This window comes from Hyperolius riggenbachi, chromosome 8, assembly GCF_040937935.1.
Source record: "Hyperolius riggenbachi isolate aHypRig1 chromosome 8, aHypRig1.pri, whole genome shotgun sequence".
Taxonomy (NCBI): domain Eukaryota; kingdom Metazoa; phylum Chordata; class Amphibia; order Anura; family Hyperoliidae; genus Hyperolius; species Hyperolius riggenbachi.
This window is the reverse complement of record NC_090653.1, coordinates 45,139,623-45,283,801: the sequence shown is the minus strand read 5'-3', so window position 1 is coordinate 45,283,801 and position 144,179 is coordinate 45,139,623. Positions and strand designations below refer to the sequence as shown.

The 144,179-nt window shown below is 45.5% G+C and overlaps 1 protein-coding gene across 2 annotated transcripts; it reads right to left on the bottom strand.

Annotated features, from left to right (window-relative positions):
* Positions 1–46,726: 46,726 nt before the first annotated feature.
* On the bottom strand, positions 46,727–143,912 carry LOC137528783 (uncharacterized). 2 transcript variants are annotated; one of them, XM_068250358.1, is made up of 21 exons: positions 143,738–143,912; positions 133,596–133,729; positions 120,622–120,710; positions 118,433–118,528; positions 116,728–116,832; positions 114,362–114,417; positions 109,335–109,468; positions 106,937–106,989; positions 105,597–105,686; positions 103,838–103,951; positions 96,030–96,085; positions 93,288–93,424; positions 90,367–90,440; positions 89,236–89,331; positions 89,011–89,109; positions 74,397–74,449; positions 72,152–72,273; positions 67,582–67,631; positions 67,394–67,498; positions 55,168–55,261; positions 46,727–47,081 (listed from the first exon to the last, which is right to left on the bottom strand). In XM_068250358.1, the coding sequence occupies exons 1-20, from the start codon at positions 143,846–143,848 to the stop codon at positions 55,170–55,172; spliced, it is 1,866 nt and encodes a 621-aa protein (XP_068106459.1). In that variant the 5' UTR covers positions 143,849–143,912; the 3' UTR covers positions 46,727–47,081; positions 55,168–55,169. The 2 variants fall into 2 exon arrangements, with proteins under 2 accessions (XP_068106459.1, XP_068106458.1); XM_068250357.1 differs by having other exon boundaries at positions 46,727–47,074; positions 143,738–143,910.
* Between the last annotated feature and the right edge of the window lie 267 nt (positions 143,913–144,179).

Sequence of the window (144,179 nt, the reverse complement as noted above, 5' to 3'; positions counted from 1 at the left end):
CCAGCGTGAGAGGAAATGCTAGTCCCAGCATGCTCTGCTGCCTTTGTCTGTACACCTCAAGCACTGCTGCACACATCGCGGCATCCTCGCCTTCCACCTAAAGCTTGCCCTTGTTTCAGAGCCACAGGAAGCCGTGCAACAGATATTAATCTCTCTCATGTGCTTACCATGCATAAAGCTCTTCATTATCTGCCAATTCATCAGCAAAAGAACCTTTTATAAAAAAAATTACTGTGAATAGGGGAAAGTCCCGCTAGTCAAACAATCTTCATATTTGAGGCTGTGGGGTGGAGACTCTCCATTAAAACAAACTTACCAAGAAAAATTATAAGGTGTAAGTAGGTAATGAAGATATTTATTCACGAGATGTGGGCAATGCGTTTCACGGGTACTCACCTGCCTCCTCATATCAATTCAAAATTGACCTAAGGAATGAGGCGCTCACAACTTTCTTGGCCACAGGGTCAATTTGGAATTGACCTGAGGAAGCGGCCGAGTACCCGTAAAACGCATTGTCCATATCTTGTGTTTTTGAATAAATATCTAAACTAACATCTTGGGCTTGATTTACAAAGCGGTGCTAACCCAGTTAGAGACTTTAGGCGTGATAACCATTGCACCATGCTGGTGAAAAGCCAGTTTAGGCGTGATAAGTTTAGGTGTGATAAGATTAGGCGTGATAAGTTTAGATAAGTTTAAATCGCGCGCAAAGTCCCGCATGCAAAGCAGCACCATTAAACTCTATGCAAAGTGCACCAGACTTTGCTAGCGCAAAACTTTTGATCAGCTGTGCACTGCGGTGCTAACCCAGTTGGTGCTATAGTTATCATGCCTAAACTCATCACACCTAAACTTATCACACCTAAACTTATCACGCCTAAACTTATCACACCTAAACTTATCACGCCTAAACTGAGTTTAGGCGTGATGAAGGGCTTTTCACCAGCGTGCTAACTGTTAGCACCGCTTTGTGAATCAAGCCCCTTGTCTTCTAGAGAGGTAAGTCATTACCTCCTTATACTTTAAATTTTTCTTGATAAGTTTGTTTTAATCAGACGCCTCCACCCCAGTGTGTTAGCCCTATTCTAGCGTTGTAGTTTTCGAACTGCAAAGATTCTAAGGTGAGCATCCAACCAGTATCCAGTTTAGTCTGGAAACCTGACCAAGAATGGTTACTTTTCTGCAGGCTATTTAGCTGTTTGCAGGGATCTGCAACCCACCTTTGTGAGTATTATTCAAAATTACTATACACGCCACATCTTACTCACAATACTACACCACTGGGCTCCTGGTCTCTTTCTTTACCATAGGTGACCTGGAGTGCCTACACCTTATTCTTTATATCTGGTGCAGACATTCCAGAGAGATATAAGTCACGTGAGTGACGTGACCCAGTGAGAAGTATAATTAATAAGTTCTGCTAGGGGCTTTAGATGATTACGGGCACAGGGAAGAAGCTGTGCTCTGCCATACTTCAGATTAGCGGCTGCATCAGGGTGGGTTTGCAGGAGGAAGCAGAGCTATTACTGGCTGTAGTGGAGTGATGCCACTTATGTGTCCGCCAGTCTTCAGCCCCGTTCATCTCCATCGCTCAGCTTACCTTCCAAAAACCCCACATTGCACATTCACTGAGGACATAAAGGGGGTGTGGGGGATTCGAGGGGGGGGGGGGGGGGATGCATTGGTGATTTGAAAGCAGCCTGGGATTAATCACTGGCACCAGAGCTGGGTAGGTAGGTAGCCTTCCTTCCCAGTATAGATAGTTAGATGCGCCTCCAGTATTAGGTAGGTTCCATCCCCAAGTTAGACAGCCATATATACCTCCACTAACAGGTAGCCGCCTTCCCCAATATACATAGGCTGATGTGCCCCATAGATTTAGGTAGACCCCTATCCAGTATTGATAGTCAGATGTGCCCCCAGTATTAGGTAGCCCCCCTCCCCAGTATAGATAACCAGTTGTGCACCCAGTATTAGGTAACCCTCCCCCCCCCCCCCGTATAGATAGCCTGATGTGCCCCCAGTATTAGGTAGCTCCCTCCCTAGTATAATAGCCAGCCTGATGTACCCCCAGTATTGATGTACCCCCAGTATTAGGCAGCCGTCCCTCTCAAGTAAAGATAGCCAGATGTGCCCCCAGCTGTTTTTTTGGGGGGCGGCACTAGACACAACTAATTCCCCACCTTACATTGCCCCAAGCCACCCCCCCCCCCCAAGATGAGAGGAGCAGGTGGCAAATGGCAGCGTATGTGGCCAGAGTGCTCAGTTGGTCTGCACTGCAGGGACAGAGGGAGGAGGATGCAATGCCCACACCGCCCACCGTGCTACTCTCACAGGAGGCACTGATTAAGCCTTAGATCTAAGTACGATTCTGCGGCTGCCAGACTGGAGCTGGGTGGTGAGTGGCATCGTCCTCCGGCTCTGTAGAGAGAGGGGACATTTGGGAAGGGAGGGGAGCCACCTGTGCCACATAAGGCGCCTGTAGGCATGCACCTACAGTGCCTTATAGTAAATCCAGCCCTGAGTTCGGTACCATGGGGTGCTGTATGTTGCAGAGAGTCTGTAAAGACAGGGCCTGCCTGTTATGGGCAGAGCTGGATCATCCACGAGGCAACGCTTGGTGCCAGGTGCCTGCCTACAACCTGAAGAGAGATTAGGGGCCTGGTTGACAGTAGTTCCCACCAAATCTTACAAAAAAAAGTCAGGTGACCATCAAGGGTGGGCCCAAAGTTGGTACTTGCCAACTTTCACCATGATCCTTTTCTGGTAATGGGGTGCTGTTACTGGGGTTCTGTGTGTTGCAGAGGGTCTGTCATAACAGGGGCTATCTGTTACAGGAGGGTGGTCCTATTGTTATTTGGAAGAAATGTGTGCCTAATTTCGTATAAATTAATTTAGTAAAAAAAAAATGAATACCAGCAGGTTGAACAGAGCACCACAATTACATTGCTAACCAAGAAGTAACCTGTGATCCGAGAAGCACTAGAAAATCACGTCTGATCTGATTGGAGGATCAAAATGTGGTAATTAGAAAAGGACTCATAGTCGTCTTACATTTCATGTCTTTTATTTCATCTCATAAAAAGTCAGCTCCTTTTATGCCCAGGCTAATGCGTCACTTTCACCAGCTGAACAGAGTGGCAACGCAGGGGCAAGATTATCCACCAGGCAACCTAAGCAAGTGCCTGGGGCACCAATAGGTGCCAGGGGGCCCAACTCCACTTCTTCTGACCCTTCTCCCATCTCAGATTACCAAAAGGATCATAAACAGGAGCCAATTCTACTACCGGCCCCATTTCATCTTAAAGAGAAACTGTAATCAAGAATTGAACTTCATCACAGTCAGTAGCTGATACCCCCTTTCCCATGAGAAATCTTTTCCTTTTCTCAAACTGATCATCAGGGGACGCTGTATGGCTGATATCGTGGTGGAACCCCTCCCACAGTGTTATGTCAGGACCATGGTTCTGACATCACACTGTGGGAGCCTTGTTGCATTGGGGGAGATAACAGCTGTTTACAGCTGTTTCCAACTGCCAAAAAAGCAAGCCGTATCTCCTTCCAGTGACATCACCTTCCAGCAGTAAAAATGTCACCATGTGATAAATGTCAGATTGTAAATCAGGGAGAGGAAATATTTTACAATGGGCAAACACTGACTAAATCCTGTATACATAATTATTGTAAAAATGAAGCACTTTTTTATTACATTATTATTTTTACTTTAATCCATCTCTGGGCAGCACACCAGTCATTAGTCAGTTGAGATTGGTGGGTGTTGGACATGTGTCATGTGACACGCATGGCCCTCCACCTCTATACATAGGTGACACTAAGCGGTCTGCAGTGCGCCGCGCTCTGATACTCTGATGCATGTTATTACGAGGCTACAGAAGGGGAAAATACAGATTTTAATCTCTTCCTTTGCAATATAACCACTTCCTGCCGCCCTTCTCTCGCTGCTGCATACAGTATAATAAAGTCATAATTCACAGAAAGGAAAGTGACAGGACGGAACTATTCAGCTCTCCCAGCAACTGAAAAAGGGAAAGAACTTCAACCACGCAAAATATATCAATTAAAAGTCATTTGTCTGGATGGAAGACTTGTTTTTCCACCTGGTTTGGGGAAAAGGCTGTGAGAGGTAACGAAAGCCACTGTGATAAGCCAATAAGGAACAGATCACACAACGAGATATTTCTGAACAGGCGAGGAGGTGTGCTCTGCTGTTGTCACAGAGATGATCCAAAAACGCATCCATGTAATTAAGGCACAACTCTGCTTCCGCAAAAGTCCTGGCGACGTTAATTGCTATTCCCCCTCCAGGTCACTATGGATACTGGGTGGTAAGGTGCAATTCAGCTGCCAGCTATTGCTGGCCGCCAAATTAAGCTGTTTTTATAGTAATTTAGTCTCTGTCTTTTGACGGTGCCCAAATTACTGTCTGAGTGCCGCTATAGCTGTAACTAATATTGTGACCTACGGGGGCACATGGTGCACCCATATTTCCCTGTGCCATTTTGCGGTGTCTCGCCGAAAACACACACACACAAAAATAACAAAAGCTGCATTAGGCATATCTGCCTGGTGCTAGTGATTTCCCTGGCGATATTCATGGCGCCCATCCTGTGCCCCGTCCTGTGCTCACCCAGCAGACATTATGCAGATTGTGCGCAAGCAGAAGCCGTGCTTATCTCACCTGCTCTGCTGAAGTGCGTCGATGTGTATTTTCCTGTCACCGCTCAGCTATCCCTCTAGTGCCCGGCATCTCTTCCTGCACTCATGTTATCTTGCGATGCAGAAAGAGATGCCAAGCACTAGAGGGAGTGCTGAGCAATGACAGGAGGTAACACATTGCAGGTGAGTTAAGAGCAGGACTTCCACACGTGCATACTCTGCATCGTATATGCTAAGGGAACACAGGATGGGGCTCAGAACAGGGACCACCAGGGAAACCACTAGCACCAGGCAGATATGCCTAATGCAGCTTTTGTTATTTTGGCAAAAAGTGTGTTTTTAGATCTTTTCTATGACAACAGCGGAGAACACTTCTCTTATTTCAAATACTGTATATACTTGCGTATAAGCCTAATTTTTCAGCATAAAAATGTGCTGAAAAGTTACCCCCTCGGCTTATATGCAAGTCAGTGGAGCAAAACAGGTGGTAGAGCAGGTTTTGTTAATGGCAGAGGAGCGTAAGGATTGTGCAATAGTGATCCTGCTCTTACCAGCTTGCGCCCTGCGTAGTCCATGCCCTCCATCCCCTGCAACATGGTGTGCAGAGTGCTGCTCAAGACTACCTGTGTCCCCTGGCTTGTGGAGCGCAACGTGGAAGCAACGTGTCAGTGGTGCAATTGCTGTGCCTCCTATCTATGATGCCATCTAGTGGCTTCTTTGAGACACAGCAGTATGATCCTGGGGCACATCTGGCTAAGGGGAGGGGGCTGATTTGTAGTAGGGGAACATCTGGCTACTGTGGAGGGGATTATATTGTGGAGGGGGCTTATACGTGAGTCAATCACTTTTTCCTGGTTTCTGAGGGAAAAGTGGGCACCTCTGCTTTTTCACGGGTCGGCTTATATGCGAGTATATATGGTATATAATTTTTCCCGATTGGGTTGTGCACTGGGGAGAAAGTGATTTCTTCATCGGGGAGCTTTATTGGGGAAGGTGCGTGCAAACCACTAGACACCAGGGAAACTGTATTGGAGAAAGGAAAACCACTAGGCACCTAGGAAGCTCTATTGGGGAGGGAGGGAAGGGATAAACCTCTGGCACCAGGGAAACCTTATTGGGAAGAGAAGAAACCACTAGCAACAGCTCCTTGGACGTGCTCACACCCGTTCACCTCAGCCACTTGGCACATTTTTTGTCATTGACCTGAAGAAGTGGAGGCCACCCACGAAACATGTTGTCCTGTATCTGTTTTGTGCAATAAACTTATTATTATTCACTAACCAATAGGAGAGGTAAGCCTTCCGTTGCCTCTCCTTTTTAACAATTCTAAAGTGTTTTAATTTTCCCCTGGGCCCCTCCTACCTCCCTTATGTTATAACCCCAAAAAGTTACTTAACAACGCTTAAAACAAATAAAAGTACAACTCAGATTTTAAATTTAGTTTTTTATCCTGGACACAAACTGAAGCCAGCAACGCCTAAACTCAACATCTCAGTTTTGAGTAGGCACCAGCAGTTTAAATTGCACACGGATTCTTAGAATTCGCAGACACGTCATGGGTGATAGCAACTTCTGAACTTATCACCTCCTACGAGGTTATACTGAAGATGTCTCTTTCTACCACCCGTGTGTCCAAAGGAATTAGTTATTTCTGCAATGAACAAACCGCAGATGAGATATGTTCGAAGCCAAAAGACAAACAACATAGCCAGGTTTGATCTTAACATACATGGACCAATCATCGACCTATAGAATAAAAAACTGACTTTATGAGCATAATATTTTACAGGAGAAGCCCGACAAAAGTCACCTCCTTACATTTCCTCACTAATCTCCAGTTACCATCCCACCTGAAAACTTTGCTCCTCCCAGGAGACCCTTTTGTCCTCTAGCTTGGTCACCTCTTCTCATTTCTGCATCCAGGACTTCTCACAAGCACCACCTCTCCTTTGGAACTCTCTCCCACAGCCTGTCCAAGCCTGGAAACCTTCAAATGTTCTCCAAATACACACCTGTTCAGGCAAGCTACAGGTAGCTTTGGAGGTTTACTGCCTCACAAGGGCATTGCTAACCCCAAAGATCAGTGGCACGTGCCATGGATCTCTTCTGGGGTTCCCTGGATATCCCCTAGGCAGAGTCAGAGCTGTGGAGCCTCTATGGGGGTATGCTGGGAGCTGTGGTGCCTCAATTGTGTCCATGCTGGGATCTGTGATACATGAATGGGGGGAATGCTGGGTGCTATGGTGCCTCTATGGGGGCATGTTGGGTGCTATGGTGCTATGCTGGGTGCTGTGATGCCTTTATGGTGGCATGCAGGGAGCTGAGCTGTGGTTATTCTATGAAGGCATGCTGGGAGTTGTGGCAGTGCTGGTCGTAATGGAAAAATCTACGCTTACGGATCATTCCGCGTAATTTTACGCTATTACGCATTACGCAATTACGGTTACGGCGCAGGAAATTATCTACGGTACATCACTGTAATTACGTGTAAACTTACGAAGTTACGCGTAAGGATACCGTAAGCCTACTCTTTGAACTTCGCATCTCCGCGTAGCTATCGTAACCGTATGCGTAACATTATGCTCGCATGCGGATTTTCTTTACGCGTTAGCCGTGAGTGTACCGCGCATGTGCGCACCGGATTGCCCACGATGCGTATGTTGTAGTCGGCAAGCGTACTACCTTCCGTATCAGCTCTGCAACCACTGCGCGCGCGCGCATGCGTACTTTGCCTCCGTACGCGTACGTACACGCGTACGTCACAAGCGGAAGTTTTGATTGGCTGATGCGTAGAGACAGGAAGTTGGCCAGAGCAGGCACCGGCAAACGCGTGGAGAGGACGCATCACACGCATCACACACACAGCACTGCCAGTCTGCCATCAAGATGCCTCCCAAAATCCCCCTCAGGATGAAAGTCATGGTAATTGAGGTAAGCAATCTATTAACAGAATGTATAGTTTTTGGCTACTGTTTCTGACTGCATTTCTCTAATCTTTATATGTCCCATCATGTAAAAGGATATCATAGGTGTTGTAGTAGAGAATTGTTTTTAGTTTATCTCTGTAACTTTGCATTTGTAGCAGTACTGTTAATAGTAGAGTGAGACATATTCACTACAGTGACCTGTTTTTTCTGGTTCCAACCTGGGACAAGTGAAGGTGGGGGGTGGGCTGTGGACGGCTGGGGAGGGGGTCGCAGCGCGCCGGAAAACGGGCCTGGGGGGCGTGTGCGGCGCGCATAGTGCGGGGCGAACTATGCGCGCCGCACACGCCCCCCAGGCCCGTTTGTTTTCTGCTAAAATGTGGCCTAAATTGCGTTTGTTTTCTGCTAAAATTTGGCCTAAATTGCGTTTGTTTTCTGCTAAAATGTCTATATTTGCTGCTTTGGGGTTACGGTTACGCTCCGCCCATACAATGTCATGACCACGCCCATTTTTTGGCGGGGCGCCAAAAAATGGGCGTGGTCATGACATTGTATGGGCGGAGCGTAACCGTAACCCCAAAGCAGCAAATATAGACATTTTAGCAGAAAACAAACGCAATTTAGGCCAAATTTTAGCAGAAAACAAACGCAATTTAGGCCACATTTTAGCAGAAAACAAACGCACTTTGGGCCACATTTCAGCAGAAAATGAACGCACTTTGGGCTGCATTTCAGCAGAAAATAAACGCAATTTGGGCCACATTTCAGCAGAAAGTAAACGCAATTTGGGCCATATTTTAGCAGAAAACAAACTCAATTTGGGCCACATTTTAGCAGGGAAAAACATCGCAATTTGGGCCACATTTCAGGCAAGCATCACGCAAGGCCTTTCAGCCCGCACGTCATCCCCAATCCAACCAAAAACAGTATTGCCAGGCACAACAGCCAGTAGAGGAGAATTGAGAATCCAGGTGAGAGGTGTCTACCATATTAAGGGGGCATTCTGCCTATTTATGTGAAATCCTGTCTATTTATGTGCCTCATGACTGCTGAATTTGTCTTGTTGGGGGCCTCATGATTGCTGAATTCATCTTGTTGAAGGCCTCACGATTTTTTGGGGGCCTCAAGATTGCTGAATGTCTTGTTGGGGGCCTCATGATTTGTTGGGGGCCTCATGATTGCTGAATTTGTCTTGTTGGGGGCATCATGATTGCTGAATTTGTCTTGTTGGGGATCTCAAGATTGCTGAATGTGTCTTGTTGGGAGCCTGATGATTTCTTGGGGGCCTCATGATTGCTACATTTGTCTTGTTGGGGGCCTCTGGGAAAAGCTGAATCATTATCCTATGAGACAATAGCATTAAACCTACATTTTTGCTTTTTAAAACGGAAAATAAAACTGTGAGGTTCTAAAAAACGAATACATTTTTCAGGAGTAGGATGAAAGAAATTGTTTATCTTCACAGTTTATTTGCAACTTGGATTTTCAATAATGTTCATGTATGAGTTAAAACGTTTGTATGAAGTTTTAAATTGCTGTTGCCACTTTGCGATAGATAAATTGACTTTTGGGTTGCAGTTTGGGCACTCGGCCTCCAAAAGTTTCGCCACCACTGTCCTAATCTAATGTCCCACATTGCTAAGTAAACGAAAATTTGTCGCCACCCATGGCCACACCCACATTCTGGTCCATGGCCGCACCCATTTTTGGGGGCGGCGCGTACGTGCGCCGCACAACATAACCCTCAGGTTTTTCGGCGCACACATCTTCTCTAAAATTTGCGGCGCACCACTTCTTCCCTGCCTTTTTGCACCCCCCCCCTGGAAAATTTTGTGCGGACGCCCATGGCTATGAACTGGCACAAAGTCTATAGACGCCGCGGCCAGTTCATGGAATCCATTCATTTATATATTTGATGCTTGCTGTCACAGGATCTTTTCTGTCAGTCCAATCACACATGAAATGAAATGATGTAGTTATTATGGTTAGCAATGTCAGCAGTTATAGGTGGCACTAGTCATCGTTGATCCCTAGTATCTGCCCGAAGTCATAGTTGGTTGCTTCCCACAATTTTTGAAAACTGTCATTATGAATAATATTATAATCTTTTACATTATGCTGTAAGTAAGAAGATTCTTAATTAATTAAGGTATAATACAGTGGTCATTAATACTGTAATATTTCTTTTCCAGGAATTTACAAGAGGCCGTTACGACCTCACCACCGCTAGGGAGAAACGGGACGTGGTGAGAAGGGTGCAGGGGATCCTGAGGTCCGAGTACCGGCGGGACCTCACCACCAAGCAGGTCCAAATGCTTTGGAGTGACCTTAAGAGGAGGGACCAGGACCTGCTCAGGCGGGTGGTTGCCCAAATAGGATGTAAGTCAGCAAACTATTAGTTTATGTATGTCTATTTTGGGTTTTATATGCTGTATGTATTTATCCTAAAAAATAATTCCATGGGCTGAATACTATAGAGTTGTGCAGTATGTACAGTTAAAGTATATATCCGTAAGGTATTCACAGTGCAGCACTTTTCCCACATTTTGTTTTGTTAGGGGCTTATTCCAAAATGGGTTAAAACATATTATTTTGTGCTCCTGTGTGGGCATAGTGATGATATTTGTGCAATATGTACTGATTATACTGCATTCATGCAAATAAAGTTATTAAAAAAAATGGGCCCCTAGGCTTAACATTGGTTTTTGATAACCACTGATGATCAATTAACTTTTTTTTTTTTTTAGAAAAATTTGATAGGTGCTGTCGTCCATCTGGACCCTATATCCTCTCCAGGCCCTAGGCAAGTGGCTAGGTTTGCCTTGTGGATGGTCCGGCTTTGTTGCACAGCAATTTTTTTTAAAGATCTCTCCAGAGCTATTCAATCGTATTGAAGCCTAAGCTCTTGCTGGGCCACTCAAGGACATACACAGAGTTGTCTCGGAGCCACACCATTGATATCTTGACTGTGTGCCCAGGGTCATATTCCTACTACAAGATGAACCATTGCCCCAGTCTGCGTTCCAAGTGCTCTCTTTAAAGTGATCCTTAAGCCTGTAAAAAAAAAAAAGATTTTGACTCAACTGTGGCTTCCCTGAGCCCCCTGCAGTCGATCGGTGCCCTCGCCGCCTCGCTCAGATCCTCCTGGACCCCACGGCGACCACTTCCGGTTTCGCTGTCAGGAACCGACAGGCATTGGGAACGCGAGTGATTCTTCGTGTTCCCAGCAAAAATATCGCCCCCTATGCTACTATTACGTCCCGGAGGCCGCAATAGCCGCAAAGGATCACTTTAAAGCCTATCCTAGTTTTATTTTACTGTATTGAAGAGTCATATTCTTTCATGTATAATAAATACATTAAAGGAATAAGAAAATGATTTTTTGTTCTGTGTTTAGAGTAAGGTCCTTATCAAAGTTCACTTGAAAATAGAAATAAAAGTAATTGTAGTTCAAACAATAAAGTTATTACTTTGTATCCATTTTATCATATATTTTGATTAAATTGTATTATTCATTACTCCTTACTACAGCTGCAAGTGGTACCCGCACTGCCCGGCCCCGGGGATCCTCTGCACCCAGGCCTCCTTCTTCGTCAAGGGCCTCCTCACCTGGCCCCAGCCATCATAGCCAGAGGGCTTATCTTAGTCGAGCCAGGACACCGCTTTATGGTAAAATTCTCTTACTGTATGATTAACATTGCATACTATGGAAAAGCAAGTAAATGCTATGTTATATGTATTACATTACAGGTTCTTAATTTTAGGGATGATCAATGAGATTGAAATATGTACAAGTTGATGGATTGCTGGGTTTACCTATTTTGCACATTTTTTTCTACAGTTCCTCTATCAACATATACGAGGCTGAGGGGCCAGGTGAGGAGGCTGACGAAGACCAAGAGGAGGCATGAGCGGGAAATCCGCATACTAAAGCAGCAGATGCTGGAGATGCGCCAGCATATGGCGAATATGGAGGAGGAGGTCCGCAAATTGAAGGGGACAGGGGGTAGGGTGGACTGAGGGGTTTTTTTTGTTGTTTTTTTTGTTTATTTTTGTTGAACATTTTTACTGCTGGCAGGTGATGTAGCTGCTGCATGGTTTTTTGGCAGTTGGAAACAGCTGTAAACAGCTATTTTCCACAATGCAGCAAGGTTCACAGACAGGAAAAAAAATCGACTCAGCAGCACTTAAAAGGCCTGGTGTTTCTTTAACAGTTTCACAGCATCAGAACTTTGTTTCTCTTATACAAGCCTCATTTTTAGCTGTACAGAAGAAAACTGCCCGGGCATTTTTCCCCTGAATCCGGGCAAAGCATGATGGGATTTCTGATGTTGTTGTTCTCGTTCTGCTGTTTTGGTGCAATTCTTTTTTTTTTTAACATTTTGAATTTGACATTTGAAGCCTAGGGTGTGCAGCTGGGAGGGGTGATCAGGACACAGGACAGTTGGAACTGTGTCTCCTGCTCCCTGTCACCTCCTTTCAACCAAAAAGATGGCTGCCCCCATGACAAAGATGGCTGTCCCCATGAATCACAAACATTTGACTGTTCTTTTAAAACAGGGTGGGTAAGAGATTATATTACCTATCTATTCTAATTAACATAACTAATGTAACTTAATGACAGTATATTTGTTTAGGCTGAAGTTCCCCTTTAAGAAAAAAAAAAAAGAAAAGAAAAACTTTTCACAAAAAAATAAATTTTTTTCTTAAAAAAGGATAAGTTTCTTCTCTTTTGTTGTACGATCTCTGACACTGACACATTGTGTTGGACTAAATAATCGCAAAAGAAATGCAATGACATTGTTAATACAATGCATTTCAAAAACATATATTTATGCAGAATACTTAGTTGTATGTGTCACATTGCTTGTGTGATGCAATCCCTTAATTTTGTAGATCTTCTTCTGTGTCCAATACAAAGCACCAGTGTGCAAAATAGACATTTAAAGTGTAAAGAGTATATGTAGCAATTATTCATTGCTTTTTAGTTCTCTTTTACAGCGCATGCAGGTTCAGGCTACTCTACTTTCTTCCTCCCCTCCTCTCTGTGGCACGCGTCATAGTGCACGGAACTATGATGCGATGCAGAGAGTTGGAAAATAATTTGAGGAGACAGAGACTGCGCATGCGCTGTAAGGACCCACAGACATCATTTTTCATGTTTCAGCTCTACTTTCTGTAGGAGCCATGTTTTCAATAGCATTGAGAGTGGGCATACCGGGATGGAGAGGGATTAAGAGAGGAAGTGTATACACTTCATATACACTTGGGTATACTTAAAGGGACTCCAAGATCAAATTAAACGCAAAATGTGAACTTACCCGGGCTTTGCTGTAGCCCAGTGCTGGTCTGTAGTTCCCACGACGTACCTCCGGGTCTTCTCCCAATGCCTCTTCAGAAATGGTTGGCCGGCGGATCCTGGCGACACTCGGGCCGATTGTCGGGCTCCTTCTTCCGCATACATCACGCGTAACGTCATTACGGCGTCCGGCGTCACAGTACGGCGCATGCGTGGTTTAATCGCGCATGCGCCGTACTGTCACGCCGGCCACCGTGATGACGCGAGGCGGCCGGCGTAATGACGTTACGCGTGATGTATGCGGAAGAAGAAGCCCGACACTCGGCCCGAGTGTCGCCAGGATCCGCCGGCCAACTACAGACCAACACTGGGCTACAGCAAAGCCCGGGTAAGTTCACATTTTGCGTTTAATTTGATCTTGGAGTCCCTTTAAAAACATACCCTGTGCCCCTGCTCAGTGTCCCTTTCAGGGGTTCTTTCTTTAGGGTGGGGGAGAAGAATTTGGGCCTGGTTTGCAGGCATTACAAAATACTTACCGAGCCTCCAGCGGCGTTTTGTAGCCTTCCTGAAGCTCCTAGCATGCTCCTATTGGCTTTCCGACGTACTCTGTTCACGGCAGCAGGCGTATCACTCGACTCTAGGCAGGTCAGGTAACACGCCGGCTTCCATGCAAGGAGGATGGCAGAAAGCCGCTAGGAGTTTCAGGAGGGCTGAAAGATGTTGCTGGAGGTTTCAGTGAATATTTTGGAGCAGGTTTGCATTTTTTTCTGCTGGTGGTTCAAGTAAGCAACCGACAAGCACATGAATATGGCTTCAAGTGATCACAGCTGGTGGATATTGGGGACATATGTATATACAGTATATGTATAAATAAAATATATATATATATATATATATATATATATATATATATATATATATATATATATATATATATATATATAGATAGATATATATATAGATATATATATATATATGCATCTGATAATAAATCTCCATGCATGTATATCTGATACACATATAAATAGAGGTAGCCAGACCTCTCCATCCAGTTAAATATAGGTAGCCAGACCTAATCCCCCACCCTCCCAAGTAATTCATAGGTACCCAGACCTCTCCCATCTCCCCCCAGTAATTCATAGGTAGCCAGACCTCTCCCCTTTCCCCCCAGTAATTCATAGGTAGCCAGACCTCCCCCCCCCCCCCCCCCAGTGATTCATAGGTAGCCAGACCTCTACCCTCTCCCCCCAGTAATTCATAGGTACCCAGACCTCTCCCCTCTCCCCCCAGTAATTCATAGGTACCCAGACCTCTCCCCTCTCCCCCCAGTAATTCATAGGTAGCCAGACCTCTCCCCTTTCCCCCCAGTAATTCATAGGTAGCCAGACCTCTCCCCTTTCCCCCCAGTAATTCATAGGTAGCCAGACCTCTCCCCTCTCCCCCCCCCCCCCAGTGATTCATAGGTAGCCAGACCTCTACCCTCTCCCCCCAGTAATTCATAGGTACCCAGACCTCTCCCCTCTCCCCCCAGTAATTCATAGGTAGCCAGACCTCTCCCCTTTCCCCCCAGTAATTCATAGGTAGCCAGACCTCTACCCTCTCCCCCAAGTAATTCATAGGTACTCAGACCTCTCCCATCTCCCCCCAGTAATTCATAGGTAGCCAGACCTCTCCCCTTTCCCCCCAGTAATTCATAGGTAGCCAGACCTCTCCCCTCTCCCCCCCCCCCCCAGTGATTCATAGGTAGCCAGACCTCTACCCTCTCCCCCCAGTAATTCATAGGTACCCAGACCTCTCCCCTCTCCCCCCAGTAATTCATAGGTACCCAGACCTCTCCCCTCTCCCCCCAGTAATTCATAGGTAGCCAGACCTCTCCCCTTTCCCCCCAGTAATTCATAGGTAGCCAGACCTCTCCCCTTTCCCCCCAGTAATTCATAGGTAGCCAGACCTCTCCCCTCTCCCCCCAGTAATTCATAGGTACCCAGACCTCTTCCCTCTCCCCCCAGTAATTCATAGGTACCCAGACCTCTCCCCTCTCCCCCCAGTAATTCATAGGTAGCCAGACCTCTCCCCTCTCCCCCCAGTAATTCATAGGTAGCCAGACCTCTCCCCTTTCCCCCCAGTAATTCATAGGTAGCCAGACCTCTCCCCTTTCCCCCCAGTAATTCATAGGTAGCCAGACCTCTCCCCTTTCCCCCCAGTAATTCATAGGTAGCCAGACCTCTCCCCTCTCCCCCCCCCCAGTGATTCATAGGTAGCCAGACCTCTACCCTCTCCCCCCAGTAATTCATAGGTACCCAGACCTCTCCCCTCTCCCCCCAGTAATTCATAGGTAGCCAGACCTCTCCCCTTTCCCCCCAGTAATTCATAGGTAGCCAGACCTCTACCCTCTCCCCCCAGTAATTCATAGGTACCCAGACCTCTCCCCTCTCCCCCCAGTAATTCATAGGTACCCAGACCTCTCCCCTCTCCCCCCAGTAATTCATAGGTAGCCAGACCTCTCCCCTTTCCCCCCAGTAATTCATAGGTAGCCAGACCTCTCCCCTTTCCCCCCAGTAATTCATAGGTAGCCAGACCTCTCCCCTCTCCCCCCAGTAATTCATAGGTACCCAGACCTCTCCCCTCTACCCCCAGTAATTCATAGGTAGCCAGACCTCTCCCCTTCCCCCCAGTAATCCATAGGTAACCAGACCTGAACCCCTTCCACCCTCCCCCCAGTAAATCATAGGTAACCAGACCTGAACCCCTTCCACCCTCCCCCCAGAAATCCATAGGTAACCAGACCTGAACCCCTTCCACCCCCCCCCCCACTAATCCATAGGTAACCAGACCTGAACCCCTTTCCACCCTCCCCCCAGTAAATCATAGGTAACCAGACCTGAACCCCTTCCACGCTCCCCCCAGTAGTTCATAGTTAGCCAGACCTCTCCCCTTCCCCCCAGTAATCCATAGGTAACCAGACCTGAACCCCTTCCACCCTCCCCCCAGAAAATCATAGGTAACCAGACCTGAACCCCTTCCACCCTCCCCCCAGAAATTCATAGGTAACCAAACCTGAACCCCTTCCACCCTCCCCCCAGTAAATCATAGGTAACCAGACCTGAACCCCTTCCACCCTCCCCCCAGAAATTCATAGGTAACCAGACCTGAACCCCTTCCACCCTCCCCCCAGTAAGTCATAGGTAACCAGACCTGAACCCCTTCCACGCTCCCCCCAGTAGTTCATAGGTAGCCAGACCTCTCCCCTTCCCCCCAGTAATTCATAGGTAACCAGACCTGAACCCCTTCCACCCTCCCCCCAGAAATTCATAGGTAACCAGACCTGAACCCCTTGCACCCTCCCCCCAGAAATTCATAGGTAACCAGACCTGAACCCCTTCCACCCTCCCCCCAGTAAATCATAGGTAACCAGACCTGAACCCCTTCCACCCTCCCCCCAGAAATTCATAGGTAACCAGACCTGAACCCCTTCCACCCTCCCCCCAGTAAATCATAGGTAACCAGACCTGAACCCCTTCCACCCTCCCCGCAGAAATTCAGTTTCAGTATATTTTATTTTTTTTGGGAGTGCTCCATGACAGTGGGAACACTACTATCTATAATCAAAAGAAGGTGGTACATTATAATAAAAAGTGTGGAGTACCCTAACGGTGGGGACACCCAAGAAATTGAACTGGAACAGGAGAGTATTTTTTTTTTTTTTTTGTGTGGAGTGCTCCCTGACAGTGGGAACACTGCTATCTATAATCAAAAGAAGGTGGTACATTATAATAAAAAGTGTGGAGTACCCTAACGGTGGGGACACCCAAGAAATTGAACAGGAAGAGGTGATTTTTTTTTTTTTTTTTTTTTTTTGTGGAGTGCTCCCTGACAGTGGGAACACTGCTATCTATAATCAAAAGAAGGTGGTACATTATAATAAAAAGTGTGGAGTACCCTAACGGTGGGGACACCCAAGAAATTGAACAGGAACAGGTGATTTTTTTTTTTTTTTTTTTTTTTTTTTTGTGGAGTGCTCCCTGACAGTGGGAACACAGCTATCTATAATCAAAAGAAGGTGGTACATTATAATAAAAAGTGTGGAGTACCCTAACGGTGGGGACACCCAAGACATTTGAACAGGAACAGGTGAGTTTTTTTTTTTTTTTTTGTGGAGTGCTCCCTGACAGTGGGAACACAGCTATCTATAATCAAAAGAAGGTGGTACATTATAATAAAAAGTGTGGAGTACCCTAACGGTGGGGACACCCAAGGAATTGAACAGGAACAGGTGATTTTTTTTTTTTTTTTTTTTTTTTTTGTGGAGTGCTCCCTGACAGTGGGAACACAGCTATCTATAATCAAAAGAAGGTGGTACATTATAATAAAAAGTGTGGAGTACCCTAACGGTGGGGACACCCAAGAAATTGAACAGGAACAGGTGAGTTTATTTATTTATTTTTTTTTTTTGTGGAGTGCTCCCTGACAGTGGGAACACAGCTATCTATAATCAAAAGAAGGTGGTACATTATAATAAAAAGTGTGGAGTACCCTAACGGTGGGGACATCCAAGAAATTGAACAGGAACAGGTGATTTTTTTTTTTATTTTTTTTTATTTTTTTTTTTGTGGAGTGCTCCCTGACAGTGGGAACACAGCTATCTATAATCAAGAGAAGGTGGTAAATTATTTAAAAAAGTGCGGTGCACCCTAACGGTGGGGACACCAAGAAACTGAACAAGAAAAAGGTGAGGTTTTTTTTTTAAGTCAGCAGAAGCCTTTTTGGTGGCAGGTAGTAGGCAAAGTCCTAGCTTGTGGCCCTGAGAGGAGCAGCGGCTCAGTCATATAGTAAGTTGACCATCACCCTCAGTAAGCCCAAGCCATTTTGGTGGCAGGTAGTAGGCAAAGTCCTAGCTTGTGGCCCTGAGAGGAGCAGCGGCTCAGTCATATAGTAAGTTGACCATCACCCTCAGTAAGCCCAAGCCATTTTGGTGGCAGGTAGTAGGCAAAGTCCTAGCTTGTGGCCCTGAGAGGAGCAGTGGCTCAGTCACACAGAAAGTTGACCATCACCCTCAGTCAGCCCAAGACATTTTGGTGGCAGGTAGTAGGCAAAGTCCTAGCTTGTGGCCCTGAGAGGAGCAGCGGCTCAGTCATATAGTAAGTTGACCATCACCCTCAGTAAGCCCAAGCCATTTTGGTGGCAGGTAGTAGGCAAAGTCCTAGCTTGTGGCCCTGAGAGGAGCAGCGGCTCAGTCATATAGTAAGTTGACCATCACCCTCAGTAAGCCCAAGCCATTTTGGTGGCAGGTAGTAGGCAAAGTCCTAGCTTGTGGCCCTGAGAGGAGCAGCGGCTCAGTCATATAGTAAGTTGACCATCACCCTCAGTAAGCCCAAGCCATTTTGGTGGCAGGTAGTAGGCAAAGTCCTAGCTTGTGGCCCTGAGAGGAGCAGCGGCTCAGTCATATAGTAAGTTGACCATCACCCTCAGTAAGCCCAAGCCATTTTGGTGGCAGGTAGTAGGCAAAGTCCTAGCTTGTGGCCCTGAGAGGAGCAGTGGCTCAGTCACACAGAAAGTTGACCATCACCCTCAGTCAGCCCAAGACATTTTGGTGGCAGGTAGTAGGCAAAGTCCTAGCTTGTGGCCCTGAGAGGAGCAGCGGCTCAGTCATATAGTAAGTTGACCATCACCCTCAGTAAGCCCAAGCCATTTTGGTGGCAGGTAGTAGGCAAAGTCCTAGCTTGTGGCCCTGAGAGGAGCAGCGGCTCAGTCATATAGTAAGTTGACCATCACCCTCAGTAAGCCCAAGCCATTTTGGTGGCAGTTAGTAGGCAAAGTCCTAGCTTGTGGCCCTGAGAGGAGCAGCGGCTCAGTCATATAGTAAGTTGACCATCACCCTCAGTAAGCCCAAGCCATTTTGGTGGCAGGTAGTAGGCAAAGTCCTAGCTTGTGGCCCTGAGAGGAGCAGCGGCTCAGTCATATAGTAAGTTGACCATCACCCTCAGTAAGCCCAAGCCATTTTGGTGGCAGGTAGTAGGCAAAGTCCTAGCTTGTGGCCCTGAGAGGAGCAGCGGCTCAGTCATATAGTAAGTTGACCATCACCCTCAGTAAGCCCAAGCCATTTTGGTGGCAGGTAGTAGGCAAAGTCCTAGCTTGTGGCCCTGAGAGGAGCAGTGGCTCAGTCACACAGAAAGTTGACCATCACCCTCAGTCAGCCCAAGACATTTTGGTGGCAGGTAGTAGGCAAAGTCCTAGCTTGTGGCCCTGAGAGGAGCAGCGGCTCAGTCATATAGTAAGTTGACCATCACCCTCAGTAAGCCCAAGCCATTTTGGTGGCAGGTAGTAGGCAAAGTCCTAGCTTGTGGCCCTGAGAGGAGCAGCGGCTCAGTCATATAGTAAGTTGACCATCACCCTCAGTAAGCCCAAGCCATTTTGGTGGCAGTTAGTAGGCAAAGTCCTAGCTTGTGGCCCTGAGAGGAGCAGCGGCTCAGTCATATAGTAAGTTGACCATCACCCTCAGTAAGCCCAAGCCATTTTGGTGGCAGGTAGTAGGCAAAGTCCTAGCTTGTGGCCCTGAGAGGAGCAGCGGCTCAGTCATATAGTAAGTTGACCATCACCCTCAGTAAGCCAAAGCCATTTTGGTGGCAGGTAGTAGGCAAAGTCCTAGCTTGTGGCCCTGAGAGGAGCAGCGGCTCAGTCATATAGTAAGTTGACCATCACCCTCAGTAAGCCCAAGGCATTTTGGTGGCAGGTAGTAGGCAAAGTCCTAGCTTGTGGCCCTGAGAGGAGCAGCGGCTCAGTCATATAGTAAGTTGACCATCACCCTCAGTCAGCCCAAGACATTTTGGTGGCAGGTAGTAGGCAAAGTCACCGGAAAGGTGGAAGACCAATAAACAAAACAGCAGCAACATCAGGGACAACAGTAAACATAGCAGGACATAGCAGTGCTCCATGAGGGTAGGAACACTGAAATACTTTTGCAGCAGGAGCAGAAAAAAATGAAATTGTGCAGTGCACTGTAACGGTGTGAGCAACGATATCAATAAAAGGTTTTTTTTTTGGGGGGGGGGGGGTTTAACCATAGAGCTCCATAAAAGTGGGAAGACTGCTGTACCTTTGAATCAAATTGTGCAGTGCACAATAATGTTGGGAACACAACTGAACATTAAATATTTAATGTTATCTTATAGACACATAGGTATATCAGAGGGAGTTGAAAGCGATCTCATTCAGTTTCTGTCTCTGAGGGCAGGGGCTGAGTATTCACCATCAATCCAGGACTGATTCATTTCTAAGAAGGTCAGTCTGTTCACTGAATCTGTAGACAAACAGGATCGCTTTTCAGTAACCACCCCACCTGCCGCACTGAATGCACGCTCAGAAATGACGCTGGAAGCCGGGCATGACAGAAGTTGAAGCGCATACTGCGCCAGCTCGGGACAGGTTTCCAGTCTGGCCGACCAAAATTCCATAGGGTCCTCTGTGCGCATACTGTCAGATGCACCAAGTGACCCCATGTAATCACTGACCATGCGGCTCACCCGCTGGTGAAAACTTCCTTCTACTGTTCTTGTTGTTATTGTTGGACGCTCAGAGAAGTAAAAGTTTCTCATTGCTCCAAAAAGGTCTCCAGGAAGAATGGGTCTGCTAGGCTCAGCTACTTGCTGGGTGCGATGAGTGGGGATAGCTGTGATCTCAGACTGTGGAAAGGCCTCCTGCACATGACGTATTAGGGCCTGCTGCAGCTCCCGCATCCTCTCCTCCTGCCGGCTTGCTGGAATGAACTGACCCAGTTTCCCCTTGCATCGAGGGTCTAAAAGGGCGGCCAACCAGTAGTCATCCCTCTCCTTAATGTTTTGGATCCGGGGATCTCTGCGTAAGCATTTCAACATATGAACAGCCAAGGGGAAGAGATGAGCCTGCGCCTCCAAATCATCCAGTCTGCTCAACACATCAAAATCCTCTGACTGCTGCTGCTGCTCGTCCTGCCTTCCAATGTCTACCCACCCATGAACCACAGATGCCGCACTGGCCTGCTCTCCCTCCTCACAATGGTCAGGCACCTCAAGTAAGTCCCGCGTGAAAGTAAGCTCCTCCTCCTCCTCCTCATGTGCCTGAGTTTGGGTGGCTTGGAGCAAGCTTTGTTGTTCAAGCTCATCAAGCGCATCCTCCCCAACTGCCATCAGGCTACTCAGACTCTCGTCCAGCATGTACACGAGAGGGATCACTTCGCTGATACAGACTTGTGCCCCACTTACGAATGTTGTAGCCTGATCGAATGGGGACAAGACACGGCAGACTTGATACATCAGCCGCCACTCTTCCTGGGTGAATCGGGCAGGTGCGCCCTGGGTGCCATGTCCTCCTCGGAGGTACTCTGCAACCGCCTTTTTCTGCTCGCACAACCTATTCAGCATGCGAAGTGTGGAGTTCCACCGTGTTGCACTGTCTGCAATGAGCCTATGGGGGGGCAGGCCATGTTTCTCCTGCAATTTTGACAGCGAATCTTTGGCATTTGAAGAATAACGTAACTTCGATACAACTCTTCTTGCATGCTGCACCACATCACTCAAACCTGGGTAGGTGCGTATAAAGCGCTGCACCACCAGGTTGAGTATGTGGGCAAAACATGGCACATGGGGGATGTTGCCCTGATTCAGGGCGGCAATCAGATTTGCTGCGTTGTCACATACAACATGACCAGCCTGGAGTCTTCTTGGGGTCAGCCACTTCTGCACCTGTCCATTGATAATGGCCAGGACATTTGGTGCAGTAAGTCTCTGCTGCTCAACGCTGACTAAGCCCAGAACCGAGTGACAGCGTCGATGTACCACTCTGCTGTGGCCAGTCCCACGGGCACGCTTACTGGGGGCCTCAGCTGTAGCGGTTGCGACATGACTAGAGGCAAGTGTGGAACTGTTCCCCTTGACACCACGGGGCGGCGCAACCAGCTCATTGGCCGCCCCAGGACTGGAACCCTCCTGTTGACATTGGAGGGTGACCCAATGTGCCGTAAAGGACATATAACGTCCCTGGCCATGACTGCTGGTCCAGCAATCCGTCGTGAGATGTACCCTGTTGCCTACAGAATAGTCAAGGGACAGGGTCACATTATCCACAGTGTGGCGATACAGGTCAGGTATTGCTGTCCTAGCAAAAAAATGGCGGCTGGGGATCCGCCATTCTGGTATGCCAAACCTCAGCAGCTCGCGAATGGCTGTACCCTCCTCTACAAGACTGTAGGGCAATAACTGCTGGACCATAGCCTGTGACAGCAGCCCATTCAGCCTCCGGATCCTGCTGTGATGGGAAGGCAGTGGCTTTGTCGACCTTATCAAATCAGTAATTAAGGGCTGGGTGCTGTGAGCCACTGACGAGAAACGTGCAATTGAGGTAGCTGACATGTGGCCTCTACTGCCAGACTGTGTTGCGGAGTGAAGGCAGGGGGAAGGGGTGCCGATGTCAGAACCTGAATGGGAAGAAGGATGGGGCATTGTGCGGGGTCTTTTACCCATTGCTTCCTGAACAAGCTGATTTTCTCTCTTATGCTTTTTTATGTGGGAGAGTGGTCCACCTGTGCCCGCTCTTGACAAGTCCTTCCCTAAACGCACCTTATGACCACAAATGTTGCATATGGCAATGTGGGGATCAGATTCATCAACGGTAAAGTACTTCCAAACTGGGGCTTTCTTAGATGATTTTTTAACTGTTTTTTCAGTCTCAGGCACAACAATTTGGGAGAGGGTGCTTTCAGATGCAGGCTCAGGCTGTGGCTGCTGCCTCGTTTGAAAAAGCCTACCAGAGGAGCCACTGCTTCCACTAGGTCTCACGGTATGCTGATGCAGCCTCTGCGGCTCTGAATCATCTGAGCTGGCATCATCGTGATGTTCAGGCGGGGCATAGTCCCTATCCAGATCATCGTCACTACATCCCTTATAAGAACCCAGCTCATCATCATCAGGATAATTGGGAGAAAGAAGGTTGGGAGAGGCCTCATCCTGGATGTTATGTTCTCCCATTGAGGACTGAGACTGACCGCGGGCATGGTACAAGTTGTCATCATGATCATAACCCGCCAATCCCTCATCGATAACATTCTGAGGTTCATTAAAAAAATTCTGGGCATCAGACTCTAGGTTTATGTCGGACTGCGAAAGAGCTTTGTCCACAAGGTCTGCAATATGCATAGTATATGGAAGTGAAGGCTCATTTTGGATGTTGGTGGCAGATCTTTGAGCAGGCATGGGTGTGCTGCTGGTACTGCTGCTACTCTCCAGGGCCTGAAGATTGGGGGACTGAGAACCGCTATCTCTCGTCACAAACTCCACAATATCATCAGCCTGGCTCTCCCTAATGGGGCGTCGTGTGCCCTTCATCATCATAGAATCGCGCGTAAGGTTGTAGACTTTTTTTGGAGTTACATCTTCACTCCTCACTGTGCCTGTTGAGGATTGGCCACTACCTCGCACTGATTGTCCACTACCAACTGACTGTCCCCTGCCAGTTTTGGACTGACCCCTGCCGGGTACAGTGCATCCCCTGCTTGGTGCAGAGCGTCCCCTTCCTGCTGTGAAATAGGGATGTACTTTTTGGGCTGCTGGTTCTTGATCACTGCCTGTCAAGGTGTCAAACAAACATCTTTTTGCAGTGCTTTCAATTCCTCGGCCACGGGCACGGCCTGCTCCACCTCTGCCAGACATTGTAGGGAATATGTTCAGCAAGTGCCAAACGTTAGTGTTTTATTGAAATGTAGGGGAAAGTGACAAATGATAAACGTATAAAATAAAATAAAAATAAATCAAATTAAAATTTCAATGTAATGAGGGAGGAGAGGACTGGAGAGCTAGTCCAAATTATATATCAATTGCTTTTGGACAACGCACTTGAAATAAATCCCCCCACAAAAAAAATGAAAATAAAATTCAATCAAATCAAATAATTAAAATGATTAAAAAAAAAAAACACACAAATACAATTCACTCTCAGCACACGATCCCTGAATCTAACTGATTTCACTCTATTACATATCACAGGCCCTCTCTTGTCTCTACAATCTACACGCTTTCACTGTAAAATCACAAGCCCTATAATCAGTTTTCCCTGCCTCACTAAACAACAGAATTCTAACCCTAAACAAAGCCCTAACTACAATAATCAACTTGCTAACACAGGCTTACAATCACACAGATCAAAGATGTAAGAAAATGCAATAGAATTGCAATTAATATGGATGTGTAACTGTATCACTCTCTGTCTCACTCCTTCTCCTCAGAAAGTGAAAGCAACCCACAAAGAACACAGATCATGGCTGACAGCTTATATACTGAAGGGCGGGAGAAGATACTATTGGTTGCTTAGGATGTAGCTCCCAAACAAACTTGATAACTGATTGGCTACTCCTAGAAAAGGGGAGTTGTGCCTACGAAATTACGCGTAAAATTACGCGTAATTTGCTGTAAAATTACGCATGCCTACGCTATTACGGTAGCCGGCGTAATTACAATACCGCTTTACGACTTACGCGTACATACTTACGCGTAAGACCGTAAATTACACGTAAAATAGCGGTAAATTACGGTGCGTAATTACGCGCATGCGTAATTTCGGCCCAGCACTGAGTTGTGGTGCCTGAATGGGAGGCGCGTGGGAGCATGGGAAGGGGGTCCACTAGAAGGTCAGGGAATGCTATGGGGAAACTGCCAGATAACCTGGCGGCAGGCCAGCCCTCCTAGCAGAAAGCCAGACCAGCCAGCACAGAAGCCAAGTAACTCTGCCTAGTTATGTTTAAGTGACACTGCCTATTTATGTGATATGCTGCATTTATTTATTGTATTATTTAGAGAGGGGGCTTCACCCAACATTTTGCTGGGCAGGCCTACTTAGACTGCGGTTTAATTTCATGTAAATTAGGCTCCACCCATGACCACACCTGTCACAGAAGACCCGTGAAAAAGCGCAATTGGAATCGTTTTTTGCACCGATTTAGTTTGTTGTCGTTAACGGGACAATCCAAATTGTATGTGTAGGTCCTAGCAGACTGCAGAGCCTTGGGGTCTCCCTTTTTTGTAGCTGATAGAGCTCTTTTCATGAAAAATACGTTTGTTCTCAGACCAGACCAACCAGGCCAGTGTGTGTTTTAATTAGCTGGTTCAAATGACACCGAGGTGTGATGACACCGAGGTGTGATTCAGTATAATGTGGCCTAAACTACTTTAGAAGTCAGAAAACTCACAGCAGGGGGGCCTATTCAGGAACTAGACCCTCCCAGACTGTGTGGCACCAGCACCGCAGGACTTCCTAGTGTGGGCAGCACATGGTGGAATATACCCAGTCATTCTTTGGTAAGATTATAGCAGAATACCACTGACTATCTTTACGATAATAACTCTTTTAAGCACAGATGAAATTGCGCACGTTTTGAGATGTCATGGAAGTTCCTAGATCTTTCCCAAGCTGAGATATTCATTTTGGTGCAACTAATTGGGAGATTCTTGATCTCTGCATGATCCCCGGATCCACCGTGTATTAATCTGTTATCAGCGCAAATATGGCATTTATTGTTTTTGAATTACAGGGTTCTACAAGTATAATCCTAAAATCTCCCTCCAAGGAGATGGACTGTGATTGGCTGGTAAACCAGAGGGGCAGGCTTTGTCCCACCCCAAAACTAGCTTCAATACAGGATGCATACAGGGAGGAGCAGTTCTCCCATTTTCCACCTGACCAGAACCAGTCGAAGGACCATGGCGCTGGTTCTCTGTTTTTTTCAATCTGGAACAAAGAACTTTAACTTGCTTCCCAAAGGGACATATTTTATTGGAACCTAAATATTCGTTTATTTATTTTCTTTTTATTTTTACACTGGGTTACTGTTCTCTTTCATTGCTACTTTTAATGATTTTGAGGCACTGATCACCTCTATATGTGCTTTGATTAGTTGTACCATTATTAGACTGTTCTCCTCCCCAGTTTACACCTCTCTAGCACTGCAGCGGTCCCCTACCCTGCTTACACCTCTCTGACACTGCAGCTGTCCCCTCCCCTGCTTACACCTCTCTGACCCTGCAGCTGTCCCCTCCCCTGTTTACACCTCTCTGACACTGCAGCTGTCCCCTCCCCTGCTTACACCTCTCTGACACTGCATCTGTCCCCTCCCCTGCTTACACCTCTATGACACTGCAGCTGTCCCCTCCCCTGCTTACATCTCTCTGACACTGCAGCTGCCCCCTCCCCTGCTTACACCTCTCTGACACTGCAGCTGCCCCCTCCCCTGCATACACCTCTCTGACACTGCAGCTGTCCTCTCCCCTGCTTACACCTCTCTGACACTGCATCTGTCCCCTCCCCTGCTTACACCTCTCTGACACTGCAGCAGTCCCCTCCCCTGCTTACACCTCTATGACACTGCAGCTGTCCCCTCCCCTGCTTACATCTCTCTGACACTGCAGCTGTCCCCTCCCCTGCTTACACCTCTCTGACACTGCAGCTGCCCCCTCCCCTGCATACACCTCTCTGACACTGCAGCTGTCCCCTCCCCTGCTTACACCTCTCTGACACTGCATCTGTCCCCTCCCCTGCTTACACCTCTATGACACTGCAGCTGTCCCCTCCCCTGCTTACATCTCTCTGACACTGCAGCTGTCCCCTCCCCTGCTTACACCTCTCTGACACTGCAGCTGTCCTTGGTAGGTTTTGGTTCTCCATATCAATTGTTATGTATAGGGCACTTGAGGGGACCCAGTGTAAAACCTACACTGGGACCCAGAGCTCCTTAGCTATGCTACTGTTGGGGGGTCACTGACTTTCCTGGAGGGGGGATAGGTGGCCCCCAACTTAAGTTTGCCCCAGGGCCCCTTAAACTGACCCTGATTGCTTACCCACACCGGGGCTGCGGCAAGGGACATATCGGCTTCCAGGGGCTGGAGGAAGCCCCGGGTATGTAGAGCTCATTTTTTTGCCAGCTTGGATGTATCCTTTAATCATCTTTATGTAGGTGTCTTAAAAATACCCACCTTCAGTCAGAAAACTTAATTAACATGCATATATGGGCTGGTACCCACCTGAGTGTTTTTTAAAACACTTACAGGTGGAAAACTGCTTTGCCGCTTGCCTGCTTGATTGTCAATGGGATGGTGCACTGATACCTGTATCTGTTTATGCATGTTTTTGTATTTATGTACTGACTGATTAGCAAAACAGGCAGATTCTCATTTTCCAGCCAGCAAAATCCAAGCCACCCTCCTTAGGGCTAGTGCACACCAAAAACCGCTAGTGGATCCGCAAACGCCAGCGGTTTTTGAAGCTGTTTTTCAGAGCGATTCTAGACAGATTTAAGCCAGAAACCCAGTAGGAGTGATTTTCTGAGCGCTTTGTGATGTGAAAATTCTTGCTAATGTAATGCTATGGGTGTGATCCCACTTGAGCGATGTGATTTTATAAAAATCCCCCATAGCACTGCATTAGCAAGAGCTTTTTCAAATCACTAGTGCTTAGAAATCGCTCCTAATGGGTTTCTGGCCTCAGATTTGTTGTCTTCTCTGAATGTGTCTCTATGGGGACATCTAGTGGTCTTATATTAACCCAACAGTATTAGATATTAAAACATGTCTAATTTTACACTTTGCATAATAATTATCATGGTTGAGTCTAATAAGTTGAGTCTAATATATAAAAACTACTAGCTGATTGCCCGGCGTTGCCCGGGTATGTATTTGGCTGGTGTTGGCTCCGCCTTCTTTTTCTAACCCTAACACACAATTACTCACTGACCAAGTTTGTGAGCTTTGCGGTCTTTGGTATCAATAATCTGCTTTGAAATGAAACAAATCTGATTGGCTGTATGTGGCTCCACCCCTCTTCTGAATTTGAACCCCAGTCACACAATAACCAACTGTACCAGGTTTGAGGCGTGTGCCATTAACAGTTCAAGAATGGTAGCAATTAAATATTCCCCTTGAAAAGCAACAGGTGAAGTTTGATTCACTTTTGTAGGCTCCACCCACTTTTCTGAATATTAATCCCAGTAACCAACTGTGCAAAGTTTAAAAACCCTGCCATTAACAGTGTAAGGTGGCTGCAGTTTACATTTTCCCAGTGAAATGTGTATTTGTCTCCACCCACTGATGACCCGGTGTTGCCCGGGTATGTATTTGACTGGTGTTGGCTCCGGCCACTTTCTAACCCTAACGCACAAACACTCAATGACCAAGTTTGTGAGCTTTGGGGTCCTTGTCATCAATAATTTGCATATTCCCATAGAAATGAAACAAATCAGATAGGCTGTTTGTGGCTCTGCCCCTCTCCAGCATTCAAACCCCAGTCACCCAATGACCAACTGTAGCAGGTTTGAGGCATCTGCTATTAACAGTGTAAAAATGGCAGCAATTTAAATATTCCACTTGAAAATCAACAGGTGAATTTTGATTGGCTATTATAGGCTCCACCCACTTCCCTGAATATTAATCTCAGTCACCCAGTGACCATCTGGGCAAAGTTTGAGAACCCTGCCATTAACAGTGTAAAAATGGCTGCAGTTTATATTTTCCCAGTGAAATTTGATTTTGGTTCCGCCCACTATTTGTAACCTAGACACACAGTCACTCAATGACCAATTTTGTGAGCTTTGGGGTCCTTGGCATCGATAATTTGTACTTTCCCATGAAATGAAACAAATCTGATTCACTGTTTGTGGCTCTGTCCCCTTTTCTGAATTTGAACCTCAGTGACCCAATGACCAACTGTACCAGGTTTTAGGCTTGTGCCATTAACAGTGCAAGAATTGCAGCAATTTTAATATTCTCCTTGAAAAGTGACATGTGATTTTTGATTGGCATTTTTAGGCTCCACCCACTTTTCTGAATATTAATCCCAGTCACCCAGTAACCAGCTATGCTAAGTTTGAGAACCCTGCCATTAACAGTGAAGAAGGGCTGCAGTTTACAATTTCCCAGAAAAATCTGTTTTTAACTCCACCCACTTTTTATAACCTTGACACAGTCACTACTCAATGACCAAGTTTGTGAGCTTTTGGGTTCCTGGCATCAAAATTGCGCTAATGGAAGCAGTTTATCCAGCAAAGAAATCTGGTTCTTTTTGGCTCCGCCCCTTTACTGAATTTGAACCCCAAACACTTAACAACCGACTGTAGCAGGTTTGAGGCCTCTGCTATTAACAGTGTGAGAATGGCTGCAGTTTCAATTTTCCCCTTGAAAATCAATAGGTGAATTTTGATTGGCTCTTGTAGGCTCCACCTACTTTTCCGAATATTAATCCTAGTCACCCAGTGACCAACTATGTGAAGTTTGAGGACCCGGCCATTAACAGTGTAAGAAAAGCTGAAGTTTACATTTCCCCATGTAAAAAGTTAGTTGTTTTTGGCTCCGCCCACTATTTGTAATCTTGACATACAGTCACCTAGTGACCAAGTTTATGAGCTTTGGGGTCTTAGGCATCAATAAGTTGCATTTTACCTTTGAAATTAAACAAATCTGATTGGCTGTTTTTGGCCCGCTCCCTTCAGAATTTAAATCCCAGTCTCCCAGTGACTGACTGTAGCAAATGTTAGGCCTCTGCTATTAAGAGTGTATGAATGGCAGCAATGTAAATATTCCCCTTGAAAATCAAAAGGTGAATTTTGATTGGCTGCTGTAGGCTCCATCCACTTTTCTGAACATTAGTCCCAGCCACCCAGTGGCCAACTGTGTCACGTTTGAGAACCCTGCCAATAACAGAATGGCTGAAATCAATCTAACAAATCTGATTGGCTGTTTGTGGCTCCACCCCTTTAGTGCATTTGGACCCCAGTCACCCAATGACTGACTGTATCAGGTTTGAGGCCTCTGCCACTAACAGTGTAAGAATGGTAGCAATGTGAATATTCCCCTTGAAAATCAATAGGTACATTTTGATTGGCTGTTGTAGGCTCCACCCACATTTCTGAATGTTCATCCCAGTCACCCAGTGGCCAATTGTGTAAAGTATGAGAACCCTGCAATGTAAAAAATGAAGTTGTTGGCACCGCCCACTTTTTCTAACCTTGACATACAGTCACTCAATTATCAAGTTTATCAGCTTTGGGTTCCTTGGTATCAATACTTTGTATATTCCCATTGAAAAATAAACAAATCTGGCTGTTTGTGGCTCTGCCCCCTTCCTGAATTTGGGCCCCAGTCACCCAGTGACCAACTGTACCAGGTTTGAGGCATCTGCTTTTACCAGTATAAGAGAATGGTAGCAGATGAAATATTCCCTTTGAAAATCAAATGGGGAATTTTTATTGGCTGTTGTAGGCTCCACCCACCTTCCAAAATCTTAATCTGTCACCCAATGACCAACTGTGCAAAGTTTGAGAACCCTGCCATTAACGGTGTAAGAATGGCTGCAGTTTATATTTTCCCAGTAAAAGATGTTTTGGCTCCGCCCACTTTTTGTAACCTCAACACACAGTCACTCAATGACCAAGTTTGTGAGCTGTCAGGTTCCTGGCATCAAAAATGTGTGAATGGAAGCAGTTTATCCACCAAGGAAATCTGATTGGCTGTATGTGGCCCCGCCCCTTTAGTGAATTTGGACCCCAGTCACCCAATGACCGGCTGTAGCAAGTTTGAAGCCTCTGCAATTAAAAGTGTAAGAATAGCAGCAGTTTAAATATTCCCCTTGAAAATCAATAGGTGAATTTTGATTGGCTGTTGTAGGCTCCACCCATTTTCTTGAATCTTAATCGCAATAACCCAGTGACCAAGTGTGGCAAGTTTGAGAACTCTGTGATTAACAGTGTAAGAATGGCTGCAGTTTACATTTTCCCATTTAAAATGAACGGCTGAAATTTGATTGGCTGTTTTATGATCCACCCACTTTTCCTGGATTTGTAACCTCGGTCACCAAGTGACCAACTGTGCCATGTGTGGGGACTCTGGCTTGATTACTGTGAGAATGGCAGCCTTTTACATTTTTTCCATTGACTTGAATGGGTGGAATCTGATTTGCTGTTTGTAGCTCCGCCCAGGTGTGCAGGGGGGCCGCGAGACCCCCAGAACATATCATCCCAGGTAGTAAGGGATCTGTGTACCAAGTTTCGTTCAAATCGGTCAAGCCGTTTTCGCGTGATCGCGGCACATACACACACACACACACACATACACACACACACACATACATACATACATCCGATTTTATATATATAGATTAACATCATGTGTTAAAATTCCAGTAATACTACTCGATAAATTAGAATATGGTGCAAAAGTCCATTTATTTCAGTAATTCAACTTAAAGAGTAACTTTCAGGCTGCAAAAGCTAATTAAAACCTCTATTCTCCTGTGTTAAACAGTTTAGAAGGAAGCCAAAAAGGCAATACTGAAGTTAAAAATCTCTCTTACTTTGATGTTTGCTGAATAGCAATCCTCTTTCTTCCCAAGCTCCTAAGGAGGTCGGCAGGCCGCATAACAGATACTGCAGAGCATGTTGGGGCTGCTTCTTCTCCCTACTGCACTCCCTTGGTCCTCCCCTTCATTTCCATATCCCGCCCTAAAGGCTGCTTTCACAGTGGGAAGTTACAGGCTCATGTTACAGCAGATTGTAACTTGCAGCCCAACTCACAGCACTGAAAAATCATTGTGCTGTTCACAGTGCACATGTTCCGTTAGAGTATGAACAGTCCGCTAGTGTTCCTAGCCACATGGCTAATTAATATTCACTGCTCAGTAGTGTTGTCTGGATCATGAACGATTAGGATCTTTGATCTGGATCTTTTTTGTGAGTCGAATCATCCGAGATTCGGTTCAGAGTGGATGTCTGGAAGAAACATGAACTGCAGCTTCTCTCACTTTGCTGAAAATGATTCAAAGATTCGGTTCAAAGATCCGGATCTTTTCAATGATCCGATTCGAATCAGAGTGACAGACAATATTCCCGTTAGACCAGAGACTGGTGGGAGTGTCTGAGGGCTGGAACTTGGGAGGGCTAAAGAATCATCAATCAGAAAGCAAGGTAAGGGAGGATATTACATCACAATTGGCTTCATACAAGACAGTCAAAACAGTCAAACATGGAACCTGCCATGAGCTGTCGGGAGCAAAAATCTCTGCAAATACTATATAAAAATTCTGTGAAATCCAAACGGGACAGTGAAATGCATATGTAATGTAAGTACAGCCAATATTTAGCTACTGATATATGTGTTTTTTTTCTCTGAGACCCTATACCTAACAGCTCCTCTTTAAAAGGTGAAACTGATGTATGAAATAGGAACCCTTTGCAGGTGTTTTGGATGAATTAGCTGAACAGAGTCTGACACTTTAAACCTAGAATATTGAACCTTTTTACAATATTCTAATGGTCTGAGGTGCGGATTTTGGGGTTCTCATTAGATGTAAGCCATAACCATCAGCAGTATAACAAATAAAGGCTTGAAATGTCTCGCTTTGCATGTAAAATGTCTAATTCATATATTAGTTTCACCTTTTAAGTTGAATTTCTGAAATAAATGGACTTTTGCACCATATTCTAATTTTTCGAGTTTCACCTGTATTGGGGTTTTAGGGGGACACAAAATCGGCCTAATACTGCTATAAAAGAAAGGGGGGAGACTGCCTAATACTGCTTTCGGGGGGCATAGATTTACATACGTAATTCTTCAGAATTGATTGGTGCCCCTTTTTAAAATGTTAGCACCCCTCCCCCCCCTTGAGGATTCTCTGCATAACCAGGAAGGGTGCATTTTCAGCAGACGTTTTACAGATATATCTTAAAGGAGATGGATATGGAGGCTTGCATGTTTATTTCCTTTTAACCAGTTTGGCCTATCTGGACGAGTTTCCTCGTCCAGATAGGCACTGCTGTTTTCCCTGCGTGGTGCGCGCGATCGGGAGGGTGCCCGCGCGCGCACCCGCCGCCCGCCGCTAGCCCCCCGATCAGTGAATGGGAATATAATTCCCATTCACCGATCTACCTTCCCCGCAGAAATACCGACGCTTTCTCTCTAGAGAGCGCGGTATTTCTGCCCCCAGGAAACTTTTCCCCAGCATTTTAGTTCCTGGATGCGAGATCGTTCGCATCCAGGACTTTTTTCACTGTGGCCATCTTGTGGCCAAATGGTAAACTGCACCCACATACATTTTTGATTAAAAAAAAATATAATTTTACATTTAAAATTAGCAGTTTCCCTCCCACACCAAAAATTACCCACATACACTTTTTTTATTAAAAAAAAAAAATACAATTAAAAAAAACAGAAACAACATAAATAGTTACCCAAGGGTTTGAACTTTTTAATTATGCATGTCAAGAGAATATGTTATTATATTATTTAAAATTATAAGCTTATACATAGTGATGGATGCAAATTGCAAAAATGCACCTTTATTTCTAAATGAAATATCGGCACCATAAATTGTGATAGGGACATCATTTAAACGGTGTAATAATCGGGACAGATGGGCAAATAAAATACATGCGTTTTAATTATGGCAGCGTATATTAATTTCAAACTATAATGGCCAAAAACTGAGAAATAATGCATTTTTTCCGTTTTTTTCTTATTCTTCCTGTTAAAATGCATTTACAGTAAAGTGGCTCTTAGCAAAATGTACCCCCCAAAGAAAGCCTAATTGGTGGCGGAAAAAACAAGATATAGATCAATTCATTGTGATAAGTAGCAATAAAGTTATAGGCGAATTAATGGGAGGTGAACATTGCTCGGATGCATGAGATTTTCGGCACTGCGGCGCTGAACCGGTTAAAGGGGACCAAAAAGCAAAGTAAAAAAAAACTTCTACTAGCCCCTGCAGCTATGATAGGGCTTGATATATCTCTCTTTGCATGTAATGAGTCTATTTTGTATATTAGTTTCACCTTTTAGGTTGTATTACTGAAATCAGGGCGGGGCCGAGGCAGAGGCGAGAGAGGCTACAGCCTCAGGACGCAGGGTAGGAGGGGGCGCACAACTCACTCAGCTATCATTCCCCTATTGTGTTTGAAGCAGAGAGAAATAAGAAAAAGGGAATGCATGGCAGTGACTGCAATCCAGATAACTAGAGATTAAGGTGTTGGAGGTGGGTTGGGGGCCCTGGGGTGCCGCTTAGTCTAATAGCAATCAGTGTGTGACGGCTGGGGGTGGGAGGGATGGAGGTGGCGCACTTTGGTGTCCCAGCCTTGAGTGCTGGAGGACCTTGTCCCAGCTCTGACTGAAATAAATGGACTTTTGCGCGATATTCTATTTTTTTTTGAGTTTCCCCTGTATTTATCCATTAGGAGTAATGTGTACCTTACTGCTGGCCCAAATAAAGACAAACACTTATATTGCGCTTTTCTCTTGGCAGACTCAAAGCGCCAGAGCTGCAGCCACTAGGACATGCTCTATAGGCAGTAGCAGTGTTAGGGAGACTCGCCTAAGGCAGGGCCGGATTTCTGGAAAGGCCAGAAAGGCCACGGCCTAGGGCGATAAAGTTAGATAAGATAAGAAGGGCAGCATGACTTGGAGAGAGAAGAGGTCATATGTCAAAGTAAATCATCTCTTCTGGTCCCGCAGCGCAGCCATCCAGCGCCCTGCACTGCACTAATAGCTGAATTCCAGAGTTCCCCAATCCCTGCTTCTCTCTCTCTCACTTTTTGATGTGTTATAACAATCATTCTTCTGATGATGGACATACAAGTGGATGTGAGAAATAAAAGGGATTTACATTACAAAGCAGATAGAACTAAGTTCCGCTGAGTTTTAATGCAGGCATTCACAAACATCACTGAGCTCTGCTAGTTTCTTTTACAACTTTGACACTGACCCCAGGCTCCAGCAGTTGTTAATTAATGTATCAAATCTAATTTATGACTGTTTTTCTTAGCTAGCAATGGTCTCTTCTTCCTTAGTTAACTCTTTCCTGACCCATTTTCTGTCCTCCAGCTCCTACCATCTATGACAGTGGTAGGGAACCTTGGCTCTCCAGCTGTGATAAAACTACAAATCCCACAATGCATTTGCCTTTGTTAATCATGACTGTGGCTGTCAGACTCCTGCAATGCATTGCGGGAATTGTAGTTCGGTAACAGCTGGAGAGCCAAGGTTCCCTACCCCTGAAGAGAACTGCAATAATAAAAATGCTGTTTTCTTCCCTTTCATTGCTAAACTGTCATTTTAAAGGACACCTGAGCAGTGGTGCTCATCCAATATTCGGGTATCCGAACTACCCAGATAATCCAAACTTTTTCCACTATCCGAACTTTGAATAGCAATTCGGATATTTTTTAAAATCCGAATAGCACTATCCGAGCAAACTCAGATTTCCCATCTGAGAGAGAGAGAGAGATATTTTTTTTAAGGGGGAATTTTAAGTCCCCACATCATTAAAAAAACATGATGTTACATGCCTTATTTACCCTAAAAACGTTTTAAAGGCAATTTAAAACCCACTTTCTACCCGGATATCCGAATCTGGGCGGAAATCTGGGATACTGGGTTCGGATATCCGATTCGGGTTCCAAAATTTCAAACTCGGATATCCGATTCGGATCGGATATCTGGGTATCTGGATCCAAATTCAATCTGGATTTTGAGAAGGGGTATCCAAGCAGCACTGCACCTGAACTGTTAGTACCTCTATGCTAGTGTGTATGGTTTGGTATTCTTCTACTTTCCTGTAGCAGTACAGCATTGTACTCTCTTTTGCCATCAGCAAAAGCAGAGAGTTTTGAATCAGGATGATACCATTTATTGGCTTAAAAGAAAAAGAGTAAGCTTTCAGCTAATAAACCCTCTTCAGACTTTGTTCCCGTATACTGTCAATATGTTAGAGCACACCACCATATGTACATTCAGCATTCAAAAGAGATACATAGATTTTTCAGCAAATATAGATAAATGTCATCCAGATGCTTTAAAGTGGAGCTGAACTCATGCACAGGACAGAAGGAAAACAGAGAAATGTACCATATATGTATTTCGAGAGCCTGTCTAATTCCCCCTCCTCTGTGTCACAAGTTGTAATTTGATCTCTACACTGTGTCACCTGACTGCCACAACATCTAAGCTCATTTGAAAGCGCAGGATGTTAAAAATATGTCTGCTTCCATAAAAGCAGGAAGTAGGCACACTGCAGATTTATTGCAGGATTTGTATCAGCTGTAACAAAGAAATTTTTTTATTGAAAGGTTATGTTATTGTGTATCTTTTAGAGCAGAGAGGAAGTTCTGAGTTCAGATCCACTATAATTACAACAGAACATCCAAAGTGGGTCCTGACAGGATGTTTGCTACTTACCTGTTCTCTGTTTTGGATGGGCTTCTCTCCATTGCACTGCCCTGCCACCTGTTTGTGGCTCCGACTGCAGCCAGTCGCACAGAGGACAAAGAAGCAGCGCATGCTCTGGCCACTCGCGCTCCCTGTAATTTCTCGCTCCTGCCCATGGCCGGTACAGTGTTATGCATTCTTGACAGGTACCGGTCATACATCAGCGTCATTTCTCAGGTATGCATGCCCAGAACACTATCGCCCGCTGTGCACATTCGAGCAGGAGCGCAAATTACAGGAATTATTTGTTGAATGGGGGGCAGAGCAGCACAACTGAAATGAGCCCATTCAAACCAGTGATCGCTAGTCAGAGTGTTGGACAAAATATTTTTTTTGGGGGGGGGGGGGGGGGGGGGTTTGCTTGGAGACAGCAGGCCTGGGGAATTGGAAAGTAAAAAACCGGCCCTGGCCTAAGGTCTCCTACTGCATAGGTGCTGGCTTACTGAACAGGCAGAGCCAAGATTCAAACCCTGGTCTCCTGTGTTAGAAGCAGAGCCCTTAACCATTACACTATCAAGACACCACACCACACCACAATGAACCCAAAACTTTGAAAATGATGCCATTATGTGATAAGTGGAATTCTAACTTAAAGTGAAACTACAGTCAAAGTTTCCAATCTGCTTCCATAGAATTAGTCACATTGGTATAAGTTCTAAGAATAAAGTTTTTTTTTCAGTTTGTTTGTTTGGGGATTTTTTTTATGAAAAAGTGCCTTAATAGATTGCTTTACATTTGTCCTGAGTCATTGAGCAGCACAGAGCCCCGGTGAGATCTCCATATTGCCCAGAGGTTATTATTTTATCTCTGAGTAGTGTGAGATAAAAGACTCATTTACAGCAGGGAGCTTCTGTGTGCAAGTAACAGTGATTGTAAGTAGGACTGACAAAAAGGCCCCTGGTTAAAATCAATCAGGGAGATATTTGAAAGAATACCCCCCCCCCCTCCTGGTTGCATTATGCCAAATGCTCCTCCCTAGTGTTGGGCGAACAGTGTTCGCCACTGTTCGGGTTCTGCAGAACATCACCCTGTTCGGGTGATGTTCGAGTTTGACCGAACACCTGATGGTGTTCGGCCAAACCGTTCGGCTATATGGCCGAACTAAGAGCGCATGGCCGAACGTTCGGCTAGCGCTGTGATTGGCCGAACGGGTCACGTGGTTGGGACCCGAATGCGCTCTGATTGGCCGAACGGTCACGTGGTTCGGGTAAATAAATACCCGATCCACGTCATTTCTCCGCCATTTGTCTGTGGGTTTAGCTTTGGGTAGGCAGTCAGGGTAGTTCTCTCTCCAGCCAGGCTAGCCAGGGTCCCCCCAGTCATTGTGTCGCTGCTGGGAACAGTAGTACACTGCTCACCCACACTATATAGCATTGTGTTTACTGCCACTCTGTGTACACCGCTCACCCACCACTGTATAGCATTGTGTTTACTGCCACTCTGTGTCTCTGCTGGGAACAGTAGTACACCGCTCACCCGCTACTGTATAGCATTGTGCTCTGTGTCGCTGCTGGGAATAGTAGTACACCGCTCACCCACCACTGTATAGTATTGTGCTCTGTGTCGCTGCTGGGAATAGTAGTACACCGCTCACCCACCACTGTATAGCATTGTGCTCTGTGTCGCTGCTGGGAATAGTAGTACACCGCTCACCCACCACTGTATAGCATTGTGCTCTGTGTCGCTGCTGGGAACAGTAGTACACCGCTCACCCACCACTGTATAGCATTGTGCTCTGTGTCGCTGCTGGGAACAGTAGTACACCGCTCACCCACCACTGTATAGCATTGTGCTCTGTGTCGCTGCTGGGAATAGTAGTACACCGCTCACCCACCACTGTATAGCATTGTGCTCTGTGTCGCTGCTGGGAACAGTAGTACACCGCTCACCCACCACTGTATAGCATTGTGCTCTGTGTCGCTGCTGGGAACAGTAGTACACCGCTCACCCACCACTGTATAGCATTGTGCTCTGTGTCGCTGCTGGGAATAGTAGTACACCGCTCACCCACCACTGTATAGCATTGTGCTCTGTGTCGCTGCTGGGAATAGTAGTACACCGCTCACCCACCACTGTATAGCATTGTGCTCTGTGTCGCTGCTGGGAACAGTAGTACACCGCTCACCCACCACTGTATAGCATTGTGCTCTGTGTCGCTGCTGGGAATAGTAGTACACCGCTCACCCACCACTGTATAGCATTGTGCTCTGTGTCGCTGCTGGGAATAGTAGTACACCGCTCACCCACCACTGTATAGCATTGTGCTCTGTGTCGCTGCTGGGAATAGTAGTACACCGCTCACCCACCACTGTATAGCATTGTGCTCTGTGTCGCTGCTGGGAATAGTAGTACACCACTCAGCCACCACTGTATAGCATTGTGTTTACTGCCACTCTGTGTCGCTGCTGGGAACAATAGTACACCGCTCACCCACCACTGTATAGCATTGTGTTCTGTGTCGCTGCTGGGAATAGTGGTACACCGCTCACCCACCACTGTATAGCATTGTGCTCTGTGTCGCTGCTGGGAATAGTAGTACACCGCTCACCCACCACTGTATAGCATTGTGCTCTGTGTCGCTGCTGGGAACAGTAGTACACTGCTCACCCACCACTGTATAGCATTGTGCTCTGTGTCGCTGCTGGGAATAGTAGTACACCACTCAGCCACCACTGTATAGCATTGTGCTCTGTGTCGCTGCTGGGAATAGTAGTACACCGCTCACCCACCACTGTACAATCAATTTTCTCAAAAACTATAAGCTCTTTTTTAAATATTTTTTTTCCTCTTGTACCCACTCCCAAGGTGCACATACCCTGCAAATTTGGGGTATGTAGCATGTAAGGAAGCTTTACAAAGCACGAAAGTTCGGGTCCCCATTGACGTCCATTATGTTCGGAGTTCGGCGCGAACACCCGAACATCGCGGCCATGTTCGGCGAACGTTCGCGAACCCGAACATCCAGGTGTTCGCCCAACACTACTCCTCCCACAGGGCTCCGAACTGGCTGCTGGGTCCTCCCAGGTCCCCCCACACACACACACACCTAACTATGGTCCACAGTGCCCCCTTCTGCAAAGTAGAATCTTACCAGTCCTGGCAGGCACACACATCTGACTCCATGCTTTCCCAGTTTCGCCCTCGCAGGGGTGTCTGTCCTTCCTGACCCCTGGCATAATATAAAGTAATAGAATGCGCCGAGTCAGGGAGGAGAAGACTAAAGCCTTTACAATATGACCAGGGACAGGAGATGAGGCAAAAACCTCACAATGGGGACAAAGACAGCAATAATGTCCACCTTTCCACACTATATGAAACACATTATTATTATTTTTTAAATCACAGAGTAAGACTTTAAAGAGCAACTGTAGTTAAAAAATAATATGAAAATAACATGAATAAAATTGAGTATTTTTTTTTTTACAATATTCATTTATAGATTATATATTCAGCAGTGATGCTCTGGGAGACATCTCAAGCTCACTCCAACCTGAATTATCGCAAATTCTTTCTGTTTTAGGAAAGCAAACTTTTGTTTTTCAATTATAGATTATTTAGTCAGTTTTTGCTCATTGTAAAATCTTTCCTCTCCATGATTTACATTCTAAAATGTATCACTGGTGGTGACCTCTTTAGTTTTGCCAGGTGATCTGTACAGAATGTTCGTTACTGAGAGTTCTATGCACGGAGAGAGATATGGCTTGCTTGGCAGTTGGGGAAAGCCGTGATTTCCCACAATGCAATGAGGTTCACTGTAAACAGCAAACTGTCAAGACCATGGTCATGACTAGGGATGGCATTGCTTAGGAGAACTCTTGGAGAAGCACGTGATCAGTTTGATCAGCTGATGGATTTGTAAGGTTCTGATAGGTTCTGGATACCCGAAGTGGATACCCGAAGTGACATTTGGCATGATGAGATAGACATGGGTATGTAACGTGCCTAGCACACAAATAACTGTGCTGTGTTCCTTTTTTTCTTTCTCTGTCTGAAAGAGTTAAAGGGACTCCGAGCAGTGCAGAAACTATGGAAAGATGCATATCATTTTAAAGCTCTCTTTCTCCTCTTTCCAATGATAGGTAAACCGCCACCCTACGCCTTTTAGTTTTCGCTATTTTCGCGATTGAAATTGCCGCGGCCGCAATTTCAATTGCGAAAATAAAGAAAACTAAAAGGCGTAGGGCAACGATTTAGGTGTCGCCAGAAAGAGGAGAAATAGAGCTTTAAAATGATATCCATCTTTCCATAGTTACATTGTATTACACAGGCCGACTTTTTCTGCTGAATGGAGCTGCTGACACTGGGGAAAGTGTCGTCCTGTGTAATACAAGTAACTATAGAAAGATGGATATCATTTTAAAGCTCTCTTTCTCCTCTTTCTGGCGACACCCGAATCGTCGCTCTACGCCTTTTAGTTTTCTTTATTTTTGCGATTAAAATCGCGGCCGCGGCAATTTCAATCGCGAAAATAGCGAAAACTAAAAGGCGTATGGCGGCGGTTTATATATCATTGGAAAGAGGAGAGAGAGAGCTTTAAAATGATATGCATCTTTCCATAGTTTCTGCACTGCTCGGAGTCCCTTTAAATATCAGGTATGTAAGTGGCTGACTCAGTCCTGACTTAGACAGGAAGTGACTACAGTGTGACTCTCACTGATAAGAAATGCCAACTATAAAACACTTCTTTCCTAGCAGAAAATGGCTTCTGAGAGCAAGAAAGAGAAAAAAAGGGGAATTTCTTACCAGTGGTGGTCACACTGTAGTCACTTCCTGTCTGAGTTAGGACTGAGTCAGACACTTACATACCTGATCTTTAACTCTTTCAGGCAGAGAAAGAAAAAAAGGAACACAGCATAGTTATTTTGGTGCTAGGCACTGTACATACACATGTCTATCTCATCCTGTCACATGTCACTTTGGGTATCCTTTAAACTGATCACATGCTTCTTAATGAGTTCTCCTAAGCAGGCCATCCCTAGTCCTGAAATCACACCGTGGAAGGGGTTTCAACACTATATCATCCATACAGAGCCCCTGATGATCCGTTTGAGAAAAGGTAAAGATTTTTCAAGGGAAATGGGGTTTCAGCTACTGATTGGGATGACGTTCAATCCTGGGTCACAGTTCCTCTTTAAAGGATACCCAAAGTGACATGTGACATGATGAGATAGACATGTGTATTTATAGTGCCTAGCACCAAAATAACTATGCTGTGTTCCTTTTTTTCTTTCTCTGTCTGAAAGAGTTAAATATCAGGTATGTAAGTGGCTGACTCAGTCCTGACTCAAACAGGAAGTGACTACAGTGTGACCCTAACTGATAAGGAAATTCCCCTTTTTATCTCTTTCTTGCTCTCAGAAGCCATTTTCTGCTTGGAAAGTGTTTTATAGTTGGAATTTCTTATCAGTGAGGGTCACACTGTAGTCACTCAGGACTGAGTCAGCCACTTACATACCTGATATTTAACTCTTTCAGACAGAGAAAGAAAAAAAGGAACACAGCCTAGTTATTTGTCTGCTAGGCACTGTACATACACATGTCTATCTCATCATGTCACATGTCAGTTCGGGTACCCCTTAAACTGGAGTTTATGTATATAGCATCTCTTGTAACCTGTGATGTTTGAGTTCTGCTTTAGGAAAGCAATGCTGTTTCACAGAGAAAAGATGGATGGAAAGTGATATTTTCAGCATGCATAGCAATGTTCTCAGGCTGTATTAATGAAACATATGGCTAATGGCGTCTCCAGCAGAGAAGCAACTCATTAGTATGGGAATAGAAGCAAATATTAAAGCGTGAGACCTATAATAAGCCTACCCCTGACAAGCGCTATAAAACACCTGCAATAAAACTGCTGCTTTTGTACTTTCTATATTTACTGGCTACTTATCTGTGTCCAAATCTGCGTCCCACTTACGCTTCCGACTACCGTTGTTCTCTTCGGCTCTTGCAGCGTTATTGCGTTTCATAATAAAATGAAATTTTAAACGGTCCCCAGGTTCTCATGACGCTCAGTCAGCGGTATATTGAAAAAGGGAATTTGTGCCTACAAAGTGCACCAATGTCAGCTTCCCAAGGTCTTTTATTGTCAGTCTATGGAATAGACATGAATGCACCAGGGCAGCTGGTACCAGTGTGTGTCCACTTTGGGAATCTATGGACCACGTCATAAAGGGCAACATTTACAAAGATCCCCTGTGACATTGCCAGCTCATGACAATCTGTTGACGTGGGCAGGGGTGCATCTGGGTAATATAGCGCCTATGGCAAACACTGAAATTGTGCCCTCGCCCCAATCAGAGCCCCCCCTCTCCTCTAAAAATAGCATCCTTTCTTGCGTACATTTGTTATGGCTGCCTGCAGAGTCTGAATGGGAGGTGAGAAAACTGAGGAAATCCACGTGCTGGTCAAGCTTCAGACACCCTGTGTTTTCTCTCTCAATAGAAACTTATAGCAAGTATTTACTGTGAGCAGCAATACACGATTACTGCTGCTTGTCCAACTAGTGGATTTCCTCAGCTTTTCCAGCTCCCAATCCAACACTGGTTGCCTGTGTTTTTTGACTCGGGATATTGTCAGTTACTTTTTGATAAGATCTCTTCTTATTCCCTCTCTGTACTCTATTATATTTCTAATACTAACATTCCCTCTTTTAACACCGAACACACCTCCCACTCCGGTCCTAACCTTACCCTCTTGACTCCTAACACTAACCTCCTTCCACTCCTAACACTAACCTCCCCCTCTCTACTCCTAACACTAACCTCCCTCCCCTCCACTCCAAACACTAAATTCTCCCCTCTCTACAGCTAACACTAACCTCCCTCCCCTCCACTCCTAACACTAACTTCTCCCCTCTCTACTCCTAACACTAACCTCCCTCCCCTCCACTCCTAACACTAACTTCTCCCCTCTCTACTCCTAACACTAACCTCCCTCCCCTCCACTCCAAACACTAAATTCTCCCCTCTCTACTCCTAACACTAACCTCCTTCCACTCCTAACACTAACCTCCCCCTCTCTACTCCTAACACTAACCTCCATCCCCTCCACTCCAAACACTAAATTCTCCCCTCTCTACTCCTAACACTAACCTCCCCCTCTCCACTCCTAACACTAACCTCCCCCCTGCTCTGCCTAAAACTAAAATCCCCCTCTCCTCTACTAACACTAAACTCCCCCCTCTCCTCTACTAACACTAACCTCCCCCTCTCCACTCCTAATACTAGGGAAATTTCGCATTACTATAATTACGCATGCGAAATTTGCTATTACGATGCGAAATTATGGTAGTGTAATTGCCATTAAAATCGTAATTGAAAATACCGTAAGCGTAATTTTCAACGCGTAATTTTGCGTTTCGTTCATAACGTAATTTCGCGTTAAACCATAACGTAATTTTGCGTTAAACCATCCCGTAATTTCGCATTTCTTCGTAATTTCGCGAATTTCGTAATTACTTGTTAGCTATAAAAAATTACTTGTTCGCATTAGCCAATCAGAAGCGAATCAGCGGTAGTCAGACGAACGCTAACAAATTTTCGCATATAAACGCTTTTTCGCGTTAAATAATGTAAAAACTAAGCATGCGCAGTTCAAGGGTGTAAACTACGCTTATAAACGTTTGCATGCAAGGCAAACGTAATTTCGCGATACCCACGTAACGCGAAAACGACGCGAAAATTAACGCTTACAGTAATATGAACTATCGCGAAATTAGGTTATGTAACTACGCTTACAAACGGTTGCATGCAAGGCAAACGTAATTTCGCGATACCCACTGTAATGCGAAAATTATGCGAAAATTACGCTTACGCGGAATTTCGTGAAATCCTTCTTCATTACGATTATGTACTTACGGCCATAATCGTAATTACACTAATTACGCGAAATTTCGCGAAATCGTAATTAAGTCATTACGCTCATCTCTACCTAATACTAACCTCCCCTCTCTTCACTGCTAATATTAACCTCCCCCCTCTCCACTTCTAACACTAACCCCCCCCCCTCCACTCCTAACACTAACCTAACCTCCCCCTCTATACTCCTAACACTAACCTCCCCCCTCTCCAAACACTAACCTCCCCCCTCTCCACACAAACCTTTCCCCTCACCATTACAGCTAATTAGTTTGAGCATTGGATACAGATAAAGACCATGCAGGGCCCCAGGAAGACCAGATAATCTCTGCACCCTTCTTTTCCCCTATTCTCCCAAATAATGGGAGATCACCATTTAATATTACTGAAGAGGTAGTTTAACTTTTATCTGCAGGCCACACTACTGTTGTAAGACAATTGTGTTGTCCCTAGATACCAGAATTTAACAGCTGAATTACTTAAATAGCAGAGTTTAATATGCCCCTGGACACATAAATTAAGGAGCCGTGGTCCCCTAGATATTAGAATTAAGTAGCCATGTGCCTCACAATTAAATAAATAGTCACATGATTCCAGATACAAGAATCAAGTAGTCATGTGCCTCCAGATAATTAATCTGATCTGAGGTCCGAGTCACGGGGAGGCACAGAAGAAGGCTTGGTGGTGCAGTACATGGGAAGGCGTGGCACCCATGACAAGAGCCATGCCTGTACCCCTCTAGATACGCTACTAGGCAAAGGCTCTGTTTGTTTCCTGTCTGACAAATTTTTTTTAAGTTTCAAATAATTATACCGGATTTCTCACATTCACCAGGTCTGACTTCTAGAGTTCCCAGTTCAACACAAGGAGAACTATCGTGAAAATTACATACATATAACATGTGCTTTTTTCCCCCAGAGTAAAATGCACCATAAATTGTTTTTTTTTTCCCTATGTCGCTGTCACACTTGCAGTAGGATCTGAAAATCTGATGGGTTTTGGACTAGTCTATCTTATCATGGGGGATTCTTAGGGTTTTATTTATTTAAAAACTCACTTTCTGAATGGCAGTTGCTCTGTTCAGCTGCAAAAGTGCAAACAGGTTGGGAGGCCAGACGGCATCTTTATATAGATCCTTTTCAGGGGGAGCTTTTGTAAAGATTAAAGGAAATGCTTAGAATCCCCCTATGAGGCGATTCCAAAATCAGTCTGAACTGTCAGCTTTTTACTGCCAACTGTAAGCGACAGCAACATAGGAAACAAATGTATATAATGGCAAAGGTGGCATGGATATTGGTGGGTTTGTGGCGCAGGGGCAGGGGGTGGGCGGTTGGGGTTAGGCTTTGGTTGTGGGGGGAGTCAGTTAGGGATTGTGGTGGGTCGGTTAGAGTTAGGCTTAAAGGGAACATAAACTGAGAGGGATATGGAAGTTTCCTTTTAAACAATACCTGTTGCCTGGCATCCTGCTGATCTCTTTGGCTGCATTAGTGGCTGAACCACACACCTGAAACAAGTATGCAGTAATCCAGTCTGACTTCAGTCAGAGCACTTGATCTGCATGCTTGTTGAGGGAATGAGGGGCTGTGGCAAAAAATATTAGAGACACAGGATCAGCAGGAGAGTCAGGCAACTGGTATTATTTTAAAAGGAAAAATCCATATCCTTCTCAGTTTAGGTTCACTTTAAGTGGTGTGGTTGGGGGGAGGGGGTCAGTAAGGGTTAAACATTGGTGCTGGATAAGTTGGGGTCAGACATGGGTGGGGGGTTGGTTAGGGTTAGGCTTCAGTGGGGGGCATCGGTTAGTGTTAGGCATTGGTGGGGGGTGGTTAGGTTTAGGCTTCAGTTGTGGAGGGAGTCGGTTAGGGTTATGCATCGGTGGGGTGTCGGTTAGGCTTCAGTGGGAGGCATCGGTTAGTGTTAGGCATTGGTGGGGGGTGGTTAGGATTAGGCTTCGGTTGTGGAGGGAGTCAGTTATGGTTATGCATTGGTGGGGGTCAGTTAGGGTTATGCTTCAGTGGGGGGGCATCGGTTAGTGTTAGGCATTGGTGGGGGGTGGTTAGGATTAGGCTTCGGTTGTGGAGGGAGTCGGTTAGGGTAATGCATCGTGGGGTGTTGGTTAGAGTTATCTTCGGTGGTGGTGGTGGTGCCTTTAGAGTTAGGCATTGGTGGGGGGGTCAGTAAAGGGAGGGCTTGTGTGAGAACAAGTTAGTATAATATCGAAATTACCACTGCCCAATAGTAGAATGTCAGTAGTCATACCAATATTCTTCTGGCAGCTATTTCCAGCTCCCAAGTTACTCCAGCACCCTTTTTACATGCATGGGGGGAGGAGCTGAGGGGGGCGAGGGATCCAACTTAACACTATCTCGGGGAGGAGGAACAAAGGGGGCCCCCAATGCTGCACCTAATGCTACATAAAATTTGGGGGTGGGTGTACAGGTCGGTGCGGCCCCATAAAATTATGTAACTTTTTCCAAGGGCCCCAATTTCGCTAGAACTGGTCCTGGCTTGATCACAAAACCTGAAGCCACTGAGTTAAAACAGTCGCTAGAGAGCTGTGTGGGAGGAGCTGGTGATGTTTCTTCCTTAGCGTGATATTACTGTTCTAATGCAAGGGGGCGGGGCACAGACACACTCTCTGAGAAGATTGCTGCCGGCACCTCTGGTAGTCTACGCTGTGGGAAGAGGTTAGTGAATCCATTCTTTACCAGGTACATTTAAAGTGATTTATTTGACATCAGCTAAACAAGGAGCTTCTAAGCAGAAATAAAAACAAACTCTGCAACACAGGGCAAGAAAGCATCTTGTGCTTGGAGGAGAGTTTTAGTATCTGCATATAGAGGCTCACACACATCATGACATCATTTCATTTGTGGTCAATTTTGTGCTCCTAATAACAATTGCGTTCTCGTTGTCTTGGATGTCATTATTGGGCAGACATGGAGGCTCCGCATTGAGTGTATGAAGTGTATCCTTTATTGCAGCAAGGTCACCGACTCCGGGAGAAAACAAGGCTGGCAGGTTCAGATAAGTCTTTTCTGATTGAAGAAATTGCTCCATCTACAATCTCAGGAGAAAATCATACACAAGAAATTATCTTCTTACAGGAATTCTCTTTATAATAATTATAAGAGCTCAATGACAGCAGATGGATAGACTTTCTACATAACAATCTTTTCAGGGTCACCTTTCCCAAACCCCAAACACTCACATGATCTGGCTCTGTGCTTAAAGAGAGTCTAAAGCAGGGGTCTCAAACTCGCGGCCTGCGGGCCATTTGCGGCCCTCGATACAATATTTTGTGGCCCTCGCCGGCAAAAGCTTCCTTATAGTTCGCTTCAGTGCTCCCAAGTAATCTGCTGCATCCCCGCCGCTAAACGAGGGCTGCAGTGCCCCCAAATCACCCAGGGGGCAATCCGCCCGCATTTCCTGGAAGGGGCAGAGCTTTCAGCTTCAGCTCTGCCCCTCCTGACGTCAATCGCCGCACGGATCGCCGCCTCTCCCCGCCCCTCTCTGAAGGAAGAGTGAGAGGGGCGGGCAGAGGTGGCGATGCGCCGTGATTGTGAAATTCCTTATGCGGCCCAGCCTCATCCTGACTTTGCCTCCTGCGGCCCCCCAGGTAAATTGAGTTTGAGAGACTCTAAAGCCAATTTAAAAACTTGTTATTTAGGTTAAGGAATATGGCCAGTGCTAAAATGTGGCATTCCCACAGCAGAACAAGGGTTTTATACCCCCCAAATCCCTGGGGAAAAAAACGGGGAGCGCCTCCTGGTAGAGGCAGAGCTGTTTTCTGTAGCCCTGCCTCTACTCACGTCAATCCTCGCTGATCGGCGCCTCTCCCCGCCCCTCTAAGTCTTTTTTCACTGAGAGGGGCGGGGAGAGGCGCCAATCAGCAGAGCATTGACGCTAATGGAGGCAGAGCTACAGCGCTAAGCTCTGCCTCCTTTGAAAGTTGTGAATTTTTGCCCCAGGATTTGGGGGTATAAAACCCTTGTTCTGCCGTGAGAATGCCGCATTTTAGCACTGGCCATATTACTTAACCTAAATAACAAATAAAATATGTTTTTAAATTGGCTTCAGACTCTCTTTAAAGGGAACCTAAATCGGCATAAAAAAATGAGTTTGAAGAGAACCCAAGGCAGATATTTTGAATCTTAAAGAGACTCTGAAGCGAGAATAAAACGCGCTTCAGAGCTTATATTCAGCAGGGGCATGTGTGCCCCTGCTAAAACGCCGCTATCCCGCGGCTGAACGGGGGTCCCTTACCCCCCAAATCCCCCTTGCAAAATCTACGACCAACTTGGTTGTAGATTTTGCTGCTGCTGGAGGCAGGGCTAACGGCTGAAACCCTGCCTCTCAGCGAGTCTATCAGCGGCAGATCTCTGCCTCTCCCCCGCCCCTCTCAGTGAAGGAAGACTGAGAGGGGCCGGCGAGAGGCGGAGATACGCGCTGATAGACGCGCTAAGAGTCAGGGCTGTGGCCATTAGCCCTGCCTCACCAGGAAGAGATCCCTGCAAAGAACAGAGGGGATTTGGGAGGTAAGGGACCCCCGTTCAGCCGCGGGATAGCGGCGTTTTAGCAGGGGCACACATGCCCCTGCTGAATATAAGAGCTGAAGCGAGTTTTATTCTCGCTTCAGACTCTCTTTAAGAGAACACAGAGGCATGTCCTGTGCATAACTACATGCCTCTGTGTCTCGCTATTGCCGCCTCTAGTCCCCCCGGGGTCTGCTGTGCCCCCTTGTAAAAAGCGCCAGGCTAGCAACAGTCTCCTTGTCACTAGCCTTGTATTTACCTGCAGCCTGTCAATTAGTCAGCGCTCCCCCGCCTCTGTCCCCGCTGCTCCCTGCCTCTGTGAGCTTCCTACCATCGGAAGCTAAACCGTGACCTGGGAGGTACTGAAAGAGCTCCAGTCAATGGGAGCATTCTGCGCATGTGCAGTCGAGATTTACTCGTACTCAGGAGGCGCACGGACCGAGACCTGGCATCCAAAAGAAAGTAGGGCGCTGCAGCGACAGCATGGGCATAGGGTTTTTTTGTTTTGTTTTTTTGTTTTTTTTGTTTTTACTGAAGCGAAAAAAAATTATGATGTAATGATTTGTATGTGTTGTACAGCTAAGAAATAAAACTTTAGGAGCAGAGACATGAGTCTAATATGGTTTCCAGTACAGGAAGAGTTAAGAAACTCCAGTTGTTATCTATGCAAAAGAGCCATTGAGCTCCACGACTTTCAAAGTCGCAGAGAGCTCTGTCTTCTGCAGCTTGTTATCTCAACTGTCAATCACTGTATTTTCTTTTTCTCTGCAGAGGACAGTTCAAAAGTTCACAAGACTGCTCTGTAAAATCATTTAGAATGCTGAGCAGTGTGTAAACTGCAAGTATTAGAGAATGATGCAATGTTATAAACTAACTGAAATTAAAAATATGAGAATATTTTCTTTGCTACTAATGTTCTAGTAATTATCCATGCTACACAACCAATTCATTATATCATGAGGTTTTTTTTTTCCAGTGTCTCTTTAACCACTTCACCCCAAAGCAGTTTTTACCTTAAAGGACAAAAGTGATTTTCACCTTTCAGTGCTCATCTCTTTAATTTGCCAATAGCTTTATCACTACTAATCACAATGAAATGATCTATATCTTGTTTTTTTCACCACCAATTAGGCTTTTTGGGGTTGATATTTGTTTTCAGTAATTACTTTATTTTCTATGCATTTTAAAGGGAAAAACAAGGAAAAAATAAAAAAATACACTATTTCTCCTATTTCATCCCCTATACAGTTTTAATATAAACACTGTTACTTATATAAAACCCACACATTTTATCTGCCTAGTTGTCCTGGTTATCACAAGATTTTAATTATGTTCATAGTACAAAGTATGGTGACAATATATTATTTGGAAATAAAGGTGTATTTTTTTCTATTTTTCTTTCCTCACTAATCTCACGTGCACGCACACAGCGGCAGCACTGTTTGACTTATAAAAACGTCCTGGAGCCATTAAGAGGCTCTAGCAGGACGTTTTTATAAGTCTGGTTGTCATTAATTAGTTAAAGTCGGACTTTACTCCTAAAACGAAAAATTCAGTAACTATTGATCCAGAGTAAAGGTAACCTGGGACCCTTCCCCCCGGAAATTCAGCCCCCAGGGCTCCTGAGTCGGCTGCAACCTGCTGATCTCACCCTCAACTGTGCTCCCCAGGGCCTCTGCACAATAGCACAATAGCTTCTTACCTTTATTCTAATCCAAACATTTGTATAGTGCTTTTCTCCTGTCCATCTCAAAGCGCTCAAGAGCTGCAGCCACTGAGACGTGCTCAACAGGCCACCCTGCAGTGGTAGGGAGTCTTTCCTAAGGACTCCTCACTGAATAGGCTCTAATCCTAGCCAGGATTCAAACTCTGGTCTCCCATGTCAAAGGCAGAGCTCTTAATCAGTACACTAAGTAACCAGCCACTTCCAGCCTTCTCCCCATCTTCTTCCTGCTGCCTGTCTCATGCTCCGGGTCACAAGAGGGCAGGCAGCAGGATGAAGACAGGAAGCATGACAGAGTAGCCGGGCAGGTGAGGTACAATGCTGCTATCTTGCAGGGAGCACAGAGGCGTTAAGGGGAAGGTCGAGGTTGTGGAAGTGCGGGGAGGTGGGGGGGGGGGGGGGGGGGTCTGGATGCATGCACCAGGGAGCACAGGAGAGTTAAGGGGGAGGTCAAGCGTCTGATTGTGGGGGGGGGGGGGGGGGGGCGGCTGCATGCCCCAGGAAGCACAGGAGTGTTAAGGGGAGGTTGAGGGCCTGGCAGAACACGGGGCCTTGGGGCAATTGCCCCCCCCCCCCCCCCCCTTGCCTTAATGGAAGCATCAGGCCTAAAGGAAAGCAACGATAAAGTTGACCTAGAGGCAGAAACAGTAGAAATCCTTGATAGTTATCCCTAATTTCCTTTCCCCTGGTCTAAAGGTGGCCATTAATGATAAAATATGCGGTCATTCAATAAGATTTTTACATACAAATTGTACAGAAATCCCGGCGGTATGTAGATAAAATTGACAAGAAGCGATTCTACGGTCATCGATGGATTTTATGATCGTATATGAAGAGAGGAAGTGCCCTAATTAATCGACTCCTTAAAGGGAACAATTGATAATGACCTGATTACATACAAATCTGATCAAATGATTGAATGTGAAAAAAAAAATTGTACCATTAATGGGCACCTTAATACATTTATTGAAAAAAAAAAAGCCTGGTAGGGCTTTAAAGTGAATGGGAACCCATACTGTAATAACAAAGTCAGATACTCACCTAAGGAGAGGGAGGCCAGTGGCGTAGGGACCGGGGTCGCAACGGTCGCCATGGCGACCGGGCCCGGCTCCTAAAGAGGCGGGGGAGGGGCCCGGGGGGCCCATGTTCGTGAGGAGGGCCGTGCGGCCCGTGCGCGCTATTGTGAGAGGGGAGCCGCAGCCGCGGGGAGGGCAGCCCGACCTCTCCCTCCCTTCCTCTCCCCGGGCCCCCCCCCCTCAGATGCAGAGTGAGCGGCGCACGGAAGCGCTGTAGGCAGAACTCACCTCCGTCCCTGGTTCCACTTGCCGCTGATCTCCTCCCGCTCTGCATAGATGCTGTTACACACGCTGCTTCCAGCTAAACAGGAAGCAGCGTGTGTAACAGCATCTATGCAGAGCGGGAGGAGATCAGCGGCGAGTAGAACCAGGGACGGAGGTGAGTTCTGCCTACAGCGCTTCCGTGCGCCGCTCACTCTGCATCTGAGGGGGGGGGGCCCGGGGAGAGGAAGGGAGGGAGAGGTCGGGCTGCCCTCCCCGCGGCTGCGGCTCCCCTCTCCATTATGTGGGGGCAAAGCGGGGGCAGCTACCTAATCTATCCTGGGGGGGGGGGGGCAGCTACCTAATCTATCCTGGGGGGCAGCTACCTAATCTATCCTGGGGGGCAGCTACCTACCTACCTCATCTATCCTGGGGGGGCAGCTACCTAATTTATCCTGGGGGGCAGCTACCTACCTACCTCATCTATCCTGGGGGGGCAGCTACCTAATCTATCCTGGGGGGCAGCTACCTACCTAATCTATCCTGGGGGGCAGCTACCTAATCTATCCTGGGGGGCAGCTACCTACCTAATCTATCCTGGGGGGCAGCTACCTAATCTATCCTGGGGGGCAGCTACCTAATCTATCCTGGGGGGCAGCTACCTACCTAATCTATCCTGGGGGGGGCAGCTACCTACCTAATCTTTCCTGGGGGGGGGCAGCTACCAACCTAATCTATCCTGGGGGTCAGCTACCTACCCTATCCTGGGGAGCAGCTACCTACCTAATCTATCCTGGGGGGGGGGGCAGCTACCTACCTAATCTATCCTGGGGGGGCAGCTACCTACCTAATCTTTCCTGGGGGGGCAGCTACCTACCTAATCTATCCTGGGGGGGCAGCTACCTACTCTACCCTATCCTGGGGGGCAGCTACCTACCTAATCTATCCTGCGGGGGGCAGCTACCTAATCTATCCTGGGGGGCAGCTACCTAATCTAACCTATACTGGGGGCAGCTACCTAATCTAACCTATACTGGGGGGCACCTACCTAATCTAACCTTATACTGGGGGGCACCTACCTAATCTAACCTATACTGGGGGGCACCTACCTATCTAACCTATACTGGGGGGCACCTACCTCATCTAACCTTTACTGGGGGGCAGCTACCTAATCTAACCTATACTGGGGGGCACCTACCTATCTAACCTATACTGGGGGCACTTACTTATCTAACCTGTATTGGGGGCACCTAGCTAGCCTATACAGGTGGCAACTATACTGGCTACCTATATTGGAGGCACCTACCTAACTAACCTATACTGGGGGCACCTACCTATCTAACCTATGCTGGGGGCAACTATTCTGGCTACCTATATTAGAGGCACCCACCTAGTTAACCTGTACTGGGGGCACCTGTCTAACTTATCTAACTTATACCGGCGGCGCCTGCCTATCTAACCTATACTGGGGGCAACTATACTGGCTACCTATGCTGGAGGCACCTACCTGGCTAACCTATACCGGGGGCAACTACTACTAATACTGGCTTACCTATGCCTGGCTACCTATACTAGGGGGACCTATAGCTGGCTATAGGGATTTGGATATGTGTGTGCGTCGGGTGTTGCCGGGGGAGGGGGGGCTGTTGTTGCCGGGGGGGGGGCTGTTGTTGCCGGGGGGGGGGGGCTATTGTTGCCGGGGGGGCACATCCAGATTCCGCATCGGGGCCCAGAGGTTTGTAGCTACGCCACTGAGGGAGGCGCTGGGTCCCATAGAGCATTCCCTCTCCTTTCCCAGTGCCCGCTGCTGTCCTGGCTCCCCCGTAGCGGTATTCGACCGTTTCGGTCAAATACCGCTGTCTCCCGCCGAAGGGAGGCTTCGGAAATGCTTCGGGAGCCGAGTACTCCCGAAGACTGGCCACTCTACACTGCGCACGCGCGAGCGCCCTCTATGACGCACTCAAGCATGCACAGTATGGAGCCGCCTGTCTTTAGGAGGACTCGGCTCCCGAAGATTTCTGAAGTCTCCGTGGTGGGGGATTGGAACGGAGGAGCCAGCGCAGCACCAAAGGCACCAGGAGAGGAGAGGGAAGGCTCATTAGGACCCGAGCCTTACCTCTCCTTAGGTGAGTATCTGACTTTTTTTTACTGAAGCATGGATTCCCATTAGCTTTAAAGTGCACCCAAAGTGAAAGATGACATGATGAGATAGACATGTGTATGTACAGTGCCAAACATACAAATAACTAGGCTGTGTTCCTTTTTTTCTTTTTTCTGTCTGAAATAGTTAACATTCAGGTATGCAAGTGACAGTTTCCCTCAAGTTGGATCCCAGTCGGACTATAGCAATCATCACCGACAAGGAATTACAGCCATAAAACTCTTTCCTGGAAGAGAACTGCATCTAAATGCAAAGGCTAGATCAAAATGGTCAATAGTTCATATATTTTAGCTCTGGCACACTTGAAAGACTGTGTCTTTGAGTAGAGACAGTAAAACATTAAATATACATTTTAAGTTTTTAAACATAGAATAAAAATATGGGATACCTAAAATAAAGTTATTTTTAGGAGGAGGATAATTATGATTGTCTATCTCATTGGTTTATTTTCACTTTGGCTTTATTTTAATTTCTTTTTATATTTTTCTTAAAGCTAATGGGAACCGGTTTAAAAAAAAAAAAAGCCAGATTTTCACCTAAGGAGAGGGAGGCTCTGGGTCCCATATAGAGCATTCCCTCTCCTCTCCCGGTCCCCGCTGTTGTCCTGGCTCCCCCGTAGCGGTATTCAACCGTTTCGGTCAAATACCGCTGACTCCCGGCCGAAGGGAATCTTCGGAAATGCTTCAGGAGCCCGAGTGCTCCTGAAGATGGGCCGCTCTACACTGCGCACGCGCATGCGCCCACTTTGATGCACTCGCGTGTGTGCACTCCCGAAGACTTCCGACGTCCCCTCGACGTGGGATGAGAACGGAGGAGCCAGCGCAGCACCGGGGGCACCGGGAGAGGAGAGGGATGGCTCATTAGGACTGAGCCTTCCCTCTCCTTAGGTGAGTATCTGCCTTTTTTTTTTTTAAACCGTGGTTACATTAGCTTTAAAGAGACACTGAAGCGAAAAAAAAACTATGATATTATGATTTGTATGTGTAGTACAGCTAAGAAATAAAACATTAAGATCAGATACATCAGTCTAATTGTTTCCAGTACAGGAAGAGTTAAGAAACTCCACTTGTTATCTCTATACAAAAAAGCCATTATCTCTACGACTTTCAAAGTCGTAGAGAGGGCTGTTTTCTGACTTTTATTATCTCAACTGTTAGTTAACTATTTACTTTTCCTCTGGCAGAGGAGAGGTCATTAGTTCACAGACTGCTCTGAAAGAATCATTTTGAATGCTGAGTGTTGTGTAATTTGCACATATTAGAGAATGATGCAATGTTAGAAAAAACACTATATACCTGAAAATAAAAATATGAGAATATTTTCTTTGCTGCTAATCTTCTAGTAATTATTCATAGTACACAACCAATTCATTATATCATATATTTTTTTTCGCTTCAGTGTCTCTTTAAATCTCTTTTTCAGATGAAAGCCTTGAGCTGTGTAACTGCATCTCTTACCGTTATTCTTTCATAAACGTCACCGGGATGGACAGACATGCTGCAAAGTGTTTGAACTTTGTAACCTCGCCGGGTTCCACGTTGCCGGATTTCGCTGTGACAGAGATGTGAGCGATCAGAGGAGGCATAAGAACAGCAAACTTAACAAAATCAATTGCAATGATTGCTCAACAATGTAGACATACAGTATGTAAATAGTGAGATGAAGGGAGGATGCTCAGTGTTTGGGGCTAGATTCATATCACATAGGTAATCAGATCATCCACCATACAACACGAGGTCAGTGAGGGTTAAGGGTCCCATACACTCAGGGGCGTAACTAGGCCCCACCGGGCCACCCTGCAGAATTTTAGAGCGCCCCCCCCCGGGGCCCACTTGGGGCCATTTTGTGGGGGCTGGAGGGGTGGCAGCATGAGGGGAAAGCCTTGGCCACAGTCGGCCACAGACGTGACGGAAGTGACGTCAGCCGCTAGAGCGAGGAGTCTGCGGTGGATCGCACGGAAGGTATGTATCTGCCCGCCGCTGCCCGCTGCCCACATTATATCTAGCTGGGGGGGAGCACAGAGGGGAGAGCCCTGAGGTGAGGGAGAGGGGGGGAACTTCCCCTCTCCCCGCCAACTGTGGCCAAGGCTTTCCCCTCATGCTGCCACCCCTCCAGCTCCCACAAAACAGCCCCGAGCGGGCCCCAGGGGTAGCATGGGCTGCAGGGCCTATTGTTACGCCACTGCATACACTGGTCAATTTCAACCATTCATTGGTCGATTCTATGGAATCGATCGATCAGAAATCAATTCTAGCAAATCCATCGATCGATTTCGAACTATTTCGATCGTTTTGATCTATCTGACAGGATGGAAAATCTAGGTCGATCTGCTGCTGGCAGCAGAATGATGGCCCATACAGTTGCAATGGATCTAATGGTCCAATAATGCTTTTAGATCGATTTTCAATAGATTTCCAATAGATTTAATTCTGAAATCTATTAGAAATCTGTTCCTAGTGTGTGGCACACATCAGATAGATTCCGACTTGACAGGCATCTGACAGAAATCTATCTGATGGTCGAATCTGCTGCAAATTTATAAGTGTATGGCCACCTTTAGGCTAGTTTTCCACTCCAAAATTTGCATTAGTTCAGCAATAAATAGTAATGAATGGGGGCCCTCTCCATCCAATGCCAATTTTCATGGGTGTTTGTCCTCCGAAAAAAAATCTGAAGTCCTGCTTCATTTTTTGGGGATATTTTACGCGTAACGGCCACAATTCGCATATAATGCATCACATAGCAATGTAAATGTTTGCGTTACTTGAGCAAAAATGTGCATTAAATGCATGGTTACTAGAAGTTGTCGGCACTCATGACTAAGCTGGTACCAGTCAGATTATGTTAAATGTGATTAATGCAAATTTTTGCGTATGAAAATTTGCATAAAAACGTGTACAAATTTATATGCGAATTTGCACCAATCAGAAATATCTTGTTTTTTTGGACGTGAAAATTTCACACTACAGTGGAAACGTAGCCTTACAGAGGGCTGCTGTGATCATATTAAAAGAAATACAGGAGTCGTTTTTTAGGGAGTTACAGATTGCCCAGCAAGCTCATGGTGAACCAGAACTACTAGGAGTGAGTAAGGGGGCTGAAATACTGCAGATCGAAAAGCCTCCTTGCTGGGTAATCTGTAACTCTGGGTGTTTCAAGTCCTAATCCACGGAGCCACATTAATCCATGCCTTGCACTGATGAGGATGAACTAATCCGAAACAGTCTGTATGCATGTTGGATTATTGTGTCAGCTTGTTAATTGTACAGAGCCACATTACAGTTCAGCGGTTCTGGAGGTGTGGTTAGCTATCAGGGACAACAAAGAGATAATTTGCATATTCAGCAGTGATGCATTGTGGGAGACATCATATGCTCACTCCAGCCTGAATAATTGCAAATACCTTCTGCTTTTTAGGAAATTTCACTTTTGTTGATAAAAATGCAATTTATGCAAAGTTTATTTTAGCTTGCTTGTGTTGGAACAAAGTCATACACAAATAATATATGCATACAGCGTGTCAACACAGCGATATTAAATCTAGTTCACCACTGGGGGGGGTGGTTTCCCCTTATGGACCAGAGCAATTTTTACCTTACAGCGCTCCTCCCATTCATTCACCAATAATTATATCACTACTTATCACACCTAAATGGTCTATACATATTTATTTTATTTATTTTTCACCACAAATTGGGCTTTCTTCGGTTGGTACTTTTTGCTAAGGATTATTTTATTTTATATGCATTTTAAAGGGAATAAGAAAAAATTAGGGAAAAAAATCATAATTTCTCAATTTTCAGTCATATAGTTTTAAAATAAAATGTTTTACTGTAAATAAACCCCCCACATTTTATTTGCCCATGTGTCCTAGTTATTACGATGTATGGTGACAATATTTTATTTGGAAATAAAGCTGTATTTTTTTTCATTTTGTGCTTTTAGTTTTCTCATTGTACTCTATAAATAAGTATACGCCCTAATTTGCAAAAAGGACAATAATATACCCTCGTAGCAATACATATACTGTATATAATAAGCTCAGTCCCTAATGTAATAATTTATGTATTTTCTTTAAAATGCTGTCACTTTGCACTTTGGCTCTTTTTATTTTAGTTTTTTGAGTTTGGTAGCTGTGGGTTTAATGGGATTGAGAAAGGGGGTAATGGGAATTTTATTAATGTGTAACTTTTTTTTTTATTTTAGTGCACAATTAAATCCTGGCCACTAGATGGTGTATTCCTGCAAAGAAAGCTGAATCACAGCTTTAGATAGAAAGTGAAAGTGACTTTTCTTCTTTTTTTGTGGATGTCAAAGAATAATCTCTGCTGTTTGTTACAGCATAATTATAATGCATGAGCGGCTCCGGCTTACAGTGTAGACGCAACCGTACGTGTACAAGTGCCATACAGCCATACTTGGGGATCACCTCCCTGATCAGATTTCCGACAAGCCCTTGTTGGAAATTTTTGGGGGGTCCACGACTGGCAACGGGGGGTGGGATGGGGCAGGAAGACAACATGGGAAGCCTCTACAGGATCTCAGGGCTTCCCTCTGCTTAGGTAAATATTTCCCTTTTAAACCAAGATTTGGTTCATGTTCACTTTAACCTTTTGGGGACCGCCACTATGACATCCTATGCCGCACTTGTGGCTGTTCTAGCTTGATTGCTTCTGATCACGTGATCACTATGATCGCTGGCGGATCGTAGTAATCACTGTGACAGCTGTGGAGGTGGGGGGGGGGGAAGAAGAGGATCCACTCACCTCCCTGACGTCCCATGACGATCGGCGCTCCCCACCACTGGCCGGCTTCCCCGTTCGCTCTGACGTCAGTGCCGGCTCCCAGCTTGATGACGTCATCGAGCCGCGACCCGGAACTGAGAGTCAGTACGAGCAGGGAAGCTGGCCAGAGCGGATGGATCTACTGTGGCTCATTGCTGGAGCCTGGGAGGTGAATAAAGGCAGCCAGCTACAGGGGGGACACCTGGCCACACGGGGGGACACAGCCCAGCAAGGCCTAAGAGTGATCCGGCTGCCTGACACCACCCCCAACGCGTGCCTCCCCCCCCATGCAAAAACACCTGGTCCTTAATGGGGGTTAGGCGGCCGGTCTCTGAAGGGTTATGCAGGGGCGGTTCTAGGCTCGTGGTGGACCTGGACAGAAAAATGCTAATGTCAATTGTCAATATGGTATCTTATGCATGGTAAATGGCCACATCAGTTGTGGACACTGCATAGCCGCCTTGTGTTCATGACACAACATTTGACGCAGTGTTTTGCTCCACCCCCACTGATTCAGCATATGGCGTCCTTTCTCCACACTGCCAGAAGCGGCGCCGACAGGGAGAACCTCCCAGTGACTAGTGCAATTACTAGTGACACACGCAGGTGCTGGCACAGCAGACGGATGGTGTATCCCTGTGACCTGCTGCGCTGCAGTGACGTGAGGCACTGTCAGTGACATATGCAGCCACAGAGACCAGGCCGTGGTCCTGGGAATGGTGGCCCTGTGCACCTGCACAGTTGGCACATGCCTATTGCCTACGGCCGCCCCTGCTTTAAGTTACCACAGATAATCAAAAGAATCTTCACTGATCCAGGGAGGAAATTAAACTGAGCTAATCAAATCATCTGTCTGATGTATTGAGCCCTGCAGACTTCATTCTCATTGTGTTAAGAATTATTCTTGGAGAATTATTTTATTTGCACAATAACTATACAACAACATTTGGTCATATAAAGGTATTACAAATGGTTCCTTGTCATTTTTAAAAATTATATAAACTGTTGTTTATATATGACTGCAATTAGTTATTCATTGCCCAAACTCAACAAATCTCCCAAAATCATAAATACCAGGGATTCCCGTGGCTGCTTCACCTGATATGACTTAGGTGAGGGTTACCAATGTTCAGTGCCCCATAACAGACACTACAACCAGGGCCGGGCCAAGGCATAGGCTGGAGAGGCTCCAGCTTCAGGGTGCAGTGCAGGAAGGGGCGCATAATTCATTCAGCTGTCATTCCTAATTGTGTTTGAAGCAGAAAGAAATAAGAAAAGGGGATACATGGCAGTGACTGCAAGCCAGATAATTAGATATTAAGGTGTTGGGGAGGTTGTGGGCCCTGTGGCGCCTCTTAGTCTAATAGCAATCAGTGTGTGATGCCTGGGGTGGCAGGGATGGAGGGGCGCACTTTGGTGTCTCAGCCTTGGGTGCTGGAGGACCTTGTCCCGGCCCTGACTACAACAGTCTAGATACTGGATTGCTTATGCTGCACTGTGTTCTTCAGATTATCTAATCACACATACTACTCTGTTTCATCTCTGAGCAAAGCTGTTTGGCCGGGGTGCTGCTTTAATCATATCACACTGCTTTGAAAACATTCTCTTCCCTTCGGTGTGCACTCTCAGTGACTGCAGTAATGCCTGATAACAGATCTCATTATTCACAAATAAATGGCCTCTCAAAGATTGTGCTGACATTAGCTGCAGCCTGTTCAGTATCCAGCACAGCACAGAGGAGGATGGGAGGTCTGCAGGTCGGAAATACTGGCGAGAATCTGCACTGCTCATCATATAAATAACTATAGCTCAGCGACCTGCTCTGTCATGCCTGAAACAGGACAACTTGCACACCACATTCCACAGACCCTGCTCCTTGTATCCAACCTGCACACCGCATTCCATAGGCCCCGCTCCTTGAGGGCTTGTTTCCACTGTTGCGACGCGATTTCGCCGGCATTCCGACGCTTGTAAAAACGCATGTGGATGCGTTTCCGCATGCGTTTTTACCCGCGATTTCGCGTGCGATTTCGCATGGCAGGGTGCCATGCGAAATTAACCATGACACTGCCAGGGCAAAATAAAATTGAAAAAGGTGCGAAATCGCGGGTAAAAACGCATGTAACGAGCGCATGCGTTTTTACTATTAAATACATTAGCGGCGATTCGCATGCATTCCACTCGCAGGCGAATTCGTTGGCTCTTTTGTGCGTTTTTTTACCGCTGAAAAAAACGCACCTCAACAACGCTACAGTGGAAACGGGCCCATCCACTTGCATTACATGTGCGAATCCGCATGCGTTGGACGCATGCAGATTCGCGATAGTGGAAATGAGCCCTGAATCCAACCTGCACACCACATTCCACAGGCCCTGCTCCTTGTATCCAACCTGCACACCACATTCCACAGGCCCTGCTCCTTGTATCCAACCTGCACACCGCATTCCACAGGCCCTGCTCCTTGTATCCAACCTACACACCGCATTCCACAGGCCCTGCTCCTTGTAACCAACCTACACACCGCATTCCACAGGCCCTGCTCCTTGTATCCAACCTGCACACAACATTCCACAGGCCCTGCTCCTTGTATCCAACCTGCACACCGCATTCCACAGGCCCTGCTCCTTGTATCCAACCTACACACCGCATTCCATAGGCCCTGCTCCTTGTATCCAACCTGCACACCACATTCCACAGGCCCTGCTCCTTGTATCCAACCTGCACACCACATTCCGCAGGCCCTGCTCCTTGTATTCAACCTACACACCACATTCCACAGGCCCTGCTCCTTGTATCCAACCTGCACACCACATTCCACAGGCCCTGCTCCTTGTATCCAACCTGCACACCGCATTCCACAGGCCCTGCTCCTTGTATCCAACCTACACACCGCATTCCATAGGCCCTGCTCCTTGAATCCAACCTGCACACCACATTCCACAGGCCCTGCTCCTTGTATCCAACCTGCACACCACATTCCACAGGCTCTGCTCATTGTATTCAACCTACACACCACATTCCACAGGCCCTGCTCCTTGTATCCAACCTGCACACCACATTCCACAGGCCCTGCTCCTTGTATCCAACCTGCACACCACATTCCACAGGCCCTGCTCCTTGTATTCAACCTGCACACCGCATTCCACAGGCCCTGCTCCTTGTATCCAACCTGCACACCACATTCCACAGGCCCTGCTCCTTGTATTCAACCTACACACCACATTCCATAGGCCCTGCTCCTTGTATCCAACCTGCACACCACATTCCACAGGCCCTGCTCCTTGTATCCAACCTGCACACCGCATTCCACAGGCCCTGCTCCTTGTATCCAACCTACACACCGCATTCCATAGGCCCTGCTCCTTGAATCCAACCTGCACACCACATTCCACAGGCCCTGCTCCTTGTATCCAACCTGCACACCACATTCCACAGGCTCTGCTCATTGTATTCAACCTACACACCACATTCCACAGGCCCTGCTCCTTGTATCCAACCTGCACACCACATTCCACAGGCCCTGCTCCTTGTATCCAACCTGCACACCACATTCCACAGGTTCTTGGTTGGTTCTTCGGCTTCCCTCTTCCTGCCCTCCTCCTCCTCAGGTACTTTTGGGCACTTAAATTTAATTATAGGGTACCGGCAGAAGGGAGAGCTTAGCGGGGAGGGGTGGGGGCATTTCCGACCCCCCCCCGCGCGCGCGCTCGGGGCATGCTCTCCTTTAATGCTGGGACCCTATAGGCGCCCCAAAGGGACATGTTCGGGTTGGGTTCGGGGTTCGGCTCGAACATGCCGAACATCAGGGGCATGTTCGGCCGAACCACCCCGAACATCCAGATGTTCGCCCAACACTACACACCACATTCCACAGGCCCTGCTATTTGTATCCAACCTGCACACCACATTCCACAGGCCCTGCTCCTTGTATCCAACCTGCACACAACATTCCACAGGCTCTGCTCCTTGTATCCAACCTGCACACAACATTCCACAGGCTCTGCTCCTTGTATCCAACCTGCACACAACATTCCACAGGCTCTGCTCCTTGTATCCAACCTGCACACATTAATTCCACAGGCCCTGCTCTTTGTATCCAACCTGCACACTGTATTCCACAGGCCCTGCTCCTTGTATCCAACCTGCACACAACATTCCACAGGCCCTGCTCCTTGTATCCAACCTGCACACAACATTCCACAGGCTCTGCCTCTTGTATCCAACCTGCACACCATATTCCACAGGCCCTGCTCCTTGTATTCAACCTGCACACCGCATTCCACAGGCCCTGCTCCTTGTATCCAACCTGCACACCGCATTCCACAGGCCCTGCTCCTTGTATCCAACCTGCACACCACATTCCACAGGCCCTGCTCCTTGTCTCCAAATTGCACACCGCATTCCACAGGCCCTGCTCCTTGTATCCAACCTGCACACAACATTCCACAGGCCCTGCTCCTTGTATCCAACCTGCACACAACATTCCACAGGCTCTGCTCCTTGTATCCAACCTGCACACCGCATTCCACAGGCCCTGCTCCTTGTATCCAACCTGCACACCGCATTCCACAGGCCCTGCTCCTTGTATTCAACCTGCACACCGCATTTCACAGGCCCTGCTCCTTGTATCCCACCTGCACACTGTATTCCACAGGCCCTGCTCCTTGTATCCAACCTGCACACCATATTCCACAGGCCCTGCTCCTTGTATTCAACCTGCACACCGCATTCCACAGGCCCTCCTCCTCCTCAGGTACTTTTGGACACTTAAATTTAATTATAGGGTACCGGCAGAAGGGAGAGCTTAGCGGGGAGGGGTGGGGGCATTTCCGACCCCCCCCCCCCCCCCCGCGCGCGCGCTCGGGGCATGCTCTCCTTTAATGCTGGGACCCTATAGGCGCCCCAAAGGGACATGTTCGGGTTGGGTTCGGGGTTCGGCTCAAACATGCCGAACATCAGGGGCATGTTCGGCCGAACCACCCCGAACCCGAACATCCAGATGTTCGCCCAACACTACACACCACATTCCACAGGCCCTGCTCTTTGTATCCAACCTGCACACCACATTCCACAGGCCCTGCTCCTTGTATCCAACCTGCACACAACATTCCACAGGCTCTGCTCCTTGTATCCAACCTGCACACAACATTCCACAGGCTCTGCTCCTTGTATCCAACCTGCACACAACATTCCACAGGCTCTGCTCCTTGTATCCAACCTGCACACCACATTCCACAGGCCCTGCTCTTTGTATCCAACCTGCACACCGCTTTCCAAAGCCCTGCTCCTTGTATTCAACCTGCACACCACATTCCACAGGCCCTGCTCCTTGTATCCAACCTGCACACAACATTCCACATTCCCTGCTCCTTGTATCCATCCTGCACACCACATTCCACAGGCCCTGCTCCTTGTATTCAACCTGCACACCACATTCCAAAGGCCCTGCTCCTTGTATCCAACCTGCACACCACATTCCACAGGCCCTGCTCCTTGTATCCACCCTGCACACCACATTCCACAGGCCCTGCTCCTTGTATTCAACCTGCACACTGTATTCCACAGGCCCTGCTCCTTGTATCCAACCTGCACACCACATTCCACAGGCCCTGCTCCTTGTATCCAACATGCACACCACATTCCATAGCCCCTGCTCCTTGTATCCAACCTGCACACCACATTCCGCAGGCCCTGCTCCTTGTATCCAACATGCACACCACATTCCACAGGCCCTGCTCCTTGTATCCAACCTGCACACAACATTCCACAAGCCCTGCTCCTTGTATCCAACCTGCACACAACATTCCACCGGCCCTGCTCCTTGTATCCAACCTGCACACAACATTCCACAGGCCCTGCTCCTTGTATCCAACCTGCACACCACATTCCACAGGCCCTGCTCCTTGTATCCAACCTGCACACAACATTCCACAGGCCCTGCTCCTTGTATCCAACCTGCACACCGCATTCCACATTCCCTGCTCCTTGTATCCAACCTGCACACTGTAATGCACAGGCCCTGCTCTTTGTATTCAACCTGAACACCGCATTCCACAGGCCCTGCTCCTTGTATCCAACCTACACACCACATTCCACAGGCCCTGCTCCTTGTATCCAACCTACACACCACATTCCACAGGCCCTGCTCCTTGTATCCAACCTACACACCACATTCCACAGGCCCTGCTCCTTGTATCCAACCTGCACACCACATTCCACAGGCCCTGCTCTTTGTATCCAACCTGCACACCACATTCCACAGGCCCTGCTCTTTGTATCCAACCTGCACACCGCATTCCACATTCCCTGCTCCTTGTATCCAACCTGCACACTGTATTGCACAGGCCCTGCTCTTTGTATTCAACCTGAACACCGCAGTCCACAGGCCCTGCTCCTTGTATCCAACCTACACACCACATTCCACAGGCCCTGCTCCTTGTATCCAACCTGCACACCACATTCCACAGGCCCTGCTCCTTGTATCCAACCTGCACACCACATTCCACAGGCCCTGCTCTTTGTATACTGTTTTTTTTTCTACCTACTAAAATAAAATGTATCTTAAAAGAATGAACAGCAATTATATTTTAATTTTTAGAGTATATTTTTAGAAGAATATAAAATATCACAACTGGAAATCTGATACTTCTTTGAGGTCAGAGCTCCACCTGCTGGTTTAAATTGGTAGCTAAAGCACATGAAATAAAAGGCAGGAAAAAACCCTACAGTTTAATAGAAAATCCTGAACACTTAGGGCTGGTTTTATACCTGTTTTTTTTACTTTGCAGTGGGGTGCAATGCTCCTGCCACATCCCTCAGCAACGCAAAAGACGAAAATCATTTGACCCTGTGGCAGAGTTTCGCCAACCGGGTTATATGCATAGAGCCGCCCACAATTCCCATTCAATAACAAACTTCCTACTGGGCAGGAAGTACATCACTGGGATTCCTGTCGGTCTGTGCATGTGTGTTGTAGATCATCCATAGATTTCCATTACCCCAAGCCCCATGATAACTATAACTGAATTGGATGAAAATCGTTGCCACCCAATGCATGCCTAATCGATACGAACACATCAATCAAATATGCTGTAAGATCTCAGGCTGACATGCTTGATTGGGTGTGTGGTGGTTTCGGTGTGGGATAATTGTGAACAACGAACACGACAGAAACCCCTGCCCATTATACCCCCAGTGTAAATGTAACACGCCCCCTCCCCTGGTGCCCCTGCATTAATACTTTACCCCTCCACCGCCTACAGGGCTCCTCTTCTGGGTTCTTGGCCAACATGGTTTTCGGCGCAACCACGTGGTTGCTTCGGCAACCATGTGGGACGTATACCCAGAAGAGGAGTCCGGCGGCCAGCGGAGAGGTAATGTAGTAATGGTGGGGCACAGAAGTACAATTACACAAGGGGGGAATGGCAGAGAGGCAGCTTCACAAGGCCGATTTAATGCTAAAATCGGTCAGGAATTGGCCTGCAGTTTAGAGCTGCCAACAGATCTCTCTCCGATCAGATTCGATCAGAGAGAGATCTCTGTCTATTGGTCAATCAGTCAACAAAATCGCTAGAGGTATGGCCACCTTTATAGTATTTCATGTACATTTTTTACTGCGTTTTTTGTGGTATCCCACTATAAAGTGAACATAAAGCGAGGAGACATGCTTCGGGTTAGAGAGGTCCTTTATCTGTCCCCTCGTTCCACCACTGGTCTCCCTTTGAACTTATGTGCCCTGCTGTTGTGTTTACAATACTTTACATTTTGACCTGGCTGGCATGGTAGCAAAACCATAGCTTCCAACTTTTCCTCTTTTGGAGGGACAGTCCCTCTTAGGGAACGCTATCCCTCTGTCCTTCTTTCCCTTCTTTCTTCCTAATTTATCCCTCTTTCAGGACTGATATACAAATCTGTGTACATATATGTATATATCTACTGAAAAATGTGTTTAAATGACTCTAAAAACTTTATTCTCAATACCTAAAATTGATACATTTCATATTTTCAAATATTAATATGAATTAAAATGATCCAGGACAGAAAGGACCAGTGTGGTTTGAATTATAAAACATATTTTTCTTATGAAACCTTTATGGTATGCGTGACTAGGGGGTGTGACGGGGATATGGTTAGGGGTGTGGCTTAAGTGTCCCTCTTTCTTATCTCTAAAAGTTGGGAGGTATGGTAAAACACTCATTTGATCGATTTTATCCCCTCTTCCATCTATGTAATTACCAGTTTATGCTGCTGGGTAGGACAGATGAGCGAGAGATAGCAAGAGATTGCTCACCGGCCTATTGCTCACCTGCCACCGGCTTTCTCTCTGTTCTATAAATAAAAATATTGTATACAGTGCTGCTCGGATACCACTTTTCACTATGTGGATCTAATTCGGATCCGGATAGCCAGATATCCGATCCGGGTCGGATATCCGAGTTTAAAATTTTCCAATCCGGATCCGAATCGGATGTCCTACCTCACTATCCGGCCGGATTCGGATATCCGGATAGAAAACCGGAAGTGACCTGAAAATGGCTTAAAATGCTTCCTAAAAAAGTCTCTTCAAATGGTCAAAATCCCTTTCGGAGGTCTCTCTCTCTATCTCTCTTCCTCCCCCCCCCCCCCTCCTCTCCCTCATTCTCTCCCTTCGAAAGGGATTTTTGCCATTGAAGGTGATTTTGGCTTCTGCTCGGCTTCTGCTCGGATATCTGAACTAACTATCCGCTCAGATTTCAGGGAAATCCAAGTTTCTCGGATAGTCTATTCGGATTTTAAAAAATATCCGAATTGCTATTCAAAGTTCGGATAGTGGAAAAAGTTTGGATTATCTGGGTAGTTCGGATATCTGAAATCTTGCTGAGTACCACTGATTGTATATACCGATGTAGCACACACTTACAAAACAGGACTAGGAAAACTTTGTGCTCTGCTGTGTTTCCAACCCAGGCGAGGAGCGAATCTCCCAACGGATTATGGAATCTCATCTCCATGGCACTCTCCTCCTCTAGAGAGAAACATTGTTCAGTATAAGAGATGGACAATCACTGTGCTCAGCCAACAGATCTCTACATTATGATGTCATTATACCTTTCGCGTAACGCAGCCGTCTATTCCTTATCGTCTCTGCTGGACTTTTCCTGCAATGATACAGCACTGGTTTAAAGGGGTTCTGTGGCCCTTTTCAAAATGCTATTTAAATGAACAGATATGTTCAGGGGCATAACTAAGCCCCACCGGGCCCCCTGCAGAAATTCTGAGCGGGGCCCCTCCTGGGGCCAGCTCGGGGTCGTTTTGGGGGTCTGGAGGGGTCGCAGCATGAGGGGAGAGCTATGGCCACATTCGGTGGGGAGGGGGGATGTTCCACCCCCTCCCTCACCACTGCTGCACATCATCTGATGAGTCATCCCTGACCTTTCTGCAAGCTCCAGACAGCAGGGGGAGGGAGATCTGCCTCATGTGGCTTCAGCTCAGCTCATCTCTCAGCAGTACAGGGAGAATGTGTACTGACCTGGAAGCACTTTACATTGCAGCCATCCTGCCCAAAGGTTTAAAGATTATGTTTTAATAATTAAGTTATTTATTGGCAGCGGGAAGCGGTGAAAATAGGGGAAATGAAGAGGGGGAATAATGGGGGAAACAGTAGCATGTGCTGTAAATTCACCACAGATCTTCTTTAAACCTTTTCACTCCATTAAAATGACAAGTAAGCCTTATTCATCACGATGGTGCGAATTAGTAATGAGCGCGAATTTAGCATAATCATAATTTCACATCATAATTCGCAATTACAATGTGAAATCTTAATGCAAACATTTGGGCAACATCGTAATCGATTTTGTTTGTAAACCTAACTGTGAACCGTAATTTCGCAATTTCGCATAATTTTTGTGTAATTATGCACCAACTTAATATCTGTGTAAATAGCAAAGCCCCCATATATGCTAACATTTTCTACATATGTTAAAGCGGTATAAAACCCGGACATAATATTCAATAAAAACATGTTTTCTTACTTTTTATATGCCATACGGTTATCATATTTGCATTTGTGCATAAGTATTATTATTCATTTAGAAATTATACGTTTCCAAAAGTACAGTTTTTTGCTTTGTGAGCTGACTTTGCATTTTATTCATAACTGGTTTTATTAATTATGTATTGAAGTCGGAAATGCTTTCCCTGTGTCCAGCAGCTTCTCCGCAGCCAGAGAATGTGTCACATTCCTCACTTGATACATTTAAGTAAACACAAGATAACATAATCTACACTTCGGATGCGTCCAGATTTCTCTGCACTGAACTTTCCAGCTCTGTGTGTAACCCTTCCAATGCTGGTCTAGTAAAACAAAAAATGCTGGTTGTATATAATATGCTGTAAATAAATTTTTAGAGCAAAGAAGAAATTCTGGGTTTTATTCCGCTTCAAGGGAAATAGTGGAGACAAATCCAAAATAATTTTTAAAAAACGCCTTGTAGTTTTTGAGCAAATCGGTCTTAAAAATGAAAAAGAAAAATGGGTTTTAAACTCAGCATTTTTAAGATCTATTTTCCCAAAAACTAAAAGGTCTTTTTAATTTTTTTTTACTTGGCCCCACTTAACATACCTAGCAATGTGGTGAAGCTAGCCTTGCTATTAACCACTAAAGTTGGCACAAAATTACACAAAAATGCCATAAAATTACGAATGGATTAGACTAAATCAGGGGTGCCCATTGGGTAGATCGCGATCTACTGGTAGATCGCGAAAGACTTCATGGTAGATCCTGACCCCACTACATTTTTCATTCTGTATATGCAATTGTGCTAATCAATTGTACATAGGTAGATCATTTTGACTTGCTAACTTTTAAAAGTAGCTCATAAGCCAAAAAAATCTGGGCACCTCTGTACTAAATCAATTGAGTGTCCAAATTGTAATTACGTAATCGTAATTAGCAGATTACGATCATTCAAGTATATTGCTAATGTGTATGTAGAGACTAGAAAAACATATCACTTCTGTAACTCTGGTTGGTTAGCGTTGATAATCTGTGTTGTGATGGCCTGTGCTTACCAAAGTATAGTACTGTACATGTTTTAACCGGAGCTGGGAAAAAAGGGCGCATGCCGCTAGTGGACAAAAAGGGCGCCGCCATTCACTCCCATAATAAATAGCGTTTAATGGGCGCCGGGTAGGAAAAAAGGGCGCCGGAGCTAAATAAAGTTTATAAACGGCGCCAGGAGCTAAATAAAGTTTACAAACGGCGCCCGGAGCTGTTTAATGATTTATAACTGAACTTGTGGTGATTTACGTTTATAAAATGCACCCGTGCCGAATAACGTTTATGAAAATACTAAACATATTTATCTTATTTAAATAATTAAAACATTATTTAAAGTTTTATCCCTTACTGTTTGTAAAACATTATTATTCACAAAATAAAGCGATCAGTACGTAACGTAAATTGCAAAATATTTTTTTAATCCACAATTAGTAAAACATAATTATCCACATAATAAAGGGGGGTCTTAGGTTTAGGCACCAACAGGGGGGTCTTAGGTTTAGGCACCAACAGGGGGTCTTAGGTTTAGGCATTAACAGGGGGGTCTTAGGTTTAGGCACCAACAGGGGGGTCTTAGGTTTAGGCATTAACAGGGGGGTCTTAGGTTTAGGCATTAACAGGGGGGTCTTAGGTTTAGGCACCAACAGGGGGGTCTTAGGTTTAGGCACCAACAGGGGGGTCTTAGGTTTAGGCACCAACAGGGGGGTCTTAGGTTTAGGCACCAACAGGGGGGTCTTAGGTTTAGGCACCAACAGGGGGGTCTTAGGTTTAGGCACCAACAGGGGGGTCTTAGGTTTAGGCACCAACAGGGGGGTCTTAGGTTTAGGCACCAACAGGGGGGTCTAGGGGTTAGGGGTAGGTACAGGGAGGGTTAGTTAGGCACCAACAGGGGGGGTCTTAGGTTTAGGCACCAACAGGGGGGTCTTAGGTTTAGGCACCAACAGGGGAGTCTAGGGGTTAGGGATAGGTACAGGTAGGGTTCTGTGTAAGAGTAGGCTTAGGTATAGTTTTAGTAAAATTTTAGTAATAATTACTAATGTATTACAACACTTATTACGAACGTAGTTATATTTATATCATCTTTATAAACAATATTTTCAGATTTTATTATAAGAACAAACCATAAATGACGGTTATTCACAATAATATACAATTATAACAATTAAACATATATTATTGGTTTTTTTATAAACGTAATTATAAGTTTAACTTTTGAAACAGGGAAGATTAACGTTTTCACAATTTCCGATTTCATAAACATTATTTAATGATTTATAATTTTGTTAAACATTATTTGTAAACGAAATATAGCACACTATATTTATAAACCCTATTAATGATTAATTATTATTTAGAGTTTACACCCCGCGCCCTTTTTGTCCAGGCGCCCTTTTTGTACGTACGCGTTTTAACCACTGGGTAGTTTTCATCTAAAAGATGGAAGCAATCTTCACCTTTCAGCGGTCCTCCCATTCATTGGCCATAACTTTATCACCGCTTATTACACCTAAATGACCTATATTTTGTTTTGTTTATTTCTTTTCGCCACAAATGAGGAGTGATACTTGTTTTTAATAATTACTTTATTTTATATACTATATCCTTTAGATTGTAAGCTCGCAAGGGCAGGGCTCTCCCCCCCCCTTTTGTGTCTTGGAAATCATTATACATTTTATTTATCATGTTATTCTTATCACTGTCGTTACCAATTCTGTATTTTGTATTCTGTATTTTGTATCATTTTTGTATTTTGTCACTAATTATGTACCTTGTATATGGTGTACACTATTGTCTGTATTATGTACCCTATGTTAGTTTCTTACTTTGTACAGCGCTATGGAATATGTTGGCGCTTTATAAATCAATAATAATAATATACATTTTAAAAGAAAAAATAAGAGAATAAATGACAAGATACACTATTTCTCCATTTCAATGCCCTATAGTTTAAAAATAAACAATGCTACTGTAAATAAAACTCACACATTTTTAATTTCCCCATTTGTCCCACTTATTACAATGTTGAAATGATATACCTAGTAAAATGTATTGCAACCATTTTATTATTTGGAAAAAAGATGTATTATTTCTGTTTTGTGTTTTTTGTACCCTATCAATAATTACAAGGTTTGCAAAAATGACAGCAATACCCTAATGACAGTAATTAGGTATACCCTAATGACATACATAGTGAAAAAAAAGTCCCTAAGATAACTATGTGTGGGCTGTTTTTTAAATTGTCCCTTTTTAAATTGTGGAAGAGGAATAAGGTTTTGTTAAGTATTACATTTATTGTTTTTTATTGTTTTTTTTACTTGTAATTTACTTTTTGGCCACAACATGCCAGATTACCAGGAAGTATTTGAACATTTTTATGTTTTTTTTTCCTTCACTTTTATGAAACTGCATGGCTCCTGATTGGCGTCATGTGAATGCATTCCCAGGCACTTTAATTGGCTTGGGGAACACATGTTCCCCTTCACTAATTACCAACGATTAAGTGTTGCTGTAAACACTGGACGCGTATATATGTCCAGATTGATTCATCGTGGCTCAAACTAGACAAGTATATGTGTCCAGATAAACTTACCGTAAGTGGTTTAAAATCTTTCTTACCAGTTACCATCTGTGAGGACCACCTCCCCATCACTGACAACAAACTGTATTTCAGGTGGGAATGCTACATCCTCTGGTGGCACATTGGTGGCAACAGCAGCCAGATTCCACTTTCCGGCAATCTGGGAGAGCAGAGCAGAAAACAATACAAATTCTCAAGACTCAATGCCTAGTTATGATAGTTGGTGCTGCCCAAAACTGGCAGGCCGTATTAATATGCAGCATGCAGACAGATAAGTATGAATCATCCAACACAACAAATCTTTGGATACTATTGTACTGTGTCTGTGACACATTTCTGTTTACCTCCTGCTTAAAGTGTACCTGAGACAATGATAGCATAAGGATTTATACTTATCCAGCCCCCTGAAGTCCATTTGCTCCTTCACCATCCTCTTGGTCTCCTCTGTTGTGCTGTTGTAAGCTCTGGTAAAATCCTCGACTGAGTCAGTCAGGGACTATTGAGCATGTGCGGTCCCAGCCGCATGCATTCACCAATCTCCTGGCCACAGGATCGTGGTTGGGGGTGCACATGGCTATAACCAAGCATGCACAGTGGTCTGCAGACCACATGGATCACAGACACAGCTGCAAAATGGAGGAGACCGGACGGACACAGAGGGAGCAAAGAGAGAAGCCCCAGGTAAGTATGAATCATTTTGCATTGTCTCAGGTTTGCTTTGACCTCTTGAGGACTGCAGGGCTAAACCCCCCTAGTGACCAGGCCATTTTTAGTCAAATTGGCCACTGCACCTTTAAGGCCAAGCTGCAGGGCCGCACAACATAGCACACAAGTGATCCCCCCCCCCCTTTTCTCCCCACCAACAGAGCTCTCTGTTGGTGGGGTCTGATCACTCCCCCATGTTTATTTTTTTTGTGATCAATAATATGGTTGCCGTTTTTAAATAAAAAAAAACCCTGTTTCTTTAAATGTTCTTCCTCCTTAGTATGGTTTGGGATAAACTACAAGCAATGTGTGATTGGAGTCTGCAGTTTACTCCAGACTCCAATCACACATTGCTTGTAGTTTATCCCAAACCATACTAAAATAGTGAGCACTAATTTTACAATACTATCCTTATTACACTAATTGTAAATACGTATGCAAGTTTGTAGGGCAACTTTTATAGCAATGTCTCTGTCTTCTGTTTTTTTGTTTACAGTTGTTTATCCCCTGTTTATTGCCTGCAGAAGTGGGCTGTGCCCGCGAAACGCGTTGCATCCTTGGGGTATCTTCAATAAATGTGTATTTATTTATTTAATCACAGTCCTTGGTGTCTGCTTTAACGGAGGCAAGTCCACCACTTCCTCCCAGCAATTTTTTTAAAATTGTATGTACTTTTATTCTACTGGTGCCTCTGTTCACCTACCAGTATATTCTCTATGAGAGAGTTCACATCATGAGTAGTTTGTTTTCGATCCGCTCAGAAAAGTGTAGCATGGGCCATCTTTTAGGCGATTTTGTCTCAATGGAAGGTATAGGAAAACACAAACGCTCACAAAATCGCTTTGTGCAGTGATTGCGTTCGTGTTTTTAAGAATACATTGTATTTATTATTTTCCAGATCAAAGAGTTCACTAACGTCAGGAAGTGAAAAAACGCAATTGCTCACCAAAACCACTTAGAAAAGTGGTTCACAAAAAGAAAAAGAAACAGCGCACAGGTAATCGCTGGTAACCGAAAAAAAAATGCTACAAAAACCGGGCACGCGAACGGAACGCAATGTGAACAAGGCCGTAAAAGTGGACCCAAACTCTTGGACAGGACAGAAGGAAAACAGAAATGCACCCTGTGTGTATTTAGCTCGTCTAATCCCTCCTCATCTGTGTCTATTCACAACTGTAGTTTGGTCCCTCAGCTGTGGCAGCTGGCTGCCTCGGTAGAGCAGCTAATTTGTAAATACAGGTTGTTAACCTTATGTCTGCTTCCATGAATCAGGAAGTAGACACACTGCAGATTTATTGCAGGATTTGTATCAGCTGTAACAAAGAAATGTTTTTTCTTTAAAGGTGCTGCTGGTTATCTTTTAGAGCAGAGAGGATGTTCTGAGTTCTGGTCCGCTTTAGAAACATTTGTGTCCATGTGGAGGCGCTGTACACACTTTCTGTGGTGGCACAAAAAGTAAGGGACAGTTTTTCAAAAACATCAATCAAGCACCAAAAGAAGTGCTTACTCTTCCCCACTTTATCCAAAGCACATACAATTTCAGCTATATCATATTCAGTGGAAGAGTGAAATACCAACCTTGTTTACATCTAGAACTGAGACTTCTTCAGGCAAATCCCAACAAGAAGGAGCTAAAACAGCAAACAAATGAGTTTAAATGTCTCTCCTATTGTACTATTTTTATTATTAGTATTTATTTATAATTTATATAGTGCTGACATCTTCTGCAGCGCTGTGCACAAGGGCATAGAAACAGCCACAGCAGCTGCTGTGGGGCCCTGGAGCAGAGGGGGTCCAGGTGTTATATGGACTATACACAGCGTAGATTGCATAAGAATTTAAATTGCCCAATAAACTCATATCCATAGGTATGGAGCAGGTGGAATTGCATGTTGTGGCCGTATTAACGTTTTGCTACGGGCCCCAGAGGGACGTAGCAATAGCAGCTGCTATGGGGCCCTGGAGCAGAGAGGGCCCAGGTGATACTTGATGTATTCATTATTAACTTCCTCTCAGTGCCCGGGACTATATGCAGTGCAGACTGCATGAGAATTTAAATTGCCAGCTAACTCATATCCATAGGGTAGGGGCAGGTGGCATAGCTTAAAGAGGAACTCCAGTGAAAATAATGTAATAAAAAAGTGCTTCATTTTAACAATAATTTGGTATAAATGATTTAGTCAGTGTTTGTCCATTGTAAAATCTTTCAGATCCCTGATTTACATTGTGACATTTTATACATGGTGATATTTTTACTGCTGGCAGGGGAAGGTAGCTGCTGCACGCTTTTTTGGCAGTTGGAAACAGCTGTAAACAGCTATTTCCCACAATGCACCAAGGTTCACAAACAGGAAACTGCCAGGAGCACCGCGGTCCTCAGAGTTTCTTGTGGGAGGGGTTTCACCACAAGATCAGTCATACAGCGCCCCCTGATGGTCTGTTTGTGAAAAGGAATAGATTTCTCATGTAAAAGGGGGTATCAGCAACTGTTTGGGATAAAGTTCAATTCTTGGTCGGAGTTTCTCTTTACTTTAACTCCGCAATTAACAGTGTAAGAATGGCTGAAGTTTATATTTTCCCATTGAAAATTAATAGCTGAATTTTGATTGGCTGTTTTATGCTTCACCCACTTACCCTGAATTTTCAACCTTGGTCACTTACTGTGTCAAGTTTAGGGACTCTCTGGCCCATATGCAATTTACTTTTTCACCTGAGTTTTCTCCTAGGAGATAATTTTAAACTTGTCAATAAAATGCCTTTTAAGCCACCAGAAAGCAAGAAAATACTGAAAATAAATTTGATAGTACTTTATTACCTACTTCTTGGTACTTTTTGAATTGAAAAGTGCTGGAAAGTTATTTTAAATCAAAGATGAAAAAATATCTCCTGGGAGAAAACTCAGGTGAAAATGTAAATTGCATATGGGCCTCTGGCTTTATTATTGTGAGAATGCCAGCCTTCTAAATTTTCCCATTGACATCAATGGGGGAAATCTGATTTGCTGAGTGTGATTCCGCCCAGGTGTGCAGGTGGTGGGGAAGGGTGGATGAGAGTCCCAGAACATATCTTTCCAGATAGTAAGGGATCTGTATGCCAAGTTTCCTTGAAATCGGTCAAGGTGTATACACATACAAGTACACACACGCACACACGCACATACACGCACACACGCACATACACGCACACACGCACATACACGCACACACGCACATACACGCACACACGCACACACGCACATACACGCACACACGCACATACACGCACACACGCACATACACGCACATACACGCACACACGCACACACGCACATACACGCACACACGCACACACGCACATACACGCACACACGCACACACGCACATACACGCACACACGCACATACACGCACACACGCACATACACGCACACACGCACACACGCACACACGCACATACACGCACACACGCACATACACGCACACACGCACATACGCGCACACACGCACACACGCGCATACACGCACACACGCACATACACGCACACACGCACACACGCACATACACGCACACACGCACACACGCACATACACGCACACACGCACATACACGCACACACGCACACACGCACATACACGCACACACGCACATACACGCACACACGCACATACACGCACACACGCACATACACGCACACACGCACATACACGCATACACGCACACACGCACACACGCACATACACGCACACACGCACATACACGCACACACGCACACACGCACATACACGCACACACGCACATACATGCACATACACGCACACACGCACACACGCACATACACGCACACACGCACATACACGCACACACGCACATACACGCACACACGCACATACACGCACACACGCACACACGCACATACACGGACACACGCACACACGCACATACACGCACACACGCACATACACGCACACACGCACATACACGCACATACACGCACACACGCACATACACGCACACACGCACACACGCACATACACGCACACACGCACATACACGCACACACGCACATACACGCACACACGCACACACGCACATACACGCACACGCACATACACGCACACACGTACATACACGCACACACGCACATACACGCACATACACGCACACACGCACACGTTTTATATATATATATATATATAAATATATATACACTATAGATTTGTGTTATTAAATGTTACAGTATTGTATTGTTATAAGGTAGGTTGAAACACTTTAAAAGTTTATTGAAAACAAACCAGAAATATACTTTATACCATATGTACAAATCCAGAGTAGTCCAAAAGTAAATAATTTATCCACATTTTACCATGTTTAACACAGAACTCAACTTAAAACTGTAACTTACAATCAATGTCGCGGAACGGAATCTATTTGTAAGTAGGGGACCGTCTGTACTATAATTTGCATTTTTATCAATATTAGTAGTAGTAGTAGAAGTACACTCGAATACCGCCCAGGTGTGCAGGTGGTGGGGAAGGGTGGATGAGAGTCCCAGAACATATCTTTCCAGATAGTAAGGGATCTGTATGCCAAGTTTCCTTGAAATCGGTCAAGGTGTATACACATACAAGTACACACACGCACATACACGCACACACGCACACACGCACATACACGCACACACGCACATACACGCACACACGCACACACGCACATACACGCACACACGCACATACACGCACACACGCACACACGCACATACACGCACACACGCACATACACGCACACACGCACACACGCACATACACGCACACACGCACACACGCACACACGCACATACACGCACACACGCACATACACGCACACACGCACACACGCACATACACGCACACACGCACATACACGCACACACGCACATACACGCACATACACGCACACACGCACACACGCACATACACGCACACACGCACATACACGCACACACGCACATACACGCACACACGCACATACACGCACACACGCACATACACGCACACACGCACATACACGCACATACACGCACACACGCACACACGCACATACACGCACACACGCACACACGCACATACACGCACACACGCACACACGCACATACACGCACACACGCACATACACGCACATACACGCACACACGCACACACGCACATACACGCACACACGCACACACGCACATACACGCACACACGCACATACACGCACACACGCACATACACGCACACACGCACATACACGCACACACGCACATACACGCACATACACGCACACACGCACATACACGCACACACGCACACACGCACATACACGCACACACGCACATACACGCACACACGCACATACTCGCACACACGCACACACGCACACACGCACATACACGCACACACGCACACACGCACATACACGCACGCACGCACATACACGCACACACGCACACACGCACATACACGCACACACGCACATACACGCACACACGCACACACGCACATACACGCACACACGCACATACACGCACACACGCACATACACGCACACACGCACACACGCACATACACGCACACACGCACATACACGCACACACGCACATACACGCACACACGCACATACACGCACATACACGCACACACGCACATACACGCACACACGCACACACGCACATACACGCACACACGCACATACACGCACACACGCACATACTCGCACACACGCACACACGCACACACGCACATACACGCACACACGCACACACGCACATACACGCACGCACATACACGCACACACGCACACACGCACATACACGCACACACGCACATACACGCACACACGCACACACGCACATACACGCACACACGCACATACACGCACACACGCACATACACGCACACACGCACATACACGCACACACGCACATACACGCACACACGCACACACGCACACACGCACATACACGCACACACGCACATACACGCACACACGCACATACACGCACACACGCACATACACGCACACACGCACATACACGCACACACGCACATACACGCACACACGCACACACGCACATACACGCACACACGCACATACACGCACACACGCACATACACGCACACACGCACATACACGCACACACGCACACACGCACATACACGCACACACGCACACACGCACATACACGCACACACGCACATACACGCACACACGCACATACACGCACATACACGCACACACGCACATACACGCACACACGCACATACACGCACACACGCACATACACGCACACACGCACACACGCACATACACGCACACACGCACATACACGCACACACGCACACGCACATACACGCACACACGCACATACACGCACACACGCACATACACGCACATACACGCACACACGCACACGTTTTATATATATATATATATATAAATATATATACACTATAGATTTGTGTTATTAAATGTTACAGTATTGTATTGTTATAAGGTAGGTTGAAACACTTTAAAAGTTTATTGAAAACAAACCAGAAATATACTTTATACCATATGTACAAATCCAGAGTAGTCCAAAAGTAAATAATTTATCCACATTTTACCATGTTTAACACAGAACTCAACTTAAAACTGTAACTTACAATCAATGTCGCGGAACGGAATCTATTTGTAAGTAGGGGACCGTCTGTACTATAATTTGCATTTTTATCAATATTAGTAGTAGTAGTAGAAGTACACTCGAATACAAGTTGACCTCGTGTATAAGTTGACTCCAATATTCGACCCTCTTATGCTGGAATATTTTATTGACTCAAGAATAAGTCTTCCCAGAAAAGTTAATGGCTGCACTTGGGGCTCAGAAGGAGTTAATGACTGCACACATTACTCAGTTTGCTCAGTGTTGCCTGTGACTCGTGTATAAGTCGGCCCCTATACTTTTATGAAGTGAATCAGACCTAAATTTCTAGACTTATACTCGAGATTATAAAGTTACTTTTAGTATTATCACTATTATAATCAGAGCAGGGTTATCCATCAGGCAACCTAGGCAGGTGCTTTGGGCCCACCTGACACCTTCTTTGGCTTCTCTTCACTTCGGCTTACCAAAAGGATAACAAGGCAGCCCCAGATCTAGTAGGGCCACATTACATCTTAGTCCATTATAACTACACAGTGGCGTAGCTAAGGAGCTGTGGGCCCCAATGCAAGTTTTACATTGGGGCCCCCCAAACACTCTTTACGTAACAATTGATACGGCACACCAAAACCTGCCAAAGACAACCACAGTATGTGTTTCTTTAGAGAAAGGACTTATATAGAAAACAGAGTAAAGTGCAATCTTGTAGCACAAAAATCCTTAGAAAACTTTATTGACACATATGAAAAAGTTTTTTAAAAAAGGAAAAAATCTTCAAATTCACAGGGTCAGTCTTCACAATCAATGTCACATCAGAACCAATATCAACAACTGACAACAACTGTGGTTTTGCTTGGCCTGATGAATGGTTCTGACCTTTAAAGGTGTATATTTAGAGGCAACGACACATGGTAGAATAAAGATAAAAAAAGGATACATTAAAATCAAAGCACACCAAAAAGAAAATAGAACAAAACAAGGTAAGAGAAAGATCTCATACCAAGACACAATGATATCCACAGGAATAGTGAATTAATGGTATGTATCACCCCGGGTTCAATCAATCCTAGAACCCACGTACCAACTAGACTGTGTCAAGATGAAGATGAGAAAAGAAAAGAAAAACAAAAGGCGCAGTATATCCACCACAAGACGCCCAACTTGTATATTTAAACCGAGCCGGACGCCATTGTCCATCACGCTCCCGGAGTAGCTGCTCCTTTCATGCCACCGGGTAAGTATATTTCAAAAACACCATAATATATATTTTTTAATTGATAAGGAGGATCGGAGCCGCATCTACGCGTGTATAGAGATGGGCCGAACCTCCGATTTTAGGTTCGCGAACCGGGTTCGCAAACTTTCGCGTAACGTTCGGTTTGCGTTAAAGTTCGCGAACCGCAATAGACTTCAATGGGGATGCGAACTTTGAAAAAAAAAATAATTATGCTGGCCACAAAACTGATGGAAAAGATGTTTCAAGGGGTCTAACACCTGGAGGGGGCATGGCGGAGTGGGATACATGCCAAAAGTCCCGGGGAAAAATCTGGATTTGACGCAAAGCAGCGTTTTAAGGGCAGAAATCACATTGAATGCTAAATGACAGGCCTAAAGTGCTTTAAAACATCTTGCATGTGTATACATCAATCAGGTAGTGTAATTAAGGTACTGCTTCACACTGACACACCAAACTCACCGTGTAACGCACCGCAAACAGCTGTTTGTGTAGTAATGGCCATGCTGGACTGGTGCGCACCATGGCGAGAGTGCAGGTTTTGGTGGCTTTACAGCCCATATGGTCGCCTGGCTGATGTAGCTGAATGACAGAACAGTGACTGTCCAGCTGATCAAATTTGGTCTGACCACAATGAAGCAACGACCTTATTATCTTTTGTGTGCCCCCCGAGACACTCATCTAGGCGCCGGTGATTGCTTCATTGTGATACGCAAGCCCCTTCACCACGGCAAGGTAATGATCACGAAGGGGAATGGGCGCATGTACATGCCTTTTCTTTTGTTGTTGCAGCTGCCCGCAGTGCAGCCAGAAAAATTAGGCAGTCATGTACACGCACCAGAAAAATTATTACAGCGGCCGCTGCTAGCAGCGGCCTAAAAAATTCAGCAATCCGCCTGGAGTCCCGGACCCTGTTGGTGGTGGCGGAGAAGGTAGTCAAGCGGCCTGCAGGCAGACATGCTGTGTGGAGGGACTGGGAGCGACTTAGTCTTCTTGGGGCAGCCCAGGCAGCCAGTCACACGGCGTGCAGGCAGAGATGCTGTGTGTGCGGGGACTGACTTAGTCTTGGGGCGGGCAGCAGCCCTCCGGGATCCATGCCTCATTCATTTTGATAAAGGTGAGGTACTTAACACTTTTGTGATTTAGGCGACTTCTCTTCTCTGTGACAATGCCTCCAGCTGCGCTGAAGGTCCTTTCTGACAGGACGCTTGCGGCAGGGCAGGAGAGAAGTTGGATGGCAAATTGGGACAGCTCTGGCCACAGGTCAAGCCTGCGCACCCAGTAGTTCAAGGGTTCCTCATCGCTGTTCACAGCAGTGTCTACATCCACACTTAAGGCCAGGTAGTCGGCTACCTGCCGTTCCAGGCGTTGGTGGAGGGTGGATCCGGAAGGGCTACGGCGAGGCGTTGGACTAAAGAACGTCCGCATGTCCGACATCACCATGAAATCGCTGGAGCATCCTGTCTTTGACTGCGTGGACACGGGAGGAGGATTAGTGGCAGTGGTACCTTGCTGGCGTTGTGCTGTCACATCACCCTTAAAGGCATTGTAAAGCATAGTTGACAGCTGGTTCTGCATGTGCTGCATCCTTTCCACCTTCCGGTGAGTTGGTAACAGGTCCGCCACTTTGTGCCTGTACCGAGGGTCTAGTAGTGTGGCCACCCAGTACAGCTCATTCCCCTTGAGGTTTTTTATAGGGGGGTCCCTCAACAGGCAGGACAGCATAAAAGACGACATCTGCACAAAGTCGGATCCAGTACCCTCCATCTCCTCTTGCTCTTCCTCAGTGACGTCACGTAAGTCAACCTCCTCCCCCCAGCCGCGAACAATACCACGGGAAGGTTGAACAGCACAAGCCCCCTGCGACGCCTGCTGCGGGTGTTCTCCTGCCGCCGCCCCCTCCTCCTCCTCCTCCTCCTCCCCCAAAGAAACACCTTGCTCATCATCCTCTGAGTCTGACTCGTCTTCTGCACACGACTTCTCTTCTTCCTCCTCCTCCCCCCTCTGTGCTGCCGCAGGTGTTGAGGAAACAGCTGGGTCTGATGAAAATTGGTCCCATGCCTGTTCCTGCCGTAACGGTTCCTGGTCACGCTCATTCACAGCTTCATCCGCCACTCTACGCACAGCACGCTCCAAGAAGTAAGCGTAGGGAATTAAGTCGCTGATGGTGCCCTCACTGCGGCTCACCAGGTTGGTCACCTCCTCAAACGGCCGCATGAGCCTGCATGCATTTTTCATCAGTGTCCAGTTGTCGGGCCAGAACATCCCCATCTTCCCAGATTGTTTCATTCTACTGTAGTTGTAGAGGTAGTGGGTGACGGCTTTCTTCTGTTCTAGCAGGCGGGAGAACATGAGCAGGGTCGAATTCCAGCGAGTCGGGCTATCGCAAATGAGGCGTCTCACCGGCATGTTGTTTTTCCGCTGAATTTCTGCAAATCGTGCCATGGCTGTGTAAGACCGCCTCAAATGCCCACAGAACTTCCTGGCCTGCTTCAGGACATCCGCTAAGCCAGGGTACTTTGCCACAAATCTTTGAACAACTAGATTCATGACATGTGCCATGCAGGGTATGTGTGTCAGCTTCCCCATATGCAAAGCGGCAAGCAGATTGCTGCCGTTGTCGCACACCACGTTGCCTATCTCCAGGTGGTGCGGGGTCAGCCACTCATCCACCTGTTTCTTAAGAGCAGCCAGGAGAGCTGCTCCAGTGTGACTCTCCGCTTTGAGACAAGACATGTCTAAGATGGCGTGACAGCGTCGTACCTGGCATGCAGCATAGGCCCTGCGGAGCTGGGGCTGTGTAGCTGGAGAGGAGAACTGCCACTCAGCCAAGGAGGAGGAGGACAGCGAAGAGCATGTAGCAGGAGGAGAGGAGGTGGCAGGAGGCCTGCCTGCAAGCCGTGGAGGTGTCACAATTTGGTCCACTGCGCCCTGCTTGCCATCGTTCACCACCAGGTTCACCCAATGGGCTGTGTACGTAATGTAGCGGCCCTGCCCGTGCTTGGCAGACCACGCATCCGTGGTCAGGTGTACCCTTGACCCAACGCTCTTCGCAAGAGATGACACCACTTGCCTCTCAACTTCACGGTGCAGTTGGGGTATGGCCTTTCTCGAAAAATAAGTGCGGCCTGGCATCTTCCACTGCGGTGTTCCGATGGCCACAAATTTACGGAAGGCCTTAGAGTCCACCAGCTGGTATGGTAACAGCTGCCGAGCTAACAGTTCCGCCACGCCAGCTGTCAGACGCCGGGCAAGGGGGTGACTGGCCGAAATTGGCTTCTTCCGCTCAAACATTTCCTTCACGGACACCTGACTGCTGCTGTGGGCAGAGGAGCAGGAACCGCTCAAGGGCAGAGGCGGAGTGGAGGAGGGTGCCTGTGAAGGTGCAAGGGAGAAAGCGGCAGAAGCAGATGATGCACCTGAAGGAGGAAGAGGAGAAGGAGGGTGACTTTTCTTTTGTGTGCTGCTGCTGCTTTTGCTCAGGTGGCCATCCCATTGCTGTTTGTGCCTTTTCTCCAGGTGCCTTCGTAAGGCACTTGTCCCTACGTGAGTGTTGGCCTTTCCACGGCTCAATTTTTGTTGGCAGAGCGAACAGATGGCTTTGGTCCGATCTGAGGCACACACATTAAAAAATTTCCACACCGCTGAGCCACCCTGGGATGTGGGCACTATGGGGACCTCAGCAGCTGATGCTGAAGGGCAAGTTGGCTGGCTGTACATAGGTGGCGATACATGGTGCCGGACACTGCCACCAGCTGTTTCTGACGAAGAGCTGCCCCAGCTTCTTTCAGCAACTTCTCTCCTCCTACTACTCTCTGACTCCCCCTCTGAACTGTCCCCCTCTTCATCTCCTCTATTGGGAACATACAGAGGATCCCTATCATCGTCATCATCGTAATCATCCTGCCCAGCTTCGCTTGCCTCAGACAAATCCAAACATGCACCATCAGTAGGTCCTTCATCCTCCTTACACGTTACATCCATAGTGTTGCCGGGTAACTCAAATATATGAGCTGGTGAAAATTCATCTGGCTGTAACAACAATGGCTGTGCATCAGTGATTTCAACACTAAATAATTCTTGCGAAGTGTCAAATGCAGCGGAAGTGGTGCTAGTAGTAGCGCTGGTGGCTGAGCAAGATGAGGTGTTCTGTGTCGCTAAATACTCAACCACGTCCTGACAATCTTGGGAGGTGATGGGACGTGCCTTCTTCCGAGCACTGTACTGTGGGCCAGGTCCACACGAAATTACATTTACACGACCTCGCGCAGACCTGCCGGGTGGCCTTCCTCTGGCTCTGGCACTACCTCTTCCTCTACCTGTTTTGTCCATATCGGCGGGATCACTGAACAGTACAGGTATACAGTGGCGGGTTCACTGAACACAACAGGTATGCAGTGGCGGGTTCACTGAACAGGTATACAGTGGCGGGTTCACTGAACAGAACAGGTATACAGTGGCGGGTTCACTGAACAGGTATGCAGTGGCAGGTTCACTGAACACAACAGGTATGCAGTGGCGGGTTCAGTAAACAGGTATACAGTGGCGGGTTCACTGAACACAACAGGTATGCAGTGGCGGGTTCACTGAACAGGTATACAGTGGCGGGTTCACTGAACAGAACAGGTATACAGTGGCGGGTTCACTGAACACAACAGGTATGCAGTGGCGGGTTCACTGAACAGGTATGCAGTGGCGGGTTCACTGAACAGTACAGGTATACAGTGGCGGGTTCACTGAACACAACAGGTATGCAGTGGTGGGTTCACTGAACAGGTATACAGTGGCGGGTTCACTGAACAGAACAGGTATACAGTGGCGGGTTCACTGAACACAACAGGTATGCAGTGGCGGGTTAACTGAACAGGTATACAGTGGCGGGTTCACTGAACACAACAGGTATGCAGTGGCGGGTTCACTGAACAGAACATGTATGCAGTGGCGGGTTCACTGAACAGGTATGCAGTGGCGGGTTCACTGAACAGTACAGGTATACAGTGGCGGGTTCACTGAACACAACAGGTATGCAGTGGCGGGTTCACTGAACAGGTATACAGTGGCGGGTTCACTGAACAGAACAGGTATACAGTGGCGGGTTCACAGAACAGGTATGCAGTGGCAGGTTCACTGAACACAACAGGTATGCAGTGGCGGGTTCACTAAACAGGTATACAGTGGCGGGTTCACTGAACACAACAGGTATGCAGTGGCGGGTTCACTGAACAGGTATACAGTGGCGGGTTCACTGAACAGAACAGATATACAGTGGCGGGTTCACTGAACACAACAGGTATGCAGTGGCGGGTTCACTGAACAGGTATGCAGTGGCGGGTTCACTGAACAGTACAGGTATACAGTGGCGGGTTCACTGAACAGTACAGGTATACAGTGGCGGGTTCACTGAACACAACAGGCATGCAGTGGCGGGTTCACTGAACAGGTATACAGTGGCGGGTTCACTGAACAGAACAGGTATACAGTGGCGGGTTCACTGAACACAACAGGTATGCAGTGGCGGGTTCACTGAACAGGTATGCAGTGGCGGGTTCACTGAACAGTACAGGTATACAGTGGCGGGTTCACTGAACACAACAGGTATGCAGTGGCGGGTTCACTGAACAGGTATACAGTGGCGGGTTCACTGAACAGAACAGGTATACAGTGGCGGGTTCACAGAACGGGTATGCAGTGGTGGGTTCACAGCACAGGTATGCAGTGGCAGGTTCACTGAACAGGTATACAGTGATGGGTTCACAGCACAGGTATGCAGTGGCAGGTTCACTGAACAGGTATGCAGTGATGGGTTCACAGAACAGGTATGCAGTGGTGGGTTCACAGCACAGGTATGCAGTGGCAGGTTCACTGAACAGGTATACAGTGGCGGGTTCACTGAACAGAACAGGTATACAGTGGCGGGTTCACAGAACAGGTATGCAGTGGTGGGTTCACAGCACAGGTATGCAGTGGCAGGTTCACTGAACAGGTATGCAGTGATGGGTTCACAGCACAGGTATGCAGTGGCAGGTTCACTGAACAGGTATGCAGTGATGGGTTCACAGAACAGGTATGCAGTGGTGGGTTCACAGCACAGGTATGCAGTGGCAGGTTCACTGAACAGGTATGCAGTGATGGGTTCACAGAACAGGTATGCAGTGGTGGGTTCACAGCACAGGTATGCAGTGGCAGGTTCACTGAACAGGTATGCAGTGATGGGTTCACAGAACAGGTATGCAGTGGTGGGTTCACAGTACAGGTATGCAGTGGTGGGTTCACAGAACAGGTATGCAGCCAGCCAGGAACAAGTTAAGCCTAACTAATCTTTCCCTGAGAGACAGTCTGCAGCAGCTCGCCCTACTCTCACTAACGTAGGCAGCACACGAGTGACCGTAATGGCCGCCGCTGCCTGCCTTATATAAGGGGGGGGTGGGGCTCCAGGGGCTAGTGTAGCCTAACTGGCTACACTGGGCCTGCTGACTGTGATGTAGAGGGTCAAAGTTGACCCTCAAGGTGCATTATGGGGCGAACCGAACTTCCGCAAAGGTTCGCCAGCGGGACGCGAACGCGAACCACCGAAGTTCGCGTGGAACCGTTCGCCGGCGAACCGTTCGGCCCATCTCTACGCGTGTAGATGCGGCTTTAATACTGGTTGTTTAATCTGCTTTAAAGTATGGTCACATATGAAGTTTTTGGGCTTGGTTTGGTGGACACAGCTTACCTTCATGAATTTGTTCGGTAGATGGGATGATACAGTTTTATGACCTCCCTTCTAGCAGTGCTAAATGCTGATTGCCACCATGTATTTTTTTTTTAGTTTAATACTTTTAATGACTTTTAAATTTGTGTGGCACATGGTTAGTGGATGCGTTTTGGCACTGCATGTATGCAGGTCTTTTTAATATATTTGCTCCAAGTGTGATATGGTGGACTTTAGGCTCATGTTCTGTCACTTTTTTTTTCTTTCCATACACATAGGTTTTTGTGTACGTCTGGTTGGCTCAGACCCCTACCTCCTGTCCATTTTTTGCTTTTGTGCTTTTTTGCCTTTTTTTACTGTCGGTTGAGCCTTACAGGTTTGTGCTGATGCGTCTTTCATAACTCATAATTCGATATATTGTTACATTGTGCATGATATGCATACTTTTGTGTGCTCTATTCTTTTTAGATCTTATTTTTCTCATTTCCCACCTGTCTGTCATGGAATTTGATGGATGGACTGATATTTACTAGTCCCGTGTTCATGCCCTTTTTTTTTCTCTACCCTGGTGACTAGGGGGACCATTATTCTCTGCAACTGATCTTTTGTTTTTCTTGTCTCATCTTCATCTTGACACAGTCTAGTTGGTACGTGGTTTCTAGGATTGATTGAACCCGGTGTGATACATACCATTAATTCACTATGCCTGTGGATATCCTTGTGTCTTGGTATGGGATCTTTCTCTTTCCTTGTTTTTTTCTATTTTCTTTTTGGTGTGCTTTGATTTTAATGTATCCTTTTTTTATCTTTATTCTATTTTTAGTAGAAGCAGTAAAGTGTTGTACCGTGTTAGCCATGAGTAAAAGCAAGAAGTTTTGAATCAGGATGATACCATTTATTGGCTAACTTAGAGATGGATAAAAAGTGAGCTTTCGACTTATAAAAAGCCTTCGTCGGACTGGTTCTATTTTTTAGAATTGTGTAATATGGCCGGATGAAGGGCATATACTAAAAAAAACCTGAAACGAACATGTGTCGTTGCCTCTAAATATACGTCTTTAAAGTTCACAACCATTCATCAGGCCAAGCAAAACCACAGTTTTTGTCAGTTGTTGATATGGGTTCTGATGTGCCATTGATTGTGAAGACTGACCCTGTGAATTTGAAGATTTTTTTCTTTTAAAAAAAAAAACTTTTTCATGTGCGTCAATAAAGTTTTCTAAATATTTTTAGTACTACAAGATTGCACTTTAGTGCCTTTTCCATATAAGTCCTTTCTCTAAAGAAACAAATACTGAAAAAGGTGAGGTGGACCACCTGATACAAAAGGACTATGTTTTAGCCCTTCACCATATAAAGGGCTGCACCTGAAACAACCACAGTGTCAGAGCTGCAAGTAGGGAATGGGAAACAGTTTGTTAATGATTGCCAATATTCAAAGTAACTATAGAAGTGATTATTATGAACACAAGACCAATAGAGAGATAAGAATGAAGTTGTAAGAGGGCCCTACGGGGCCCCTCAGGCCCAAGGGCCCCAATGTAGTCGCAACCTCTGCAACCCCTATTGCTACGCCCCTGTAATTACAGTATTTTTAGATGTAGTAGCAGTACTGGTGGTATTCTACTTACAGGAATGTCTTCTGATTATGATATTGTTATATTTTCGGCAGTTGGCATATTCTATGAATTTTGGAATATCTGCCACAGGAAAGATCTGGTTTGCTCGACCTGTTATAAAATAAAATAAAAAAAACAAAGCAAATTTATGGAGGAAAACAAAACCAATAACATAAAATAGGGAAGGGGCCAAACACCCCCACTGTGCACAGAAAACAGATAAGGCCAGATACCTACAATTCAGGAAGAGCTTCCCCGGCACAAATTCAGGTGCGAACATGATACAATCCGGGCTCACCTGATACACGGGAGAAACGGTGCCTCCGGGAGAATCTGTAGACAGACAGAGCATTTGTTTCAATGTAAAGTAAGTTGTTTTTTATCATTTTGCCTTCCAGTTGCTCTGTGTTTATTTTTTGGGACTTTGTACAAGTTTGGGAGGAAATGTTTGCCAATATAAAATGTTTAACTTGTGGGGTGAATTAAAAATTGCAGCAGTTAAGATAGTGAAACAGTTCCAGAACACTTTTTCACTTAGCTCCCTCTGCTGCTAGGAGGGTTGCATTGCAGCATGTTGTTGATACTAAGGTGTGACTTCGGATTCCAGTTGCTGGCGCTAACATAAGTGCTGAGTAACTTTCATCTATGTTTTGGGTGCTTTTATTTAATCCCAGTAGAGGAAATTCTTGGATATACCCTACCATACTCTACTGGAGCTGTCTAGGATTTTACTAGCATTCCTTTTTGCGTGAACTAAAGCAACCCAATACTTAACGTAAACCTGTAATATTTTTTTTTAAAAAAGGTACATACTTTCATCAGTAGAGCGGAGGCTTTGGGTAGTACAGAGACTTCCCCAATGCCCACGAGCCTTCCACTGCTGGTTGGGACCCTCTTCCTCTAGGGACAGGAAATTTGGGAGCCTGCTGCCAGCGGAAGATTGGGTGCTGCCATAGGCGCCCATTAAGGGGAAATTTGGGCACCCTCCATGGAGGGTGGTGTTTAACCACTTCGCATTCAGACCTTGTTTCCCCCTTGTGGACCAGAGCAGTTTTGACAGTTTAGCTATGTTTAGTTTATGAGTGTGGCCGCACTGCGTAGACACAAAGTACGATATAGTACATGGAGCTGCTTGTGCATGGAGAAAAACCCAGGCATAACCAGCTCCATTCTACTGCATGGACACAAGCCACATATTGCACCTGTGCAGTGCAGTCACGTGCGTACACAGTAGGGAGCGCAGCTGCAAGCTATCTTCAACTTGAGGATTGTTTAGAGAGTCCTTAACTTGTGAGCTAATTATAAGTGTGAAATAATTCAAGAAAAGTTTTTTTCAACATCATAATGGCATAATGGTGTGTATGTTACCTTTGTATAAAGCGTGTCCCTTACTTTCGTCTACCTCGATAAGCTCCTGCTCCAGGGTGTAGAGCACTCCATGGCTGCAAAGCAAAATGAAATGTAATTGTTTAAATATCAGAATCTTCTCCAGGTGGGATCTACTGTCCACCATTCTATAGAGGAGGAGATATTAATGGTTTTGGCTGGTGCAGGTGTAAAAAATGGGCGCTAGATTGACAGACAGTGTGTGCGGCCTCCTGCGCACATTTGTACATTGACACCCCTGCATGCACCCACAAATACCCCTGCATGCCCCTGTAAGCCGACATTTGCGAATCCGCGAACTGCATGCAGTTATTGCTATTAACAAGCCAACCTGGCCATTGTCACATAACACCGTTCCTTCGCTAACTACACTGTCTACCCATAAAATGGAGAATTCTATTTAAAGGGATACTGTAGGGGGGTCAGGGGAAAATGAGTTGAACTTACCCAGGGCTTCTAATGGTCCCCCGCAGGCATCCTATGCCCATGCAGCCACTCACCAATGCTCCGGCCCGCCTCCGGTTCACTTCTGGAATTTTAGACTTTAAAGTCTGAAAACCACTGCGCCTGCGTTGCCGTGTCCTCGCTTCCCCTGATGTCACCAGGAGCTCAGGGTGCAGGCACAGACCATAGGAAGACACGGCAAAGCAGGCGCAGTGGTTTTCAGACTTGAAAGTCTAAAATTCCAGAAGTGAACCAGAGGCGGGGCCGGAGCATTGGGGAGTGGCTGCATGGGCACAGGATGTCTTCAGGGGACTATTAGAAGCCCCGGGTAAGTTCAGCTCATCCCCCCCCCCCCCCACACAGTGTCCCTTTAAGATTGGTTTATTGACATTCAAATCCTTGCACAATCTGGGCCCTTGTTTGGTCTGACATTTATGAACACCTATTCCTTCTGTAAGACAGCCCACCCTGCAACTATGTATTACAGAATTGAGACTACATAGGCACATGCGAATATTGTCACCCATCGGGGATTGGGAAACAAATTCGGGGAATGCTGCTGTGCAGTAGGGATGGTCAGAAATGCCGATTATTGATTCTGCGGATTTCTGACCAGTTTCTGATTTCCGAGTTCGGATTTCCAATTTCTGGGTAGTGTTTTTTTGGTCATTTTTTGCATTCTCTAATTAGCCAAATACCTCCGAGTTGTTTCTGCATTTTCTGATTAGTCCAATGCTTCAGAAATTCTGTGATTAGGCTAAAATTACCGAGTTGTGGTAAAATCCGATTTCCGAGTCCCGATCCTTACTGTACGGACACATCTGAGCCTTGAGGCTAGCAATGTGATCTGTTGCTATAAAGGAAGGGGGGGGGGGGTGGAGTGACAGCAGGCGAATAAGTAGCTTCAATCAGTCAGCCAACGACCCCCCCATGTCAAAGCCATATCAACTGTCTGCCGTTGTACACACATAACGATCGTCGGCTGAAACTGTTGTTATTGGTCGTTTCAGCCAACAGTTATCGCATGTGTGTATGTAGCTTAAAGAGAACCTGAACTGAGTAAAATTATTTAAATTAAACACATGACGTAGCTGCAAACGAAAATTACATACTAACCTCACCGTCAGTTCCTCTCAGAAGCTCACCATTTTCTTCTTACAGTGATCCCTTCCAGTTCTGACAATGTTTTGTCAGAACTGAAATATACCAGTTGCTGTCAGTTATATATCAGTTGCTGTCAGTTACAACTGAATGTGCAAGGTAATGTCCATGTTTCCTATGGCTCAAGTGGGCGATATAACAGTTTTTACAGTGTGCTGACCAGTAAGCTGTTATGGGGTAATGGCCATTTTTAAAATGGAGGATGGAGAATTCCATTGATCACAGTGGATAAACAGGACGTAGGAGAGGAGAAAGAGATTGATAAGCGGACTACATGGGAGGTAAGTATGACCTGTGTTCGTTTATTTTGACTTCTTATTTTCAGTTCAGGTTCTCTTTAACCATTTCAGCCCGCTGGGATTTTTCACCTTATGCATCAGAGCAATTTTCACCTCCCATTCATTCGCCAATAACTTTATCACTACGTATCACAATTTATTGATCTATATCTTGTTTTTTCCGCCACTAATTAGGCTTTTTTTGGGTGGTACATTTTGTTAAGAATTATTTTTTTATAAATGCATTTTAACAGGATTAATAAGAAAAAATGGTAAAAATTCATGATTTCTCAGTTTTCGGCCATCAGCTTTAAAATAATCCATGCCACCATAATTAAAACCTATGTATTTTATTTGCCTGTTTGTCTCGGTTATGACACCATTCAAATTTTGTCCCTATCACAATGTATGGTGCCAATATTTTATTTAGAAATAAAGGTGCATTTTTTCCGTTTTGCGTCCATCACTATTTACAAGCTTATAATTTAAAAAATGTTCCTTCAAATGCTTATTTAAAAAGTTCAGACCCTTAGGTAACTATTTATGTCTTTTTTTTATTGTAATTTTTTTTTCCATTAAAAATTTTATTTGGGTAATATTTTGTTGTGGGAAATAAACAGTTAATTTTTAATGTTATTATATGTGTAAATTGTTATGTAAAAAATATGTAGATGTAGTTTTACTATTTGGCCACAAGATGGCCACCTTGAATTTTTTTTCCCTCCTTGTGCTTCTTGCTAAGCAGAAGCACAAGGGGGATGCAGACATTTTTACAGGCAGAAATACTGAAGCCTCTTGTAAGAGAGCTTCGGTTTTTCTGCGGGGGAAAGGGATCGGTGATCGGAAACCATGTTCCCTTTCACTGATCCCAGGGCTACCGGGGGACACCACGATCGCACCGAAGCGCGGCACCGCAGCAGAGCAGCCGCCCGGACGTGAGCTTCACGTCCGGGCGGCAGAAATAGCTAAAGAGGTTTGCTGTTTGCACCAGAGATGCCTGCACACCTTTGTCATACTCACTGTATCGAGGTATGGGAGATGTGAACCTTATTGTCTTTGACACCAATTTCTGTGAAGCCATAATGAGATGAAATGTCTTCTAGAACCGTGTCTGCCTTCTCATGAGCTGAGGCTGTCAAGATCCATTTACCTAATGACTAAAAATAGACAACATACAATAGAGAAACAAAAGTTTGCTTTCTTAAAACAGAAATAATTTGCGATAATCCAAGTTGGAGTGAGCTCGAGATGTCTCCCAGGCAACACTGCTGAATATATGCAAATTAACCATCGTACCCTTAGAAGCTAAACACACCTCCAGAACCGCTGGAATGCAATGATGTGTCAGCTTGTTAATTTGTACAGAGCCATAATAATCCAACATGCATACAGACTGTTTCGGATTGTTTGATCCTCATCAGTGAATGGCATGGATTAATTTGGCTCTATGCAGTAGGGCTTGTAACACCGAGAGGTACAGACTAACCAGCAAGCTCATGGTGACCCAGAACTCATTGGAGTGTGTAAGGGACTACAATGGTCCTAAAAGTCCCCTTACTAAGATGTTAAGAAAAATACAATAGAAAATACAATAGAGAGAGAGAGATACATTTCTAGCTCTGATATACACACAGAGAAACGCATACACACAAACACAGAAACCCACACATGAAAAAAACCCACACACAAACAGGTGTGCACACAAACGTGCAGAGGCACAAACAAATAAACCCATGTGTGTGCGGATACACACAAATACGTGGACACATGCAGATTTGGCCACAATAACAGCAAAAACACAATTTGGCAGTACCCGCTGCATAGCATACCTCCCAACTTTTTGAGATAAGAAAGAGGGACACTTAAGCCACACTCTGTCACACTCCTAATCACGCCTCTGGCACACCCCTAGTAACGACCCCCTCAACACACCCCTACTCATACATACCATAAATATCTCATAAGAAAAATATGTTGTTTTATAACAACTCACTAGTTATTTCTATTCTAGTTCATTTTCCTTCATATCAACATATGACAATTAAAAATAAATCAATTTAAAGGATTGAATAAAGTTTACAGTCAATAAAACACATTTTCAGATTTTCAGTAGAAAAATACATATATTTACATAGATCTGTACATAAGTCCTTAAAGAGGGACAAAATTAAGGAGGAAAGAAGGACAGAGGGACTGGGTTCCCAAAGAAGGACTGTCCCTCCAAAAGAGGGACAGTTGGGAGCTATGTACAAAGGGAGAACACGATTACATCATGGAGGCAGTGTGTGTGTGTGTGTGTGTGTGTGTGTGTGTGTGTGTGTGTGTGTGTGTGTGTGTGTGTGTGTGTATACGTGTGTGTGTGTGTGTGTGTGTGTGTGTGTGTGTGTGTGTGTGTGTGTGTGTGTGTGTGTGTGTGTGTGTGTGTGTGTGTGTCTGTGTGTGTGTGCGTGCGTGCGTGTGTGTGTGTGTGTGTGTGTGTGTGTGTGTGTGTGTGTGTGTGTGTGTGTGTGTGTGGTGTGTGTGTGTGTGTGTCTGTGTGTGTGTGCGTGCGTGTGTGCGTGTCTGTGCGTGTGTGCGTGTGTGTGTGGTGTGTGTGTGTGTGTGTGTGTGTGTGTGTGGTGTGTGTGTGTGGTGTGTGTGTGTGTGTGTGGTGTGTGTGTGTGGTGTGTGTGTGTGTGTGGTGTGTGTGTGTGTGTGTGTGTGTGTGTGTGTGTGTGTGTGTGTGTGTGTGTGTGTGTGTGTGTGTGTGTGGTGTGTGTGTGTGTGTGTGTGTGTGTGTGTGTGTGTGTGTGTGTGTGTGTGTGTGTGTGTGTGTGTGTGTGTGTGTGTGTGTGTGTGTGTGTGTGTGTGTGTGTATGCATGCGTAATCCCACAAGGTGCAGGAAAAGATAGGGTGTCAACACCTCTGCTCTTCTGCTGTTCTTCTCTGCATGTGTGGAGTGGGGATCAGAAGGCAAAGGGAGTCGGGGGTATTGGTGCATGCACATGCAATTGTGGGAGGTAGAATGAATAACAGCACATGAATTTGGGGATAAGGTGGCTGTACATTTTATGCAGGGGGTGGAGGAATTAGATGGCTGTAATTACCCTAAATCATAATGCAACATTTCCTGAAATATAATGAATTCATTTTGAAACGTAATCTGGAACCGTAATTTTGCGTAATTTTGTGCTGATTAGCGGTTAATACCAAAGCTATTGTCACCAAAATTGCTACATATGTTCAGGAGAAGAGTGTGAACAAGTAAAAAAAAAGACCTTCTAGAATTTGAGAAAAGGGATTTTAAATATGCAAGAAGGAAAAATGGGTTTTAAACCCAGAAAAATGACAATTTAACAAACATTTTTCCTTTTTTGCATTTTTAAAATCCATTTTCTCAAAAACGACAGTCTTTTTGAAAAAAAAACTTTTTTGACTTTTTTCCACAATTCTTTTTAGCAGTTTGATAAGAGAGTGCATGGGGGCTTTGCTGTTACAGTAATCAGAAAAATTACATGAAATTAGGAATGTGTAACGCAAACTCAACTGAATGTGCAAATCGTAATTACGTATAACCGTAATTGCAAAAATGTGTGCACATTTTTGCGTAATTGTAATTAGCAGATTATGTGGCATTGGATGTCACTGCATGGATGTGGGGAAAGGGGAGGGGGGTCTCCAGAGGTCAGGTCAAAATTATGTGGGAAGGGCATGATTTTAAGTCGCACCCCTGAATATAGGGTCAGTGTGTGTGTGGTCACTGCCAGCTTAGTAGCACTTACTTTTCGGAAGTTAATGGGGACCATCTGCTCCAGCTTCCCAACACAGCTCTCCGCTTCTGAAAAATATAGATACACAACTTTGATAGAATAATAAACAAACACAACACCAAGGAATATTGAGCTTTATCTATCTATATATATATATAAAATCGGATGTATGTATGTGTGTGTGTGTGTGTGTGTGTGTGTGTGTGTGTGTGTGTGTGTGTGTGTGTGTGTGTATGTGTGTGTGTGTGTGTGTATGTGTGTGTGTGTGTGTGCCGCGATCACTCGAAAACGGCTTGACTGATTTGAACGAAACTTGGCATACAGATCCCTTACTACCTGGGATGATATGTTCTGGGGGTCTCGCGTCCCCCCCTGCACACCTGGGCGGAGCTACAAACAGCAAGTCAGATTTCACCCATTCATGTCAATGGAAAAAATGGAAAAGGCTGCCATTCTCACAGTAATCAAGCCAGAGTCCCCACACTTGGCAAAGTTGGTCACTTGGTGACAAAGGTTACAAATCCAGAAAAAGTGGGCGGAGCATAAAAGAGCCAATCAAAATTTGCCTGTTGATTTTCAAGGGGAATATTTACATTGCTGCCATTCTTACACTGTTAATGGTACAAGCCACAAACCTGGTACAGTTAGTCATTGGGTCACTGGAGTTCAAATTCAGAAAATATGTTTCATTTCACTGGGAAAATACAAATTATTGATGCCAAGGACCCCAAAGTTAATAAACTTGGTCATTGAGTCTCTGTGTGTTAAAGTTACAAAAAGTGGGTGGAGTCTAAACCAAATTTCATTGGGAAAATATAAACTGCAGCTCTTCTTACACTGTTAATGGCAGGGTTCTCAAACTTTGCCCAGATGGTCACTGGGTGACTGAGAATAATATTCAGGGAAGTGGGTGGAGCCTATAATAGCCAATCAAAATTCACCTGTTGATTTTCAAGGTGAATATTTGAATTGCTGCCATTTTTATACTGTTAATAGCAGATGCCTCAAACCTGCTACAGTTGGTCATTGGGTGACTGGGGTTCAAATGCTGGAGAGGGGCGGATCCACAAACAGCCAATTTGATTTGTTTAATTTCTATGGGAATATAAAAATTATTGATGACAAAGACCCCAAAGCTCACAAACTTGGTCATTGAGTTTGGATGTTTGGATGTTTGTTACTCAAGCACGCAACAATGGCTAAACGGATTTTAATGAAATTTAGCACATGTACACATAGTACACTACCTGGAATAACATATAGGATACTTTTTATCCCCATAACCAAAAAGTGGGCGGAGACAAAAACAAATTGCACTGGGAAAATGTAAACTGCAGCCATTCTTACACTGTTTAATGGCGGGGTTCTCAAACGTTGCACAGTTCGTCACTCGGTGACTGGGATTAATATTCAGGAAAAGTGGGTGGAGCCTACAACAGCTAATCAAAATTCACCTATTGATTTTCAAGGGAAATATTTACTTGCTGCCATTCTGGCACTGTTAATGGCACAAGCCTCAAACCTGGTACAGTTGGTCATTGGGTGACTGGGGTTCAAATTCAGAAAAGGGGATGGAACCACAAACAGCCAATCAGATTTGTTTAATTTCAATGCAAATTATTGATGCCAAAGACCGCAAAGCTCACAAACTTGGTAATTGAGTGTTTGTGTGTTAAAGTGGGTGGAGCCAACACCAGCCAAATACATACACGGGCAACGCCGGGCCATCAGCTGGCAATAATATAATTTTTGATTCAATTGTCACATATTTATTTGTTTACTTTATCATATTTTCATGATAATATATTTATACAGATCCCTCTCAGGCTCAATACGTGTATTTCCGTGGCCTTCTTTTTTATTATGATACATGGTTGTCAGTATTACTTATAATACAATTAAAAGTTATTGTATATTAATACAAATAGATCGACTTTTTGTCACCCAACTTGGGGTGTAAAGTGGGGGGTCGGCTTATCTGCGGGGGGTATATATATGAGAGTGATGTGTGTGGGGGTCTCCCATTTGCATAGCATGTTGCAGTATGTATAGCCACCTGTCCTCACTCCTGCTTGCTTCCTCGAGGGTCCCTGCAGCTTGTGAACTGGTCACTAGAGAGCCAGGCTTCCTGCGATCACAGGAAAGTGTGACCTGGAGCATTGCAAGTTGTACGGGACATTAGAGGAAGCAAGCCGGAGCCAGGACAGGCAGTTATAAATACTGAAGCATGCTTGAACGCACAAGTCGGGCATGCTACAAATCGCCACTCTGCAAGGGAGACAATAGCGGCATGTTGCAGGGTCGGCCAATTGGCAGGCCATAGCTTTTGGCATATTTTTTAGGTGAACAGTGGCACAGACACCCTTCTTGATGCCTAACCCTCCCCATCTCCCCCCACACATACACCCTACCTAACGCCCTGCCCTCCCCCCCCCCCCCCCCACACACACACACCTTTCCTAATGCCTAATCCTAACTGTTCCCTAAACAGACACTTTTCCTGGCGCCTAACCCCTAACTGTCCCCACTGCACAAACAGCATACTTGATGCCTAAACTTCGCCCCCATACCTGACCTTAACCACCTCCCGCCCCAATCACCGCAACAAAAGAAAATCAAAAAACCGTGGGCACCCAAATGTTCCCTCAGTACCGCTATTTCAATGGGGGCCTATGGTGGCGCCAAAACATCTGCTGCTACTGTGTCCCACATTTCCTACTTCACTTCTGCCATTCGCTTACTCATGATCACATGACTGATGTGAGTCACGTGATCTGGAGCCAGAGAATGCCAGCAGAGAGTCTGCGGCTGTGACACATGGAGGAGACTTGCAGCCCTAGAGCAGGTCAAATATTACACCACTCCCTGTGCTACTCTGCATGGTGGGAGGAGATGGCAGGGACGGTTTGTGTGTGTGGGGGGTATGTTAAATATATGCTACGTTTTTGCAGGGGCCACCATATATGTTAGTTACTCCCTGCACTGGGGCGCTGCACATCGTATAAAAGCAGGATCGCAATGCAATGGAGGGAAAATGTTGCATTGTGCATTTCGAATCCCAGCCAGGGCACTATCTGCACAGAATTTGTATGTTCTCCCCATGTCTGCACGGGTTTCCTCCAGGTACTCCGGTTTCCCCCACATCCCAAAAACATACAGATAACCTAAGTGGCTTCCCCATATTGGCCCTAGACTACATACACTACACGATACATACATAGACATTTGACTATGGTGGGGGTTAGATTGTGAGCCCCTCTGAGGGATAGTAAAAGAGAATCTGAAGCCTCAAAAAAAAATGTTTTTTGTTTGCTATTCTGTCATATCTGAAACGCTGCATTCCCGTGGCTGAACGCTCACTTAACCCTCTCGAAATCCCCGGGGGGAGATTTGGGGATTGTCTCCCGCATAGAAGCAGAGCTTTGTGCAGTAGCTCTGCCTCTACTCGCGTAAATCTGCGCGGATCTCCGCCCCTCTCAGTCTTCTTTCACTGAGAGGGGCGGGGAGAGGCGGCGACCAGCGCAGATTGACGCAAATGGAGGCAGAGCTACAGCGCTAAGCTCTGCCTCCCCTTGGCAGCAAAATCCATGACTTTGAAAGTGGTGGATTTTTCCCCCAGGATTTCGGGGGGATTAAGTGAGCGTTCAGCCGCAGGGATGCAGTGTTTCAGGTATGACACTAATTCTTAAGAGGAATAGGAAATAAAAACAGGGGGTTTTATTAGGCTTCAGAGTCTCTTTAAGTGACTAGACTATACTCTTTACAGAGCTGTGGAAGATGTTGGCAGTATATAAATACTTAATAATCATAATGATACTGTACATAAAACGTATGCTTAACTGTAAATGCACATTCTGCCATATGGCACTGCTAATGCACCAATGCGGATGTACCATTACAGTCAGAGCCGGATCATCCACCAGGCATCATAGGCAGCTGCCTGGGGCCTAGTGGGTGTCGAGGGCCCCACCTTCTCTGGCCTATCTTTATTCAGCTTACCAAAAAGACCACAAGGGGGGAGTCAAATCAAATACTTTGCCTTGGGCCCTATTACATCCTAATCTATTTCTGATTACAATATGATCATATTGCAATTATATCACCTGATGCAATACAACATGACAGTGTGAAAGTGGCCTCATAACTACAAGTGTGTCATTAACCACAACGGAACTGATACTTGTGATTTCCTTCCATTGTAAGAAGCCATCGCTGTACTTTCATCTGATTCACGTGTGAAGTGGCTCTTAGACCACATAACAAATGCAAGAGCAACAATGGTATTTTTCCTGTTCCTCTTTTGTGTTGGCCGTTTGCCATTGTTCTAGGCTATTCTTCTCTCGAGTAATGAAACATCCCTGGAAGATCTCAGTGACTCGGGCCAAGGCTGTCTAACACTTGGTAATAAATTATGACTCCGCACTTACACTATGTCCTTCCATTAGTACGGTCTGGCAAGTGGCAACATGGTTGTCTGATGCAGCCAATATAGAAATGAAATGAACAAAAGCAGCTCTAAACAAAGGCTTTTAAAGGGAACCTGAAGCGAAGAAAATTATTTAAAATAAACACATGACGTAGCTGCAAATGATTATTACATATTCACCTCACCATCAGTTCCTCTCAGAAGCTCATCATTTTCTTCTTACAGTGATCCCTTCCAGTTCTAACAATTTTTTGTCAGAACTGAAATATACCAGTTGCTGTCAGTTATATATCAGCAGCGGTCAGTTACAACTGGATGTGCAAGGTAATGTCCATGTTTCCCTATGGCTCAAGTGGGTGATGACAGTTTAACAGTGTGCTGACCAGGAAGCTGTGATGGGGTAATGGCCATTTTTAAAATGGAGGACGGAGAAATCATTTGATCACAGTGGACAACTGGGACACAGTAGGGGAGAAAGAGATTGAGTAGTAGACTACACAGGAGGTAAGTATGACCGGTGTATGGTTATTTTCAGTTCAGGTTCTCTTTAAAGCAGATGTGAGATGAAAAACTAACTATGACAAGTAACTTGTCTATGTATCTTATCGATAGTTTAGATAGTTTACACAGCAAATCTAGCTGCAAACAGCTTCAACTGTTTATGATTATTTATTCCTGTGATACAATGAGAGTGGCCATGTTTTGTTTGTCACGTTACACAAAGGCAAGCTGCTCTGCATCTCCAGCCCTCAGCCTGTGAAAACTTCACTCCCCTCTCCTCCTCTCTCCTCCCCTCTGCCTCTGAAATCTCTGGCTAGTAACCTCCTCCTCCTCCTGCCCAGACTGAGCTCGGATCCACTTTAAAGTTGAAGGAAGAAGAAGAAGTCGGCACTAGATGATGGTTGTGCAACCAATGGGGGGTTATCGGTGACAAATTGTGCCTCCATACAACAAGATGGTCTCTGATGAAGCGAGCTAGGCTCGCAAAACGGCTGTCAGACCGCTGATCTATTGCAAGTGTCTGTTTGGCTGGGGGATGCAATAAAGTGGTGAATCTCTACTTATGTGGTGGGAAGCAGTAAAAAAGGGCGCCGGGAGCTGGTGGACAAAAAGGGCGCCGCCATTCACTCCCATAATAAATATCGTTTGATGGGCGCTGAACAGGAAAAAAGGGCGCGGAGATTATTAACGTTTTATAACTGCGCCCGGAGATTATTAACGTTTTATAACTGCGCCCGTGACAAATCACCTTTACAAATATATTAAACATATCTTAATGTATTTAACTAAAACGTTGTTTAAAATTTACTCACTGTTTATAAAACATTTACTAATGTTTTACTACAGTTATTTTTCATTGTTACAAACAATATTTACAGATTTTATTACATGAAGAAACGATAAATGAATGTTATACACAATATTATACAATTATAATGATTATACATATATTATTGTTTTTTAACAAACGCAATTTATAAGTTTCACTTTCAAAACAGATTATCGTTTTCACAATTTACGATCTCATACACATTATTTAATGTTTTTTTATTTGTAAAACATTATTGTAAATGGTATACAACACAATATTTTTTATAAACGTTATTGCCACTTATCGTTTACACCCCACGCCCTTTTTTCCCCGACGCCCTTTTTGCATGTACGCCATTTGGTGCCCGGAGTCTCTCCTCCTGCTGCAATTTCTAAAAAAAGGCTGTCTTACTCCACCCTTTTAAAGGGAGCCTAAAGTGAGAGGCATAAGGAGCCCGAAACAGTAAAAAAGGGGCGCATGTGGCAAGTGGACTATTTGGGCCCCGCCATAGGCGACAATGTTAACTATTGGTATTTGGTAAATAGCGGGCGCTTGAACAGCGTCAGTTATATATTGGGCACTGCTGACGCACAAATAACGATATTTTTAGGAGCTTATAGTGGAGGCCGATAATATGTGGGGGTGTTTTTTCATCATGGATGTGATGTGGTCATCGAAGCGCAGTACTGGCACTACTGGAGATAGGTCCTTAGGTAGCTAGAGTGTGTGGGAGTGGGTTTAGGCAGGTAGTGTGAGTGGTTGTGTGTGGGGGGGTGGTTAAGGGTTAGGAATTAGGTAGACAGTGTGTGTGTGGGGGGGGGGGAAGAGTTTAGGTATTGGATAGGTAGTGTGTGCGGGGTGGGGGTTTAGGTTTAGGCATTAGGTAGGTATTGTGTGCGGGATCGGGGTTCAGATTTAGGCATTAGGTAGATAGTGTGCGGGGGGGGCGGGAGTTTAGGTATTGGGTAGGTAGTGTGGGGGGGGGGAGTTTAGGTTTAGGCATTAGGCAGGTAGTGTGTGCAGGGTGGGAGTTTAGGTTTAGGCATTAGGTAGGTAGTGTGTGCCGGGTGGGGGTTTAGGCATTAGGTAGGTAGTGTGTGCGGGTGGGGGCTTAAATTTAGGCATTAGGTAGGTAGTGTGTGCAGGGGAGGTGGGGGGGAGTTTAGGCATTAGGCAGGTAGTGTGTTGTGGGGGGGGGGGAGGGGAGAGAGAGTTTAGGAATTAGGTAGGTCGTGTGCGGCGTGGGGGTTTAGGTTTAGGCATTAGGTAGGTAGTGTGTGTGGGGGTGGGGGTTAAGGGTTAGGTAGGTAGTGTGTGTGGGGGGGGAGTTTAGGTATTGGGTAGCTAGTGGGGGGGGGGGTTAGGTTTAGGCATTAGGCAGGTAGTGTGTACCGGGTGGGGGTTTAGGCATTAGGTAGGTAGTGTGTCCGGGGTGGGGGCTTAAATTTAGGTATTAGGCAGGTAGTGTGTGCGGGGGAGGTGGGGGGAGTTTAGGCATTAGGCAGGTAGTGTGTGCGGGGGAGGTGGGGGGAGTTTAGGCATTAGGCAGGTAGTGTGTTGCGGGGGGGGAGAGTTTAAGAATTAGGTAGGTCGTGTGCGGCGTGGGGGTTTAGGTTTAGGCATTAGGTAGGTAGTGTGTGTGGGGGCGGGGGTTAAGGGTTAGGTAGGTAGTGTGTATGGGGGAGTTTTGGTTTAGGTGCAGGAGGTGCAGGAGGGGGCGGAAGTTTAGGTTTAGGCATTAGGTAGGTAGTGTGTGTGTGTGTTTGGCGGAAGTTAAGGGTTATGCGTTGGGTAGGTAGATTGTGCGGGGAGTAGAGGGTTTAAGGTTTAGGCGTCGGGAGGAAGGGTCCTGTGTGAGAGTAGAGTTAGGTTTGGCCATAGTAAAATATCGGTATTTAATACCGATATTTTACTCTTGGCATTTAGTGGGTGCCCAAATTTCCAGCCGCCTTTATTTGTCGGATGCTACGTAGGCTGTCATCATCTTTCCTTTGCGATCAGCCATTCATACTCTTACACATCAGGCAACTGATTACACACAAAGGGGTTCCATAAAACCTAAATATACAGCAAGTCACGTACCATCATTCTGCAGTGCACTAGTCCTCGGCACATAGTAATTGTAAGTCGTTTCAAAGCACACGGCCTGGGTCTTAAATCTATCGACTGTGGCCTGTTCTACATCTGGACTTCTTGCTGCAAGACGAAAAAAAAATGCCAAGCTTATTTGTGCTCAAACGCTTTAAGAACTTTAGTCACAGATGTACGTTTTTGGCTATCATTTAAAGGGCACACCCACCCAAAATGCATATTTTCATTTTTGGTAGGCACAGGCTTATTGAAAGGCTTATTGAAAGGTGTCTCCAGGCATAAAGCGAAAGCACAACCTGATGTAAATTTTATGCACATCGTATGCAAATATGTGCAGCAGAGAAGTAATTTAATTGGTCCAATTCCAAGCTACATAGGGATAGTAGATAGTAATGATCGTAATGTGCTAGTTACGATTTTTTTTTTTAAATCCCACGTAATTTATGATTACAATCGTAATGGAAAAAATCATAATGATGTAAAAATTACTCCGGAATTTTGCATAATCACGACTATACACGAATTGTTTGTAATTTCAAACTTTTTTGTAACTACATTTTCGTAATTACAAAAAGTTTCGTAATTACAAGTAACTTTTTAGGATGAATTTTCGTGTAAAACACAAAATTGTGATTTCATGTTACCCGTAGTTTTGTGTCATTTTCTTGTTTTACAAGAAATTATAAATTTGCTATTATTCAGGGTGGAGTGAGCATATGATATCTCCCACAAGGCATCACTGCTGAATATGCAAATCATCCCTTTGTTGTCCCTGAAAGCTAGCCACACCACCTACATACCTGGGGCTTCCTCCACCCCCATCAGCCTGGATCACTCCCACGCCGCCTTTCTCCGCTGCCTCTGTCCGCCAGTACCAGGTCCCGTCTTTACGGCCAGTTGAGCCAGTCAATGCAAGCACAGTGCGCTTCCTCCGTACTGCGCAGGCGCATGCGTACAGAGCCAGAGGGTGCCCCTGTGCATGCGAACTGGCCACGTCCGGCAGAAGTCACGGGACCCGATACCGGCGATAGAGGCAGCGAAGGACGGCGGAGTGGGAGCGATTCAAGCTTATGGGGCTGGAGGAAGCCCCAGGTATGTATAACATCTATTTCCATTTTTAACATACGTTCGTCTCTGGTTCCCTATAAGCCAAGCTCCAGGATTTTCATGATTCTTACAAGGGAACTAAAGATGAGCAGGCAAAAGTCTCAACACGATGCTGATACCATTGCTGAGGAATGTTGGCTCATGCTGACATAATGGCAGCTCTATATTGGGTCAGATTGGATAGTGGTGTTTACAAGCTTTGAAGTGATCTTTTGACTTTGTTCCACAAATGAGGACAAACAGGATTGAGGTCAGTGGACTGAGCTTAACCTGCTTCCATGGCCAGCTCAGTCCACTGACCTCAATCCTATTGAGCACAGGTTTGAGCATGCTCAGTAGACATTTTTTCACTCTAATTTTTGCATTAATAGTGAAAGATGCCTACTGAGCATTTCCGTGGGACATTAATGCACAACTTCCAAGAGAAAATCCTAAAATGTAAAAATAAATTATCAACGAAAAAATTGCAAGCTATTGTGAAACTATTTTTGCAAAGTCTCACTAACCATATTTAACCTCATGGTAAGGGCAAAAATATATTTACAATAAATTACGGCTTTGTATTTTCACAATGCAAACTCAGAATCCACGAAATTCTGAATGAATTCCAAATATTGATGCACAGATCTTAAACTGTACTCACACGCCAGATATAAGGTTTTCACTCCCTCTGTTTGGACTCCCAGGAGCAACAAGTCCTTCTCCGTGCGAAAAAACAAGACTGGATTGTTGTCTAGAAAAACACAATTTAGATGAAAACATAAAGAATTACATTTGTAAATAAAGCATTGTAGCTCATAGACAAAGTTTAAAAACATTGCGTACGTATTTCCGCTTAGTCGTAGTACCGCCATTTAAAGCTTCGCCCGCTACGCGTAGTTGACGTATGTATTGCGAAGTCAACTACTACACGTGCGGTAACGGCATCTATAGGGATCATTTCGCATGCGCAGAAATATTATTGCCCTTCTATACGTATACAATTCCGCATTGGAAGGTGGAATGTACGCATATATTAGTTCACCCATGCGCATATTTAGTGGATTATTGCGGAAATTTTTCCGCATAAGGGCATAAGCGTCCGCATACACTACGCTTCGCACTACGCTTAGCTTCCGTATTTTAATGCGTAGTCTACGAAATGCCAACGTAGCGAAGTTCCTGATTTCGAAACCGTAGTTTGCAAAGCATAATTGTGTAGAACTACGCGTAGTTCCAGCGTAGCGAAGTTGGCTGACTATGACCATCCCTACTTCCTATTACCTTAAATGGAGTCTAGAGCCTTTAGCACTGTGTTTGATGGACTTAAAAACAATAATTTTGACAAATTTTTTTCCCCAAAATTTTTCCGCTTGTTTATCGACTGTTTACGCATGTTTCTGCACTTTTTTTTACGCCATCTACTCGCATGTGTAAAACATGCAGAAAAATGTTAGTGAATGCGGGGAAAAAATGTGGAAATTACCGCTGGCAGTAATTTTCCTGGGGAAAAATCCATTAGCGCCTGTGTGATTGTGAACAGAGCCTAATCTTGTTTTTGAAGTGACTGATGTGTGTAGTGAATGCAGGAAACCAGAGACCTCTATATGCAATGCCATTAGTGCACCCCCACACCCCATTATATGGTGGGGTAGTAATGATGATCGTAATCCGCTAACTACAATTGTGCAAAATTTCACATACATTTTTGCCACTATGCTTATAAGTAATTACGATTTGTAAATTCAATTGATTTTGTAAAGGAGAATATTGGGTACAAGTCAAAAAAAGAACTTTTCAAAAAGACCTTGTAGTTTTTGAGAAAATCGATTTTTAAAAATGCTAACATATTTCAAAAACTTTAATGTTCTAATGCTGAAAACGATATTTATCGTCTATTAGCTACGGTCGCCCAAAAACTACCTGCTACCCTCTAATGGGCCTGTCTTGCATTTCCCCCCAAACTGCCGGTCATAGGTAAAAATAAGCATTGCTTCTCCATACCTGGTCTTATTGTGCTGCCAAATGTCAGTTCCAGGAGGGTGTTGTCGGATGGCCTGGTAAGGAAATGGATGCGTATGTTAGGAGAAGGTAAATGGCGATGCACGTGGATGGTTACGTTTGGTCATTCAAAGTAGGAAAAGTCTGAGCTTCTGTGCACTCCCCTCCATCTCTCTCTCTCTATCTCAGGGAGGGATCACACTAGCATTTGCGAGAATTGCAGACGATTCCTCACAAGTGTTTTGCTGCACATTAGTGCATTTTGAAAAGTATTTTAACCACTTGAGGACTGCAGTGTTAAACCTCCCCTAAAGACCAGGCTCATTATTGCTAAATTGGCCATTGCAGCTTTAAGGCAAAGCTGCAGGGCCGAACAAAACAGCACATGAGTGATCCCCCCTTTTCCCCCCACCAACAGAGCTCTCTGTTGGTGGGGTCTGATCGCTCCACAGTTGTTTATTTTTGTTTTTTATAAATATTTATTTTATTTTATTTTAATAAATTTTGCTATTTTTTTTATTTATCCTCCCCTGCTCCCTCCCTCCCTCTCCGTGCAAGCCAATCAGGGTGATCAGCTGTCATAGGCTTTAGCCTATGACAGTCGATCACTCCCCAGCCTCAGGATGGGACAACCGTGTCACACGGCTGTCCCAAGTACAGAGCTGCTGCCGATCGTATCGCTGTACATGTAAATAGATGGCGATCATGCCGTCTAACAGTCTCCCGAGTGGCGATTGCCGCTCGGAGACTGAAGAGGGGGTGGACTCCGCACAATCTCATGCAAATCAGAGCCCCAGGACTTGACGCCAATTTACGTTAGACGGTCCTGGGGCTGCCGCTGTGTCCACGCCCATTGGTGTGGGGCGGTCTTTAGGTAGTTAAAGTGTACCCGAGCCAAAGCTTGAGTACAAAATACGATATTTACTTAAAGAGAGGATTCCCTCTCTACTCTGATGTCCACCGTTGCTAAGCACGGCCCTGATATGATTAGCGACAAGGCATTGGCGCTAATCATATCATGGCCACGCAGCTCCTCTTCCTGCAGCATGGCCACGCAGTAACCATGTGAGCCTATCCATGCATGCACAGTAAACCAGAGCCAGGGACTCCGTGCTCCTGCACATGTGCGGGCAGGCTCACTCGGCTACTGCTCGGACGGGCTTGTGCAGCCACCCTGCAGGAAGAGAAGCGGAAAGAGAACCTAGGTCCTGACATCACACTGTGGGAGGGGTTTCACCACAATATCAGCCATACAGACCCCCTCTGATGATCTATTCAAATAATGGTAAAGATCTCTCATGGGCAAGGGGGTATCAGCTACTGATTGGGACAAAGTTCAGTCCTTGGTTACAGTTCCTCTTTGAGACGTCATTCAGATGGAAGGCTGGACTGCGTGCTCTTGTGGCAGTTCAGTGTCCCGTCTGCTGTTAACGAGAACCATCAGCTTCCTATAGGAAAGAGCATTAATCAGTCACATTATTCTGAATGTTTTTTATTATGTTTTATTTATTGCTTGATTGATTTTAACAAGCACCTTGGTTTAACCAGAACCCCTGAGCTGGCCAGAGTAAGGCTTTGATACATGAACAAAGTTCCCACCAAGCTCATGGTGAACCACCAGAACTCCTAGGAGTGTGTAAGGGGCTAAAAGGGACCAAAAAGCCTCCTTACTAAAAATGCTATGTAAAGCATAAGTTTTGCCTTCTTAAAACAGAAGGTATTTGCTATTATTCAGGGTGGAGTGAGCATATGATATCTCCCACAATGCATCACTGCTAAATATGCAAATCATCCCTTTGTTGTCCCTGAAAGCTAGCCACGCCTCCAGAACCACTGGAATGCAATGAGGTGCCAGCTTGTTAATTGTGCAGATGGCACGAATGGCAGCAGTGAGTGTTCTGCTGTGATGCAGCGTCCGGAAGAAGGAAAAAATTCAGGGCTGTGGAGTCGGAGTCGAGGAGTCGGAGCAATTTTGGGTACCCGGTGTTGGAGTTGGAGTCGGTGATTTCATAAACTGAGGAGTCGGAGTCGGGAGTCGGATGATTTTGTACAAAACCCACAGCCCTGGTAAGTATTAGACTAAGGAGTCGGAGTCAGAGCCATTTTGGGCACCCGGAGTCGAAGTCGGTGGTTTCATAAACTGAGGAGTCGGAAGATTTTTGTACTCACTCCACAGCCTTGAAAAAAATTACAGACACTCTGCATGGCGGGAGGAGGTGCAGGGATGGTTTTTGTGAGCGAACGGGGAGAGTTTTTTCTAATTGGCTGCACTTGCAGTTGGGGAGAAGGAGGAGGAGGGGCCCCAAAGCCTCCGGGACCCTCTGCAATGGCAGGGGTTGCAGGGGTGATTGTTACGCCCATGAATGGTAGGAACCAATGAAATTAGAAGGCAAAAACTCACGCGGTGATGATCTCCCGCAGTGTATAGTTGTCTCCATCCTTAGTGAACTCCAACCTCGCTGTATACAGGATTCTGACATCATAATGCCGATCGGCAGCACTGGAGGATTTAGCTATAAGATGCCAGGTGTTGACCTAATACAACCAGAGGACAAAGGAGAATGTGTAAGCAGCAAGTTGCTATTCAGCAGATGGAGTATATATTGTACAGTGAGCAGAAGGGTTGCAAGTCAAGATACAAATGATTTTTTTGAAGAAAAGGGAAATGGAAAGAGTCCACTATCCATGTTGACTGGTAAGTACAAAAACATGAAACAGAAACATTGGGGGCTGTCAAGGCTAGTTTATGATACGGATGAAGGTCTCTTAAGGGTGGGTTAGGGTTAGGCCAGGTAATATTGGTTAGGCACACAGGATGGTGTATTACTGAGGGATGTTTGTTTGTTATATGTTCCAAAGTGATCTTAGAGCCTGCACTGGGAGGAGCAGGCTGTGCGACCTCATAGCCTAGGCCAGTGATGGCTAACCTTGGCACTCCAGCTGTGGTGGAACTACAAGTCCCATGAGGTATTGCAATACTCTGACAGCTCTAAGCATAACTCGGGGAAACCGAGGCATGATGGGATTTGTAGTTTTGTCACAGCTGGAGTGCCAAGGTTAGCCATCACTGGCCTAGGCTAAACATCTCTAGAAGGGCTGGGTTACATACTAATATAAAACAATATATATACAGGAAGTGTTTCTGATGTTGAAACCAGGATAATTAATGTAATATGTCAGCACTTTCCGTATTTTCCACCGTATAAGACACACTTTTTCTCCCCCCAAAAATGGGGAAAAAACGTCCCTGCGTCTTGTATGGCAAAGGCAGGGAATCCCCAACTTACGAACACCCGCCAATATGAACCACCGACCCACCGTCATCAGGGATTCCCTGCCTGTGTGCCCACTGTGGCTGTCCCCCCCCCCCCCCCCCCCGCATCATTAATGATGCGTCATTAGAAGCCAGCACTAGAAAAGACGCACAGAGAGGCCGGATGTCTTCAATCACCGTGGGGATGATGGAGGAGGTAAGCCGCTGCTCACAGAAGTGGGGACCCAGCGAAACAAAGAGGAGGAGGTAGAGGCAAGCGGGGGGGGGGGTTTGGCAGCTACAGCGGGACACATGGAGGAGACTGGAGGGCACTTGGGGGAGAGGGAGAGGGAAGGACACATAGCGGTGACAGGAGGACACATAGGGGTGACAGGAGGACACTTTGGGAGACAGGAGGACACATGGGGGAGACAGGAGGACACCTGGGGAGACAGGAGGACACATGGGGGAGACAGGAGGACACATGGGGGAGACAGGAGGACACATGGGGGAGACAGGAGGACACATGGGGGAGACAGGAGGACACATGTGGGAGACAGGAGGACACATGGGGGAGACAGGAGGACACATGGTGATTACAGGAGGACACTTGGGGGTGACAGGAAAACACATGGGAGAGACATGGGGACACATCAGGATCACAGGAGGACACATGGGGGAGACATGGGGACATAGGAAGACACATGGGGGACACAGGAGGGCACCATTTGGGGGAGGTCATGTACAAGACTCCTGAAATATGGACAGACCACATTTAGTTTTATTTTAGTTTTAGCTTTTTTTCCCCTGGTTTTTGCCCTCTTAACCTAGGTGCGTCTTATTTTCCCAGAGCGTCTTATATGGTGAAAAATATGGTAATAAATAATAATAAAAATGTAGGTATGCAGATAATATATTCCCAGTTATCCAGAACTCAACTAACCGGCAATCTCAACCAACCAGCACAAATCTCCGGCAGTACTCATAGTGGTGAAGGCAACTTCTTAGGCCATCTGTGGACTCTGCTCTGCTTAAACACTGGGTTCCTCACTGCTCTTTCTTTTGATACATGTAAATTTACACTACCTATAGGTCTATACATTATCTGGCATTTAACCGCATTTCCCACACTCTGAACATATATTTTAACCCCTTTACCCCCACCCGTACGGATTTCTCCGTCCCTCTTTCCATCCTTTTACCACCAGGGACGGAGAAATCCGTACTTGCCGCGCTCCCGCCGCTGCCCGCTCGCTTATGCGTGCACTCCCGCTCGCATGCACGCCGCCGCCCGCTCGCCCGGAGAACAATGAATGGGAAAATCCATTCCCGTTCGTTGATCTAAGCCCCGCAATGATCCGCTGCTTCTACGAGAAGCAGCGATCATTGTGAAGAAAGAAAAAAAAGTTCCCAGCCTCTTTGTACTTCCTGCAAGCGTCCTTCCGGACGCTTGCAGGTCGCATAAACAAAATGTTACTGTGGCCATCTTGTGCCCAAATAGTAAAACTACACCCTAAAGCATTTTTCACATACAAATACATTACTTATACACAAAAAATTAACTCATTACCTCCCACACTCCCCATTTATTTATTTTTTGTAATAAAAAAAATTTAAAAAATTTACAATTAAAAAAATACATAAATAGTTACCTTAGGTACTGAACTTTTTAAATATTTATGTCAGGAGGGTACAACACTGTTACTTTATAAACTATGGGCTTGTAATTAGGGATGGACGCAAAACTGAAAAAAATGCACCTTTATTTCCAAATAAAATATTGGCGCCAAACATTGTGATAGTGACATAATTTAAACGGTTTTATAACCGGGACAAATGGGCAAATACATTTAATTACAGTAGCATGCATTATTTAAAAACTATAATGGCCAAAACCTGAAAAAGAATGAATTTTTTCCCACATTTTTCCTATTTTTCTCTTTAAAACATATTTAGAAAAAAATAATTCTTGGCATAATGTCCCACCTAAAGAAAGCCTAATTGGTGGCGAAAAAAACAAGATATAATTTATTTCATTGTGATAAGTAATGATAAAGTTATAGACGAATGAATGGAAGGAGCACTAAGAGGTGAAAATTGCTCTGGTGTTCAAGGGGTAAAACCCCTCAGTGGTGAAGTGGTTAAAATCAATTTTCTCTAAAACAACAAGGTCTTTTTGAAATAAATGTTTTTCTCCTTGTTCCCACTCTTCTCCTTCAACATATCCTGCAAATTTAGTGTTTCTACCATATACGGGGGCTTTGCATTTAACTGATAAAGCCGATTGGCGGCCTTTTCCCACACTCTGAACATAAACTTTAAAATAAGTTTTCTTTAAAACGACAAGGTCTTTTGAAATAAATGTTTTTTTTTCTCCTTGTTCCCACTCTTCTCCTTAACATATCCTGCAAATTTGGTGTTTCTATCATATACGGGGGCTTTGCTATTAACTGCTAAAGCTAGTTGGCAGCCTTTTCCCACACTCTGAACATAAACTTTAAAATCAGTTTTCTCTAAAACAAGGTCTTTTTGAAATAAATGTTTTTTTTCTCATTGTTTTGTACTCTTCTCCTTAACATATAATGCAAATTTGGGGTTTCTATCATATACGGGGGATTTGCTATTACCTGCTAAAGCCGGTTGGCAGCCATTTCCCACACTCTGAACATAAACTTTAAAATCACTTTTCTCTAAAACAAGGTATTTTTGAAATAAATGTTTTTTCTCCTTGTTCCCACTGTTTTCCTTAACATATCCTGCAAATTTGGGGTTTCTATCATATACAGGGGCTTTGCTATTAAGCACTGAATTCGCGGTCACTGACTTTAATGTTAAATGTGAATGCAAACTTTTAACAGGAAAGTTCACATTAAAAGTAAATGGGCAAACGGCGGAAGTTCATGGGGAACTGTTCTCTCAGCGAACTGCTCTGCCATCACTTCACTAGATTAATGTTAGTGCTAGTCCCCTGCTTAACCTTAACTGCAAGTAAAGGATTGCAGTTAAAGAGACTCTGTAACAAAATTTTCAGCCTTATTTCTTCAATCCTATAAATTCCTATACCTGTTCTAATGTGGTCTGGATTACTGCAGCCTTTCCTAGTTGCACATTGGCTGTATTATCTCTGTTATATAATCTAATCTTCTCTCCTCTGTCAGCTCTGTCGGGTTCAGGCAGTCAGTCTGGAATGTGCTGTGCTGCTTGTGATTGGATAGAAGCTATACACACCCTCTCCAGGCCCCCTGCACACTCTGTATGACTTACACACTGAGCTACTCTCAGCCAAATCCCTTGCTATGTCTTTTGTTTGTAAACACTGGATAAAACTGGCAATTACAAGCCACGATTGCAGCAGGGAGTGGCAGAAACAGCACAGAGGGGCCCAGGAGAACATAATGAATAGATTGGTATGCTTTTTATTGTAAGAATTTGATAGTACAGATTCTCTTTAAGGTTAGGCGGGGAGGGGTTAGGCATAGAGCAGAATGAAGGGATTAGGGTTAGGCTATGTAGCAGGATTGAGGAATTCTAGGGGGTATCACATGACCTTTACAAATAAGTATCCGCTGAAATAATCGCTATTGATACCTGCAGCCAAAATGACTGAGCCCAGTAGTATCGCATGTGCAGTAGAGAAGAAAATAGCGCTGGGCACCAAAACTATGCTTGCTAATTTATTCCAGGATCATACAGACATACAAAGTAGGGGGTAACAAAACGATCTAACAGCCGTTTCGCGGGATAAACGTTGCCCGCTTCCTCGGAGATCTCTGAGGAAGCGGGCAACGTTTATCCCGCGAAACGGCTGTTAGATCGTTTTGTTACCCCCTACTTTGTATGTCTGTATGATCCTGGAATAAATTAGCAAGCATAGTTTTGGTGCCCAGCGCTATTTTCTTCTCTACTGCACATGAATTAATACAGCTGAGAGCACATCACTGCTGAGCTCTTCCGGATCACCTTGCAAGTTAGCCACCATTGAGTGCCAGCTCTTCTTCCCTGCACTTCTTCCTGGGTAGTATCGCATATTTTATACGTACGCTGTGAAAACTCTTACTATTTAGTCTGAAATTACACAGCAATGTAATAATTAGATACAGAAATCAAGTGCTATAAAGGCAGACATTAAATGCACATGAACTGTCCTCAAGACAACTTATAATATCAACACAAACCTCCAAGTCAGCTGGCGGTGGATTCAGCACTTCAAAAACGCCATCACATGTCTGCGCTAAACACAAGGAGAGGCTAAATTACATGTGATATTTGAGAATTCCATAATATATGTTACTGCTTTATAAATCAATAATAGTAATATATGTTTAATCAGTAGAGGATTAGCAGCTGAAGACCCTACAGCATAGCTCCCACCTACATACCTCCCAACTTTTTGAGATAAAAAAGAGGGACCCTTAAGCCGCGCCCCTGCCACACCCCTAATAATGGATCAGGCACACCCCTAATCACTCCCCGGCCACACCTATAGTCAGGCATACCACAAAGTTTTCATGAGAAAAATATGTTGTTTTATAATTCCAACCAGACTGGTCCTTTCTATCCTGGTTCATTTTCCTTCATATTCACCTTTGAAAAATAGAAATATATCAATGTAAAGGATGGGAATAAAGTTTAGAGTCAACCAAACAAATTTTTTAGTTGAAAAATACATATATTTACATAGATTTGTGCAAGAGTCTCGAAAAAGATGTCCCTCTTGAGGTAGAAAGAGGTACAGAGGGACCAGGTTCCCAAAGAGGGGCCGTCCCTCCAAAAGAGGGACAGTTGGGAGCTATGCACCTGTTCCCCTTCCACCACCTCAGATCTGTATACAGCATCATATTTACATTCTGAGACTTGAGAGCCTATGGGCACCACATTTCTGGTGTCCTAAATTCCACCCTCCATCAAACCTGCAAATTCTGATGCAAATATGGGTTCCCCTGACAAAATGCACGGCAAGTGTGCTGGGTGCCTCCATTCCCTAGCCGGCCTGCCTGTGCTCACACCATCCTAGAGCTGTAGTGACTTTACCACCGTCAGAGCAAAGAGTAGCTTTTCTGCCCCTCTCTCCCAGATACTATGGGGCCCCCATATTTCAATGTTGGGTAATCTTTGGGACCCCAGATATCAAATCTAAGTTGTACTTTGGCCCCAGGTATTAGCAATGCTGCTACCCTCCTTTCCACCTATCACCTCCACCTGCAGAAGAGCATACCTCCCAACTTTTTGAGATGAGAAAGAGGGACACTTAAGCCACACCCCGGCCACATCCCCTGATCATGCCCTCGACACACCCCTAGTCACGCATTCAATAAAGATTTTATAAGAAAAATATGTTGTTTTATAATTCAAACCACACTGGTCCTTTCTATCCTGGTTCATTTTCCTTCATATTAACATTTTAAAATTAGTATTATATCAATTTAAAGGATGAAAATAAAGTTTAGAGTCAATGAAACACATTTTTAGTAGAGAAATATATATATTTACATAAAAAGAGGGAAAAAAAAACCTCATAGGCAACCACTGTAACGGCAGGTGGGGAGAACAAGCCTGTCCCCACTCAGGGTTAAGAAGTCGCTCTCTGTAGATGGGAAGAAATGTAGATCATTTTCCGCCCTTCCACCGAGGGTGGACTGAAAATAGATGCAGGTGAACAGAGTTGCCAAAAGAATAAAATAATATAATAAATGATTTAAAACATGGACATGGTAGCAGTGGAGACCTAGCCACTCCAAAGGACATTCAGACAAGTACGTGTTAAAGTATAACACAAAAACAATGTATTTATACACTCCAGAATATTAAAACGCGTTTCGCAGGGGTGACCCCACTTCCTCAGGGAGTTAAGATAGCATTCGCTATCCGGTTCTGTACTAAGCGCCTCTGTCTGAATGTCCTTTGGAGTGGCTAGGTCTCCACCGCTACCATGTCCATGTTTTAAACCTTTTATTATATTATTTTATTCTTTTGGCGCCTCTGTTCACCTGCATCACTCTCTTCCATAGCTCCCAATTGTCCCTCTTTGGGGACCCTGTCCCTCTGTCCCCCTTTCCTCCCCATTTGTCCCTCTTTCAGGACTGATGTACAGATTTGTGTAAATATCTGTATTTTCCTACTGGAAAAAAAAATATGTGTGGACTCTAAAGTTTATTCTCATACTTAAATTTGATATATTTATTGTCTTCAAATTATCTTTAAATGCTAATGTGATGGAAAATGAACCAGAATAGAAAGAACCTGTGTGGTTTGAATTATAAAAGACAATTTCTTATTAAATCTTTATAGTATTTGTTAGTAAGGGTGTGTCGGAGATGTGATTGGGGGTGTGGCAGGGGTGTGGCTTAAGTGTCCATTTTTCTGATTTCAAAAAGTTGCGGGGGATGTTTTCACAGATGTAATTTTTATTTCACGTAAAAAAAAAATAGCTTTTCTATCACCCTAAAGCCAGAGAGCTTTCAAACGCTGTGTGTGTATCTCACTTAGATGTCCAATCATGTACCGTAGTCACCTATGCATACTAAGCCAGCAGTTTCCATACCATAATTGGCGGTGAAGTTGAACTCCGTGTGGTAAGACAGTTTGTTGCACTCCGCCCATTCATGAAATTCATTGAGTTCAGATTGAGGAAGAGAAGTCTCTCTGACTGGAGGAAGCAGAGACCACAGGTGTAATATAGGCTAACAATGATTGCTTCAGCTTTTTAAAGTACAATTTCTACAACTTAAAGCAAAATTCAGGAAAGCAATACTTTAAAGCGGATCCGAGATCAAAAACTATAACAAGTAACTTGGCTATATATCTTATCTAAAGTTTAGATAGTTTACACAGCAAATCTGGCTGCATACAGCTTCAACAGTTTATGATTATTTATTCCTGTGATACAATGACAGCAGCCATGTTCTGTTTGTCACATTGCACACAGGCAAGCTGATAGCATCTCCAGCCCTCAGCCTGTGAAAACCTCACTCCCCTCTCCTCCTCTCTGCCTCTGAAATCTCTGGCTAGTAACCTCCTCCTCCTGCCCAGACTGAGCTCCCATAAGGCCTTGCTACTAAGGCTCAGAGTGCCAAGGCTTTCTGGAGAAGCTGTGAGTGAGGCTTGTTTAGTTTATAGGGAATAAGAGTATTAAAACAAAAAAAGTATTTGGCTTGAGGAATGTCCTATAAACTATATGAAAGGAACATAATTATACAATGAGTAAAAGTTTATCTCGGATCCACTTTAATTTGAAGCAAACCTGTAACCAAAACAATGATACTTACCACAGTAGGGGGACCGGGACAGCGGCACTGCACATTACGTTCGCATTGCATCAGGTATTGTGAAGCAATCCGTCACTGAAAAGTATGCTTCACTTCTACTACATGCAGTGCATTACCATACCACAACCTGTTATACCGCAACGCACCTGCTGCACTGTGAACGTCGCTAAGATGGACCATTGCAGTGTGGTAAGCCGTGTTACAAAGCGGACATTACACCACAATACAAGGCACCACTGTGGATGGAGCCTTAACCACTTGAGGACCAGAGGTTTATACCCCCCTAGTGACCAGGCCATTTTTTACAATTCAGCACTTCACAACTTTATTGGTTTATTGCTCAGCCATACAACTTGGCACCAAAATGAAATGTACCCCCTTTTCGTCTTACAAATAGAGCTTTTTCCTGGTGCTATAATCGCTGCTGCGATTTCTAATTTTTTTTTTAATTAATAAAAAATAGCAAAATTCTTGCTTTTTTATCCCCTCCCCCATTCCCCTCCCTAATTTGGCCCTAGACTACAATACATACACTACACTATACATATATAGGCATATGACACTGGTAGGGAATAGGGATTAGATTGTGAGCCCCTCCAAGGGACAGTTAAGTGACAAGCCTATACTCTTACAGCGATGCGTAAGATGGCAGTGCTATATAAATATCTACATTCAATTTTCTGAAAGAAAACAGCCTGCCAGCTCTGATCGCCAGCTGGAAGGCTGATCGCTGTGCCCCACATTGTTTACTGACAGGAGCTCGCATTCGTGCAAGCTCCCATCAAATCGCACCTCTTGCGATATGACGCCATATGTCAGCGCGAAGGAACAACAGAGCCACTCTGCGGCCGCCAATCTGTATTAGGCAGTCAAAGAGTGGTTAATGTTTTTTTTACAGTGCAAACTTGTGATGGGAACACTGTGAATTTTGCCGCATGCAGTCGTTTATCATGGAATAATGCCTTGCGTTACTGGACTTACTGTACAATGCTGCAATTGTCAGCTTATCGTTCTCTCGCTGCTCTAGGATGAAGCTGCCAGGGTGAGGTTGTATAAACGTCATTGTGCCAGCAACTCCTGAAATAAGGAAGAAAAGGCCTCAGTGACAGATTAAGAAACAATCAAGAAAAACCTTAAAAATGCCTATACATCTAGAGATGATGGGAAGATTTGACTAAGAGACAAATCTCTCTCTAATGAAATCTGATTAGAGAGAGAGATCTGTCAGCTGCCCACACACAGCAGGCCGATTCCTGATCAATTTCAAAACAAAATCCCTCGTGAATCGTCCGAGTCCCGATATTGCTCACCATTACCACCACGCCCCTGATCGAAAAACAACGGCCTGACATCCTGCAGCATGTCCATTCGATACATGGCAACAATTTCTGTATGGTCGCACCCACTTATTCGGTGCTTCGACAGTGCTTAGTCACTGGACGAAGGTACCCATGTATTCAATAAATGGCTTGAGATGAGAAGAAATAATCAACAGGGAAGGAGGTCTGGAGAATCTAAAGAAATAAGATAGACTAGAGATGCTTCCAAATAGGGGTGTAGCGATAACCATAGCAGCCATAGCAACTGCTATGGGGCCCTAAAGCAGTGGGGGCCCCAGTGGTAATTGATGGATTCACTATTTAGTTTCCCCTGTTTCTCCACCCTTTGTCTTCATCTTTGTGTTATAGACTGCCGTGTACATTGCATAGGAGTGTACATTGCCTAGTCAACTCATATCCCATAGCTATTGCAGTTGGCATTGCTCAAGAGTGCCTAGGTCTGATGGCCCCACAAAAATTCTACTACAGGGCCCCATAATCTCTAGCTATGCCTCTGGATTCAAACATAAACCTTGCTAATTCTTTAATCTTTGCAGGTTACATAATGGTAATTTTTTTTTTTTTTACCACAAAACAAGGTTTTTAATTCATATTATTCTCTGTGGATATACTTTTCACAACCTGTTTATAGGCTTTAATTCATTGTGGAGTTGATGAGAACTAAAAGTGAACCTGAACTGAGTAAAATAATTTAAAATAAACACATGATGTACTTGCTAATGAATATTACTTACCTCTCCATCAGTTCCTCTCAGAAGCTCACCAACAACGATCCCTTCCAGTTCTGACTGGAGATTTTGTCAGAACTGAAATACAGCAGTTGCTGTCAGTTATATATCAGTTGCGGATATATAATTATCCATTATAACTGAAAGGACAACTGATAAGCAAAGTAATGTTCATGTTTCCCTGTGGCTCAAGTGGGAGATATTACAGTTTAACAGTGTGCTGACCATAATGGAGGATGGAAAATTCCATTGATCACCATGGACAAACAGGACGCGGAAGAGAAGGAGATAGATTAGTAGACTACACGGGAGGTAAGTATGACGTGTGTATGTTTATTGTGACTTTTGATTTTCAGTTCAGGTTTGCTTTAAAGAGAATCTGCACTGTAAAATTCTTACAATAAAAAGCATACCATTCTATTCATTATGTTCTCCTGGGTCCCTCTGTGACGTTTCTGCCACTCTCTGCTGCAATCCTGGCTTGTAATTGCCATTTTTATGCAGTTTACAAACAAAAGAGTAGCTAAGTGTGTGAGTCATACATAGTGTCCAGGGGGCCTGGAGAGGGTGTGTATAGCTTCTATCCAATCACAAGCAGCACAGCACATTCCAGGTTGACTGCCTGAACCTGACAGAGCCGACAGAGGAGAGAAGATTAGATCATATAACAAAGATAATACAGCCACTGTGCAACTAGAAAAGGCTGCAGTTAGACAGAGCATAGTAGAACAGGTATAAGAACTTATAGGATAGAAGAAATAAGGATGAAAACTTTGTTACAGAGTCTCTTTAAGTAGCTGCCAGAAGACTTAGGCATATGATACTTTTTTTTTTTTTACTTGGTGATACCACCGGATTGCAGTGAGCCAGATTTTGGACTTGTTTATCTCATCATGTCCCATAATGCCTTGGGTGTAGCTTAACGGGGTTTTATTGATGTTTTAGTACTGTTTTGTTACTACACTGATCAGACATATTGAAGTTTGCTGAACATAAAGCTTTATACCATTTAAATGATAAAACAGGTTGTGTATACCTCTTGATATGACTACAGTATACTATTAGTTAGTTTTGTCGTACATCAGAAATGGTCTTGTCATACCTGAGCGAACTGGAAATCCATACGTCAGCATTTTTGTCTCACTGTAGACTCGCAATGCATGACTAAATCCTCCAATCCATCCAAGCATGCTAAGATGTATCAGTTTTATGGAAAAAAGAAACAACATATGAAATACATTTAAAAAAAACTGTAAAGAAAAGCAATTGATTGTAAAATGAAATCAGCGTAATACAGAAGTTTATAATATTAGAAAACCACTAGCTGATGACCGGTTGCCCGGGTATGTATTTGGCTTGAGTAGGCTCCACCCACTTTTTCTAACCCTAACACACAAACACTCAATGACCAAGTTTGTGAGTTTTGGCATCAATAATTTGTATATTCCCATAGAAATTAAACAAATCAGAATGGCTGTTTGTGGCTCTGCCCCTCTCCAGCATTTGAACCCCAGTCACCCAATGACCAACTGTAGCAGGTTTGAGGCATCTGCTATTAACAGTGTAAAAATGGCAGCAATTTAAATATTCACTTTGAAAATCAACATGTGAATTTTGATTGGCTATTATTAAAGGCTCCACCCACTTTCCCATAATATTAATTTCAGTCACCCAGTGACCATCTGCGCAAAGTTTGAGAACCCTGCCATTAATGGTGTAAGAAGGCCTGCAGTTTATATTTTCCCAGTGAAATTTGTTTTTGGCTCTGCCCACTTTTTGTAACCTTGGCAAACAGTCACTCAATGACCACGTTTGTGAGCTTTCTTGTCCTTGGCATCAATAACAACAAATTTGATTGGCTGTTTGTGGCTCTGCCCCCTTTTCTGAATTTGAACCCCAATGACCAACTGTACCAGGTTTGAGGCTTGTGACATTAACAGTGCAAGAATGGCAGCAATTTTAATATTCCCCTTGAAAATCAACAGGTGAATATTGATTGGCTTTTTTAGGTACCACCCACTTGTCTGAATATAAATCCCAGTCACCCAGTAACCAACTGTGCAAAGTTTGAGAACCCTGCCTTTAACAGTGACGAAGGGCTGCAGTTTACATGTTTTTGACTCCACACAGTTTTTGTAACCTTGACACACAGTCACTCAATGACCAAGTTTGTGAGTTTTCGGATTCCTAGCATCAAAATTGTGTGAATGGAAGCAGTTTATCCAGCAAAGAAATCTGATTGGCAGTTTGTGGCTCTGCCCCTTTAGTGAATTTGAACTCCAGTCACTTAATGATCGACAGATAGCAGGTTTGAGGCTTGCGCCATTAACAGTTTAAGAATGGCAGCAATTTCAATATTCCCCTTGAAAATCAATAGGTACATTTTGATTGGCTATTGTAGGCTCCACCTACTGTTCTGAATATTAATCCCAGTCACCCAGTGACCAACTGTGTCAAGTTTGAGAACCCTGCCATTAACAACGTAAGAATGGCTGCATTTTATATTTTTTACATGTAAAAAGTTAGTTGTTTTTTTTCCTCCGCCCACTGTTTCTAACCTTGACATACAGTCGCTCGGTGACCAAGTTTATGAGCTTTAGGGTCCTTGGCATCAATAAATTGCATTTTTCCATTGAAATTAAACAAATCTGATTGGCTGTTTGTAGCCCGCCCCCTTTTCAGAATTTAAACCCCAGTCGACCAGTGAGTGACTGTAGCAGATTTCAGGCCTCTGCCATTAAGAGTGTAAGAATGGCAGCAATGTATTGCAGGAAGCCGGCACCATCTGTATAAATGCTCTTTTATTCGATCAGATGCTTGTACACCATTATAGCAACGTTTCAAAGCATTCACGCTTCTTTGTCAAGCTAGGTTACAAGGCAATTACAATCAATGCATACACAGCACTTCCTTTTATATTACATGGACCTGCAAGTAACCAATCACATTCTCAGTTATAAACCACCTATCGGTAGAGCTCCTCGTGGAGCGGACCTGATGGGGAACTGCTGAGGTACTTACAGATTGGTCAGCAGTATGTGTCGTCACCTCTAAATCTTTCAAATCTGCTTGTATTCAATCTGCTGCGGCGGTTAGAGGGCTGCGTCCCACCTCTGCCTCCTCCCACTGCGCCGCCGTCACCGGCGGACCAGATGGGGAACGTCGGAGTCACATGGGTCGGGCATGATGTACCCAGTCACCGCCCGCCCTCGTAGCACAGTCCTATCAGTGAGCGGTGCGTCATAGACGGCGCAACGCCCACTACAGATGTAAACAAAACCTCCGCATACAAAGTGTATGTATGTATGGCCTTACCTAAGTAACAAATATATTACATATAATCGAACCAATAACGGGAGCAACAGAAGTACAGCAGGATCGCGGTTAGATTTATCTTACAGGCAGAACCAATAATGATCCCAATAAATATAATGCCACATATTGGCAACATTCAAGTATAGTATACATGCATGCGTATACCATATATGTGTACGCATGCCTAAGAAATCAACGCAAGTGGAGGTAGGCCAGAGAGCCCGAGATATATATATCTATCATATAAGGCTTTGACACCATTGAGACAAGGGGAAACATCGAGCTATTTCAATAACGAAGTCTATACAAGAATAGCAGCAATGTAAATATTCCCCTTGATAATCAATAGGTGAATTTTGACTTTCCTGAATATTAATCCCAGTCATCCAGTGACCAACTGTGTCAAGTATGAGAACCCTGCTAATAAAAGAATGGCTGAAATCAATCTAAAAAATCTGATTGGCTGTTTGTGGCTCCACCCCCTTTAGTAAATTTGGACCCCAGTCAATATCAGGTTTGAGGCCTCTGCCATTAACAGTGTAAGAATGGTAGCAATGTAAATATTCCCTGTGAAAAATCAATGGGTGAATTTTGATTGGCTGTTGTAGGCTCCACCCATTTCCTGAATATTAATCCCAGTCACCCAGTGACCAACTGTGCAAAGTTTGAGAACCTTGCCATTAACAGTGTAAGAATGGATGCAGTTTATATTTTCCCAGTGAAATTTGCTTTTGGCTCCGCCTACTTTTTGTAACCTTGACACACAGTCACTCAATGACCAACTCTTGGAGAGGCTATTGCTTTGGCTATTCGTGTACATAGGCGAATTAGATATCGCCATCATGGTAGTGCTCATTCATCTGCCATGCCTGTTCCTTGCTCTATTAGTGCTGCTACATCCTCTGGTGGTGGCAGTTGGGGTATTCCAGACTGTCTCCCTCTGAGAAACTCAGAAGACGTCATGAAGGGTTGTGTATGTATTGTGGTGAAAAGGGTCATTTTGTTCAGAATTGCTCAGCAAAGAGGAAGGGGGAAAACTTCTGCGCCTAGGGGTAGAATCTTAACAGGACAAGCAGATTCTTCCCCTTAGAATGAAAAAAATATTACTGCCTGTAACTATTTTTTTTGGAATAATCAGTCTAGTCCTGCTCAGGCCTTTGTTGACTCTGGGGCGGCGGGTAACTTTATTGATTCAGAGTTTGCCGCAAATTTAGGAATTCCAGCCTTGCCTTTGCTAAACAAGCTTTATGTTACTGCTATTGACGATTCTCCTCTTCAGAGTGGCCAACCCATTGCTATTACTCCTGAAGTTTTGCTACAGATTGGAGTTTTGCCTTTTGAAAAACTGCAGTTTTTCATACTCAGAATGCCTTTTAGTCCCTTGGTTTTAGGTCTTCCCAATTACCAATTGGTCTTCTCAGTGTTCTGAGAAGTGTTTAAAAAAAAATTCCACTACACAATGTGGAGATTGTGTCTGATAAATTACCGTGTTCTTATAAATCTTTTGCCGATGTTTTTTCTCCTCAGTCTGCTGACAAGTAGTGATGGGCGAACAGTGTTCGCCACTGTTCGGGTTCGCCCGGATTTTGGCCTGTTCGGGTTCGGTTCGGCACCCCCCGAACACCTCATGTAGATGACGCGTACCCTCGTTCGCGTCATCGCGGTACTTCTGCGCCCTCTTGACGCGACTTCAAATGTAAACAGGAAGTGCGTCAAGAGAGGGCGGAAGCACCAGATGGTACTAGTGCCCAAGAACTCCGGCTTCCCTCTTCCTGCCCTCCTCCTCCTCAGGTACTTTTGGGCACTTAAATTTAATTATAGGGTACCGGCAGAAGGGAGAGCTTAGCGGGGAGGGGTGGGGGGCATTTCCGCCCCCCCCCTCGCGCGCGCTCGGGGCATGCTCTCCCTTTATGCTGGGACCCTATAGGGGCCCCAAAGGGACATGTTCGGGTTGAGTTCTGGGTTCGGCTCAAACATGCCGAACATCAGGGGCATGTTCGGCCGAACCACACCGAACCCGAACATCCAGATGTTCGCCCAACACTACTGACAAGTTGCCCCCTCACAGACCCTATGACTGCCCTATTGATTTGCTGCCAGGTACTATGCCTTCCCGGGGACATTTATATAACCTCTCTGTGTAACGATCGGTGTCAGCACACAGAGAGAATCTGATTATTGGTGATCTGCAGAATCACCAAGAATACAGATGTATACCTGATTATTGATGATCTGCAGAATCACCAATAATACAGATATGACTAACCTCTGGACACCTATATAGTGTAATGGCCCATACTCACGAGGGACTTTTGTCGCCCGTGAGTATGGGCCGTCGCACGCGCGCGCACCCCGAACTGTCGCCCGCCGCTCATGTCGCCATGCGATTGAAAGTTTCAATCGCATGGCGACAGTCGCCGCCGCACCTCCCCCGCAACTGTCGCTAGTCCGCGTGAGTACGCGGACTAGCGACAGCAACCTCCATTGTATCAAATGGAGCTTCCGGCGGGGGGAGGAGGAACGTCGGCGACAGCTTCCGCCTCGCCGCTGGTCCCTCTTCCGCGTGTGTACGCGGAGGGACCTGGCGAGAAGCTGTCGCCGGCCTGTCGCCCACACGCTCACGTGTGCTGGCGACAGGCAACATTTGCAGCCCGTGAGTACGGGCCATAAGTGTTTGGTGCAACAGTAATGACTTTGAGTGGGACCACCCGAGGAGCAGGCGGTCCTTGGCAGTATGAGGAATACCTCCCTCTGGGAAGTATGAAGACCTTTCAACAGCCTGAGACTTCCAAAGGGGTGCAGGCTGAATAGCAGGAAGGCCCTGTGAATGAGTGACACCTGGAAGGTGGTTGTCACAAGCAGGACTGGAGACTAATCTCTCAATGGAGAGGGATAGCTCGCAAGGTCGGGCAGGCTAGGTCGGCAACGTACAGGCAGATAAGGTACAGAGACAGAAGGCTGATTCGGTAACCAGGGACAGGCAGGGTTGGCAACAGGTAATCAGATATGCGTAGGTACCGAATCAGAAAGCAGAAGGATAGTCAGGGAAGCAATAGGTCATAACAGATATCAAACAATGCCTAGTCTTGGGTGTGAGGTCCGTGGTCTCAACACCCTGGAACTAGTCTGAAGTATAACACAATGGTAACACAGTATCCCTAGTCTTGGGTGTGAGGTCCGTGGTCTCAACACCCTGGAACTAGTCTGAAGTATAACACAACAGTAACACAGAAGTGATCTGGCTCAGTGTGAATTCCCAGATCCTCCTGGTTCTAACACACTGTGGGATCTGACAATGGTCTGAGTGCTTTCACGTAAGTGTTCGCAACGACAGACAACTTGAGACTGACCAGCAATGACTATATATAGAGCGGCGCTCCCTGGCGCCACCCAGCGCTGATCAACCAATAGCCGCCCGCTCTGAGATCAGCTGACCAAACTGGTCAGCTGATCCCTCTCCATTTGCCATAAAGGTTCTGCCTCTCAGCGCGCACGCGTATGCCTCAATCTGTGTGCACTAAAAGGCCCAGCCACATCAGACGCACACTGCCGCGTGTAAACCGCTGAGCTGAATGCGGAACCAGCCGCCTCGCTGCCAGTCCGCGCGGCGGCTTTTCCGCAATCTATTACACTCTGGCCCTGAAAAACAGGCTATAAAGGAATATATCAAAGAGAACCTCGACAAGGGTTTTACCCGACCATATACTACAGGGTTTTTATTTTGTAGAAAAAAAGATGGTGGATTATGTCCATGCATAGATTATAGGAGGTTGAATAAGATTACAGTAAAAAACAGATATCCATTACCTTTTATCGATGATTTGTTTTCTCAGGTGTCTGGCGCAAGATTTTTCAGTAAATTGGACTTAAGGGGAGCATATAATTTGATCAGGATACGTCAGGGTGATGAATGGAAGACGGCTTTTAACACCCAGGATGGACATTACGAGTATCTCGTAATGTTGTTTGGTCTATGTAATGCTCCAGCCATCTTTCAAGACTTTGTTAATGACGTATTCAGGGATGTTCTGGGCAAATATGTTGTAGTTTATTTGGATGATATTTTGATTTACTCTAACTCATTGTCAGACCATTGGGAACACATTAAATGGGTTCTTCAGAGATTAAGAGAGAATTCTCTATTTGGAAAACTGGAAAAATGACTTTTTGAGGTTACTCAGGTACCATGTTTGTGGTACATAATTTCTGACTCTGGTCTGTCTATGGATAAGAAAAAAGTATCCGCAGTTGTGGATTGGCCACAGCCTGGAGATCTTAAAGAGACTCTGTAACATCAAAAACCTCCCCTGGGGGGTATTCACTTGGGGTGGGGGAAGCCTCCGGATCCTAATGAGGCTTCCCACGCCATCCTCTGTCCCACGGGGGTCTCGCTGCAGCCCTCCGAACAGCCGGCGACAGACCCGACTGTAGCTTCAATATTTACCTTTGCTGGCTCCAGCGGGGGCGCTGTGGCTGCTTTCGGCACGGAAATAGACGGAAATACCCGATCTCCGTCGGGTCCGCTCTACTGCGCTGCACGGAGGGCTGCAGCGAGACCCCTGAGGGATGGAGGACGGCGTGGGAAGCCTCATTAGGATCCGGAGGCTTCCCCTACCCGAGGTGAGTACCCCCCAGGGGACGTTTTTTCGTTACAGTTCCTCTTTAAGGCCTTACAATGCTTTCTAGGATTCGCAAATCACTATCGCAAATTTATCAGGAATTTTTCCACTTGGTGGCACCTTTGACAGATTAGACCGAGAAAGGAGCTGATCCTTCCAATTGGCCAGTTTCAGCCTGTGAAGCCTTTGTCACATTGAAGGCAGCGTGTTGTTCTGCTCCCATATTGACACACCCTAATGTTTTATTGCCTTTCTGTGTGGAAGTTGATGCCTCTGAAGTGGGAGTGGGGGCAGTTCTCTCACAATATTCGGGTCAGCCAGAGCGTTTGCATGCCTAAGCTTTTTTTTCCAAGAAGTTTTCACCGGCAGAGCGTAATTATGACATAGGGAACAGTGAAGTCCTGGCAGTCAAGATGGCTTTTGAAGAATGGAGGCATTGGTTGGAGGGCGCCAAACATCCTGTCTCTGTTTACACCGACCATAAAACCTAGAGTATGTAGAAAAGGCCAAGAGACTCAATCCCAGACAGGAACTGTTCTTCTCACATTTCAATTTCAGCATCAGTTATAAACCAGGAAGTAAAAAATGTGAAGGCCGATGCTTTGTCCAGGTTTTTTGATTCTGAAGTTTCACAACCTAAGTCTCCTGTTTCTATAATACCTAAGCACTGTGTGGTCGGTTTCTGACCTGTCTGAATTATTGTCTCCTTTTCAGGAGAACTGTCCACCTGGAAAACCTTTGAATGTATACTATGTACCAATTCACCTCCGCCTACAGGTGCTTCATCAATTTCATGACACCAAACTGGCAGGACACCCTGGCAAGACTAAAACCTTAGAATTGCTAACACGTCATGTTTGGTGGCCAACTGTAAGGAAGGACTGTAAGGCTTTTGTTAGCGCATGCAGCATCTGTGCCAGAAGTAAAGTTTCTAGGAACGCTCCTAGAGGGAGTCTGATGCCTTTGCCCATTCTTCAGGTTCCTTGGACCCATATTTCTATGGATTTTGTGGTCGATTTGCCTTCTTCTGGTGGGAAAAGTGTAATTTGGGTGATCGTGGACAGGTTCAGCAAAATGGCTCATTTTGTCTCCTTGTGTAAATTGTCTTCTGCCAAAGAGTTGGCGGAATTGTTTATAGAGCATGTCTTCCGTTTGCATGGTATTCTGGAGAACATTGTGTGAGATAGGGGAATCCAGTTTATCTCCCAATTCTGGCGAGCATTCTGTTCTTGTTTGGGAATCTCCTTGTCGTTTTCATCAGGTTTCCATCCTGAGACCAACGGTCAGACTGAAAGAACCATCAATCCCTGGAACAATATCTCAGGTGTTTTGTGTCTGACTGTCAGGAGACCTGGCTTAAATTTTTGCCATGTGCTGAATTCGCATTCAATAATCTTTCTAGCTCATCCACCAAGTTATCACTATTTCAAGTAGTTACTGGCCAGAGTCCTAAATTTACCTAGTTCTCCAGTTCACATTCTTCTTACCCAGTCTTGGAAGAATGGATCTCTCACATGCAGACAGTCTGGGCTCAGGTCAGAAATAATTTGGAAAGAGCAGTCGCTCAGCAAAAAATTCAGGCTGATCTCCATTGGTCTCCTGAGTAAGAGTTTACACCGGGAGATATATTTGGGTATCTACTCGCAACATTCCTCTTTGTTAGCCATCTGCCAAACTAGGTCCCAAATACATAGGTCCTTATCCTATTGCTGAGAAAAGTAATGATATTGTATATCGGGTGACTTTGCCACAGTCTATGAGGGGAGTAAGGTCTTTTCATGTTTCTTTACTAAAACCGGCAGCTAATCTTCTAATCCACCTCCACCAATTGAGGTGGTTGGGGAACCTGAGAATAAAATAGAGAGAATTCTGGATTCTCTGAAGTTCCGCAATTCTTTGCAATACCTGGTGGATTGGAAAGGTTATGGTCCAGAGGAGAGGAGTTGGGTTCCTGCACGGCAAGTTAATGCCAATGAATGAATTCAGGAATTTCATTGTCATCATCCTGATAAGCCAGGCAGGGAGCATCCGGAGGCCACTCCTCGAGGGGGGTAATGTTACAAACCCAACTGATGCTGCTTCTAGCAGCCCCTCCGGCGTTTCCGGGCAGCAGCGGAAGCCACTTACTTCATCTCCATCTGGCGGCATCCTCGGCTCCCCTGTGTGTGTGAGTCAGCGCGACGATCCGGGCGTGTCTCTAGGCGGGAGCGCACGATTCAGAATAGCCTTTATAGGCTAAGGAGGCGGGTGTGAGGTGTGTCAGCTGACATAGTGGTCAGCTGGCACTGGCTCCCGCAGGTGCGCTGCTGATTGGATGGAAGTTCCGGGAGTGTGGTTCTGTACTTTACCTCGGTACTTAAGTGTCCCGTGTCCGCTATAGCTATCATTTTGCTGAGCGCTGGACCTTGCATTTCTGCTGTGCCTAGTCAGCTAGTTTCAAGAGCTATATATATATATATATATATATATATATATATATATATATATATATATATATATGCAGCCACTGCCGATATATATGTACTCTAGTTAGATCAGTATTGTATATTGTATATTGTTTATTGTATATTCTTCTGCTATCTGTCCTGTGTATGACCCGGCGTGCCCCTTACTTTGATTCTGTCTCATCCTTCCTGTACTGCAGTCACCTGATACTCGGTTTTGACCTCAGTCTGTTAACGATTCTGTCCCTGCCTCATTCTTCCTGTACTGCAGTCATCTGATACTTGGTTTTGATCCCGGCCTGTTTAATGACTCTGTCTCTGCCTTACTCTCAGTTTATGATATGTGTATGAACTTTGGCTATCCTCGACTTCCCGATATCTCTATATTCTAAGTATCTAGTGTTCAGGTGTTACACATACATATATACATACGATTTTTTTATCTATATATATATAAAATCGGATGTGTGTGTGTATGTACTGTATGTATGTATGTATGTATGTATGTATGTATGTATGTATGTATGTATGTGCCGCGATCACTCGAAAACGGCTTGACTGATTTGAACGAAACTTGGTATACAAATCCCTTACTACCTGGGATGTTATGTTCTGGGGGTCTCGCACCCCCCTGCACACCTGGTGCGGAGCTACAAACGGCTAATCAGATTTCAACCATTCATGTCAATGGAAAAAATGTAAAAGGCTACTATTCTCACAGTAATCAAGCCAGAGTTTCCGCACTTGGCACTGTTGGTCACTTGAAGACCGCTGTTACAAATCCAGGAAAAGTGGGCAGAGCATGAAACAGCCAATCAAATTTCAGCCATTCATTTCAAATGAGAAAATGTAAACTGCACCCATTCTTATACTGTTAAAGAGAACCCGAGGTGGGTTCTAAGAATGCCAACAGCACACAGAGGCTGGGTTTGCATATACTGCGCAGACTCTGTTGCTATCCCGATCCCCCCTAAGTTCCCCCCCCCCCCGCGCTCTGCTATGCCCCTATCTACACACAGTGTGTCGCAGTCGGCTGTTTACGTCTGTAAGTGTCAGTCTCGCCTCTCCCCCGCCTCCTCCATAGCTACGGTCCCCGCCCGCGTACCTTCCCTCCAATCAGCTGGGAGGGAAGGGACGCAGATGGGGACCGGAGCTATGGAGGAGGCGGGGGAGCAGCAAGACTGACACTTCCAGAGGTAAACAGCTGGCTGCGCCACGCTGTGTGTCGACAGCATGGCTGGGTGATTTATGGGGGCATAGCAGAGTGCAGGGAGGGCTTAGGGGGGGATCATGAAAGCAACAGAGGCTGGGCAGTATATGCAGACCCAGCCTCTGTGTACTGTTAGCATTCTTAGAACCCACCTTGGGTTTTCTTTAATGGCAGAGTTTTCAAACTTGGTCACTGGGTGACTGGGATTAATATTCAGTGGGTTGAGCCTACAACAGCCAATCAAAATTCTCCTGTTGATTTTCAAGGGAAATATTTAAACTGCTGCAATTCTTACACTGTTAATGGTGGAGGCGTCAAACCTTCTACAGTCTGTCATTAAGTGGCTGGGGTTCAAATTCACTAAAGGGGCAGGGCCACAAACAGCCAGATCAGATTTTCTTTGCTAGATAAACTGCTTCCATTCACACAATTTTTATGCCAAGAACCCAAAAGCTCACAAACTTGGTCAGTGAATGACTGTGAATCCAGGTTACAAAAAGTGGGCGGAGCCAAAAACAAATTTCACTGGGAAAATGTAAACCGCAGCTATTCTTACACTGTTAATGGCAGGGTTCTCAGGGGGTCTTGAGCGTTCTGATCTCTCACGGTTCTCAAACTTTGCCCAGATGGTTACTGGGTGACTGAGATTAATATTCAGGGAAGTGGGTGGAGCCAATCAAAATTCACCTGTTGATTTTCAAGGGGAATATGTAAATTGCTGCCATTTTTTACACTGTTAATAACAGATGCCTCAAACCTGCTACAGTTGGTCATTGGGTGACTGGGGTTCAAATGCTGGTGAGGGGAGGAGCCACAGACAGCCAATCTGATTTATTTTCTATAGGAATATACAAATTATTGATGCCAAACACCCCAAAGCTCACTAACTTGGTCATTGAGTGTTTGTGTGTTAGGGTTAGAAAAAGTGGGTGGAGCCAACACCAGCCAAATATGTACCCGGGCAACGCCGGGTCATCAGCTAGTATATAGATAATGGGCTTCGGCTCCTACTGAAAATATACCAAACGATAAAACTAGTCAGTGGCGTAACTAAAAAAATGGCCAGATTTCTGGAAAGGCCCTAAAGGCCCAGGCCTTGGGCAGCTGCAGGCCAAGGGTCACCTGGACAGGAAGGAGGGGGTACTACATAAGAAAGAGAAGGGTGGAAATGAGGAGGAATACATGAAAAAGGAAAATGACGCTCAATGGAGCTGTTCATGAAAGAGAGGGGCTAGAGTACATGGATGATACACATGGAAGAGGGGGCTGCACATGGACTGGGAGGGGGCTTCTGTACATGGATGATACACATGGAAGAGGGGGATGCACATGGAATGGGAGGGGGCTAGAGTACATGGATGATACACATGGAAGAGGGGGCTGTACATGAACTGGGAGGGGGCTGCAGTACATGTATGACACACATGGAAGAAGGGGCTGCACATGGAATGGGAGGGGGCTTCTGTACATGGATGATACACATGGAAGAGGGGGCTGCACATAGAATGGGAGGGGCTGCAGTACATGGATAATACACATGGAAGAGAGGGCTGCACATGGAATGGGAGGGGGCTGCTGTACATGGATGATACACATGGAAGAGGGGGCTGCACATGAACTGGGAGGGGGCTGCTGTACATGGATGATACACATGGAAGAGGGGGCTGCACATGAACTGGAAGGGGGCTGCAGTACATGTATGACACACATGGAAGAGGGGGCTGCACATGGAATGGGAGGGGGCTGCTGTACATGGATGATACACATGGAAGAGGGGGCTGCACATGGAATGGGAGGAGGCTGCTGTACATGGATGATACACATGGAAGAGGGGGCTGCACATGGAATGGGAGGGGCTGCTGTACATGGATGATACACATGGAAGAGGGGGCTGCACACGGAATGGGAGGGGCTGCTGTACATGGATGTTACACATGGAAGAGGGGGCTGCACATAGAATGGGAGGGGGCAGCTGCTCATGAAAGGGGAGTCACAACATACTTGGCCAAAAATATAATTCCCATTTTGATTATAAATCAGTGGGCCCCCTAGCAGAACATTGATGGGCCCCTAATGTTCACACCCTTTCCCTTGCCTTACCCCTGGTGACCCCCACAGCCTGGGGGCATGCCTTACAATGGTCATAAAATATGTTTTAAAATTCAAACCAAACTGGTCCTTTCTATCTTGGTTCATTTTCATTTCACATTAATATTTGAAGATAAGAAATATATCAATTTAAAGGATGGGAATAAAGTTTAGAGTCAAACGCATTTTTTAATTAAAAAAAACAAAAAAACATAGATTGACATAGATCTTTAAATCCGTCCTGAAAGAGGGATAAATGAGGAAGAAAGAGGGACAGGGGATTGTCACTCCAAAAGAGGGACAGTTGGGAGCTATGACTCACACAGGAATCATTTACACAAATATCACATTTCTGAGCATCATTATAGTATAAATAAATGAGCATGATAAAGTAACTTACGGACTGAAGAAGTGGGTGAGGTTGACCTCTTTCTCTGTGGCAAACACTCTCGTGGAATAATATCCCACTTGATTAAAAAAAGTTAAACTATCAGCAGCACTTCGGACTGCCTTCACGTTCCACGGACCATTCACCTGTTGGGGAGTAATCCATGCACGTTATATAAACAAGCTCAGACAAGTCATTTAAAGCATGACAGTTTATTCTGTCTTACTCACACATACCTCCTTCCATGTATTGGCTACAAGACTTTTCTCAGGCTGCTCCATTCAGTGGAATATTCTCTCTCTTTCTCTCTCTCTCTCTCTCTCTCTCTCTCTCTCTCTCTCTCTCTCTCTCTCTCTTTCTCTCTTTATACTGTATATATATTTACCCTTCCCTTCTTTAATATGTGTATATTGTTACCAGGGGCGTAACTAGAAATCACTGGGCCCCCCTGGGAAAATTTGGATGCCCCCCCCCCCCATAGGTACCAAATAATTGTGGGGCAGCGTTTCACTATAAAATAATTGTAATGGGACAGCGTTTCACTATAAAATAATTGTAATGGGGCAGCGTTTCACCATAAAATAATCGTAATGCACCAGAAATTCATCGTAAAGTGGGCAGCATTTCACCAGAAACTAATCATAAAGTGGGCAGCATTTCACCATAAACTAATTGTAAAGTGGGCAGCATTTCACCATAAAATAATCGTAAAGTGGGCAGCATTTCACCATAAAATAATCGCAAAGTGGGCAGCATTTCACCATAAAATAATCGTAAAGTGGGCAGCAGTCATCAGAAAATCGCAATGTGGGCAGCATTCACTAGAACATTGTACAGTGGGCAGTAGTCACCAGAAAATCGCAATGAGGGCTGTGTTCACCAGAAAATCGTACAGTGGGCAGCGTTCACCAGAAAATCGTACAGTGGGCAGCGTTCACCACAAAATTGTACAGTGGGCAGCAGGCACCAGAAAATCATACAGTGAGCAGCAGTCACCAGAAAATCGCAATGTGGGCAGCGTTCACCAGAAAATCGTACAGTGGGCAGCAGTCACCAGAAAAATCACAATGTGGGCAGCAGTCACCAGAAAATCGTACAGTCGGCAGTGTTCACCAGAAAATCGTACAGTGGGCAGCAGTCACCAGAAAATCGTAATGTGGGCAGCAGTCACCAGAAAATCGTACAGTGGGCAGCAGTCACCAGAAAAATTGCAATGTGGGCAGCAGTCACCAGAAAATCGTACAGTGGGCAGCAGTCACCAGACAATCGTACAGTGGGCAGCAGTCAACAGAAAATCCCAATGTGGGCAGGGTTCACCAGAAAATCGTACAGTGGGCAGCAGTCACCAAAAATTCGTAATGTGGGCAGCAGTCAACAGAAAATCGTACAGTGGGCAGCAGTCACCAGAAAAATCGCAATGTGGGCAGCAGTCACCAGAAAATCGTACAGTGGGCAGCAGTCAACAGAAAATCGCAATGTGGGCAGCGTTCACCAGAAAATCGTACGGTGGGCAGCAGTCACCAGAAAATCGTACAGTGGGCAGCAGTCACCAGAAAAATCGCAATGTGGGCAGCAGTCACCAGAAAATCGTACAGTGGGTAGCAGTCACCAGAAAAATCGCAATGTGGGCAGCAGTCACCAGAAAAATTGCAATGTGGGCAGCAGGCACCAGAAAATCGCAATGTGGGCAGCAGGCACCAGAAAATCGTACAGTGGGCAGCAGTCAACAGAAAATCGCAATGTGGGCAGCGTTCACCAGAAAATCGAACAGTGGGCAGCAGTCACCAGAAAATCGTAATGTGGGCAGCAGTCACCAGAAAATCGTACAGTGGGCAGCAGTCAACAGAAAATCGTAATGTGGGCAGCAGTCACCAGAAAATCGTACAGTGGGCAGCAGTCACCAGAAAATCGCAATGTGGGCAGCAGTCACCAGAAAATCGTACAGTGGGCAGCAGTCACCAGAAAAATCGCAATGTGGGCAGCAGTCACCAGAAAAATTGCAATGTGGGCAGCAGGCACTAGAAAATCGCAATGTGGGCGGCAGGCACCAGAGAATCCCAATGTGGGCAGCAGGCACCAGAAAATCGTAATGTGGGCAGCAGTCAACAGAAAATAGTACAGTGGGCAGCACCTGTAAAAAAAAAAAAAAAACAATTCACTCATCTGGCAGAAGTCTCCTCTCCTGGCCCCAGATCCCCCGATGATCCTCCTGCACATCTCCCGCGCTGACAGGCAGAGTGCAGGGCTACGGCAAGATGGCTCCCGAAGCCCTGTACTGGAGACACAAATAGTCTCCAAAGCAGGGCTTTGGCAGCCATGTTGCTATAGCCCTGCTCTGCCTCCCGGGAGACAGACTGCGGCTGCGGGGAATTAACTGGCCCGGCGTCTATTAGACGCTGCGGCCAGTTCCACACCTGACTGGGGGATCCTAGAAACAGGCGGGTGGCAGCGCCCCCCCCATCCCCCCCGCAGATGGCTGACGGGCCCTGGAGTGGCCCCGGGCCCCCCTGTGACTGAGGGGGCCGCATCCCCAGTGGTTACGCCGGTGATTGTTACTCTTTCATATTGCCTATACATCCTTCTCTCTGCCCTGAACATTCATTAACAGCTAGCTGTTACAGCTCTGCACATAAACCAGCAAAAATGGGCATGGCCATGACCGGATGAGGGCGGAGCTAACTATAATTTAAAGTGAACCTGGGGTGAGAGTGATATGGAGGGTGCCATATTTATTTCCTTTTAAACAATACTAGTTGCCTGGCAGCCCTGCTGATCTATTTGGCTGCAGTAGTGAACTGAATTACACCAGAAACAAGAATGCAGCTAATCTTGTCAGTTCTGACAATATTGTCAGAAACCCCTGACCTGCTGCATGCTTGTTCAGGGTCTATAGTTGAAAGAATTAGAGGCAGAGGCCAAGCATGGCAGCCAGGCAACTGTTATTGCTTAAAAGGAGATAAATATGGCAGCCTCAATATTATTCTCACCTCGGGTTCCCTTTAAAAGTGCAACGCAAAGACAGTGGGCTCAAGTTTTGGTGAGCCTTTCCCCAGAAAATTCACATAATTGTGCAGGTTTTCTCAAGAAAATACACATAATGTGAGCAGATTTGCCCAGAAAATACATTCAATCATGTTGGCAGATTTGACCAGAATATACATGCAACCATGTCGGCAGATTTGACCAGAAAATACATGCAATCATGTCGGCAGATTTGCCCAGAAAATACATGCAATCATGTCGGCAGATTTGCCCAGAAAATACAGGGAATCATGTTGACAGATTTGCCCAGAAAATACATGCAATCATGTAGCAGATTTGACCAGAAAATACTCGCAATCATGTGGAAGATTTGACCAGAAAATAGTTCAATCATGTGGAAGATTTGACCAGAAAATACGTTCAATCATGTGGCAGATTTGACCAGAAAATAGTTCAATCATGTCAGCAGATTTGACTAGAAAATACGTGCAATCATGGCGGCAGATTTGCCCAGAAAATATGTGCAATCACGTGGCAGATTTGACCAGAAAATAAATGTAATCATGTAGCAGATTTGACCAGAAAATACATGCAATCATGTCGGCAGATTTGCCCAGAAACTACATGCAATCATGTGGAAAATTTGACCAGAAAATACATGCAATTATGTAGGCAGATTTGCCCAGAAAATACATGCAATCATGTAGCAGATTTGACCAGAAAATACATAAAATACATGCAATTATGTCGGCAGATTTGCCCAGAAAATACATGCAATCATGTAGCAGATTTGACCAGAAAATACATGCAAACATGTTGCATATTTAAACAGAAAACACATGCAATCATGTGGAAGATTTGACCAGAAAATACATGCAATCATGTGGCAGACCTGGCCAGAAAACACTTCAATCATGCAGCAGACCTGGCCAGAACAAACACATGCTAATATAAATTAAAAAACAAAAACATTTACTCACCTACAGCACAGCAGACCTCCTGTCCCGGCCTCTGTCCGGTGCGCAGCTCCCGAGATCCTCTGCAGCCAGCAACTGAAACTCCCGCGCTGAGAGCAGGGCTACGGGAAAATGGCACCCGAAGCCCTGCACTGCAGACTCAAAGTCTCCGGAGCAGGGCCTCGGACGCCATTTTACCGCAGCCCTGCTCTGCTGCTGCCGGAGCTGCTGGCTGCTGCTGCGGTGAACTGACGAAAGTCAGTTCACGCTGGGGGGTGCTTTGGGGGTGCTTGGAGAATTTTAGGGGGTGCTTCAGCCCCCTGGCACTGCCACTGTCCTCAATTGACCCTCTTTCTGGACTAATGTACAGGTCTATGTAAATATATGTATTATTCTACTGAATAATGTACTTATTTGATTCTAAACTTTCTTCTCGTCTTTTAAATTGATATACTTCTTATTTTTAAATGTTAATATGATGGTTAAGTAGTGATGATATAAAGGACCAGTGGGGTTCGATATTATAAAATGACATCTTTTGCTTATACATTCTATATAGTATCCCTGACTAGGGGTACAGTGGGGGCGTGGCTAATGGTGCTGCAGGGGTGTGTCTTAAAGGAGTCCATCTTTGTTATCTCAAAATGTTGGTTGGTATGCAATAGAGCAGGGAGGTATAGAAACAGAAAACAGGACCAAAGGAAAGACCAGGCATTTAGCAACACCAGGCAGATACACTGCAATATTCTGGCAGTTACAATGGAGGAGAGGGCAAGCCTTAAAGGAATCCAAGCACCTATTTATCAAAATACTGTATATAAAATGAACCTCAACCTAAGAAAGGTTTGTAAGTTTCATCATAGTCCGTTTCTGCTGATTGGACAGAAATGTTTTCCTCTCCTATTGTATCCTGTGTGCCTCCACCTCTTAGATTGTAAGCCTGATGGTTCAGCTCCAACTCCTCCTCCTACTGTGTACTGTGTTCCTCCACCTCTGAAAGTGCCAGCAGTATTGCCAGCAGTAGAGCATAAAGTGACTTGAGATTCCCTATTGGTCAGTGAAGCCATACAGTACATCTCCTTGAAAAAACAATAGAGGCTTCAAAGGTTATCTTACTTCTGACACATGGGGTTTCCTCCTAAAACTTTTAGCATAAGTGATAGTACTCATATTATTCTCCATGCTGGCTGCTTTAGAACTGCTTTTTGCAGTGTAGTTTGCACTGGGAGTAGCCTAGGATTATGCACTTATGCTAAATTTATGTTAGGCAGGACTGGCAGGGGTGTCTCAATCACCAGGCAACTCTAAATGTTCGCCTGGAGCGCAGTGGGGGGGAGGAACAAAACAGGGTAATGCAATGCAGCTTTGCAAGACAAGTGTAAAGGGGGCGTTAGAGTAACACTTAAGCCACCTTTTAAAAAAAAATGCGTTAAAAACGTACCTATGGAGAGGTAGGGCTCTGACAAGACAAGACAAATAACATTTACATCTGGACCGCCCCCGCCCTCCGTCCCTGACTGCTCATTGAAGTTTTTCAACTAACTGTTCAAATACACGTCCGAAGACGGGGAGCTCCATGATGTGCAGGTGCCGGTGCGCACTACAGAGCTGCATGTCTTCAGAAGCCCTCCGGGACAGCAGTGCTTAAAGTGAACCTGAGATGAGGAGAAAAAAAAAAATGCATATCTGGGGCTTTCTCCAGCCCTCCCGGGCCACATGGATCCTCCGCTAGGCAGCCCGGTAATCCAGCCAGTTGGGGGGAACTGCACATGCTGGTCTCGGCCTTGCCTACGCCCCCTATCGCGCTCCTGGGAGTGTTCTGTGCACTACCATTGCACAGAATGCTCCTGATGCGGAAGCGTGATGGGGGAGTGTGTGCAGCGGACTGGCCGAATAACCGGCTGCCTAGCAGAGGATCCAGGTGGCCTGGTAGGACAGCGAGGGACCAATGAGCCTGAACGGGGCCCCAGGTATGTATAAAACTTTTTTTTCCCTTGGTCTCAGGCACCCTTTATTAAACAGACAAGAGTCACACTGAGCAATATTACTGTAGCCAGGGCTGCCTAGGATGATCATGAGCCTATTTGTGGATTATATGGAGGAACATTGTAAATGTACGTGTCTGCGTTAGCGAAGTACTGTTACGCATAGCTTATGCCCACTATGCGTAGTTAACATGTGTATTGCGTAGTGAACTACGAATGCATTACTCGCGTCTAATTTTCTGTGTGCGAATGTATGCTTACAAATTTACGCATTGGAAAGGGGAATGTATGCATAGAAGATTTACCGGTATAAGCATTTAAAAGGAGTTAATGCGTAAAATTTTCTGCATACGGGTATAAGCATCCGCATACACTACGCTTTGCACTACGCGTAATTGCATATTTTAACGCGTAGTCTACGAAATGCATACAAAGCGAATATTTGATTTCGAAGCCGTAGTTTGGCAAAGCATAATTGCGTAAAACTACGCGTAGTTCCAGCTTAGCGAAGTTGGCTGACTATGACCATCCCTGTATGCAACCTCTCCACAGCATATTTTTTTCTGAATTTCACTTTCACTTAAAGAGAACCTATCTGGGGCTTTCTCTAGCCTCTTTCAAGCCTGATCACTTCCTCACCATCCTCTGCCTCCTAAATCCTCTGTAAGGGCTCCCGGAAACTTCAGCATTCAGGGCTTACTGTGCAAGCATGGCCCCACCAAGCTCCCATTGCTGGGAGTGTTCTGCACCTGTGCAGTATTACTGTCCAGACGCAGAACTCTCCTGGCTGCAGGAGCATGATGGGGGCATGCATGCAACCGCACTGCACATGCGCCGACTGAAGGAAGTTACTAAGAGCCCTTACAGAGGTTCCAGGAAGTGGAGATCAGGACAAAACAGAGCAGGAGATTTGGGTGCAGCTGGCGCCACCATTGGCCGTAATAAGAATTATGGCTCTAGCGGTGCTCAGTGAGTGATTTGTGGGCCGTCAAAAGACGGAGCTCAAATTACTTTTAAAACACTGCAATTCGGCCGCCAACAGATTTCCACCTCACAATTGACAACACAACCATTCTCCCTACCTCCCAGGCCCGCTGTCTGGGTGTCACCTTGGACTCTGACCTCTCCTTCATCCCACACATCCAAAACATCACCAGAGCCTGCAATTTCCACCTCCGTAATATCTCCAAGATCCGCCCCTTCTTAACCCCGGACACGACCAAACTGCTCATCCATGCCCTCATCATCTCCCGCCTTGATTACTGTAACTCCCTCCTTTCTGGCCTCCCCCTGAAACGCACTGCCCCCCTTCAATCAGTGATGAACGCAGCTGCAAGACTCATCCCTTCTTCGCACCGCTCTGCATCCACATCTCCCCTTTGTGAATCCCTGCACTGGCTCCCTATCCGTTTCAGGATAAGTTTCAAGATTCTATGCCTGGCGTATAAATCTGTGCACAAAACCTGCCCTACCTACATCTCGGAGCTTGTTCACAAGTATACACCAGGTCGCCCCCTCCGTTCCTCCAACGACCTTCACCTCACCACCCCACGCATTTCACACTCCCATGCCCACCTTCAGGATTTCTCAAGAGCTGCCCCTACCCTCTGGAATGCCCTTCCACCACCCATCAGACTTGCTCCCTCTTTCAACACATTCAAACAAGCCCTCAAAACTCACCTCTTTATGATTGCCTACCCACCTCCTACCACACAGTAACTCTCTAAGGAATATTTAACAGCCCCACCTAGTGTTTCCACCCCACCCTTTAGATTGTAAGCCTCTGGCAGGGTCCTCCACTCCCTAGTGTAATCTACAGGATTGTGTGCTCCTGTCCTATGACAGCCTGTACTTGTATTACTAGGCCTACCTAACCAGCCCACATTGCATGATCATGTATTTTGAACAATTTGCATGTTTAACTTTGTTCTATGTTGTATAACCTTGTTATGTCTGTCATCCTTGTATCATTGTATATATTTATTGTCCAGCACTGCGTAATATGTTGGCGCTTTAGAAATACAATAAATAATAATAATAATAATAACTGGAAGCCGAATTACATCATTCTATTCAATAGATCATTCTATTCTATTCTATTCTATTCAATACATCATTCATTCAATAAATCTCGCTTCAGACCTCATAGATAGCAGGGGCATGTGTGCCCTTGCTAAACCGCCGCTATCGCGCCATTAAACGGGGGTCCCTTCACCCCCAAATCCCCTCCGTGCAGCGGGGGAGTGCTTCCTGGTTGGGGCAGGGCTAACCGCCGCAGCCCTGCCCCACGTACGTCTGTCAGCGCGTATCTCCACCTCTCCCCCGCCCCTCTCAGTCTTCCTTCACTGAGAGGGGTGGGGGAGAGGCAGCGATGCGCCGCTGATAGACGCGACTGGAGGCAGGGCTGCAGCCGTTAGCCCTGCCTCCAGGAGCGACCAAGTCTGCGACCAAGTGTTGCAGGGGGGGGGGGTTTGGGGGTGAAGGGACCCCCGTTTAGCGGCGCGATAGCGGCGGTTTAGCAGGGGCACACATGCCCCTGCTAACTCTGAGCTCTGAAGCGAGATTTATTCTCGCTTCAGAGTCTCTTTAAGTTAGGATTTTATTCTATATCCCTATTCATACCCTTGCATTCAAAATCTCTTTTTGTCTCACATTATTATGTAAAAGTTTGGAAGCTGAATCTGCAAGGTCAAGGGATCACTGCTGGCTGCTGTATCACATACCGGGTCATATGCAATGCACTTTTTGTCCTTAGTGATATTTGCACAGCTTAGCAATAAAATACCTTTTAAGCCCCCAGCAAGCAAGAAAATACTCAGAATAAGTTTGGCAATTGGCAGTACTTTTTCACCTACATTTTAGTAGTTTTTTTAATTCAGCAGTAGAGCCGGGCAATATACATTGCTTAAAAGGGGAATACATATGGCAGCCTCCACATCCCTCTTAGTTCAAGTGTCTTTTAACACCTTTTCTAATTGCTTTGTGTTATTTGAATACATGTGTGGAATCAAAAATGATAACCCCCAAATTATATATTTTTTTTATAGAATACCCCACAGCTCCCATTTAGCTAATATAAGGACATTTCCTACATTTGCAGGCCTGGATTTACCTCGCAGGAGCCTATAGGCACAGATGTCCTGGCACCTTAGACTTCGCTCTTCATGAACCTACAAACCCCCATCAAACTCCACCGCTAGTGTACTGGCTGGCCCAGCTATCACTTCTCTCTTACTTCCCTTGCACATCATAGGTAGCTACAGGTGCCCCTTAGTATTAGGTAACCAGAGCTATCCTCAGTATTAAGTAGCTAGACGTGCCCCCAAATATTAAGTAACTAGAGGTGCCCCCCAAGTGAAGGGAGATCTGGTCAGTGGAATGCCACAACCCGGGTGAGTAAACTCTCATTTACACTTCCACTCAGGGCTCTGCATAATTAAAGTGTGAGGGAGTAAATTGGTGAGGGGAGTGAGCCGCCTTTCCATCATCAGGCACCTGTAGCCACGTGCCTACAGTGCCTTAGGGTAAATCCGGTCCTGTACATGTGGATTGTTCTGCTTTAAAGAAGGTTCAAGTCTAGTTCTGTTTATTGGTACAGAGTATTTGATGGTGACTGGCCATTATCTTCACTATACAGTAAGCCAGCACCTATTCAGTAGGAGATCTTAGGCAAGTCTCCCTAACAATGCTAATGCCTATAGAGTGTGTCCTAGTGGCTGCAGCTCTGGCGCTTTGAGTCCGCGAGGAGAAAAGTGCAATATAAATGTTATTTGTCTTGTTTTGTCTTGTATACTGTTCTTTTTCTAAACATACACCTTAAAGTGTACCTGAGACGGGGGATAGGAAAAAAATTATACTCACCTGGGGCTTGTTCCATCCCTCCTTAGGCTGATCGCTCCCTCACCATCCTCCTGCACTGCCTGGATCTTCCGCTTTTCAGCCCGGTAATACCTTCAGTTGGGGTCAGTGTGAGCATGCGCTGTCTAGCTGCGCACTCCCCCCATCACGCTCACTGGGAGCATTCTGTGCCTGCACATTGCAGTACACCCCTGACTAAAAGAGTTACTGGACCAAATATTGAAAGATACAGGCAGCACTGGAGGACGCCAAGGGAGAGATCAGCCTGTAGGAGGCTGGAGGAAACCCCAGGTATGTATAATTTTTTTCTATCCAGCCCGTCTCAAGTTTCCTTTAAGAAAAATTACCTAAAAAATCTATAACTAACACTTACCTGCTCAAAGGTTGGATGAGTCCCTTTTATTTCTGTGCTGCAGTCCAAGGGGCTTCCCAAGGCAACCTGGAGGAGAAGGGTCAGACTGAAGCAAAATATGACTGCCCCCATTGTATAGTTTAACGCTGACAGAAGTGTGCAGTTCCTTACAGTCAGTACATGACTAAAACTCCGCAAGTGCCCTGAAATACTATGACATCCCACTCGTTCTGCAGGGTCATTGATCAGATGTCCCTATGTGACGAGATAACAGAGGGAACAAACACAAAACCAAATATTTGATGTGACATACTCGCCAGAGCTGGTCAGATTAATGTTTAATAAAGCGCCGTGCACAAAGAAAGAATTTTTCCTCTCAACATAGTAAATAGGAGGAGTCCAATTTTGTAAACTTTGTAAAACATTTGTTAAAACTTACTATGGATGCTGTGTTTTTCTTAAC

Bases quoted from the DNA above. Each gene is read 5' to 3' on its own strand.
- LOC137528783 (XM_068250358.1), bottom strand. From the start codon at position 143,848: ATGGGGGCAGTCATATTTTGCTTCAGTCTGACCCTTCTCCTCCAGGTT. The intron at 74,450-89,010 runs GTAAGTAGAATA...TTGCTGTTTTAG, and splicing joins CATAATCAGAAGACATTCCT to CTCCTTCTTGTTGGGATTTG. The intron at 67,632-72,151 runs GTAAGAAAGATT...GTATCATTGCAG, and splicing joins GTCCTCACAGATGGTAACTG to GAAAAGTCCAGCAGAGACGA.